Consider the following 140249-nt stretch of genomic DNA (forward strand, 5'->3'; position numbering starts at 1 on the left):
GTCCAACCAGAAAACAGTTTATATAATATAATACAATAAATAATATATTTTGAATTTTAAAAACTCAAAAATATATTTAAATAGACAAAAAAATATATATTTATCATAATTTGAAATCTAAATAAAAATGTTAATATATTCAAAATATCAATTATAGTTATAAATTATTTAAATAATGAAATATTTAATTTTAAAAAAACAAATAACTATTAAAATAAATTTTTTTAATGAAGTAAAATTTTTAAATAATAATGTATATACATAAAAAAAATTAAATTTAAAGTTTTAAAAATAAAAATTTAAATTTTCAAAAAAAAAATAAAAAAAAATTCGGAAAACCGGTTCAACCGGTTGAACCGGTTTTTCGGTTATTGACCGGTCCAACCGGTTCTTGACCGGTTTTGACCGGTTGGACCGGTTTTCCGGTTCTTAGGAGAGAACCGAACCGGACCGGCGACCAGTTCCCGGTCGAACCGGTCGAATCGGCCGGTCCGGTCCGATTTTAATAACACTGAGTCATATATAAGATATATGAAGGAGAATTAATAGTAATAACAATATCCTGTTAATCACAATATATTCGAAATTTTATTGGTCATCTCCTAATCAATAGATCTTCGAATAGATCCTGTTTGTACAGTCGTTTTTTTTAACTAAATTTTTTTTAAGAATAAAAAAAAAAAAAAATTTGAAAAGGAAGGGGAAAAAACTAAACTTTTGATATGGGGTATTTTGAGAATGTTGAAATTGGACATAAAAAAAACAGAGAAGGAAAAAAAAATATAAAAAGAGAGAGGAAAAAAAAGGCAAAAGGGGGGAAAAAAGTGAAAAAAAAAAAGAATGGCGAAATTGTTTTACCACACAGACAAGTGTGCACGCTTAATATATAATTAATTAATACATGTCATCTGTTAGTTATTCATTGCTCTATAATTAATTAATACTTTATTTTTTATTTTCTTTCGAATTTGCATTCCTTTGTGGCTATTAATTATAAATATGGTTTATTTAAACTTATAGTAAGGCAATCAATGAGCGCGAAAAAGCTTGGTCATATTCGTGCTCAATAGTCAATATTAATATGTTATTAAAAAGTTCCAAAAAAAATCATGTTAATCGTATCGGCTAATTCTGTAGCGCATCATATGACTTGTTTTGCTTCTTCCTCCCACTCATCTTTTATTTCGATGAATGACGAGTTTCCTTCGTGGTTGGTTAGGTTTGTAACGGATGATTATATTCAATAAATTTACAAGTTTTACCTCAAAAAAAAATTAAAAAAAATCTAGAAGAAATGGAAATAATATACAGAGCGAATTTATAGAAAATCCGGGAGCGATTTAATCGATACAAACAAAATTTTATATTTTAACATAAAAAGGAAAAAAAATTATGTAGATGGATAATAAAAATAAATATTATTTTCTAAATGTCATACTCAGTATTATTATTTATTCGACGAATCGCATCGCATATTGTAAATACATGGAAATAGACTAATTTCACACACCTTATATTGATATTACGCGCGCGTGTATAATGAAATATATGGTAAGATGCCGCTTTATATAAACAAATTAGTCGGTCGTCGCTTACACAACATTATCAATTATTTCCTAATAACCACTAGTAATGTATATATTGTATCTTTATCACTATTTTTCTAAATATTCGATTGCCTTCGAGTTTTCGAAGAATGGATCAAATATGTATATCCTGCATTTTTATGCTCTGGAGATTATTTTACAATGGGTGCATAACTGGCTGTGAGTACATTTTGTTTCTTGGCTCCTTTATTTTATCAACTTGCTGCCAGTTTATTCTGTATTTATTTTCCTGGTATATTCAATGCACGCACATCGATAAATTGGTAAGAGTTTTGTTTTCCTGGTAAATTTAGTCATGAATATTTACATTTAATTTATTTGAATCTCTAGATTCAAATTTGTTCTGTAAACTGTTATAATTGATAAGATGGTGACAAAAAATTAATGGAATCAGATTTATTTATTTTTTTTAGAAAAAAGAAATCAGAAACTTTTTATGAAATAAAAAATAATTTAAAAATGTGCTATACTTTGTGCACTACCATGCTAAATGTAACATACGATAGTACTTATAATTGTTTTCATCGAAAAACAAATTTAAAAATTTATGTAACTCTTAAATTAAAAAAAAAACGAAAATTTCAAATTATTATTGGCACAAAATGTGTCATCAAATTATCTACATAATATTCAGTCCAACTATAACAGTATAAGATTTGATTTAATCAGATATTTTACATATGCTGATTACGTCAAAGGTAAAATTCCACTCCTCTGACTCAAGAAAATTGAAGAATTTGAAATAGATCATCGGAAGATTAATATATTTATATTTAAAATCGATTTCATTACATCTGGTATACACTAATGACAACAAAATGTTGACCAATTTTCAACAGATTTCAAAATTCGAAGGAAAATTATGGCGAAATTAAAACTTTTGGTCATTAAGATCACAAGGCCAGGATATGAATTTAATTAGAACAATCCAAATAATAATTCTTTCTTGCCATAATATGACACACACAATTTTTGACCCAAAAAAACAAAACTGCATGTATATATATATATATATATACTCCTTAATTCAATCCACACACACACACAAAAATAAAAAATAAAAAAAAAAAAAAATCGTCTGCATACATATATATTTTCTTGTTTATAATTAACATGGAGGCCGAAGGAAGAAGACAAACCAGAGGGCGCCAAAAGATCCCCATGCAACTGATCGAGAACCAAGATGATCTTTACGCAACATTTTCGAAACGGCGACTTGGAATCTACAAAAAAGCCACGGAATTATGCACTCTGTGCGATGTGGATATCGGAATCATCCTGTTTTCTCCGACGGACGTGCCTTATTCCTTCTTCCATCCGAGGATGGAAAGTGTGGTTTCCAGGTCGATGAACCCAGATGAGATTCAACAAGAATTTGACATTGTAGTTGATTCTCACACTCAAACGAGGATACAGGGGATGAATGTGGAGCTGGACAGGATCATAGCTTCCAGAGAAGCTGAAAGAGTTCGGTGGCAGCGAGCTATGGAGGAGGTGAAAACTCGGAGTATATGGATGCGCCAGAAGTTGGATACCATCACCAGAGAACAAGCTCTGGTTTGGAGGGCTTGGTTCAGGGAGTACAAGGTTCGTGTCACTCGGAGGATCGAGCAGATCAAGAATCAGGCTTCGGGTTCGGCCATGCCTCCGCTGCCGCCGCCGCTGGCTGGAGATAATGTACTGGAGGACATGGTGATTGGGGAAGAATTAGCGGAAATGGCGCCGCCGCCGCCGCCGGGTCAGTTCTATTATCCTGGACAAACGTCCAAAGAGCCCAACTTCGACGGCGGCGGAGCTCCTTCTGCTCAGTACTATTATCCTACGGAGGGGCAGAATGTGTTCGCCGCCGGCGGCAGCGGCGGCGGAGTGGGTCCTTCTCAGGAGCTGAACTTGGGTCCACCGGGTTATGACCCGTATTACGTGCTGCCGGCCCCGCCGCCGGACTTCTCGGCGGCAGGCGGAGATGATGTTGATCCTGGCCAGTTTTATGTTCCTTTTCAGCCGCGTGCCGGTGGAGCTGATGAAGCCGGGCAGTTTTACTTCCCTCCGCCGCCGTATGGCGGTGGGTCGTATCAAGATGAAGCTGGGCCTTCCCATCAGAAGGATGATTAGTTTGCCTAATTTTATTTTATTTTATTTTATTTTCTTGTTTTGTTTTATTATTGCAAAAACTTTATGTTTGTTTCTTTATCTAGAATTGTGAATTTGAATGAACATGGTTTATTAATTTGAAGTGTTACTTGTTAGTTTCTGCTCTCCAGTATTTGATTACCTATAACTTAGAAAAATCAATTAGCTAGATTTCATGAATTTTGTTGAGCGGCCGATACAATCACGAAAAATTTATAACTATAATATTAATATGTAGGTCATATATGGATTTATACAAAAAGTATGAGTAAATACTAAATAAATGTTCGAAAATGGTGTTTGGAATTCGAGTATGCTTTTATCAAGTGTATATTATGTGGTAATTAACTATGAGAGTGTTTGGTTAAATACAAATAAATTTCTTAGTCTTATATATTTTTTTTGGTAATTTTAAAAATAAAAATATCTTATAATCTCAAACACATCAACATATTTAATTTGTTTAAAATAAATTTATCTAAACAATTTAACAACTTAATTTTAAATTAAATTCTTATAACTTATAAAAACCTAAACTAACTTATAAGTTCCTAGATCTTATAAGGCGTTTCCAATAAAGTTGTCAAACATATCTTCTAGACAATTAATTAAAATCTACATGTTTCTAAACTTGAGATGTATCGATATATTTATTTGAAGTCATATAAAACTCAACAATTAAAAACTTGAAAACAATCTGCTACAGTATCTTTGTTTTTTCCTCTCTCCCAGAGAAAAGAATGCATGATATATTTATGTTATATCACTCTCATTAGCTTTGACGATCTATATAATTTTGAATGGGGAGTGGTATGATTATTTAAACTTGTAAAGATTTGGTGGAAAAAAAATCAAAATTAAATTTTGTGAAAGATAAAATCATATTTGAAGAGAGAAGGTAAACCAACTCTTTGATTTTTTCGACAGTCAACTTTTTGTAATTTATTGAGAGACAAAAATGTCTTTAGTTACAAGATGTATCAATCACAAAAAAAAAAGTCTCCATTTTTTCACACAAAGTTGGAAGAGGAGGAAATAAAAAAAAAGCAACAATTGAGTGAAAAACTGCATCAGCCGATCGCCGAACATGGCTAAGATACGTGTTAATTTGAGAATTCAAAAGACGTCTGATATCTATAACTATGAATCCTGCATAACCGAGATCTTCTTCCATCCTAGTGATTGCTTGCATTGCTAAAAGAGAATCTGAAGTGGCGTGAGTAATCTAAAAATTTTGGGTTTGATCAATCTGTAACCCATGAGCATAAACAGACTGAGGCTTGATGAGATGGCTAAAAACATTTTCGACAATTTTCTTTTTGGGTGTTATCCAAAAATAATAATAAACAGTAAAATATTCCAATTTGAGCAACCGAGAATTAATCACCTTTAAGTTTTTAACCTTGACATTTAAAAAAATGATATTTGGCAGAGCACACTGCATATTCTAATTGAACGTAGGATCTTCGAGACCAGATAATTAATAATGTGTATTCTACTGCAAATCATTTCAATTTGACAGGGAATATACTTCGATGGAATCAAATCTAGCTTTCGATTTTACAACACAACATTAAAATTTCAGATCAAATCCTACGCCGACCCAGTAAAAGCGCGCCTCGGTTGCTCACTCATCTCTTGGAGCAGAATCTAACCCAACAGATGGATTGTCTGCAAAGTATTCTTGATGTTTGACGTTAACACCATACTGCAAAAATTAACACAAAAACAGTCCAACCAATATAAGTGATGGTGAAACACGTTCATCCATTCAAGATTAATACAACAAAAAGGATGAAGGATAAACATTTACAAATATGAACACGTTTAATACCGTGCCAGGAACACATATGAACGTTAATGAAATTATAGTGGTTACCTCCCGCAAAGCCTTGGAAATATCCTCCATGTTCAAGATGAGACGCTTATCCTGTTTCCAACCAAGTGTTAAAAATTGTAGATAACCATAGGAAGTGATGATACCAAGCACAATATGCATACCTTCTGCTGCTTATCTCTTTTGTCTTTAACTATAGATGACTGTCTGGCCTTGCAATGCCTGAAGATAAATATTATTACCATAGCATTATTACTGGGGAGAATGAAACAGAAAACGAAATTTCAACCGAAAAGAGATAGATGAACAATGACATCAAGCTACATAAAATGAAGAACATACTGAAGAGCATCAGTAGCAACGTCTGCGATGAATTTCTGAGTGGCAACTGCTACTAGCCTCGTCCTGAGGGAAAAAAAGGAAGCTGTGAGAAACAAATCCCGTGCATACAGATGAACAGAGAAAAAGTGAGACAAAAAAAAAAACAGGGAAAAATGGGACAGAAACAAGATAAAGACTAATTGGAACCAAGTCGTAGAGTTAATGGGTGGCATTGGATTAACACTTCGTAACACCTACAAAAACACCGATGTGATAAATTCAAACTCCTACGGTAGTTTACAAAAACTCATTAACGGTACAACTAAGTAAATTTGTAAAGAACAAGTATGATTTTCTCAAGGCAGGCACTATAGGTGTTGGCCATTACTTTCTTGAATCATGTCATAATTTTTTCAATATACTTTTTTCAACTTTGCAGAATATTAAAGACTGAAACATACATAAAACATATATATTACATTTTCTAGGACACAGTATTTCGTATAACTCTTAAGATTTTCTTCGTTGCCTTCAGAATTTGCAATTTAATCAATTATTAGTAGGATAAAACATCATCACTTTCTAAACAATAATGGAAATAATATCAATTTTTATGAGCAAGTAATAAAACGAGAAAAAAAAAAGCATCTGATAACTTGTTTCCATTCTAATTTCTAATCCATGCACCTCATGGTACTAGACAACAAACTTACCAGCGTGACTCAGCTAATAGAAAAGCAACGAGAACAATGTAGCTTCACTGGATAATACAGCTAAATTCAGCTATTGCCACAGTTGATGGTATCAAGAAATTAAGACAAAAGGTATAATGTCTTTCTAGCACAAGGGACACAATCAAAATAAGGGATCTAGTTCTATCCCAAGACCCAAGGTAACATTGCTCCAAACATGTATGCTTCAGAAAAATATTAATATGCCGTTTAAATGAATATGACTTGGAACTCGTGCATATACTGTCATGATTTCACTCGATGGTGCGGGAACTCCACTTTGAATAGGTCAGCCCTGAAGCTAGACATTGCTCCAAACATGTATGCTTCAGAAAATATTAATATGCCATTTAAATGAATATGACATGGAACTCGTGTATATGTTGTCATGATTTCACTGGATGGTGCAGGAACTCCATTTTGAATAGGTCAGCCTTGAAGCTAGACATCGTCGGATGGCACATTGACTGACACGTGGAAAAGGAATCCAATTTTTTTAAAATATCAAATTTCAATGGGAAGTGCTAACCATGGTTTACTCCTAAATCTGAAAAATTTAAAAAACCTAAAACTTCTTCCCGCGTCGTTCACCATCAGCATTCACTCTCCTCGATTTTGAACTGGACAGTTCAATGCCACTTTGGGCATTGCAATGTTCTCGATGCCCTGTGTTTAGATGTTGTGCTAGTTCATTATAGAATGAGGAAAGGCATGGGTTTTGTAATTTATGATGCTTGTGAATAGGATAAAAGATTTGAAGTACTGAAAGAATAGAAGCAATAGAGGTATCACAAAATGATCTTTCGATAACTAAATAATCCGGGATCCTACTTTATATATATGGAACTAAGTTTTAATTTTATTTCCTACCATATCTCAACTAACAACTCCAAACATTTGATAGGGATGGGAATTTTCAGGTTCTGAGGAGGCGGAACAGGAGAATTTTGCTTTTACTGAAGCAAATTGGACCAGGGGGTTAAGGTCGAGAATGGGGAAAATGGTTGTTGCATTGCTAGTAGAAGGGATTGGGGCAGCTGGTGCAGCCAGAGGAGCTTAAGGCTCAAAGCGGGATACAATATGAAGAAGATTTACCCGAATTTTATCTAAGCTAGCCTAGTCAGTACCCCTCCCAATTGAAACAATATTGTAGGCCCGTAACACATGATGGGTTATCTTTTGTTGGGCATCTTGTCTTTCTTTCTAACAAATAGACTTTGTTCAGAATCTTCATTTATCAATTTTTGGGTTGATGAGCTTGTACAGATTCGATCATTCGAGCTATGAGAATATCGATCTGTTCAACTAACAATCAAATTAATTTGCATGATGTTCTCAACGTTAGTGGAGTTTGAATTTGCATGATGTTCTCAACGTTAGTGGAGTCATGCAATTTTTATTTTTTTAATTTCCAAATGTTTTTGTGGTCATTCAAAATGACAGTGAAGAAATTATTTGTTTCATTTAGTTGCAATTCTAGTTTGAAAATGGTAGATGACAACTCATTGTCACTTGAAGATTTGGAGGGAGGCTACGATGAAGAAGTCGAAATTGGTCATATTCCAAATATGCAATGTGAAGTTCCTGATTTTTCTGTGCAAGAGAATGTTGAGGTACAGAATGAAAATTCTATTACTGATGTTTTAGAAAGTAAACTAGAAGTGGTTACGATTGTGAACACTGTGGAATATGCTTATTTGTTGTATTGTCAATACACATGCCAAGAGATTTAGTGTGACAAAAGGTAATCAAAGATGTTTTTTCCAATAAAAATGAGTTTCAATCAAAGGAATTTAATTGTTCATGTGAAGGTTGGAAAAATGAAAAAAGATCTAGTAAAGATATTGAAGCTTATCAGAAACCGATCACTAGAACTAATTACAAGGCCAAATTGAAAATTACAAGGGAAAAATGGGTTAATAGAGGTTGAGTAGATTTGTGGAGGACCATAATCATGAGATGTTTGCACCTAATCAAGATCACTTGTTAAGATCAGATATATATCACATGCAAAATAGTCTACTTTAGAAGCCATGGCAAATGTTGGAATTTCTGTCTCTAATACTGTTTCTTTTATGGAAAATGAAGCATGTGGTCCTGAAAACTTAGGTTTTATTAGAAAGGATGCATATGATCAAATGAGTCGGTTGAAAAAACACCCCAAAGTTGAGAATGGAGATGTCACAACACTTATTCAATATTTTACAAAGAATACGAACAAAGAAAATTATTTTTATTGGAATATGCAATTGGATGATGATGATATAGTGATCAACTTTTTCTTCAGGGATTATAGATGTGCTATTGATTATGAATGTTTTGGTGATATCTTGTCGATTGATACAAACGTACCGACCAAATAAGTATAATTTGATATGTGCTCCTTTTGTTGGTATCAATCACCACATGAAGAATGTGATGTTTTGTGTTGGCATTTTTGTCATATGAAACCGAAAATTCTTTTGAATGATTGTTTATCACATTTCTTTATTCTATGAATGGAAAACAACCTCAAACTATATTTTCAGATCAATGTCAAGCCATGATAAATGTCATTGAAACAGTTTTTCCTCGATCACATCATCGTTTATGTACATATAAATCAAAATACTCCTCACTTTGGGAGTTTAAATGACAATTCGGCATTTAAAAACTTATGGTATAAGTATATGACTTATTGTGATTCTGAGGCCAAATGGAGAAATATGATTGGTACATATAATTTGGATTATCGTAAATGGTTGAATGACATGTATAAACTTAGGAGAAAATGGGTCACTGATTTTAGTAATGAAAAGTTTAGTGCTGGGCTTTTAGCTACTTCAAGGAGTGAGACCACAAATAAAATAAATGGCGGGAGAAAGAGAAAGCCGAGGATACCCGATGTCGTCATGGTAATCCTGGACAGATCCATTGTTAATTCATGTTGTTGTGTATACGATTTTCATATATCAGTTATTTGAAATGGAATTGGTTGATTCCTTGAATTGCAAATTTGTTAACCACCATCTTGTCATGGTAATGATTGGAATTGGATTGAGGTGACAGTAAAATCTCATGATGAACACTCTAGGATGCGGTGTGTGTTGTTCAATAAGCAGACTAAAGAAATAAAGTGCGCAAATGGTGTTTAACTCTATGGATGTAACTGCTTTGCCCAACTGTTATATTTTGAAAAGATAGGATGAAGAATGTAAGAAATAGAGTGCGGGTGGTCACGTGTTTCAAATGGTGTTTGTCAACCAAATAATAAGATCAATTTATGTTTGTCTTAAATGGTGTTTGTACAAAGGTGTTTCAACCATTGTTCGACGCCGTTTATTCTAATTAACTATAAATATTATATCCACAAACCAACAATGGTTAGATACCAACGTTTACAATCACTTAACGTTTTTGAAATACTAAATACGCTAAACTGGTCTAGCATTACATTACATTTTCTAACACAGATTAACCACGACCACTCAATCTCATCTCTTGAATCTTTTGTTTCATCGCATCTATTTTCTCCATAATCTGCAACACATCATTTTGTAAATTAGACAGTGCATCTTCCAATTCAACTATTTTGTCAGTTTGACGAGAATTTCTTTGCGAGCTTGAAGTTGCACATGAACTTTCCTCGCCATTTGACTTGAATGAAGTAGTTGGACCTCTCTTTTCCACATATTCCTCAAACACTCTTATTGCTTCTGCCCTACTCGAGAACTTCTTGTATAAAGCACCTTGTATTCGTTAATTTCAGCATCCACCCAAGACTCCTAAACACTAGAATTTTTTTCTTCGAATACAACGTACGTTTTCCCCTAAAAAAAATTCACGATTCTATAAAAAATAATCACATTATGATAGAGCGTTTGATGGTGAGTCACGGACAGTTAATTGATTTATTTTATGATAATGTGATTATTTTTTATGGAATCATGAATTTTTTTGGGCGAAAATGTACGTTGTATTCGAAGGAAAAAATCCTAATGTTTACAAGTTTTGAGTGGAAACACATGCTGAAGTCAACGAATACAAATGTGTTTTATACCAGAAGTTCTCGAGTAGGGCAGAAGAAATAAGAGCGTTTGAATAATATGTGAAAAGCGACGTTCAACTACTTCATTCAAAGTAAATGGCGAGGAAAGTTCATTTGCAACTTCTAGCTCAAGCTCGCAAAGAAATTCTCGTCAAGCTGACAAAATAGTTGAATTGGAAGATGCACTGCCTAATTTACAAAATGATGTGTTGCAGATTATGAAGAAAATGGATGCGATGAAACAAAAGATTCAAGAGATGAGATTGAGTGGCCGTGTTAAGTCTGTGTTAGAAAATGTAATGCTAGACCAGTTTAGCGTATTTAGTATTTCAAAAACGTTAAGTAATTGTAAACGTTGGTATCTCATAATTGTTTGTTTGTGGATATAATATTGTTAGTTAATTAGAATAAAATACATAAACAATAGTTGAAACACCTCTTGTACAAACACCATAAATTGATCATATTATTTGGTTGACAAACACCATTTGAGACACGTGACCACCAGTATTCTCTCTATTTCTCACATTCTTCGTCCATCTTTTCAAAATATAACAGTTGGGCAAAGTAATTACATCCATAGAGTATTAAAGTTAAACACCATCAAAACATGCTTACACAGAATTTCCATTGTCTCAAACTTATTCTTTACTATCACCTCAATCTAATTCCAATCATTACCATAACAAGATGGTGGTTCAACAAATTTGCAATTCAAGGAATCAACCAATTCCATTTCAAATAACTGATATATGAAAATCGTACACACATCAGCAGTATGAATCAATAATGGATGATTTTTCAAAATCTCTCCAGACTTAACATGACGACATCGGGCATCCTCGACCTTCTCTTTCTCCCGCCATTTATTTTGAATTTTTGCATAATTCATCACAAATTCATACAAAGAAATCATTTTGTTACCCGTTTTTTTCAAAGCTCTATTTGCGGCCTCACTCCTCGAAGTAGCTAAAAGCCCAGCACTAAATTTTTCATTACTAAAATCAGTGACCCATTTTTTCCTAAGTTTATACATCTCATTCAACCATTTACGATAATCCAAATTATATGTACCAATCATATTTCTCCATGTGATCTCAATTTCATCCTCATATTCACAATAAGTCATGCACTTATACCACAAGTTTTTAAATGTTGAATTGTCATTTAAACTCCCAAAGTGGGAAATAGTATTTTGATTTATATGTCATTGACATAAACGATGATGTGATTGATGAAGAATTGTTTCAATGACATTCATCGTGGCTTGACATTGATCTGAAAATATAGTTTGAGGTTGTTTTTCATTCATAGAATCAAGAAATGTGATAAGCAATCATTCAAAAGAACTTTCGGTTTCATCTGACAAAAATGTCAAGCCAAACATCACATTCTTTCATGTGGTGATTGATACCAACAAAAGGAGCACATATCAAATTATACTTATTTGGTCAGTACGTTGTATCAATCGACAAGATATCACCAAAACATTCTTAATCAATAGCACATCTATAATCCCTGAAGATAAAGTTATCACTTTATCATCATCATACATTTGCATATTCCAATAAAAATAATTTTCCTTGGTCGTCTTATACGTAAAATATTAAATAAATGTTGAGGCATCTCTATTCTCAACTTTGCTTTGTTTTTTCAACCGACTCATTTGATCATATGCTTCATTTATAATAAAACCTAAGTTTTCAGGACCACATTCTTCATTTTCCATAAAAGAAACAACGCTAGAGACACAAATTCCAGCATTCACCATGACTTCTAAAGTAGACTTTTTTGCATGTGATATATTTCGTGCTGATCTTAACAAGTGAGCTTGATCAGATGCAAACATCTCATGATTATGCCCCTCCACAAATCTACTCACTCTCCATTCACCCCTTTTTTCCTTGTCATTTTCAATTTGATCTTACAATTACTTTTAGTGAACGGTTTCTAATAAACTGCAATCTTTTTACTAGATCTTTTTTCATCTTTCAAACCTTCACATTAACAATTAAATTCCTTTAATTGAAGCTCATTTGTATTCGTTGATCACCCTTACTCACACTAAATCCCTTGGCATGTGCGTATTGACTATACAACAAATAAGCATCTTCCATCGGTAATAGAGTTTTCAATTTGTACCTAACATTCTCTTGCACAGAAAAATCAGGAACTTCACATTGCATATTCACCAATTTCGACTTCTTCACCGTAGTCTCCCTCCAAATCTTCAAGTGACAATGTTGTCATCTTCCATTTTCAAACAAGAATTGGAGCTGAATTGAAACAAATAATTTTTCCACGGTCATTTTGGATGACCACAAAAACATTTGAAAATTAAAAAAAATAAAAATTGCATGACTACAAAAACGTTGAGAACATCATGCAAATTCAAATTCTACTAACGTTGAGTACATCATGCAAATTAATTTGATTGTTAGATGAAAAGATCGATATTCTCATAGCTCGAATGATCGATTCTTTACAAGCTCATCAACCCAAGAATTGATAAATGAAGATTCTGAACAAAGGTTATTCTTTAGAAAGAAAGACAAGAGGCCCAAATATTGTTTCAATTGGTGGGGATATTGACTAGGCTAGCTTAGATAAAATCCGGGTAAATCTTCTTTATATTGTATCCCGCTTTGAGCCTTAAGCTCCTCTGGGCTGCACCGCAGCACCAGCTGTCCCAATCCCTTCTCCTAGCAATGCAACAACCATTTTCCCCATTCTCGCCCCTAACATCCCCTCCTGGTCCAATTAACTTCAGCAAAAGCAACAATCTCTAGTTCCGCCTCCTCGGAACCTGAAAATTTCCATCGCTATCAAATGTTTGGAGTTGTTAGTTGAGATATGATATGAAATAAAATTAAAACCTAGTTCCATATAAGTAGGATCCTGGATTATTTAGTTGTCGAAAGAGCATTTTGTGACACCGCTATTGTTTCTAATCTTTCAGTACTTCAAATCTTTATCCTGCTCACAAGCATCATAAATATAAAACCCATGTCTTTCCTCATTCCATAACGAACTAGCACAACATCAGAACACAGTGCATCGAGAACATTGCAAAGCCCAAAGTGGCATTGAACAGTTCAAAATCGAGGATGTCATCCTCACTTCGTTGATTACACGCATGTAGATGTTAAAGGTAATTGTACAAAATAGAGCCATCAACATACCAGATGTTATTTCATATGTCAAGCGCAGCCATTTGCTCGTAGCAAGTACTAGAGCTGGAGATGTTAACACTCTGAGACCAGATTGAGAACAAGATATTGTAGCCGCATGTGACTTCTGGTCATTCTCGATGATAAAATTATACTCCGATTGCGGACTGGTGAGTGGAGCGACGGCGAGGAGAAGCGGCTCGATTACACTTTGTGTCGGAGTGAAGGCCGGGAAGATGGCGGGCCCGTCAGTGACGGCCGAAAAGATGAAGGGCCGGTGAGTGGCGTTGATGGAGAGGAGAAGCGACGCGAGATAAGAGGAATCTTTGGCGGTGGCAGAGAGTGAATGTTGATGGTGAACGACGCGGGAATTGAATTTTTCAGATTTAGGAGTCAACCATGATTAGCACATCCCATTGAAATTTGATATTTAAAAAAAAAATAGATTCTTTTTTTCACGTTTCAGTCAATGTGTCGTTCAAGGCCGACACCATCGACTTAGCCCTACTTTTCCTCAACCATGGTTGAGTTTGAGAGAGAGGGGAGTTGAGGAAATGTGAATATCCGAGATAATAAATCAAAGCACATCACATTATTTTTTGTCATTTAAAAAAATTGGGAACACGTGTCAGTCAATGTGCCGTTCAAGTCAATGCCTTGAACGACAATTTTTCGTTAACGAAAAAGCTGAGAAGTTGTTCGCTCTCCCAAACACCACCTTAGCCTACATTGTCCGATCAAATGCAAGAATACCACCAAATCAAGATAATATAGTTAATGTGCTCTCACATCAAAAGACACCTAATGGAAAGTCATGTACAATTCATATCCCCAAAGCATTCAACGGTGATCTACATTTCTAAATCAAGATAAGCTAAAAAGAGTCAATTTATCTAGGTTGAATTTTCCTATGCAAGAATATTAAAGCTGAATTACATAAAACTGTAAATGGTTAACAACAACCAGAGCAAGAAAGGGGAAGAGTACCTACAATCTGACATCGGGACACTGGAAGCCGCTTTTTGCCAGGTAATGCTCCACCAATTCATCAGGTATCTGTATATTAATATAAAATTGTAATCAACTAAACAAAAAATGGAAGCATCGTCATAGAGTTAACTAGATGTGAAGGCTATCACCGTGGGGGTGTAGTCCATTAAAGAGGCGAGGAAATCGGTGAGCGGAGCATCATCGTCATGGCGGCCGTCATTCGGTTGCTGCTGGCTACTTTGGCCATTCATCGATTCGCTAATTCTGCTTGTTTACCTGTTCTACGGGCGGCGCGTGGCACACGGAGTACACCGTAGATTCAATAGGGCAAAGGCTACTTTTCAGAGTAATGTCGCGTAATCCGCTTTGTCGAAAGAAATACAATGGAAATTTAAATTTAATAGTTTTTTTTTTTCTAATGATATATGTAAAATATATTCGAATTAAAAGGAAAAAAAAATCGATAATCAATATTGTTTTTTTTTCCCTCTTCCTTCCCCCCTTCCTGTTTGGCAATTGAGAATTTTTTGTTAATTTTGTAATGGACCATTTATCACATTTTCAATAAAAATTACAAATTTTACCATCAAAATATATATACATATATTACGAACTTTTTTTCGTGTCATGCTCGAACAAAAATCATGTTGTTCAATATTCTAAAACAGTTTTAATATTTTTTTAATATTAGTATAATATTATCTATAATTATATCAAAAACTTTCCAAATGTTTATTTTCAAGTTATAGAACATTTTCGATTTTTTATCATTCGAACCAAACTCAAACCCGAGTATTAATCCGAACCAAGCCTAAAGAGAAAATAATTTAAATTTCAAACTTCCAACGAGCTCGAGCTAAAATATGACTATTTTAAGCCGGTTTTGAACCTCAGATTTTTTTTGTATTTCGATCAATTCGTTTACAAACTTGCTCATCATCCAAGATACAAATACAATTAGTTATAGAACCAACATCTATAAGACAATTCAAATATTCATAATTGCGTAAATTTTTGTTTAATAAAGAATGGGAATAGGAAATTCTCATTGTTTAAGAAATAATGTATAAGAATGATCTTTTTTTTTTCTTTACGGTCAAATAAGCTCATAGAACCAACATCACTTTCATCATTCTTGATCAACACAACATGCCAGCCAGCTACGGTTTAAAAATTTATTCAGGCCTCTACATATAATAGATGGTCAAAACTACGCCTATCTCTGCTGACTATACCGTAATATTCCATAGACATCGACTACGCCTGGTGGGAAAACTGGATCCGTTGCCGCCCTAACAGCAACCTTGGCAACTGCAGTGACATTGACTGGAGGAGTGAAAAGGGGTCCAACAAAGGGGACCTGACTCAGTGGTTTAGCATGCTGCAGCACCTGCAAAATTTTAGAAATGTCAATAACACGGTGTTCGAAACGGCCAAGGCATTTTCTTCTCTGTCTGGATGGTTCAACATGCATTAAGGGAAAATTGAGAATAGTAAACAAACAAGAATCATACCATCTCCATTGGAGAACCAATCACACCAAGAGGTACCTTCATGCTCCCAATACGGCGTGTTCCATAAATAAATCCAGGCCTCAGAATTACTCCTAAAACCCAAATCCGATTGCAAAAATTTTCATTAGAGCCACAAATCTGTTTTCTATATGCTAAAATTAAGCTTGGCAAAACTACCAAGGAACCTAAGTCACACGAATCTTTCAAAGAAAATAAGCGAAACAGGCCTAAGCATTGAATAAGCATGCTGCAAACATCCCCATTAAGATCAAGTGAGTATTACATGAGATGGTGATATGATTTTTTTCCCCGGTTCGATATGCAATATTTTCAGCAGGATATAGATAGCTCACCTCCGTATGGATATCTCACATGTAATTCTGTCTCAGCTGCTCTCTGCATCACATTGAATGCACAAAAATATTAGGGAGGACATGAAATATAGCTATAAGGGCATACGGCAAATTCTAGCAAACTTCAAATGCATCTTCCCTTCTACTTTTAAGGGCACACGAGCTTTCTAGTTGCTTTGAATTTATCTCTCCTGTTTTCACTAAAGCCACATGACAGTTAGTCTTGCCTACTGGCTACTCATCTAATGATGGGAACTGGGAAGCTGGGGGTGAACCGACAAAACTACCTCGTGGTGAAACTGTTGGTTTCTAGTATTTAGATAGAAAATGGGTGTTGGGAACCATACTGAGCACATCTTCGGTAGAATGATTGATTAAAATAACACAGGAAAGCAAAAAATATCCCTGTAGCAACAATAACTTCACAAATGGTACAGCAGAAAGGAGGAATTTTGGCAATACCTTCCCTTCATAATATCCTCGAAGCACGTAATTCACCACCCCAAAGTCGGCAGCCGAAATATACACAAATCTCTTTACTCCTATGAAAATGAAGAAAGAATATTTATTATTTTAAACTGATTTCTTTCACCAGGAGTCCCAGTTCCGTATTTGCGGAGAAGCATCATGTTTTGTCAAAAATTTTCAGAATCCAAAAGCAAAAGATTTGGAATTTTCATAAAGCATGTGGATTTCTTCAAATGATGGAGCCCAAAATTTAGTCAATACTGAATCCAAACATACTATTAAACAATAAAAATAATGCATGCCTAATTGCACTAGTTCACATCAGATAGTTGACGTCATATAAAACTTCGCACATCAATAGAATAGTATGACTATTCTCACCAAAAAGTTAAAAGGCCCATTTTACCAAGCGGCAACATAGAGGAATTTTCGAGCCACTTTAACTGACTATACAGAATTCTCTTTTATGTTCACAAGTGATATTTCCCTCTAAAAAATGATAAACAAAGTGAGAAAACACGTTTCAACCTCCCAAATTTCCAATGAGCTGGAAGTAGATACAAATAGCACACAGACATAGATGTATATAATAGTCAGGGTGCTAAGCAAAATTTAAAAAAATGCAAAAACATAAAAAAAAATTGTGAGAAGGTTAAAATAGAATTTCATAATTTGTGTGAGGCACTCCATTAAATTCTCATTAACTAAAGAGTGTGAGAACAAGTGGACAATCGAGAAGAAAAGGTTCGGCGGCAATACCTTCTTCTGAGGCAGCTCTTATAGCATTAATATTTGCAGTTCCATTGATTTTGTACATTTCCGCATTAGAACCAAAACCACCAACGCAAGAAATCTGCAGAAGCGGAACGTTTAGCTATGGAGAAAAGGAAACTCGAAAAAAGAGCTGGCAAACTTATCAGCCCCCGGCAATGCGACACCAGTGGGCCAGAAGGAAAAATAGATAACAAAAGAATAAGCAAATAAACCATGGAAACAGTTCCGAGATATGTTGGAATCAAGAAGGAAATAAACCCACCACCCACAGCCTCTCGCAACTCAAACAAGGACGTTTTGACCAGAGTATAACTCTGAAGTTTCAAGTCCAAAGTCACCCAAACATTATTTATTATATAATGTTTAATTATATATTACAATAAGCGACAATGTACAACTGAAGTAACTCCCTTCAATACGTCCTCTAAATTCAAATGAGACCATGTTGAGCAGAGTATACCTCTGAAATTTCAAGGTCCAAAGTCGCTCAACATGCTACATATGTTTAATTATATATTTCAAATAATGAATACATACAACTGAAGTTACTCCCTTCAAGACATCCTTCCATGAATCCATCGAGAAAAGGTTACCTTCAAGCAAGTCAAAAAGGAACTAAAATGACTGAAGGCTCTTCACTAAATGAAAACAGGAAAAAATGGTGAAACTTAACAACGAGAAGTAAACCTTGATGCCAAATCATACTGTTAGCCCAGGGTTCTCCAATCGAGGATCCACCGGATCTGCAAATAGCATAAATTGGTTTGTTAGGATCAGAAGAATCAAAACCACATAGAAAGTTCAGAAAAATGATGCAAGATGATCAATGGGAAGGTCATTAAAATGATTTCAGAAGTCATTCCTTCAGTAAGTTACGCAACCTTCTGCTTAAAATAGTACACTCAATTCTGCATTCCATTCAGTACAATATATCACAACAAAAAGTGTCAGTAACCAAGTGCCTATAAGATGGATTATTCACTCAAATTTATGAAGATGCATTAAGATGCATGGACACAACTAAATTTAGATCCTAGGTAGTCAAAGAACCATTCCGTTACGTTAACTTGGTATGTGGCTGGTGCACACCTTTGAAAAAATTCTCCAGCTCATGAACTCAACTGTTGAAGCCGTTACAATCATCACAAGAACAAATTGCTAGGCATGTCCTTGGAATTTTGGAGAGAAGTAAAAGAGACAGACGAGAGTGGAACCCCCCGAGAGTCATCTCACTCTCTATTATGAACTTTCTTTCAAGTGGTCATCCTCAAATATACTTAGCAATCAGACAAATCAAGGAGACAATCTTAAGTGGATTATAATACCTGCTGAGGCTAGAAACGGTCAAACCACGGCCCAAAGCTTCCTTGCAGATATGAGAACCAACAAATCCGTTTCCGCCAAGCACAAGCAACTGAATTATAAAACCGCAAAGATCCAGAATGATCACATCCGCATCTAATACAATATGTTCTGGCAGGGTAACATTATTCTATGCCACTGGAATACAAAGACATACCTTCTCTGTTGGAGGTGGAGGAGCATGTATCGTCTCTGCTTCATCAACTGTATCAGTTTCAGGAGGAATATTCTTGTCAAAAGGCTTATCAGAAACAGTGGACAGAAACCGCCCCTTTCTTGACGCTGCAATTCTGAGGTTGATAAGATGTTATTTGAAATTATATGAATAACCAGAAAAGAAAAAATAACAGATCCAAACAAAAAAGGGCAATAGGATGATAAAAGAGACAAATAAAATGCAATATCATCACCAAATGAACATTGAAGGAGATGCACAAATCACCCAACTCAACTGCTTATATATGAAAAATTCGTAGTTGTAAGGACTAGGCCTTTGGTTCTATGCGTAATGCGTTGGCTTCATGATCACTTCTAAAATTGCTAAAGCCGCGCTATTACTTTTTACCCACTTCCTTTATTCAAAACCCAACTGAAACATGGAACTACTAGTTCAAGCTCACCTTACAAAAATAAATGAAAGAAAGGGACCAGATGAGAAAGTTTAGAGCATTAACTTGAACTCCACCATCCCATTCAACCAATGCCGATGAATCCAGACTCAACTTCTAGTTATATGAAACACTGAGACGAATCTAAGATTTAGTAAAGTAAAATGAAGATAAAACTCCACATTTATCAAATCACAAAACAAATAGGGCAACACCTACAACCGACATATTGGTCAGAACCTATTAACACACAGCAAATAAGCACCCCCAAATCAATACGGGAAAAAACAAGAATTGTTTTCCACAGTATACCCACTTTCCCATACAAAATATACGAGGGAAAAAAAAAACAAAACAAACAACGGGGAATCAAGAAAATCCAGACTGTTGCAAAAAAGAAAAAAAGAAAACGGTAAGCTTACGAGGATACGATGGAGGAGAGCTTTGAACGACGAATCAATCGAGACATTGTTATTATTATGATGACTCCCAAAAAAAAAAAGATTAAATCTTTTCGCAGGGTTCGTGTCTATGCTTATGGGCGACTGCTCCCCCTTGTGTATTAACAAGTAAATGGTGCAAAATTAGGCAAGCATACTGGAGTTTAAGCCAGGCACGTGGCGAGTGCATACGTCGCCACGTAGGACATTAATGCGGCTGCCAGAACTTTCCATCGGGTCCGAATTCGGGGATATGCCATTCGATACCCGGCCCGATTATTATAGCTCAATAAAGGTTTTTCCAAATAAATAATGTAAATAATTTTCCAAAAAACAAAAATTTAAAAAACCAATAAGTTTTAACTGACAATGAAGGCCCCGTTTGGTTTCAAAAGTCAGGCTAAAAAAGCATTTTTTTTAAGTGCTTTTCAGTTAATAAGGTGTTTGGTTGACCACAAAAGTGCTTAAATAAGCACTTTTTAAAGTCAAAATTAGAGTTTTTTTAAAAGCCAAAAATTGTAGCTTTTAAAAGCACTTATTTTAAAAAATCTTTACAAAGGCCCCGTTTGGTTTCAAAAGCTAGGCCAAAAAAGCACTTTTTTAAGTGCTTTTCAGTTAATAAGGTGTTTGGTTGACCAAAAAAGTGCTTAAATAAGCACTTTTTTAAGTCAAAATTAGAGCTTTTTTAAAAGCAAAAAATTGTAGCTTTTAAAAGCACTTATTTTAAAAAATCTCTACAAAATCCAAACGGACTCAAAATCCAAACGAGCTCGAAATGGGAAAAAAATATCTAACACCACATCTTGATGGTTTCAAAAAATTGTACTTTTCCATATATTATTTCATAATAATTCATTAATTTGTATAGTGTATTACTCGGTTCTAAATTTTCAAAATTTTCATCATATTCTCTATAATTTATTCATTTTATTTTTATGTAAAAATATTAGAATAGAAATATATAAAAGTAATTGGGAATAAATCTTTAACCAAATTGGGACAAAATGATAAACTACATGTTAAAAATAGAACTTATTCCAATATTCTCAACCATTAGATGAGAAAGAACTCAGACCAGTTTCCAATGCTAAAATGGATTTAAAACTGTGAACATCGAGGGAATAATCAAGTGACTAAACTACCCATCAGATTCGAATTGAAACGATCAAATTTGATTTAAAACATATGAGTTGATACAATCCAAAACAATTGGAAGAGAAATCATTTTAAAAAAAAGAACAATTGATAGGAAACATATAATTGCAATGCTGTTGGGGAAAAAGAAAATGAACTTTTTTCCAGACGTTTTTCGAGATGTGTATAAAGCATCTACCAACTCTATCGGCTCTTCCGGTTGGTCGCATTCCGCGCAAAAGTTATGTTAGTCTAATTTTTATCAAAAATTGCAGATGATCAAGGGCCTGCATTAAGGGCTTCAAGCTGCTTCCTCAGATCGTCGAGGTCGGTAACAGCATCCTCTGTGGTTTCTTGAGAAGCAGGCTGTGGTGTCTGAAACTCATCGGCACTCGGAAGCTCGTGAACAAGACCCTCTGGCAGAGTAGCTGAATGAGAAAAGAAAGAAAAGGTCAAATGACGAGGTGCAATCTGGAGATGGAGAGAATTGACAGCTTAAGAGCAGGAAAATATAACCTGAATTGGAAGCTGAGCCTTGTACATCACTGTCATCAACAACACTATTTACAACAAAGATCAGTAGGTTAGTCAACCGGATCTAGCAAAACTACTTTGATGAAATTTTGAATTATGGTCTTACAAGGTTGACATCCGAAACTAATATCAGGTCCAAGATTACCTTATATTCCATTCATTATCTTCATGGAGACACTCGGGTTCCAATAATTCTTCGGCCTCCATCTTGGCTCTAGCCGCAGCATCCCTGGCTGGCTTTGCACGAATGTAGTCTTTCTGCATGATAAATGTTTATTCAATATATGAAAATTTTGAATAATTTGACAGACATCTATACAAATAATGTAAAATGGAATATACTAACATGGATTTTGGTTTTACAACAATTTATGAAAAAGTATCCTCTGCGTTGGCTTACCTGTCTCTCCAAACATGCGGCATTAGAACATTGAGGGTTGGGCTTCATTTCCATCGTTGGAAAGAAGTCTTTGAGAGCATTGTAACCCTATAGTTGAGAAAGTAAAATCGATCTCAGGAAAGAACACGTGAACAAAATGGCAACATATTCCACAGAGAGGACAATCCGGCACTTTTTCTTATTTATAGAGTAGGATACAAGCAGCAGATGTGCTAATAATAGAGAATGTGAAACAGAAAATCAAGAGTGTGAATGTGTGATATTAGTTACCAGATAAGGGGTGACATTCCCAAAGTTCAGCAAGTATTTAAGTGTATTCTGTACAAGCAGCCCAGCGACAATTCCCTTCAAGTAAAATTATGTCGTTAGGAATGGAAAAAATGGCAAAGGAAAGAGAGAGAGCATCAAGACTGAGTATGAACTCATAGAGAAGACAGCAATTGGGCCCTATCCCACTGAAAGAAGAGGACAAAAAGAATCCCGCTGAACAATTTAAAACTAGCAAGAATGCACCAAACCATTTTCTAAAGAATATTGTGAGAAATATTGGCAAATACAAAATCCATTTCTGCATGAAAGCCTACAGGAAATAAAAATCCAATAACTATATATGAAAACACAACTTTCATATCAATCTTTTTATCCACATGATATGTAAACAACTCCATAAACCTTATGCAGATTTTTAGAATTCGCTAGCTTGACTCTCAGCAGTAAACCAACTATCACTCAGAAAAACACACCAAAAAGGCAACAATGCAGAGAGAGCGAAAAACTGTTTACCATTGTAGTAGGTAAAGATGCAGCGCAAACCCCTTCACGTTTTAAGGTTCTTTCATCAACCCCTGATGCTACAACCTAAAATAATTTCATCAATGAATAATTCATTTCTGCTTCGAATTCAAATTTTCAGAAGGAAAGTAAACCTACCAAGGGAGGTGCGCATGCAAAACAAGCAGTTTCACCAGGAACCAACAACTGTATGTGACCAGAAACAGCATTCTCGGACACACCTGTAAAAATCTCTCTCAAATAAATTCATGCACATTATCCATTTTATGTAGGTCCACCGTGTAAAAATTTATTATTAGTGTGATCAATGAGGGGAAAAAACTAAACTAGATCGCATTCAGAAGATGCTCGAGTTCCAAAGTCCTCAGGGGGTCGTCACAAAATCAATGACTGAAAACAGTTCACACTTTTTATACAAGAAGCTGGATCAAATGATCAATACGTTTTTTTTTTTTAGAATCTTGTGGAGACAAGTAATGCCTCCTAATTACTTTCAAAAATGGTTTTCTGCAGAAACATAGAGCGGAGTCAGTAGACCATAAATAATCTACAAGGATCGTACTTGGCAACAAAACAACAAATGATTCAAATTTCCAAGTTCATCTTCCACAGCTAGAGCAAGGACTCATTCAAGAAAATGACTCACTAATCTCACTAAAATATCCAACATAGTACAAGGACAAAGAAATTGAATTTTTCAGTGAAAAAAAAACTATTCTACTGATATATTAACTGAAAGCAGCAATTTATTATTTACCAGACTCCATCCATGTCTGATTCAACTCGTTGCAAGCCTGCATATACAACCACGCGTTTCAAGTGAGGCAAAATGGAAGCAGCAAAGTAAATCTCCTCAATTCAGTAGAATAATTCTTACCTACATCTGGTACACAAAATGACAAGGAACTGAATTCAAACTATCTGCATGCAAAAAGAAAATTTTCGATCGCAGGTAATAGCGCTCACCTGATTTACCACCATCCTTGCTTCATAATTATCCACACAGCTGACAACGAGATCAACTCCACTACCTTCTTTGTCAGGACAAAATGATTTATCTTTTAAGCTTGACATAAATGTTTCAAAACCTTGCACAGTTGTGATGTTCAATGTATAGCTCTGAGAAAAGATATAAACCAATCAACATCACAGAAGCATATATATAAAATAACAGTTAAAATCATTTTGTATATTTGTTGATTTTTGAGTTGGGGAGGGAGTGTGGAAGAGCAAAAATCATCATGTATACTTCACCTCAAGCACAACATCAGGGTTTATGTCTGAAAGAGTCTGAACGGCCGCATCTGTTTTAGTCATACCAGCCTATAAATGGGAAAAATTTGACCTCATATAGTGCTTGTCACAAGAAAAATATAGCCTAGGTACAGAAGAAGCTATTCACCAAATGCCAAAGTGGTAAGATTGAAAGAGGTAATGTAATGCGCCTTAACCAAAAATGAATGAATGAATGAAGATTGATAGGAGGTTTCAACATAACATCACATTAATAAAGCTTGGAGAAGAAGATAAAATATTGAAAATATCTTTCTCGAGGTTTGTTTTCTGTTTCTTGTCAGACCGGAGAAGGATTATTAACTTTCAAAATTCCCAAAAGCAGTAACTTGAAAAACTCGATAGCTTTTGAAAGGTCTTAGATCAGCAGCATAAACCAAGCTCACTTCGAGAAATTAAAAGAAGAATAGTTTCATAATCCCAACCACATGGTATAATAAGTGATAATATTCTCTAAAAGCACCTGATCTGGACGGAAAAAAAGTCTATTCATGTTAGCTAACTCCACTTTATCATAATCGTACAACAAAAGGCGACCGATACCACACCTTGTTAGCATTTCAGCAGCAACACTGCCAACACCACCTATACCCTGCAAAGCATAAACAGTGATATGAGGACAATTGCAGACTCTATACTGTTACACGGCACTTAAACTTACATAGGTTGAGCAAGGATTTAACCAACAGCTAGACAATATCCCCTTAAGTAGTTTAGAAGAAATTACAAGAAATGTAGGAGAAAAAAAAAAACCACCACCGTTCAGGAACTGAAATGACACAATTTGTTTGTAACAAATAAATCTTAATATTCTGATTCAAACAGAATTACGGGGCATAATTCTTAAATAAGAATTTTTGCTAGCATTAGTAAGCATGCGTATTATATAATTATGCACCATAAAAAGTCACAAAACTTAAAAGAGCATTTATTTAAAGACAGGCATATCTTAAGAGAAAAGTTAAATACGGACAACTATGGCGACTGAAAATTTCCGTATTCTTTCATAGTTTTCCACGATACCCATCCTTTGAAGTGCCATAAGCCTGCTATAAGGGTTGCTATCAACCACCTCTGCGCTCATATCCTACATTGTATTACAAAATATGCACATATGATTAAGATATCGTGCAAAGTAACATATTCAGGGCATCAACATATGCAACAAAAGTGTACCTTGATTTTGGAACGCTGCACAACCCCGACCTTTTCCATTGTAGAAATTCGCTCAACACGTGCATGCATCTAAGCACGAAAGGTATCAGAACAACATATATATAAACACTCAATGCAGGTCCATAAAAATTAAGAATTAACAACATAGCATCTCGTGTGGAGAAAATTTTCAAATATGATTCAAAATCATTCCTTTATTCAATCAGACTCTTCCCTACGTCTAAAACTTAGCTAAAGATAACAATTTTGTCCAAATTCTTTACATCTATTCACAATGATGGCAAAGTACTAAATTTAGAAAGAAAAAAAATTAAATCACTACTTTTATAACTGAAGCTGATATAAAGCCATCATTCCTGCAATGAGACTAAAAAACCTCATACCCTCTAAATTCCAAATAATTTATACTCCTTTACTTCCATTTTGAGAGACTAAATAGTAAACTCTGCATGGTCCCTAAACTCAATCGACAAAACAATGCGTAACAATCCCACAACGGAGAGCGAATAAACAGGAATACTAGCATCATTGAAAATTGAGATAATAGGGCTCCACTCATATGCCAAGGCAGAAGCATCAGCGAAGAGAAAACACAAATTCTCCGCAGAACAAATTAAAAAAAAAATCCCAGAAATGCAAGAAAGCGAGAATCACCTTATCAACTGAAGCTTGATGGAGTGGATCAGGTAAAGAATCTCTCAGCGCATGGAGATCACCTAACAAATCTTTCAGTTCAGACTCCATTAAGCTCAGGACTAAAACACACCTCGTCAATTCCTGTCGGAATTCAGCTCGATTATTGATTGAATCCCGGCTCCAACTACAAATTGGGTGATCAAATTCAGCGTTGATTGTGCAAAAAAAAATGAGCAAATTTTTAATTCAATAACGATTGGTTTCACTTCAAAAAGTTCATAAAATTGTTTGAGCCGGTCAGTGGCATAGCTCGAATGGCAGTAGAAACCGGTTTGGTATGGTGAACCGGTAATTGACGTGTTTTGCGAGGTATACACCAATGAAGAGCCGCCACGCGTATCTCGGCTTTCTTTCCATCTTTTGCTGGAATTTTTGAGGAAAAAAAAAAATCCAATATTTTAAATATTATATTTTGCAAACGTAATTCTGGATATATTGTTTTTGTAAAATAAAAATAATTTTTATCCTTCAAACTGTAATTTCACCCTTTTATCTAATTTTGAATTTATTCGACATTTCTCTTTTAAATTATTATATTTAATCATGTTTCCATCCAAAAAAATTGTCATACATTTATAGCTAGTTTTAAGTATTGTTTACAACAACAACAAAGAAAGTATTGTTTGCAATCGATTTATCAGTTTTTTAAATAATATATATAAGACTAACTATCCTTATTATTATATTTTTTTAGCGTTTTCAACAAAATTTTATTACTTAGCTGTTCCTAGGGGTGGTTTTTCGGTATATCGTATCAAAAATATTAGTATGAAAAAAATTTATACCGATACCGAAATTTTGAAATATTGATACGGAAAAAATCCATATTGATACCGTATAGATACCAAAAAAAAATCGATATATCGAAAAAAAATATCTGTATATCGAAAAAATTTCGGTACGATATACTGAAAATTTGGTATTTTGGTTCGATATGTCAACCCTAGTTATTCCTCCATATATACTAACTTCTCTTTCATTTTTTTATTTAAAAAAACAGACTTCTTTTTGTTTGTGAATTGAATACTAGAGAGGGAAAAAATTAAAAAAAAAACAAAAAAAAACAAGACATTCTGTTATTTTTTATTACCACCACCGACATATTATTATATTATAAATAGGTATGTATCGAGTTTTTTTTTTTCCTTGATGTGAACATATGCATAAAAACGAGTGTGTCAGCATATATCACATATTTAGAAAAACACTTGGATTCTATGTCATGCCCTAAAAAACTATATATAACCAGTGTATCGAAGCATATATTGCATGTGGTGTAATGTCACGGATAACTAAATTGTGATGACTATGCGACAGAAAAACAATGTATATAATCATCCACGTCTACTTTAAAATATTTAGATCTGTGTCGGACTTACATAATTATGAAAGATTGTGATTGTCCCCTGAAATTTTTTAAAACATAAGTAATACATACACAATCTATCTTTTAAATATAAATTGAGGGTGTTTAGCAGAGCTTAAAAGCTCTTTCAAACAGTTTATAATTTGTTTTAGAGCTTTTAAGCTCTGAAAATGTGTTTGGTAAAAAATTTTAAATATAGCTTATAAACTGTCAAAATAAGCTGTTTGACAGCTTATAAGCTGTTTTTAAAAAAGTAGGGGAAGTACTTTTTTCAAAAAAATATTATTTTAATATTTTATCTCTCTAAAATATTCTTGATTATTTTAATAAATCTTAATCTTATCCTCCACTCATTAAATGTTAAATATTATTTTTAAAAAAATTACAAATCACATAAATTTTTCTAAAATTAAAATATTAAAATAATTTTATTTTTTAATATAGATTTATTCTAAAACTATTTTCGTATATTTATAACTCAAAACATTATTTTCATAGAATTATACTTTTTTTGGTAATTTTGACAATAAAAAAATCTTATAATACCAAACATATCAACATCTTTAAGTTGTTTAAAATAAGTTTACCCAAACACTTTAACAACTTATTTTTAAAATAAGTTCTAACATATTATAAGCTCGTAAAATAGTTTATAAGCTCTGGTATATTATAAGTTCTTTTTAATAAGACTAGTCAAACACCCTCTTAATTGTGAAGCCGCCTCCTTGAAATTTTATTAAGAATAACTTCGTACTATGTATATAATATATCTATAAAATATTATTTTAATTATACATTGATTAAGATTATATTTGATGAATAAGATAAGAATATTTATTTTGGGATATAATAAATTTGGCATTATGCTTTGTATTCTTATATTTTTTTTAAAAAAATAAAACGAAAAATATTTTGGCTTGAATGTTATAAACGATAACTAATTCAGTTTGTTCAGTTTTATCCATCTGATCTTAATACATCTTAGAACTGATTTTGATAACTTTTGTTGACATGTGAAATTGCAATTAATTTTTTAAAGTTGCTGGTATTAGCAAGCTTACTTATAAAAGAATGATCTAATCAAATAAATAACAATTATATCATTTGATATATATATAGATTTAATTTTAAATCTAGCATTATTAATATCCGTCATAACTGAGAGAGTGTTTTCAGCAATGACAATAAAAAAAATCGTGATAGGTTGGGAGATGGTATATTGTTAGATGATTGTTTGATATCATGTATTGAGCGAGATGTGTTTGAGACTGTTGATAATGAACTAGTATTCAGCATTTTTAAATTATGAAATTTCGATATGTGTTAGTAAAAAAACATATGAAATTAATTAATATATATATATATATATATATATATGTGACATTTATTATATGTTGCATTGTATTAATTTTTTAAATTTGTTGAATTCGCCTCCCCAAATTAAAAATCTTAGGACGTCAATAGATATAAGATTAATTTATTTGAGTTGTATCCGAAACCACGCATTTACAAAAAAAGCATATCCTCAAAAGCTGAGAAATCCCAATCCCGATCCAACAATTTATATTATTGATATAACAAGAAAATTAATGATAATAAGATTACAATCTAAGCGAAGCCTCGTATGTGAAGCAAATGATTGTTTAATGTTAGTGGCAAAGGTAATTGGTGCTTCCTTATCCATAAAGAGAATAATAATGGCTGACTTAAAATATGCTAAATGTCACTTATTCACCCTCCATGGGAACACCAAGTGCTCCAATATGATTAAACGTCACCATTGTATACTCATTCCAACTTTTATATTATATTAGCATTAGCATAATCGTATACACGCGTTATATGTGTATAAAATCATATAATATATTTACTATTAAATGTTATGTATAAATATTATTTTTTCCAAAATATTTAAAATTAATATATTGTTCATTTCTAAAATAATATAAAAATAAATTTAAAATTTATTTATGAAATTATCATATTTATAATGGTTAATTGAAAAAAATATGGAAATATATATAAATAAAATCTTTACTTATTTGTATAGTACTGTAAAGGATAATTTTGGGAAAAAAAAAATTTGGTGTCCACTCTAAGGTGCTCAACTATTATATACAATAGTATAATCGTACACATATATTGCATGTGTATAAAATCATATAATATATTTAATATTGTATGTTATGTATAAATATTATTTTTCGATAATATTTAAATTTATTTTTTTATTTATAAAATAATATAAAAATAAATTTGAAATTTATTTATCAATTTATCTTATTTATAATGTTTAGTTGAGAAAAATATGAAAATTTGAAATATCAAAATTTCAAAATAAAAATAAAAATAAAAGTATAATATTTATATCAAATAAGGGCTATTTCGGCAAATGAAAAAGATGATGTATATGGGGAAGATTCTTTATATATATGGAAATTGATATATATATTAGAAAAAACTTTTTTTAAAAAAAATCCATTTTAATTTTTTTAATAATTGTTTTTTAAAAATCAATATAATTGTTATAATATAACGTAAAAATTTATTAAAAGTATACTTGATGAACGGTGGTAGATGGTAAAAAAAATGAAGAAAATGATAATAAATATAAACAATATACTATATATTTGAGATGTATGAAAAATAAAAAGTAGTAGTCTTTTTATTTGGTAAAAACAAAGCAGAATAATATATTATATTTAGTTAAAACCACGTTAAATAAAACGACTTTATACATGTATAATTTGATTTGATGGCCTTCAATTCATTGACACTTGAGTTTTGCATAACCCAAGTGCTCTTCCCACTATAAGAATATAATTTGTAGTCTCTTTCATTAGATACGATCTTATTATTAATTTATAATATAATTTAAAGGTGGAGTCATAAATTTCAATTACATAGTGCCACTTAATTTAATTATAATCATCTTAATTGGTGATCTGATTGCGCCAAACCATACGACCCAGTATGAATTAATCTAAAAAATGTTATTAATTTAATTACAACCATCTTAATTTTTTTGTAAAAAATAAAATCTAAAAAATTAATCCCACCAAAACCATGGGCGCTCGCTCGTTCATTTCCTCGTTATAAAATGTGTACACAACCTTAAATTTATTATATTTATATATCATTGGGGTTGATATTATTAAATCTCCTAAAAACTAAATATGTTTTTTCTTACATTTTGATTAAACTCACGGACACTTATAATAATTATAACAACTGAATTGGGCATCTAATGAGGTGTTTGAATTGGTTAAATAGGTGAACGTTTGCCGATTATCATGAATTCGATTCTCTATCAATATTTACTCGGACGAATCTAACACACAAAGTTTATTCAACACAAATTATCTAGTTAATATAATTTATAAGACTATACTTTAATCAAAAAAACTCAATTCACATCGAAAACTAACAATTACGAATTTCGTTCTTAGAACAAATTATTGAATTGGACACTAAGCCACATTTCACGCTTGTTTGGAAATATTTGGAGACAGTGGAAGGTGACGAAGTAAATGGGCCCAATAAAAAAATGTGTGTATGGAACACTAAATCTGGATATGGTTCGAGGGATCCAATTTAATAAAACCAAATCCAAGAGAGTGGCAAGTCCTTTCACCTGACGCATGTACTGCCATTAACGATTTGTGTGCTTTTATTTGGCGTAAACTCAAAGCTGATGATAATGCAATACCATTTATTTTTAATTAGCTCGACGTACCCCAGTCCCATATATCTTTGTTCGTGAAATACGTGGATTAACTTTACTTATATCTATAATAAAAATCAATATATTTTACGTAAAAAATTAAAAAATTTTAAAAATGACTCAAATAAGATATATGTCTCACAAAATTGATATGTGCAACTGTTGCACATGATTTTTTGTGTTTATATTTACATGTTATATGTTTTTCTATAGATATTTTGTGGATCTCTTACACTGTGTTTGGTGGACTGGATTTGAAGGGGATTTGGTGAGATTTGGATTTGCAAATACTGTTTTAGTGTTTGACAAAATGAAATTTTAAAACGGGATTGGTATTTGAAGGAATTTCATGAGATTTCATTTAAATAAGTGAAATCTTTACAAAATTGATCGAGTTTCATGAGATTCATGAGATTTAGGTTTATAAAAACAATAAAATTATTTCTAATAATAAATTTATAAACTTTAGTTATAAATTTAAGTTGTCCTAACTTTTTTTTTTTTTTTTTACAAAATATCACTTTCCTAAAATTTATAATGCTAGTAAATTCGAATATGTATTTTAACTTTTTTCCAAACACCAAAATGAAATTTGAATTCCATAAATTTAAAATCCAAATCCAATTTCATTTCCAAATCCAATTGCAAATTCCATTTTTTAGATAGACATCCAAACATACCGTAAATATTTTTATATAAAAATTATTCAAAAATCTGATTTAGTAAATATACAAACAAAAAATAGTAGTTGACATTCGAGTGTAATTACCAAAAAAATCCAAAAAACAAAGAGCGTTAGGTTTGCAGGAATATGGGCAGGGTTGAAAAACGTGGGAATACAAATTGCAAATAGCTTCGGGAAGCAGGCATTTGATTCCGAATGCTGACTTTTTTTATCAGAGGGAATTCTCATCCAAATACATTTTACGTTTCAAGATTCACCTTCGCATGCACAACACCTGATGAGCTATCACATTATAGTTATTCTTTTCATATATACTATCAGATACATGCAAAACCTCTTTAACTATATATTACTTCTAGATAAAAATCGTATTGTATTTTTTTTTATTTAATTTTTATTTTGTCGATGTAAGGATAACACATAAATATTTTTTTTTACCACTATTATCGTGAAAATTCAGTCAAAAAATAAGAATGATATAAAGATGTTCAATCTCATCATATACACCAAACGATAAATGATCATAAAGTAAATGATGACATGCATGATCCAAATACCCCCTAACTTTATTCACGATTGTTTCTTTTCTTTTCTTTTTTTTTTTCTTTCTTTTTTTTTTCATTCCCTTTGATTATGATTGCAGTCCCTTTTCATGATGCGCAACAAAAAAATAAATCACACTAGGAAAATTATCGAGTGCATTGTCCCTGTGATGGGACTAAATATTCATTGTTTCACTTTAAAGCATTTTGTTGTGCAAGTCGAGAATAAGAATCGACACTGTAGAGGAATTTTAATGTTATTTAGTTAATGGGTAATGTTTACTTTCGTAATCACATTCATATTGATTCCTTTTAGAGGGAGAAACTATGACAAATGACATCATTTTTCGATTACGGGATAATCGTTATCTGGTCGTATGTTTGTCTCTTCACGATTTAAGTGTTTTTATTTAATTTATAGTTATATTTTTAGTTTAGTGCCACAATTTTATTTTGTTTTATTTTTTTGGCAAATTTTGTTTTGTTATAGTGACTACATGATACCAGACAGTACTCGATATTCGATAATGTGTCTGGCGTAACGTCGAGAGAAAAAGAACAAAAACCACAAAAAAATGCAATAAAACTAAAACGTGACCAACTAAATGATTTTTAAAAATTCATCTGATAATCGATCCACAGACCACACAAGTTATTTTATTTTCTATTTTGAGATTAATTGCGTATTATTATTATTATTATTATTATTATTATTTTTAAAAAAGTGAGAGTCTACATGGTTGGCAAGATTAGTAGGCAGTGGAACCCTATGCGAGAATCAAAAAAAAAATAAAAAATATATATATATATATATATATATATATATATATATATATATATATATATAGTACAATGTAAAAGAAGCAAATGTAATCCAATTAAGGTTCCATTTTGCTTCGGTTGGTGGAGAATTCGGTTTTTTAGTTGGGTACAATTTAATGCATATATAGATGCCTCCATTAATTAAATTGACATTGCTAGTACACCTAATTCTTCTTCTTTTTAGTTCATCAATTAAAGCCATCGAACTAAATTTGGTGAAGATAATTCTAATCAAATTTGATGCCCACAAAACAGCTTATCTTTATCTTCCAAAAAAACATATATTTTTACTTTATAATTGATTGATGTTATTTTAATACCTTAAACTTGCATTACGTGTGAAGTGATCACAGGAGTTGGCGGAGCCTATAAAGTGTCCGAATAGAGATCTAACGGCTCAGATTTTTTTTTGTACACAAGATGTTTACACGAACATGTCGCGTGCAAAAAAAAAAAAGAAGAAAAAGAAGATCCATCAGATTTAGTACATGAGCTAACATCGACTGAACCACCTATAGGCTATAAGATCCGTTCCACACCACATGTTTCATCTAAGTTTCAAAAATAGAGAAAGTTCTTAAGTAATAAAATTAAAAATAAAATAAGAATGAAATAAAAAAACTTTAATTTGTGATAATTCAATACAAATAGTTTTATTTGTATAAAAATATTTGTAGTTGAACAAGCAAAGCCTTAATTCAGGCATATAAATGAAAATATATCTGAATCCATGATAACTAACATTTTTTTTACAGTCGTGCAAATATTTTTTCAAATTTACGTGTTTTCCGGTTTGAAACTTTCTACCTTTTTAATATGAGACAATTATAAATAAATGTTTAAATTTAAGCTTGCGGCGCAAGCATAATCAGTATGTATATTTGTAAATTGTAATTTTATTCAAGTACATCGTATTCTATTAAATTTGAAATGCTCAAAATGTAAATGGATAATTTCAATTGAATTTGCAAGCATATATTAATTAGTTATATTATATACATACAAAACCTCAAATATCATATCTCGGATCGTAAACCTTATAAATGGAACATTTGCATTCACTCCTGCATTTATTTGACATCTATCAACTTCATCGAGCACACAAATTATTACATGTGACTATGTGAGAGAGACTAATAATCATAACACCATAAATTAAAAATTTTATTATTAAAAAAAGCACTTTTAAACTTTCTAAGTGTAATCTATCATGTTTTCACACTTCAAATAAAATAGTTTAATATATATATAATTCATCTTGTGTATAAATACACTAATCTATTCTATCTATTCTATTTTATAAAAAATGAGCATACTATACTAATTACTTTAGAAGATACCAAAATACAATATTCCATAATTATTTCTTCTTATCCACAATCTCACTAAACCTTTCATTCATTACATGTTTAAGTCATAAAGAGACTAAATATACACGCAACACGTGCACACGATACGAAACGCCAGTGAAAATAAGATGGCTCGAACACCTCATGATCCACCCCCGGGGAATTTGTCCATAAATACACGTCCACTCCACTCCTCCATTTCTCAAAAAATTAACCATCCCCCACCATTGCCATTTCTTCTCCTCCTCTCCAAATTTCAAGAATCAAAAACAAAAAATGAGAACAGGCGGCGCGTTATTCCACACCACCCACCTCTCAGAAAACACGGCGGCGGAGGCCACCAACACCGCCAAGGCGACCTTCTCTCCGCCGGCCGCCATCCAACGCTCTCCCTGGCACTCTCCCGTACCTTACCTCTTCGGCGGCCTGGCGGCGATGCTTGGACTCATAGCCTTCGCTCTCTTGATACTCGCCTGCTCTTACTGGAGATTCTCCAGCCAAGCGAACAATGGCGAAGGCGACGGCGCCGCCGCCGCCGAGAAAGGAGAGAGCAGCTCCGAGGACAAGGCCTCGCACGTGTACGAGGAGAAGTATTTGGTGATCATGGCCGGTGAAGTGAATCCGACTTTCTTGGCCACTCCCATGTCCAGCCGGGCCTCTTCTTTCAACGATGATCATCAGAAAATCGACGGCAAAGAAACCGAGAAGACCAAGAATCCCATTAATGAAAATAATCAATTAACTCCATCAGCAGAAGAAAACACAGAAGAAAGTACCCAAGGATCATCCCCAACGAGCCAAGAACAAATCCATTGATGATAATCTTGCGTTGTTGTTTCTTTCGTTCAATTTTGAGATCCGTGTAAAAAAAAGAAAAAGAAAAAAACTTAAAATTTTGTTGGAAGATGAGATGATTTAGCAGTATTAGTCGTGAAATGCGGGAGAGATGATCGTTTTCGGGAATTAATTTATTATTGTTCTCACAGCTCAAATCGCTCTTAATTTGTTTCATTACTGTTTACAGCTGCACTAACTAGCTCATGCTTATCTAATACCAACATAATTAACAGAGCAACAATTTTTTAAATACCAGCATAATTTTATTTCCAAATGTCGCAAAATGAATTTAACACTTAGATTGACATGGGATTTACTTACCCTAGTGAAATGACTTGTGATTATATAAATTATATATATCCATATGTAGATATATGAAACATCACATATATGATTTAAGTATTACGAATTTACGATATTATTAACCGGATTAATAATCATTCCAAAGAGTATCGCTTATTTTTTTTAATTTTTTTTGATGAAAAATAGTTTCGCTTAATTAATGCTACATGTATTGAACGTTATATTTCGATTCCCAAAAGTGAAAAGCATAAAGACATAAACATTGAGCTTAGCCATATATAACATGGAATTTTTTTTGAATTTTTGTAATTAATTTGAAAAGAATGATGGATCGAACTAAAGTTATCATCAACCACTAAGCTTTTTCTCTGTTTAAGAGAATAAAGTAATTAAAGTCGATGAGGAAAAAAAAAAGTTGGTTCTCGAAAAAAAAATAGTAACCAGCTTAAGAGAAAGATAAATGCTTGCACCACAAACACCACCAAATTACACACACACATACACGAATTTAATCAAGAGGCAATGGAAGATTAGATAGAGTGTTTTATTTTTTTAAAAAAAATTAAAATATATAATCTGTTTTTTTTCTTCCAGAAAATGAAGTATAATTATATTCTTCCCCTGATTTCAAGAACTCAAAAGTTAAAAAGTCGTCACTCCTTAATTTTGTGAGAATGATCTATAATCCGATTCGATTCATGAAAACTATTATTTATTTATGTTAAAAAATAAATTGTCACTACATGTTTAGATTAGATCGACCTATAGTATAAAAAACACATCCTTTGTTGAACTTAAATATGTTTCCGTCAAATTTATCGTGTTAAAGACACCTTTTGATTTTTATTGATGTGCACATGTATTTCGAGCTATTCTCAACGGAGTCCATGCTTTTAAAGATGCATCCATCTACTATTGTCACAAGAAATTTGTGCTATACCATATATATCTACACACTTTTTTCATTCTACAATTCGAAATTTCCTATTTTTATTCATCTCTATCCGCCTCACGACACTCGAGTCTCGATATACAATTAAAATAACAAAAATATACTTGGAAGCGTGTGTATATGTATATCCTAGGTACTAAAATTAGGGAAAAATTAAAGAAATTATCTTAAAAGTAGTAATGGAGAAAGCTACGTGTGAGCCAGATATGAGTGGCGTGTAGGGTTGGGTATACCCCGTGCACTCGGCGACCCGGAACCGTAAAATCCTTAAATAGAAGTTGTTGCAATGTTTTGGCCTCATCTCCTCGTATTATTAATTGTTAACTAACTTTAAAATTTGGTGCTTTATTGCTATATTTTTATAGGAGATTGTTGCAATACAAGTGGATTCTATTTTTTTTTTGGCTATTTCATGTATAAGGCCTACAGAAAGCCCAAGTGAAATTTATTTAAATTTTTGTGGCCCAATCAAAGATGAATCCCAACCCGATCCCAAGTTTGTAAGTTGAAGAATTCTTCTCAACTAGTCCCCAACCCAAACATCCATATCTACCCTTTCTTCTTCAAACCATAAAGGACGACGCACAAGCAGCCACGGTTCTTTAAAATAATGTTTGCAAATGCTTAAAAAAAAGTGATTAAAAACTTTTATTTTTACAAAACTTTCAACTTTAGTTGTGGGGATCTTGTTAAATTTTGGGTTCATTGTGGCAATAAATGTGTTCATATTTTTATTATAACGTATTATAAAACACTAAACATGTAGAAAATATGAATTTTAAGATTTGTGTGCGTGTGTTAATGATGATAAGTGTGAAAACAGGATCGGGAGGCTGAGTTTTACTAAGTATATAAATATATATACGTACGTGACAAAACCATCTCTATTGTTTGAGCATCATTTCAACACGACTCGTGGCAAATTGTGAAAACGAGGGCAAGCCATTAAGCCAAACCGAATTGGGCCAAGTATTCGAGTTTCGAGCTGATCAACATTGAGTCAGCATCAACATCAAACACATGTATTCATTATTATACGCAAGGGTGACCTTATCCCTTTTAATTTTTTCCCCAAAATACTACGTAGCCTTGCACATATTATAATGTTTTAATTTAAAAGTTTGTAAAGATAATACATATATTTATGCATATATTAGTAGTCATGTACAAATGGTGTATGTATAAATTAAATGTCATTCATATATACAATAAGAATATGAGAAATTTGATATGTGATATGTCAATTAGCCAGTCCTTTTGGTTATAAGTTTTAGATCCGATTAACACGAGTAGATATGTAAATTTAGTTCGATGTCATTAAGTCGTGTATAAATTATAATTAGAAGGAAGTGAAGCGCATACATCTATATGAACGAATAATGTATACACATAAACGTACGATATGGTAACACAACAAACTACAAATCTCTAAATTTAGCCTACCCCTTATCCTGAAAGTCACGTGTAAACTTTGGGCATGAACTACCAATTTACCAGCTTTTTATCTTTTCCAGCTATGCATACATGTAAGTGTACAAGTTGCCCAAACTCTCAAATCATATGGGACCCCCGCTTGATTATGAATCCCCTTGTTTGCGCAAAAAGCCAAACACCCCTCCTTCTATTAAACGACAATTTCCAGTATCTCTGTGGCTAATATTACGCCACGTTGCATCTTCTTATTGGCCGTTCCGTGATCTCCCCTACCCATGCAGCTTTCTTCTAGTACCCCTTGAGAGCTAGTGGTAATGAAGTCAAATTAAAGAACATTTAAATAAATCAAACTTAAAATAAAATCATTACAAACAAAAATTAAATTTTAATGACTTTTTGATGGTATTGGTCCCTAGTGTATTAAAACCAAGAGGAAAAAAAAATCATTTTCTTTCATACAATTCTTGAGAGACGAAAGTACGTACACAAGAAGCAATTAAGCAAAAATGGTGGGTGAAACTTGGAGCTCAAATTCGAAGATATGCGACGCATGCAAGACCGCCCGGGCGGCGGTGTTCTGCCGGCCGGACTCCGCTTTCCTCTGCACAACATGCGACGCAAACATCCACGCCGCCAACAAGCTGGCTTCGCGCCACGCGCGTGTCTTCCTCTGCGACGTGTGCGAGCAGGCCCCAGCCTCCGTCACCTGCAAAGCGGACGCGGCGGCGCTCTGCGCCGCGTGCGACCGCGATATCCACTCCGTGAACCCCCTCGCCCGCCGCCACGACCGCCTACCGGTTGTTCCCTTCTTCAACGCCGATTCGGCCATGAGATCATCTCCTTCCACCGCCATGATAGGGGATGAATTCTCGGAGGAGGAGGCGGAGGCCGCTTCATGGCTCATCCACGACCCGAATACTAATAAAGTGGACGATGAATCCGAGTCGCCCGAATATGAATCCGCGGAGTATTTGTTCGGCGATCTGGATCCCGCGTGTTTGGATCTTGATTTGATATCCAAGAATGGAGGGATGAAGGAGAAAGAAGAGTACTACCATAGTTGTGATGGAGTGGTGCCGGTTCATGAGTGCAAGATGGAATTCGAACCGGGTCCGGTAGTTGACGGGTTTCCTACTTGTGAAGTGGGCTATCCAGGATCCAAGTCTTTCACGTACAACTTCACCTCACAATCCATCTCCCGAACTGTATGTTCTTCCTATATCCTTCTTCACTTTCCAGCTAGCTTATTAGTTGAATTCGATTTTGAAATGATTATTAAACTACTATTCGAAACAGTACTGTTAGAAGTTAGAAATGAGACTTGGACCTGATTCATTATGAAACTGCAGGTATCTGCATCTTCGTCCTTAGATGTGGGATTGGTACCCGACCACAATCGGCCGATGGCAAACGCAGCGGCGGCGAACACATTTGCAACGTCGACCAACGAAACATCAATCCCTGCCAACCCGGTTTCCGGGCTCGACAGGGAAGCGAGGGTGTTGCGTTACAGGGAGAAAAGAAAGAACAGGAGGTTCGAAAAAACCATACGATACGCGTCGAGAAAGGCCTACGCGGAGACGAGGCCCAGAATCAAAGGCAGGTTTGCCAAGCGTTCAGACCTCCAACTAATTGATTCTTCCTACTGTCTCGTCCCAACTTTCTAATTAACTTAATTGCATGCGCGAATTCATGTGGAATTAATTATTAATGTTTTGCATTTCCTGTTTGGTATAATATTATAAATATATATTATTGTATATATGCAATATGCATTTATTATAATGTAGCTGGATATGATGACTTTTGACGATGTTTTTATTTATTTTTTTAGCTTTGATATATGTAACCTTATCTGTGTAATGTGATATATGATCATCGAAGTTTTGTTTAATTTGGTTATTTTTTTTCAGATGATCGATGTGTAATTAACATAGATCAATAAGATGATCAACATATATAAATTAATATATATTTGTTAATTATTACATTTTAAAAATAATCAAAATACGTTGATTGTAGTCTGATACTAATTTACACTATGTCCACATTTTCAAATATATGCTATTTATTTTAATTTCCCTCCTATTAATTCACATTAATATCCACACTAATATTAATAATTACCCCAAATTTATTATTGAAGCATGCGTACTAGAAAAAAAGAGTTAAAGCTAGCTGCAATTAATATTACGAAAATTATTTTTCCTCCTTAATTAATTGTTGCTGGAGAAATAAATTGCAAAAATCATAACTTTCTATGCTTTCCCTATAAATTCCACATCGAATAAAAGAACGGAATCTGGGGGAATAATGCATGAGCCTCCTCTACATCCAGCTCCTCTTATCCCATATCCAAGTGCAGGAGGAATTCTCAGCTTACGTTTTCCTCCTACAAATTTATACTATATATATTAATCAATATAATATGAATTAATTATTTATATATATATAGCTTAAGATTAAGGGAGTCCCTATATATATACGTGCATGCATGTTAAAAAATGGCACAAAAACGAAAGGAATTAATTAACACGGCGCACTAGCTAATTAAGCCAGTGTTTACCTGCAGACATGGCTGGAATCCCATCACCACCAAGAATTCCTTCATCCCATCCCTTGATCACCTTCATTATAATTATAGATTTTACTAATTAATATTATATATACTGAAATAATACTCGTGCATTTTCGAGAAAACTAACATTAGTCAGCTGCAAATTACCACAAGATATCAAACAACATAAATTATAATATGCATGTGTCTTACCTCACCAACTCCGACACGAAAAGTAAGAGGCTTCCCCCTATCGTAGCTGCTGTCAAATACCTTGCCATTCTCCAGTTTTCCCACATAATGTGCCTGTCAAAAACATGTACCGGAACTTCTCAAATCTCCATCCAATATTAATTCTTGTCTGAATTGAATACATGCATGCATGTACCTTGATAAGCTGTCCTTTGACGGGCTCGGGCCCAGTCCCGATCACTTTGTCGCAATACTCGAGGCCCGAAGAAGCCGAGGTGAACTCGCACGGCGGCGGAGATCTGGTAGCTTCATTGGCCGCCGCCGAATCCTGCTGGGGAAGAATAAAAGTACTACTGAAGCAAAAGCCAAGCCCAACTGCTGCTAATTCTCTTCTGCTTATAGTCGAAGCTGAAGTAGTAGTCTGTAATTTCACAGCTGAGGATCTGCAATAGTATGGTTTCTTTGTGGCAGTAGTAGTAATAGTTCTGGGATTGTATGCCCCTATGGAAAATGGGAGCGCGTTCATCTCCAGTTTAGTTTCTAGCCACACACAAGGAGATAAGCTTGGATTTGAATGAAGCATCTCAAATAAGGGTTGAAAGAACCGGGCGGGTTACCTGGACGAACCGGGTTTTCTGTAAAGCAAAGAAAAGAAAAATAATAATAAATACATACATATTGAGTATCGACTATCGAGTCTATCGACAATTATTATGTACACAAATTCAAACTTTAGCATAATTTATTGAGTTATTAATTAAAAATATTAAAACCATGGATCTAGCGTAGCGTTTCTTGAGTACGTGCGTATACATAATCTTTTAATACATGACATTTTTTTATACTAATTATTTTCAGAAAATATGATTAATTAAAATTTAGATTAAAATAAAAGAATATTATGTAATATAAGATATGATTGAATTCAAAACTATAGACAGAGATAATATAGGGTATTCAAGAAAATATAATATTATGATTTGAGTGATATATTTTTCGATTTAAAATTTTTTAGAATATAAAAAAATATATGATTTAATTTTTAAATTGTTTTTATTATCATACTTAAAATTGTTTTTGTTTATTTAACTTTATGTACTTTATATATATATTAATTTTTGTTAATATAAAAAACATTTTATACTAATTGTACATAGTTTAATATAACTCATCTTATCAAAGTATTATTTATCTATATTTTATTATATTTATTTTTATAGATTATTTTTTTCTATTTTGCTATTTCAACTTTAAAAATTTTAAAATTTATTTTAAACTTTAAAAAATTTCTATTTTGTTTTTGTATAGAATACAAATATTGCATGCATCAAATTTATAATTATTAAATAAATAAATCCCAGAGGATCTGAAATCCGTTGTGATGACCTTAATTGTAGTGTAATAAATATCAAGATAAATTTTATTTTATTTTTTAATGTTATCTAAACAATGAAGATACATTTATCTCCGTAGATTTCAAATCATTTAATCCAATTCAATCTTAATTTATTTGTATTTTAGTTATTTATTCAAACACTCATATTTACTAACTTTGCCAATAATTACATAAAAATAATACACTTTGTGGAATACTAGTTTAGATTAAAATAAAAGAATATTATGTGATTTTAAAATTTTAAAACCAGATAAATATGATAATTATAGATAAACTGTAAATAATTTTCATTTAGGTTTTCTCCAAATGTTCTTTACTCTAATTAGATAGAATTAATATAAACTACTCTCCTTTTGCACGCACACATGCACATTTGTATTTTTATTATAACATCATAATTTCTGTTTTTTTTTTTTTGTCAAATTAATAATTTTTAAAATATTTTTTATAAGAAATAATGAACTATTTAAAATTTTGCAATATAGATAAATACATTTTTAAATTTAAAAATATAGATAAAGATACAAGTGAACATTTTTAAGTTAAACTAGCATAATCGCACACGCGTTGCGTGTGTATAAAATAATGTAATATATTTAATATTGTATGTTATATATAAATATTATTTTTTAAATATTATTTAAATTTATTTTTAACATTTATAAAATAATATAAAAATAAATTTAAATTTTTTTTATCAATTTATCTTATCTACAATGTTTAATTGAGAAAAATATGGAAATTTGAAATAAAAAAAAACAAATAAAAATAAAATTATAATATTTATATTACATAAGGGCAATTTCGACAATTTAAAATATGGTGTCTAAGGGGGAGATTCTTTATATATAGGGAGTATAAATATTATTTTTTAAATATTATTTAAATTTGTTTTTAACATTTATAAAATAATATAAAAATAAATTTAAATTTTTTTTATCAATTTATCTTATCTACAATGTTTAGTTGAGAAAAATATGGAACTTTGAAATATAAAAAAAACAAATAAAAATAAAATTATAATATTTATATTACATAAGGGCAATTTCGGCAATTTAAAAGATAGTGTCTAAGGGGGAGATTTTTTATATATAGGGAGAGATAAATAATAAACGTAATATAGATAAATAACTTTTTACAATCATAATGCGTTTTCAAAAAAAAAATATTATTGTAAAGATTATTTAAAAAAAAATTGTAAAAGAGTATTTTGGACAAACTCATTTTAGAAATAACCGGCCCGGCCCATATGAACAACCCATATGCTCCTCTCCCAAAACAAAGCGCGGCGCCGGGTGAAGAATTTGAGAGAAATCAAGGGCGAAATTATGCAGATCTTCGTGAAAACCCTAACCGGAAAAACAATCACACTGGAGGTCGAGAGCAGTGATACCATCGATAATGTTAAGGCCAAAATTCAGGTCCCATGTTTATGATTGGTCCCTCTTTTCTCGTCTCTGTTTGATTCTTTCATCTATTTGTTTTTGGTAACCTCTTATTTGATCTTCAGATATATTAAAATTGGATTATTTGATACTGTAATGCTGATGATTTTGTTCTGTTTGTTTAATGTTTACGATATTGAAGCAACTAGTGTTTTGGAATTGTTATTTGTTTTCGTGATTTAAGTTTGGATTTCTGGTGGTGGAGCTGAACGAGGTAGGGTGGGTAATGGGCACTGCAGTCTGCATATAAGGGTGATACTAGAAAGTTTCATAAAATTTTGCTGAATATGCAAAAATATTGCATATGAATACAGAACATACTCCATGTTGAGAAGGGTGGATTGGCACGCCGGCGCCGAGCCTCCTTCCAGTTACGAGCCGCTGCTGAAGCTAGCAAACAAATGCTATAATAAATATGATGGGACTCAAAATAGAGACATATATGGTTACCGAATTCTGTAGTTTGTTGTTTCTTCGTGTTCCACCTGCATGTTTGTGTTCAAGCATTATTCTTGTTAGTTGGAGTCCTGGAAGCTGGCCTGTAATATTTGGAGGCCACATTGATTTAACTTTACCTGCTCTAATTGTATTTTCTGTAGCTGGGATTCAATATTTGCATGAATTCTGTTCATTTTTATTTTTCACTTTATTTTACTTAATTTTTGAGTGGGGGACAAGTTGGATGTAATGTTGGTATGGTAAAAAGTTGATTTGTTTTTGCATTTTGATTTCCATATGTTCTCACCTTGTTCTGAAACTGAATAAATGTGCCACTTACTGCTCTTCCAGGACAAGGAAGGTATACCTCCTGACCAGCAGAGGCTCATATTTGCGGGTAAACAGTTAGAAGATGGTCGAACATTGGCAGATTACAATATCCAGAAAGAATCAACACTTCACCTTGTCTTGAGACTAAGGGGAGGAACTATGATCAAGGTTAAGACCCTCACTGGAAAAGAGATTGAAATCGATATTGAGCCAACTGATACCATCGACAGGATTAAGGAACGAGTCGAGGAGAAAGAAGGAATCCCTCCAGTGCAACAAAGGTGTGGTACATTTTCTTTTTATACTGACCGAATCTTTATTTATTTATTGCGATTTTGTTAGATTTGCAGAAGTATGTTGCATGATCTAATCTTTAAAGTTTTTTTTTATTCGAGCACATGTAATATAGCTTGAGCCATGACTTAAAGTCATGAAAAACGAACTGATTGACTTTGGAATTTGTTCACTAGGCGTGCGATGAAATGACATAATTTTTGTATGTAGGCTCATATACGCTGGCAAGCAACTTGCAGATGATAAAACTGCCAAAGACTACAACATTGAGGGAGGCTCTGTTCTTCACCTGGTTCTTGCTCTGAGGGGTGGGAGTTTTTAAACTGCAACTGGGATTCCATAGATTTGCGATGAACTACTTAAATTTGATGTACTCACCAGAAACTGGTCATTCTGGCTTGAGATAGACCAGTTCATTGAAATATTCATGAATTTGTGATTGTGTCTTCCCTTGTGCATGTGTAAACCACAATTATGAATATTTTTTTTTCTTGTGAAATCCTCTCATCGGCGGTTGAATCATATTGAATCACGGGCTTGATTGATTGAGAAGTAATTCATCACTTTTTAGGAGTCCAGAAAATTGTTTCTATTTGATCTTATATCAGTTTGTGTTACGATTACAAAGTGGTGTTCCATGAACCATTGTGGATAGAATGATGAGTGAGCTGGGAAGTGGGAATGCATGCTCTCCGGACTCCGATTAAAAATCCTTATTTTAAATTCGTCATGGTGAAAATTATGCGATTGGGAAAGTCGAGAAAATTAACCCTTGTCGAACCTTTTTTTTTTAAAAAATTAATAATAAACTAACCCTCTCTGGTATAGGTGTAGACGGTAGACTCTTGTAATGCGTACGATGCTTAACAATTAAACAAATGATTATGCGATCTCCCATAGGTTTATGATCTTTTCTAATCACACTGATGTCGTGGGTTTGATTTTATTTATTTACTTAACCAATAAGTATTATATCAACTCGAGAGATTAATATGTTTTGCTAACGAGGAGCTCTACTCTTTGTTTTCTCCAAGGATGAAACATGCCAATGACGTATGACTCATCTAACACCAAGTCTCGAGTTCGGGACGAATTCTATACCCGAACTCGGTCGAGACCCAATTGTTACGACACCTCCCCAACTTTTAAAAGTAAAAAAATAAAGGAAAAAAGTTGGGCACATGGATATTACAAGCAGCATCAGACAAATTCCAAGGAAATAACATCACAAATCACATGAAAGACAGCCATTGCTTCGGGTATCTGAAGTTACAAACTCTTTAGTTCTGGAGTAAAAGTTTTAAGTAGAGCAAATTTTGGCAAGATAGGTTTCTGTGTCGTTTCTATACTTCAATGGAGTACAACTCTCTCTCTTTCTATTCTTGTTCGTTTTGTATTCCCCGCTTCTCCGATCTCGGCTATATAGAGAAACGTAAATGCTATTGAACAGCCATATAAAAGCATTTTACGCCTCAAATTGAGTTGCTATTCGAGGGTTCTTCTTGGTTAGTCAGAAAACGGACTACGACAATGGTGATGTTATCAGCACTTCCTCTCTGATATGCTTCCTGCATTAGCCTCTTTGCTGCTTCTTCGGGCTCTTGGATCGGTTTAGTCATGGAAACGGCTTCCTGCAGATAAGGTTTATATACAAACATAGAATATAGATGATGGTTCATCCTCGGATATAATAAAGGGCATCAAGAATCTAGATGACAACCACGAAACTGAACCCAGAATAGCAGCACCTCATTCGTAACAACGTCCCAAAGTCCATCACTTGCAAGGATGAGGAACTCCAAGGTGTCGTCAACCTTTTGCTCCTGTGGAAAAACAACATATGAAAACATTGGATAGATCAATGGTTTTGCCCCTTGTCCGCGAGAACATTTAAGACCCCATTGAAGGATTTCTTGAACATTTTTTTTTGCATGGAAGGATCCATAAAGCTTTAAAATATAATATCATGAAATGGCAAAAATTTGGGGTCACATAGACAGCACTATCAGATGTTTCAAACAAAAAAAATCCAATTTCATGATAACACACAATCGTCCATATCATCTTCCCTCCTTCAAAATAATATGATAGTTTCATGATATTAATTTATCCACATACATCATTATAAGAGGGGTATTTAGAGCACACCTGAATTTCTGGATCCGCGACAACATACTGCTTCAACAGCCTATCACCAAATGCACGAGATACTGCCAGCACACCTCCAACTCTCCAAGTACCTATAGAGAATATCAAATCACAAAAAGCCAGAAACCATTCACACCGCAAGAACGATACCATCTAATGATCAAGGATGAAAAGGCTATGGTGACTAAATCTACCTGCCCACATCACAAAACCTCCAGCATCTTCAATTCTCTGTCTCTCATCTGTCTGGTCAGGTTTGTGATCTCGAGACGCCGCAATGGCTGAAAGATACAACCAAACCATTTAATCCCATGGAATCACAAAGAGCAATAAGCTAGCGTTTCCCAAAAAGTTCAAGTTCTAATGCTAACTGATAATCTTGACTGTCCAATGGTATCATATTATGGGTTCTAATTTCAGATTGTAGACATTGTGAAATATCTGTTGTTGTAACAAAGCCATTATCCATTAACAGTTCAACTCAGATATGTAGTCCATATGGCAGCCTAACAGTTACATTTCCATTCTTGTATAGTGAAAGCAGTCATACAAGACTGCTGGCCATCACCGATACCCAAAAAATGTACTCGGTCTTAATTGGCAGGATTTCATTTTCCATCTAAAGATAAAACCGATCTATGTAAATTTCAGTTTGAGTAAATTGTAATAGAGATGCTTAAAAGAACAACGCGTGCCAATCTTACCATTACCAGCCCGGCAAATGACAGCTCTGGAATCACCAACATTTGCCACCAATAAACGGTCACCAACAAGGATAGCTGTAGAAGCAGTTGACCCTGCATCCCTGTTCTGATTATTTTCAGATTTCAAGAACTCTGAGTCTGTATGACTGTATGCATCAGCTGGAAATGAATCAAGACAGCAAACCAAAGCGATAAGTAAGAGAAGCTTATAAATATGATGCAATGATTTTGATGAAACATGAAAAACATACCTATAGCCGATTTGGTGTCTGAAATAAATTTTGGGTGTCTGATGAGGTTATTGAAAAGGTTTTTTTTAACGTATTCCGCAGCCCGAGCCCCACCATGACCTAAAGTGGCAAATACAGATATGCAAGTGAAAAATGGCTCCAAAAACATAGAAATTGGTAAAACTACCACATGTTATTCAACGGTAAATTCGAGATCTAGGAAAAGTAACATGAAATAAATTGCATGAAACTATAGGGATGTTGATCAAAGAAAATCAAGAGAAGAGTAAAGTGTACAAATATTAAGCCATATTACTTGTTAGTATGAAAGTGATGGCTGACTTTTGAATGAGACGAGTTCACAATAATTTGCATATCCATAAACAAGGTAGATGTGAATGATTCATGAGTTCTTGACCTGCCACATCTGTCATTTACGCCCCCTCTCTCATTTATATCCATAAATTTATCAAGAATAAGAAAGTGAGGTTAAATTTAGCAAATGGAAAATTTCCTTTTTCCATATATTAATTATGGGGGCTAGAACGTAGATCTTAACTCTTTAAAAGGAGAAACAGTGAATGTAATCAAGCTCCATCGCAAGAAAACAATAAAATTTAAGGACCATGGCAAGTCCAGGAGAAAACCCTAAATTTCTTTACATGAACTGCGATTCAATGTATTTTGGAAGAGCAAAATGTGCATTCAGAAAAGAAGGCATAAAATTCAAAATCTGCATATCGCCTCCCGCTAGATCCATCCCTGATCGTAACGCAGTATCTTAACCTTCTAAAAGTAGATTATTGGTTTCTTTCAAAATTTGCTTCTCGCCTCCCACTAGATGCATCCCTGATCGTAACGTATCTTAAGCTTCTAAAAGTAGATTGTTGGTTTCTTCCATAAAAATTTTGAAGATAGACTTGGGTAAATTCCAATGGTCCCTTGAATGCTTGGAGAGAAATCGAGCGAGGGAGGGATAGACCTACCATCAAAGACACCAAACAGGCCGACTACCTGTCCATCTACACCATCAATTCTTGTCTCATAGAAATCCTCCATCGAGGACCTTTTACCTGGAGCACTTGCATATCCGTAGCTGAACTTCCCATTCTGACTGCAACAAGGTGAGATTAGGGGCACTAAGGGTTAGACAATATATCACAAAACATTTTCTTCACTGTGAGATTAACAAGTACAATTTCAAGAAATTTAAACCTAATTGCTGCTATTCATACCATGCTTGAAAGCCTAAAAACGAATAGAATATCTTGACATGAAAAAGTTGGCTGCTTATTCAAGTTAACCAGTTTCCAAAGCCACAGATAGTGTCAATCATACTAAAAAACTCTTTTTTCCAGGGAAAACAAGCAAGTCCAACTTCTTTGTCATACATAATAAGTTATATCCCATAGATGAAAGAAATATCTTTTTTACAGAAAAAGTAAAGGCAATAGCAGCAGTGAATATGAAAAAAATCATTTTTTCTGAAGCTACTCATCAAAATGAAACGGTAATCTGAAAAATATCTATACATAACGACAAATGTAGTCGAACACACGCGTTGTTATAATCTAACCAAAAAAAATTAGCCGAAATTAATGCACAGTCAACCCGACAAAATGCGACAAAGTTTATTTTTTTAGACAATAATGCGACAAAGGTTTTACAACTAACTAATCAGAGTAACTACATGTGACTCAGATCTTATAATCAAGTCACTAACTACCAATAGCTGGTTAGCAGAAATCGAGATTGACGCAAAAGATAATGAATCGAAGGCAATGGAAATATTTTTGACTGCACATTGTGCATTATCACATACAAAGAACAATGAGTCACATTTAAGAACTCAAGTGGTCGATAAAAAACAGAAGAATTCAACTCAGAATGATAAGAACATATTTTCTTGTTAAATATGAAAAGAATCTTGATTTGGTCAGCAAATTAGAAACCTGAAATAGCGTCACATAGTCAAATAAAATAAACAACATAATCAATCATTCAAAATTTACATGAAACATGGACAGACGATCACCTGAGCCCTCCGCCGCTGACTGGGGCGTCATCAACTTTGTTCTGGCTGGTAGATTGAGATAAAACCGAATTGAGATAACCCATATAACCAATTTCAACCTTATATTCTTTATACTAAGAGTCCCTTTTTTGCTTCAAGTTTTTGACCCTTCCAAATCAAATGCAAAAAGATCAAGTTTTTTTTCTCTCCTGGCAAGAATGTGAAACAAATCTAGATAACCCAAAACAGGAAAATGTTTACAGCGAAACAACTAGATCACACCATTACAGCATCTGAAGTATTTTCAATCCCAAGAATGGATTTTACAATCTGACCTGCCAACAAAAAACCAAATAAAAAAGCAAAAGCCCATCAAACTTAAAATTCAATAACAGATCTAGTAATACGCAAGGGTATGAACATTATGAACCACAAAGGAGAAGCGAAAAAATCCATCGTCCTCAATTTCTTGAACCCGTTACCAGATTACAAAATCGAAATACATCAATACCCGTCATAAAATTTTAAAACTTTTCGTTTTCTCGGCTTCAAAAATGAAATCTTTTATGCCACCAAAAAAAAAACGAAATCTTTTATAACAACATGAAAGAGGAACCTCTTCGACGGTGACTCTTAGCCTTCCGCTCTACCAAAGAACAAAAAACGAGATAAACGGAAAAAAAACACAAAAAAGGTAAAAAGTGCAGAAATTGAATTTCATATCTTCAACATACAGAAACATGCGTAGACAGAGATAGACCTGAAGGATGGATTGAAGGAGAGAGCCATGAAAGTGAGAGAGAGAAGAAGGAGAAAACGAAGAAGACGAAGAAGAAAAGATCGGCTTATCTTGTAACAACACGATAAATTATTGCAACAGTTTCAATCAAGAAATGGATCAATGATTAGTCAAGATTAAGATAATCGAACAGCAAGCATAATACCGTACAAATCCTCCTATATTTCCTAATTTTTCTGGGGTTTTCCCATTTAATTTCCAAGAAAAGAGAGAGAGAAAGAGAGTTGTTCTTTGAATGCGAGGATTTGTATTCACTTGTTATGGGTGGTTTTGTCATGCTGTTTTGGGGTCCTACTCATAGCCGCAAATTGAGGAGATGGCGAGACTTGGTCAAATACACTATTTGACGTGTAACTTCGATTCCGCTTGCCGGACGATTCACTTCGTTCAAGCAACTAATATTAACGTTAATGTGCTTGCTCGAACGTGTCCGAGTTGGTGGTGTCATAAATTCGAATTTTTCATCAACATTTTTTTAATTTATATTGTCGTACACGAATTGCACAGTATCGTTTGTTGGTTAGCTTGATTTATAGACTATTGCATTAGTCTTCGAGTTCATGATCCAATACGTATTAAAATATAGCAATCGCGAGTTCTATCATCCTCATAAATTTATTAAAGTTAATATTGATAATGTGACTAAATATAAATAATTAGATTAAAGGTTATGATAGTAGAGTAGGTCTTCCATGAGATAATCACATTAGTCTTCGAGTTCATGATCCAATACGTATTGAAATGTAGCAACCGTGAGTTCTATCGTCATCATAAAATTATTAAAGTTAACATTGATAATGTGATTAAATATAAATGATTAGATTTAAGGTTATGATAGTAGAGTAAGTCTTCCGTGAGATAATCACATATTCACATACCCGATCTATATATGCGATGAAATATAATATTTTTCAATGAGTTAAGTCGAGTCAAAGATACACATCTTTTACAAAATCAACACGTGAGAACACCTCAAAATAATCTTTTATGTTTCTTTTAACTTTTAAAGTATGGTATGGGCCAAAATCCACTAATTTTCACCAAATGCCCTACGTGCACAAAAATATTATATTTAATGATCATAAGAAATGTAATCATACTAGCGCACTTCGATTTTAATTTACGTATATACTCTGATTAACTCAATAGTGTATGGAATGGAGGCGGAGTTAGAAGAAGCCAATGGGCAACTTCTGTTCGGGAATATGGGTTTTGCAGCTAGACCGGCTAAAAACCCCGGATTTTAGCCACTAAAAGACCATTTCCGACTAGGGAGTCGGGATGAAGAAGTAGGGGACGAGATTAATAGAAACAACGATAAGAATAGGACGAGCTGAGGCTTCCACGACTCCAACGAACGCCGGGTCCAGGTCTCTTACCGTAGTAAGTCTGTAATTCCGAGGTGCCACAAGCAGGTGTACATCCGAGGACAGCTCAAATTCAGAGTCTTATTGAGTCGCAACGACAATTGAGGGAACCTTCTAGCCTCATTCTATAGAGTTTGGGATAGTAATGGTTTAGATGTTAGCCTATTCTTGCTTTTGCTAAGGTAGCCCAATCTAAGGTAAGGTTAGGTAGCGGAAATCCCTCTATAGACAGTTCATAGAAAGAATTAACATTGACAGAAATCGTATTGTAATTGTAGGTTAAAATAAAGAGTCAGTGTTGTCCGCGGTGTCACAACATCAACGACAACACAGTGCAGCGAAAAATAAATAAAAATAAATAACACAAGAAATTAATTTTGCACGAGTATAAAAACTCGTGCGGGTGTCTTAGGGCTAAATATCACTAGTAAACGTAAGAATAGTCTTACAAAGTAATCCTAGTGATTTTACGAAAAGTCATTAAATCCTAAATTTCTCAACAAGTTGAGAAATCAAACTTGCATCATAAATAAATCAGAGTAAAAACAATAGATGCAACTCTCGTAGCCTAAATTTGAAGAGACAGTAAAGATCTTCAACAACACAGTTCCCACATTGTTGTCTCTGATGTCTTCAACACGAACGGCAGCACGGGGACAAGCAACAACGATGGTTGCAAAACTTCTTCAGAATCTTCGAATTCTTCAATGTAATTTTCTTTGAAAGCTCTTCTGAATTCTCCTCTGAAGTGTGTTCTTGTTTGTGCGCAGAATCCCCTCTTTATAGATTAGCTTTCACGTATAAAAGGGATTTCCTTGTAGAGTCCTACACAATAAGGAAATAAATCTTTGTTAGGAATAAGACTCTTTTAAATATAATTGATAATATCTTGATAATATATACACAATATTTCCTTATCAAGATAATACTCAATCTAGGTAAATATTTTATCTCAATATTTTCGATAATTGCACATAAATATTTACCCTATCATATCAATTCATATCTTGATAATATTTCATAAATCCTTTCAATTCGATATCAAGATATAATTAAGTTAAATATCTATCCTAAATATATTATCAAGATCATAGAATATTTAACCATATCATATCAAATCTTTTGTCTAGAAGGCAAAATTCAATATTCTAATTAGCACGCTTAAGGAAAAGATTTTCAAGAAATTAATATTCCTTTCAATCTCCCCCTTTTTGCCTTTTTGGACAAAACCAGCACAAACAATTTTAAACATAAACTCCCCTTGAGTTTAAAACACTTCTCCCTCTGAATTGTAAGTCTCCCCCTGAAGGTGTTGTCCCTCGTGTTGGCAACACCAAGGATAACACGAACCTTGACGCTTAGAGATTCTATAATTCATATATCAGAGCATAAGAGAGGTAGAAATAGTTATTCTAGTTAAAGTATATCAGAGCAATTAAGGCACATAACTAGATCAAAACAAAAAGAGATAAAAAAATCAGAAAATTAAGGTTAAGATGAGATAAGGAAAAAATATGGGGTGACACCAATCAATCTAAAATTGATCAGTATCGGTGACACCAATCAATCTAAAATTGATCAGTATCAGATCCCTCCTGATCTTCAGTGTCCTCATCCTCATCGTCCTTAGTCCCAGATGGACCAGCCTCATCTTGTGCATTCTCTCCCCCTTTTTGGCCAGAAATGCCAAATCTTGTACGACAGTCACCTAACAAGGCTCCATAATGATCCAAGTCCTCCTGGGCTTGGGAAACTTCTTTTCAGCATGAGCCATGAGAGCCTGAATGATAGAAACATAAAATTCCCGAGAAGAGGGTGTGTGCACAATTTCATCAGTTTCTTCAGTGTTTTCTCCCGTGTTGGCAACACCGGGAACAACATCAGCACCAGTAACAGCAGCAGTAGATTCAGACCAAGGAAGGTAAAGGTTTCTCTTCTCTCTTATTAAATCAGCTGCAACCTGCAGATCTTCAGATAGTTCAGAGATACATTCACCAAAATCACAAAGCAAACCTTGAAACTCCAAAATTCCATAGATGAAAGATGGAAAAGGCACTTGATGGATTTTAAGCTTCCATCTGCAAACTAGAGTATAGTCTTGAATACGAGAAAGTGCTCTCATTCCCTATAACAAATGACACAAACGCTTGTGGTCGAGTCACCACGTTGAAGCTTGTAGAAAGCATCCAATAGCATAAGATAGAGTAGAAGGATGTGAACTGTGCAACAGATAGTTGTCTAGGAAACTTTTGAGCAAACCACCGATGAGTAAGCAGTAGCTTCATGAATATTAGGGTGGTTCCTTTCTTCAACATCCGATGTGTCATAAAGAGTATTGATTGTGGCAGGGTTGAACTCAAAAAGCTTTTCTCTCAAAAAAAATTCCAGCACTGATTTCCTGCTGTAGAGCACCACTGCAATAAAATAGCTTTTGATCCTTCAAAAATTCAACCAAATTGATCCTTTCATAGGCATCCACATCGATATTCTTCTCATCAATCAGCATCGATTCACATACAAGAGCCACAGAACAGTATCTTCTCCATAGTAGAACTTGTGGTAAAAGACAGTAGTCAAATAAAATTCAGCAGCAGCCGTGTTGTCTGTGATCTTGGCAACACTATCAACAACACCAGCATCAGCATCATCTTCCTCGAAAAACTTGATTCCTCACTAGCTTAAGCATCAACCTAATCTTAGATGTGGAGGAATTATAAGATACATTGGGCTTGATTGCAGCAAATTATTCCAGCATCTCTTTATCAAGCTCATCATCGAAAGGTTGAGCAAAAACAACCACAGAATATCAGCCTTCCCTTGCTTCAGAATGTCCAGAACTTGAGTCAAGGAAGCTTCAACATCATCATAAAAGACAATTTTCTCAATAGCAATAGGAGGAACAAAAACATCAAATTCAATCATCAATCGATACTCGGCCAATAAGGCTTCATAGTATACACTGTCTTCCTTCTCCTCTCTTATTTTCTTTACTACATGATCCATCAAAGATTGTACAAGAGCATGAGTGATCTGCAGAAAATCAGCTGTGGAAGCACTGTTGCGCGCAGTGTTGGCAACACGAGGCACAACATCAAATTCAGACCAAGTAGGTCTATTTTCCTTTTTCAGCAAAATATGAGCAACCTTCAATTCTTAACCAACCAGAGACAAAGACACATCAATGTATCGGATAAAGCCATATTATTCCAGAATCCTAAAGATGAGGGATGGAAAAGACAAATTTGTGAACTTTATCAACCTCCATCAGCAAATTGAAATATGAACTTGAATATCAACTTCACCAAACTTGAAAGGAAATCAAGTTCCAATTGCAAAAATTATCACTCCTTGTACTTGGTTACCACAATAAAGTTGGTTGAAGGAGTCTCGTTCTTCACAATACTAATTGATTTTCAGCAGAACTCTTTTCTTTTCAACATCAAAAGTGCGATATAGAGCAGTGATAACAACAGAATCAAACATCTATTCGCTCATGCACAGACACTCTGTCAAAATTGGTAGATTGCTCAGCATCTACACCAGCAGCGAGGTTTGTAAAGATTTTCAAAACAGGCTTTCGACTGTGATGAACAAAAGCAAAGACAGTAGCAAAAATACCTCGAGTCTTGAACAAATTTAACCAAATTCTGCCTCTTGCAAGCATCCAGATCAATCTTCTTCTCTTCAATGAACTCATGGTTGACATACAGATGTCAATCAACAGTAGAAGCTTCTGAATATAAATTGTGAGATAAGAAAAGTGACATGTCACACTCTGCATAAATAGTGTTGCCTCCAGTGTTAGCAACACCATTCACAACATCATCACCAGTAGAATCTTTAGTATTCGCTTCCTCAAATTCGTCATCCTCAGAGATGAAAGATGAACTACCATAAATATTTGGCCTGTTATCTGCAAGTTTCTGTTGCATATCTGCATCAGGTTCTTCCTCAATGATAGCATAATTAGGCACATGTTTGGAAAAACCAAAAACAAAAAGACAATCTGATTAGCCCAAAAATCGGATAAGCTTAAATATAATCAAAGAGAGAGAATGTAGGAAGACAATTTTATGACTGCAAAGACCAATTAAGCATAAGAATGATCAAATCAATGAGTAATATATGCTTAAAAGAAATTTATTGGTCAGTAAAAAGAAATTCAAACATTCAAACAGTCACCTTCTGAAAAACTCATCCAGAAACACTTACCAACGAAAATTATTATGGGTAAAACTTTTCAAATCGAGGAAATAAAATCCAACCCAATTATGAAAATAATTCGAGATTGAAAGCAATCAAAATTCCCATAAATAACTCCACATCGGCTCAACTCCACTACATCATTGTTAATCACAAAATTCATTTTTCAGTAGATAGAGTATTTCACCAAATTTGTTCGTTTAGAATGTCAAACCCTGAACATAAAATATTCACAATTCTGAATGCATATGCATGTCTTATTTTATGCTTAAAACAGAATGTAACATAAAAATAAAATGCAACCACATGCATATGATATGTTCACAAGTGTAGTGTTGCCCCTCGTGTTGACAACATCATCAACAACACCATAGTTTTTCAAAAAGTATTTGAAACTTACACACTTGATTACCCTTGATTTCAGAAAATTTTCAAAAGTGGTAGCCTGCACACTAAAAGAACAGTCTTCATTGGACTCAATTAGGTAGCTTTTTCCATTTTCTTCCGATTATTTATAAAGTTTGTACATATGACATTGGTCATCAAACTTATTAAAAAGTTGAACACTGAATTTGCAAAACCACCTTTCACATGGGACAAGAACATGGAATACACGTACATCCCTCAACTACTTAGTGGTTTAGTCAGAGTTCCATAAACAAGGGTCAGTGTGTTTAATAAAAATTTTGCTGAAAAACTTGGCATCAGTCAAATCACTGTAACAGAGATTAAAATACTACACATCACAAAGTGAATGCAAAATGCCTAAAATCCTAAACATGCATGAAAAAGAAAAACAACAGTGTTGTCTATGGTGTTGTAACACCGGCGACAACACCAGCAAAGGATTATAATGCACACATGCTGAGAGACCTTCAAAGAGTATAGAAGCTCTCGAAAACAAAAATTTTTGTGAATATAACTGCCATTTGGTTATTAGTTCCAACAAAATTCATTCGGATCACACTTTTTTCTACCAAATCTTGAATAAAGTGACGCCAAATGTCAATGGGTTTTGTGCGAGAGTGTTGAACTGGGTTTTTTGAAATGTCAATCGCACTCAAATTATCACAATAAAAAATGGGAGGTTGACTTTTAAATCCACAATCCTCTAACATTTGGTTCATCAAAAAAGGTTGTGTACAAAAAGTTCTATCTCCAAGACAACAACACCCTCTCATAGTGCTTTTACTATCATTAAAATCCCCAGCACAATCAACACAACCAAAACCAACAAGATTGGTATCCCTAGTATACCACAATCCCAAATCCAATGTACCCGAAACATATTTCAAAATTCTCATAACAACTTTTACATGGGTTACCTTTGGATCAGATTGGTACCTAGCACATAAACACACACTAAACATGATATCAATATGAATTGCAGTTAAGTAAAAAAAACTTCCAATCATGATGTGGTACATGGTGTTGGCAACACCGGCCGCAACACCATTCTTACCTAACTTTTCACTAGATCCCATTGGTGTTTTCATGCTTTTAGTATTCTCATAACAGAACTTTTTCACCAAAATTTCAACATACTTGCTTTGGGACAGAAAAATACCATCATGCATTTTCTTAACATCAAAACCAAGAGAATAACTCAACTCAACTACCATGCTCAATTCAAAGATGGAAGACATGTATTCAACAAAATCATCAACATGTTTTTGATCAGAAGAAGCACAAAAAATGATGTCATCCACAAAAACTTGGCAAACAGGTATTTCACCTTTGTACTTATGAATAAAAAAGGTTTTATCAACCTTACCTCGTTTGAAGCCAATTTCAAGATGATATTCAATCAACCTTACCTCATTTGTGGACATGAAACTCGAGCATACTAACCCAATCACCTTGAGGTAGTCCACTTGTCCTTCATTCGAGTTTGCATTGTTCCAGAAGCATCTTCAATAATCTGTGATGATGGATGGTTCTTTTGTATTTTGCTTGAAATGTCCTTACCATCATTTATCAAAACAACAACATCATCGCTTGGTTGATTATTCTCAGGTTCAGTCACTGTTGAACCCAGTGTTGTGCTTGATGTTGCAACATCAAAGGCAACACCTGAATCTTTCAATGGACTGAAAATTTCCAGCAGATCATCCTTAGTAGTTTTTCCTTTGATATCCGCAAAATCATCAAAATCTACATTAATAGATTTCATAACTGCTCCAGTTCTCATATTAAACATTCTACATACATGATTATTCAAAGCATATCCAAGAAACAAGCATTTTTCACTTTTGGAATCAAATTTGGCTAGGTGATCTCTTTCATTCAAAATAAAATAAATACAGCCAAAAACATGAAAGAATTTAAGGTTTGGCCTCTTTCCCATGAGAATCTCATAGGAAGTCATAGTAGAACCACTCCTTAAGTATACTCGATTCAATGCACGACAAGCTGTATCCACGACTTCTGCCCAAAATCTTTTTGAGATATTCTTTGAGCTCAGCATCACCCTAGCCATCTCCTGCAACGTTCTATTCTTTCTTTTGACCATGCCATTGTGTTGAGGAGTTTTTGGGGCAAAAAACTCATGTGATATGCCATTCTTATCACAAAAATATAAAGATTTTTCAAAAATCTTACCATGATCGGTCCTGATCCTTCCAACCTTCAAGTTATGTAAGTTAGTAATCTTTGTGAGTAAATTATTAAAAATATCAAACATATCCAACTTCTCTTTGAAGAATCTTACTCGTGTAAAACGTGAGAAGTCATCAACACAAAAAAAAAAAAAAAACTTCTTACCTCCATAGCTTTCCAGTTCCATAGGATCCATTGACTCCAAATGCAAAAGTTCAATGCACCGTGTTGTCCCAAAGTGTTGTAACACGGGGTGCAACACGAGAGTTTTCTTACCTATTTGGCATGCACCACAAACATATGGAACTCCAGAATTCAAAATAAACATACCTTGGACAGCTTCATACTTACACATATTTTTCAATGCCTCCAAATTTACATGACACAACTTTTGGTGCCATAAATCAAGATCATTCACTTTCATGTAGTTGCAGACACGTTCCTCTCCAAATTGGTAGTAATCTACTGATCTTGTACCTATCAAAACACATATGTTAGTATAATCAAAAACTTCACAAGTATTTTTATCAAATTTGACATGAAAATCATCATCACACAATTTACTAAAAGATATCAAATTTGAGTTTAGTCCCTTGACATGTAGCACATTGTGAAACTTTGAAAATCCTTCCACGTTCGGTGTTCCTTTGCCACCAATCCTTCCTTTTGCACCACCTCCGTAAGTCACTTTACCACATCCTTGTTCAATATGATCCATGAGATGTTCTTTCAAACCTGTAATGTGGCGTGAGCTTCCACTATGAAAGTACCAGTGACCTAGAATCACTTCAAGCTTGGCCATGGCAGACTTCAAATCAGAATTTTCTTTAGAGAGAGTTGTGTTCAAATTGTTCTGTTTGATCCGATCAGCATACAACTCCTCATAAAGTTTCTGTACACACTCTAGAGTTATATCATCATTGACAACTTCCTGATCACCAAAATTACCAAGAGTAGATGTATTCAAGCAAACTGATTTTTCACTGGTGTTGCGACTTGGTGTTGCAACACCGGAGGCAACACCCAGTGGGTTGACTTGAAAACACCTCTTTTCTTTCAACAATGCAGCCAGAGAGGTATGACCTTCTTCATCATTCTGTTCTTGATCTCTGTCAGAGTCATCATCACTCAAGAACATAGTCATACCTTTGTGGAATCGATTTGCATATTCAATTGCATAGTGTCCATATCCATTGCATTTCCTGCATTGCACATAATCAAAATTCTTGGTATTAGATTCATAATTAACAACATACCTTGGTCGAGATGGTTCTCGAGTAGGTGACACCCTCAACAGATTCTCAGGAGCAGGAAAACTAGGGTGCTTAAATTGTTGTCCAATTTTTTGTTTGTCTTTTCTCTTCAAATAATCTTCAAACTTCTGTGAGATCAAGGAAATTGAATCATCACATAAATCTGACTTATTGACTTTCGGTGGTCGGAATCTGACGTCAACAACCGACACGTCCATGATAAACCTACAAAACAAAAATAACCAGAATCTCTCTTAGTAAGGTCAAGAGTTGGCTTTGATACCACTTGACAGAAATCGTATTGTAATTGTAGGTTAAAATAAAGAGTCAGTGTTGTCCGCGGTGTCACAATATCAACGACAACACAGTGCAGCGGTAAATAAATAAAAATAAATAACACAAAAAATTAATTTTGCACGAGTATAAAAACTCGTGCGGGTGCCTTAGGGCTAAATATCACTAGTAAACGTAAGAATAGTCTTACAAAGTAATCCTAGTGATTTTACGAAAAGTCATTAAATCCTAAATTTCTCAACAAGTTGAGAAATCAAACTTGCATCATAAATAAATAAGAGTAAAAACAATAGATGCAACTCCCGTAGCCTAAATTTGAAGAGACAGTAAAGATCTTCAACAACACAGTTCCCACAGTGTTGTCTCTGATGTCTTCAACACGAACGGCAGCACGGGGACAAGCAACAACGATGGTTGCAAAACTTCTTCAGAATCTTCGAATTCTTCTATGTGATTTTCTTTGAAAGCTCTTTTGAATTCTCCTCTGAAGTGTGTTCTTGTTTGTGCGCAGAATCCCCTCTTTATAGATTAGCTTTCACGTATAAAAGGGATTTCCTTGTAGAGTCCTACACAATAAGGAAATAAATCTTTGTTAGGAATAAGACTCTTTTAAATATAATTGATAATATCTTGATAATATATGATAATCAATAATACACAATATTTCCTTATCAAGATAATACTCAATCTAGGTAAATATTTTATCTCAATATTTTTGATAATAGCACATAAATATTTACCCTATCATATCAATTCATATCTTGATAATATTTCATAAATCCTTTCAATTCGATATCAAGATATAATTAAGTTAAATATCTATCCTAAATATATTATCGAGATCATAGAATATTTAATCATATCATATCAAATCTTTTGTCTAGAAGGCAAAATTCAATATTTTAATTAGCACGCTTAAGGAAAAAATTTTCAAAAAATTAATATTCCTTTCAAACATTAAGACATGGCACAAGTCGACTTTGTTAAATAAATTGGTTGCATATAACAAAATCCTTCCACCCAAAAATAAAGGTGACATTACATTTACAAACTTAAAATTGAATGAGTTTAAAATTTGTCTTTGAACATGAAGCATCATGTAGCTAGTTAACTTGTAAGGTAAAATAAATACATTGCTTGTTGCGAGGGGGGAGTGGGCTTCAATATTGGTGAAAAATGGAGGCTTGTAAATAACGTTGCATTTTTAAATAAATCATACTTCCAAGTTTGAAGAGTTCTGAAACGATGATCAAGTGAACAACGTATATAACTGTATCGGATTCTTAAAGTTAAATTAAAAACTGGATTGCTTTGGTTCATAATAATTGAAATAAACATGCATGCTTACATTGAATGCATATTTGAATGTTAATCATAACATAGATAATTGGAGTGCTTTTCATCCAAAATAAATTAAAAATATATAGCGAAAAAAATGTTTCGGATAAATTTTAGAAACACATGAAATCTATTATGATTCAAAACAATACCTATAAGTTTATGCTGAAAATTTTTTCGTGCATATTTTTTAGTGATATCGGAATTCACGTCCGCTATCATTTGATGTGTAATAGAAAAATTTATAAACTAATACAATAACTTACAAAATACGTTAATCATATAACTATGTGCGATGATCTCGTCCGAAAATTTATTGTGAGGGAATCAATTTTCATTCTCATTGCTTGTTAATTATTTTTAAATAAGGACTTTAAAATATATTTCCTAATTTCCCTTGAGGAGAAAAGCGAATTAATTAAATGCGATTAATTTCAATGAACTCAAGTCTCTTGATCACGTGTCACATGTGACATATATTCGATTAGTGAAGCAAAACAAAATATATCGAGCATGGAAATCATGGTGGCGTGTTCATAATCACTATTCCCTAAAACAAGATAAACATTAATGAAAAATATAATTATAGTAAAAAATAAAAAATTGGTGGAGAAAAATTAAATCATTGTAATACATATCATCCGTGGAATTATCAATAAGTGAATCATAGATTAACCAACAAAATAATGTTTCTAATAAATTTAATGCCCTCTCTATAATTTCACGCGAATCTTTATTAATAATGGATTCATTTGTACGATAGATTATAACTCCAAATCTAAACAGATTAAGAAATAAAATTTCTTATAGCTAATAATTATGGGTATATTGACTCACTACTTGGTATAACAAAAAATGCTGGCAATGCTGGTCTTGTTTCTCATCTTATGGGGGAAAAAAAAAAGAGAGATAGTTTAAATTTTAAAAAAATTAAATGATAATAGTTAAGGAAGATCTTTTAAATTTTAAAAATTAAATGATAATACAGTTTTTCAAAAACTGAATTAAATATCGGAATGTATTAAAATTAATTATTAAGAATAAATATATCAAAACATTATCTGCGCTTACTATGATATGATATTATAGAATACAACTAAGAACACAACTACAAAATTTTAAAAATTACTTTATTTCCATTTATCAAAAAAATCATAGAAAATTAATTTAATAAATAATATTATCTATAACTATCACATCTCAATAATTTTTTTGAATCTTTATCTAGACTTTAAAAAATAATTTAGTAAGATCAATATATTTAGTTAATTTCTCATTAAAAAATAATTTATGCAAAAATACAATGTTTTTGGCTTTTTATTTATTAAAAATAAACATTATTTATATTGAATTTTTTTTTGAATCCATATTGAAAAAACTTTTAAAATATAATATAATAATACTGTATTAAGTACAGATCATATATAATATTTGTATATTATATTACATAACTATTTAATAAATTTGGGACTAGTAAAAAACAAGTTTTAATAACATATGAAAAACAAGCTTCAGAAATAAAAAAAAAAAGTGTAGATATTTCCAAATCCTACACCGCATCAATTAGTTGTCGAGAATCTAAAAGGATGGCAATTTCGTAATTTCGGAGAAGTGGAGTATATATATACATATGTATTTCTTCTTTCCCATTGTTTCCCCAACCCAGATAATCCAATCCCCCCCGCCTATTCTACATTTATAGCGGCGGAGCTTTCGACGGCGTTGCAGTGAGATTTATTCCGCCGCCCTGATTATGTGCCCTGTAAAGCTGAAGCATAAACACCACCACCAACACCACCGCTCTTCCACGTCTTCCGCTGCTTCCACTATTAGTAACCTAGATGATTGGAGGGAAGAAGCTATCAACGGCGGATCTTTGAAGCACGTGGACCTCCATACTGGGTCCAACGGCTGGGCATCACCGCCGGGGGATGGATTTTCCGTCCGCGGGCCTAATTATTTCATCAAGAAAGCGAAAGTCCCTGCCGGAGAGTGGCTATTGAATCCAGCTGGGGTTGACTGGCTCCGATCCAACTCGAAGCTCGATCATGTCCTGGCCCGGCCCGACAACCGCGTAATGAACGCATTGCGCAGCTCAGAGAATTATGAAAAATCGAAAACATTCGTTGTCGCGATAAATCTTCAAGTGCCCGGCCGCGACCATTACTCCGCCGTTTTTTACTTTGCGACGAAATTGGATGAGTCGATTAATTCGAATCCGCTGCTCTATCAGTTCATCAATGGAACAGACGCGTTTCGTAGCAGCCGGTTCAAGATCGTGAATAAAATCGTCAAAGGTCCGTGGATTGTGAAAACCGCCGTGGGAAATCACTCGGCTTGTTTATTAGGCAAGGCGCTGAATTGTAGCTATCATAGAGGACCAAATTACCTGGAGATTGGAGTGGATATCGGTAGTTCAGCTATTGCTACGGCCATTTTACGGCTTGCCCTGGGATGTGTTACGGCGGTGACAATAGATATGGGCTTCTTGGTGGAGGCACAAACGGATCCGGAGTTGCCGGAGAGGTTGTTTGGTGCGGTGAGGATATGCCAAATGGAGATGGGTTCCGCGACTTTTGTTGATGTTGCCACTCCGACGAGTAAGGTTTTGCCCATGAGCAGCGGCGGTGAAAGCGAAATTGACGACGATGAGTAGGAAGATTGGATTTTTCCATATTTAATCAAGGTAAAGTACTGGAATCTTATGTTGACTATTGTGAAAAATGGAATCCCTTTGAAATGGATTCTTGTAGATGATATTAAACAGCTGGGCTGATAATATTAACTTGCATTCGTTACAGTATTTCTTACTTTGGTATGCTGCATCAACTATAGTTTATGGCTGAACGATATATCTTTGCCACTGTTTTCTTGATTTTGTTTGTAAAAAGCCCAGGAGTATTCTTAGGCATTCTGCGACCCTTTGCACCCACGGTAAGACAACCATAGTAGTTCAGCAGAATGACCGGTTTTATTTGTAGATTCCCGACATTGTGTTAGATACAAAATGGGGAATTTGGGTGCATGTTGGCAAGTTTGGTAGTATTTGTTCTCCTACAAGAGTTGATGATAGAGTCGGTGATAGGGATTAGGGGGGTCAACTATGTATTGCTTTTATGTTTATGCAGCACTTGTAAAGTGGTAACTCTAACTTTAGATCGTTATGTATAATTAAAGTGGTTTGTTTCTTGATCTTACGAGATACATGTATACGAATTCCCATTCGAGCCTCTGAATACTCATCAATCATTAAAATCTTTACAATGATTAGGAAACTGAGTTCCTATGCATATGTTTTTACTTTTTATCATAGTAAATTAGAGTGTGTTAAAGGATAAATCTTGGTATGCATACTGTGATGAATCGAGGAAGAAAAGGGTCGTGTCTCCTTCCTGCTCTTGTGATGTGAAACCAAATCTCACCTTGTTTTTTCTTGTGATTGTTTGGTCGTAAGTGGGGATAGAGGAAAAAAGAGTTTCGAACTATTTCTCTGTGTTCTACGTTCTTGTGTGGAAATATAAGTGGTGGGGGTTATTACAGAATTGTTTGTAAATGGTTTGGATTTAAATTGTGGGGTGATTCCGTATTTGGATTGCTCTTTTCGACATGATGATAGAAAAGTGGTGGCTCCGATAATATCTCATAAAGCTGTTGACTGTTCAAAGATGTACTTTTTAATGTCTTGTTTTTGAGGTCCATGTCAATTTGTTGTGGTGCAAGGTGCGATTTTGGCCAAGGTACGGTACGAACAAGAGTATTTCCATATCAAATTAAAATCAAATGTTTTAGATTCAGAAGCTTATGGTTTTCAAGCCTATAACTGCAACATCACCTGCAAACTTCTTGATAAACGGTTCTACATTTCTTGAAACCTTTTTTACGTGACCACTCTAATTTTATTGTCACATACCATAATCTTTTTCTCTGTAAAAGTAAAGTAAACATATGCGTCAATGATAGATTGCTTAAAACCTCAGAGTTGAAATTTGCAACTTAGCTGCATCCGTTGGGGCTGAATCCTAGCTTGCCTCCAGCAACATCATACACCACCTCCATTGTCTTTTGCTGAGTGTTCCCGAATATTGCAACATCCTCAGCAGCTTTATTTCCGGCAAAAGCAAGACATGCGCTTGAAGAACTAACGGCTATCAGTATCCCTGAGGGTGCGAGGTCGACTCTCACATTGCCACCGAAGGTAAAAGCTATGGTAGGAATAGTCACAGTCGTCAAGTTCCCAAATTCATAGCAAGTGTCCAGTAACGAAACAGCTGGTGCTCTCTGGTACTTTGTCATTCCCTGCCGGAAAGCAGAACTCATAACGCTGTAGGCCCCCGGTGGTAGACGAGTTATAACCGTGCCCGAGTCGATGACGCTTCCTCCAGCCTTAAAAACCGAGCCGTTTATTGGCAGCTGATGACCCCCTATACTTATAGCGATTATGTTGACATAGTAGAATGATGCTATCCTAGAGCTAGCGAAAGGCGTGAATTTAGCACTGTTTGCGGCTCCACTTTTGCCAAATGTTAAGTGCCCTACTGAACTTGAAGTAGATGGAAGGCAGTAGGAGAAGAGTTTGCCATATTTACTTGAAGTTTGGGATACGAGTGATAATGGATCCCTTCCTAATCCTATTATTCCAGCAGTATTGCCAAACAGCCCCTGGTTGTTTTGGCCACAGCCGAATAAAAAACTCGGGAACACGTCAGTTGGGGATATGGTTAGCTTGTCTTTGCTCAAGATTCCCACGGTGAAGGATTGGTCACCGTATATGAGTGAATAGATACATGTTGTGCCAGAGACGCATCCGGGGCTGTTCCCCGTGGCGGAGAAGAGCTGAGAGCATTGAGCTGAATTGCAAGATACATTGGAGTATGAGCTTGAGGATGATGGGTTGAAAATGGGATCTTCTTGTTGATGGCATGATCTCGCACACGGTTGGCATTGAGTCCACGTTAGGTCGCTAGCAGTGTCGAATACGAGGGAGAGGGTTTTCGCTGGCGTCCCTAGGCCCACCGTGGCTATGTAGTTCCCGGATCCAAGTGACCGGCCAGATTTAGCCGGGAGGCTCACTTGTTTCTCAGTAATTTGATGTTTGTTTGGATTGGAATTGAGTCGAGCTTGGATCGAGTCGACCCTCGATTGGTCCAGGTCAAGGACTTGGTTTAAAGACGGTGTCGTGGTGGAGGCCGCATTCTTGTCCTGACCTAGACGAGAACATGGTCCATGCCGGTGAAATACTCTCATCCTTGATCGTGACTTGTCGGAGTCTAATCATAGAGTTCGATAAAGTCGTTAATACATCATAAAAAATATATTGGAGAGGACAATTTTTTTTAAAAAAATAAAAATATACATGATTTGGTTAATTTTTAAGTTAAATTTATTACTTGTGTTAAATGTAAACATTTAATAGCCGTTAAAAAAATAAAAATATACATTTAATACATGAGCCTAAAAATTATTGAAATCCTTCATGATTTAATAATGGACATTCCTATTTGAAAAACGAAGCACGGAGAGTGGGAGACAAAACGCTAGCGTAGCAATCCACTTGTTTTATGTTGGTGATTGCAATGAAACACGAGTTATTGTCGTGAAACTATAAGTCCAAATTCGTAACAGCTGTGATCCATCCAATACATATAAAATCCAATCCAACCAATTAAAAACATTAAATTAGCAATATGTTTCTTCGTGGGATAACTGTTACATATATTAAACAAAAATTAAGTATTTTCTAAAATTTGATAAGAGTATTTTTGCTACTTAAAAAACGTGATACCAACATATCAAAAATAGTTTACATAAAGTTCTCGTACTTTATAGTATACCATATTATAGTATAGATATATATGTATTCGATATGTTAAACATAAATCACCCTCACACGATTAATTCAATCAGATTTTGCCATAACTGCACATCAATGATCGGATATATTATTTTATTTAATGTTTTTTATGCTATGATGATGGAATTTTCTTTTAACAGACGTACCTAACTATAAAAACAAATCCAAGAAACACATGCATCTAATTGAATTAATTAATTAACACAAATATTATATGCAATTACAAGAAATTACAATATATATAAAGAAAATAGAAAGATAACCTTTGGTGATGGATGGAGGAGTGGTGGTGGTGCAGGTGGAAGCTGGCAAAAGAGAGGCTAATTGAAAGGCGGCGTAACGACTGTGGCCGTGAATAATGGAAGCTTTTGCGATGAGAATGAACAAAAGAGAGACCAATAATTTCATGAGAGTGGCCATCTTATATTTGTTACTCACCACTACTCTGAATTATTGTTGCTGTTTTATCTTCATATTCATATATAAGCTCAATTTCAAGAATCCTAGCTACCTTGTCACCCACTATCGTAGGTTTACTTGTCCTTTTCCACTTTTTTTTTTTTTATATATATAAAATATAAAAATATGTAAAAATGTATTACTAATATCAATGTTGATCTATTACTAAACATTATTAATTATTAGGCTCATAACTTTTCAGCCCATTAAAAATTAAAGGTTCTTTGTTAAATTTATACAACTAATACAGATTAGTAAAAAATATATATTTGGTATGTTTTTTTTTATCCCTCACAGATGCTAGTTGATTAAGGATAAAGAAAATTTCACCACGTGTGAGATTTGGTAAGAGTTACGTTGATGGAATATATGTGTAATGGTGAGAGATAAATAAATTCTCACCACGTGGTAATCGAGCTTTGAATAATAGGCTCTTTAAATTGTAATTAATGGCCTCGATTCTTTTGCTAATTTGTGGGGAGGTTGGATTGCCATTTGACTCGGAAGTACCAAGCTAAATGATACTCCCTCCGTCTCATATATATTGTTCTTTTTGGATTATTAAGAAAAATGTATTGGAAAAACAAATTTTATATAAACTTTCTATTTTATTTTTATTAAATTTTTTAAAATGATTGCACAATTTTTAAGGTGTAGTTAATTGAGGTATATTAGTAAAGAAGTATAAAAAAATATTACTAAATATGGTATATGACTATATATTTTGGACAAACAAAAAAGAAAACTTGAACAATATAATTGAAACGAAGAGAATATTATTTAGGCCAGTGGTTTTTGAAAAGACACACTGCATATCATTGTTTAATTGCAAATCCCTTGCAAATTAATTAATGTACAAATGAGCAAAGCGTTATGCATCAAACAATATCATAAAAACCATTTAAGCAAATCTTTGTGATTCAAAATAACTTGAGCACTTCATCCATTAACCATTGAACAAGTTTGTCTGATCTCTCCTTCATTATCTGTCTTAACTCCAATTGTAGTAAGTTTAGAAAAAGATGCGCCCCAGCTCTCAAAAAAACTATCTTGATTGTTGGCAAATTCCGCTACTTTACTCCTCGTTCTCTCATCATTTAGCAGAGCTGAATCAGATGAAAACAACCCTTTTTGCTCTAGCAAATTCTTGTAATACTGATTATCGAACTGCAGAGGCGTTCCGGGATCATTGTTGACTTTGATCGAATCGTCTCTGGTACCAGCAGGGCACATTTTGTTGAGCTCAGCCGCATATGGTCCATTCAATGATTTGTCTATTAGCGTAAGGTTTCCGTTGGAGTCGAGTTTGAACCGCTCACTGAATGAGCTGCAATGTGCCGATCCGATCGTGTGAGCGCCTGCAAAACCAGAAACTTATGTGAATATTTATGTGGTTAAACTTATAAAACTATTATTGAAAACACCTCATATGATCTCAAACTTTATGGGACAAAATGGTGTCATGCTATGTGCACAAGTATGTTTCGAGTATTTGTGTCCGAGCATATGTTTCCTGATGATCTACAACTTACATGCGACGGGGTGTTTCAAAGTAAAAGCTATGATTATGATATCTTCTATCAGCTATAGCTTCATTCCCCAAACTGAAAATAACAACTTTCATGTATCATGTGCGTAATGATCGAGCCGTAAACGTACGTACCCGAGAGGGCAACAAGGTCATCTAAGGATAAGCCTTTGGAAGAAAAGACCTTAGCCATCTCATTCAATGTGAAGCTCGTGTCTATGATGTTTGGCCTCACATTAGCAGCCAAAGAACTCCTGCCGTCTCTCCTCCCGGTTGGAATTTGAATGCTTGGCCCTCCACTCTGTTAGAATAAAAATAATAACATTTGCAGTTTCTTTTGCAATATATAATCAACATTGGAACAATAAGGTGAAAATGCGTAAAGATTCGAGTTTTACAAATTCTACGGCGTCTCTAGCTGCCAAGGCAAGAATATCAGCACAAGAAACTATTCCAGGGCAAAAGATTTCAAGCACTCTTTTTGCTGAATCTATTACCGAAAACCCGTCAAGGGATTTGTTTGCCGGATCGGTTTTCTCAGTTCCATTTCCTTGTAATAACACAGAAGCATCGCATCCCTATCAAATGAAGTCATGCAGTATTAATATCAACTCAACGCTGTTTATTAACCAAGTACTAATAACTAGCAACATTTAGTCGCCGTCTTGGGGATTTGACAGCTTGAATATTTACAAATAATAATAATCTACTTAATCATCGTTAAAAAAATCAAGAATGTGCGACCTCAACAAAACAATCGTGGAAAAGCAAGCGAATGAGCTTTCCGGGGACAGTCCGATCCTGAGAAGAAGCGGCTCTCACTGTATTTTTCACCATTATTTCAGCAGACGGGCAAGAAAATGTGTAGAACCCAAAAGAGAGACTAGTGGAGGAAGAAACTGATTGACAGAGTATGAAAACAAACAGCAGCAGCAGCAGCTTGTAACGAGGAAACCAAACTCTTGGCCTCACCATAATACGCGAATTTGGAAACACAAGTTTTCCGCAACGTTCTTGACTCATGTTTCTTAATTCGAAAGTACGAATGCACAGATGTTTCTATTTATTCGTATGAGCATTTATTTCACATGTGGCCGTGGTAGGCTGGCAATGTCTCTGTTATAGATAGTAATCACTCCCCCTATTCGTTGAGAATATGCACATAGCGATCAAGTTATTATAGTACGATTTAAGATATTATCGCCATATGATATCGTCTAATACATATTCATATGCAAATTTGCAAACATAATTGAAAGATATTGTGGTAGTAATGCTGAGTGAGAAACAGTCACAGAGAGGGGAATCCTTTGTTTTAATACTTTCTTGACCAATGCATTAATATCGATCGCTTCCTAGACAGGAGTAAACAGAGTTTGAATTATTAAAGGTTGGTGGGAGTTGGGTAGATTAGCCTAAACATAGTTAATACACTGTCAGAATCTCAGAATCCTACGGTAATTCATCAGGTCCATAATAAGAGAGGTTGGCGGTTGATTATTTCTCTGGTGAACCTCTCATATGATATGGGGTTTGTCCACCACGGTTTACCATACTAACGTGATTTGCAGGTTACGGTGTTAGTTCGGATTTACCCATCGAAAGGTAGCATGCAGGTAGTCGTGTTAAAAGAAAATTTTCAAATATCAACACCTACTACATTCAGAGCAGAGTTGTATATTCTCAGGTATCAATCAAGATATAGCACATATATTATGGCAATTGGAAGCTTATATCTTTCAACCTTATTACACAGAGTAAAGAACTTACAAATTCAATACGTTCAACCGAGATATGAGATCATTTACTAACTAGCTCTCCAAGAACTTGTTATTTACAACTTGCCATGCAGGATTATAACCTTCTGTGCGTCCTTATGAAGTTTGTCGTGTTAATCGTGATTCCAGTCGAACAAAGATGAATCCCGACCAAGCACAAAGAAGTAGAAAACAATAGTGCGGCCTTCCATTGCCTTCCAGATATAAGAATCGCTAATGCAGTTGATATAAGAGCAGCTATAGAGAATATGTTTTTCCATGTTCGAAATCCTTTGACAGTAGCCATGCAATCTTTGCAATGAATAACATGCCGGAAATATCTGTTGGCAGGATTTGGTGCATGCATAGTTCCGATCCCTCCTTTTGCCGGTTGAGATGCCGAGAGATTTGCGACCAAGCCAGCAGGTGCATGCTCAATTACAGCAGGGTATTCAGGTAGAGATATTGTGCTGTGTCCAAAATAATAAGGCATTCCATGCCCGACTTTGTCCATCCATTTTCGATATTCGGCCACCCATGTGTCCGATGATCTCAAGTTTATATACAGTTCTTTAGTGGGAACCTTTTCTTTCATAAGAATCTCATTCTGGGACGAAAGGAATCCCATATCTTGCTCGAAAACTTTACCGGCATTCTGATGGATATACCACTGTGGGAATAGTCTCAAGAGCATTGGTGGTTTTCTCGTGTTCCCGAATCTAACTATGAGCATTGATTTTCCCTGTCCAGAGGGACGACAAAGGAACAGTCCTGAAAAGTAGTGTTTCTCACCATTCTTGTCGACGATTTCCCGGTTGTTCTGTAGAACGCAAGGGGCCTCAAAACGTAAGAAGTTTGGTATGTAATCTGGTGTTGACCGGTCTTTTTCTCTGCTCCACCAGCCCGCAAAGCCTCGGTCTGTCCTCTCGGTGACCTCAAAAAACAACGAGGTTGCATCTTCCCTTTTTGCCGTAAAATCTGTTCTATCATGTGAAATAGGCACGTGGGCAGGATCCATGAGGTTTTCCAAGAGGATGGAATGATCATATGGAAGCTCGTGGATTGTTGAAATGTCTCGAAATCCAGGCCTATCAAAGTTCTCAAACCAGGGTATTTTCTTGAAATTTGGCGGTGTTTTGTGAGACATCCAAATCCATACAACACCTTGGGACTCCTTAATTTCGTATGGTTTCAAACAAGCAGATTGTGGAATTTTTGCACCTGAGGATAGCTGTGAAACAAATTAGAAAGGACAAACCCATTAAAGATGGACTATGCAAACATATATGTTGACTAAAAAAACTCGTATGGAATCCCAACCTGTGGTATTTTCACACATTTGCCATTCCCATCAAATTGCCAGCCATGGTATAAACATTCCAGTCGACCATCAAACAACTGACCTTCCGAGAGTTTTGCTAGCCTAAACGAAAATAAAAATTTCAAGGATATGAAAGTTCATTCAGCTAAAAATCACCCACACCCACACGAGACTAAAATTTTCTAATATTTTAATGCTCGATTGATGCGAAGTACAAATTATTTCTTTCATGCTAAATCATCAGCTATGTGAAACAAAACAAGTCAAGCTTGGAATATAATTTCACAAAAAGGCAACCACAATTTCTGATAAAGCATAGAGAATAACTCATAGATTTCTATCAATTTCAAGATTCAACTACGACCCACGTATTCTTGGATCCAATCATCCAATTTTGATTTACTCAAGAAAGAAACCGTGATCCCCACACACCAAACTCCAAAACCTTTTCTTAACTTACACAAAAATATGAATTCAGAACACACATTTACTGAAGAATCAAGAAAGTACTAAACTTCACCAAAAAAAGAAAAAAAAGTCTGAAAAAATACCTGTGTGGGCATCGATCTTCATAACACCTAAGCTCTCCAGTACCGTCTCTGTACAACACAACCTGCTTGTCATATACAGTTAGGCCTAAAGGAGCATCATCTGGCACATTCTTGGATAGATAAAGCGGGTACCATTCTTCAGTCCAATCATAGCTAACCACATCTCTCTGTTCAATCACTTCTTCTTGATTCGATGCTCCGGAGATGACACTTCGGTCACCACCATCCTGCAAATCGACACCAACTTCCTTTGCAACCGCGTTCAACTTCTGCCCACTTCTCTTGATTTTTTCATGTTGATAGGAAGGGTGGTTTTGGGATGGATGGGCAAATAGAATGGCTTTGCGTTTGGTGAGTTTGTTGTGAACTGGGCGAAGATGTGAGAAAGTTGTGATCTTGGGGAACAAGGGTTGCAGCTGTAACACCGCCATGCTTCTTTCTTGGAATCAGTGATCGGGGAAGAACAAATTTGCCTTGGATGGGAAGAGAAATAAGAGTAAATTTGCGGAATTCGAACTGGGTAATTACTTGTGGAACTGGTGCATTAATTCCAGCCACACAATCAATTAAGTGATGCATCAAAGATTGGACTAGTAAACGTCTAGGGACATCCTTTGCCAAAAATGAGCAGCAAAAGTCAGGAACTTGGGCAATGGAATCTTTAGCATCTGTATTTGTTTTCAGATTTGCACACCGTCGTTTAATCAAGATCCAAGATTAAAGATAATCGAATCAAGGTTTCTCTTTAGATTAATTATTAATCATTTATTGGATTACTTATTAATTCATGAGGGACAAATAACGGTTTCGGTGGGAAACGGGCCAAACTGGACCAGACGGATAGAAAATATGTTATACGATATGTTGATCATAAGAAATTTCGAATTTGGGAATTCGATTTTATTTTGTTAATTTCATTTCTTTCGTTCCTTTTGTATTCAAATTGTAGGTTTTTATTTCAGATTAGAAGTGGATTAGTTTGATTTTGTAATTTGTTCCTGTTCACTTGAATGCGTAGTAATTTAATGTGTTTTGTGTTTTCTTGAAAGTTTTCATGAATTTGAATGATTTTGATTTTGCGTACTAATTTGATAAATGTTCATTTGAATGCGTAGTAATTTAATGTGTTCTGTGTTTTCTTGAAAGTTTTCATGAATCTGAATGATTTTGATTTTGCCCAGTAATTTGATAAATGTTCACTTGAATGCGTAGTAATTTAATGTGTTCTGTGTTTTCTTGAAAGTTTTCATGAATCTGAATGATTTTGATTTTGCCTAGTAATTTGATAAATCTGTTGCAGATTTGAAGTAGACAAATATGATTTTGTAATGTGTTCCTGCGTAGTAATTTAGTGTGTTCGAGTTTTCTTGAATGGGTATGATTTTGTAAATTAATTGTGTTAATGTTTCTTGAATCTGTTGGATTTTGATTGTTTAGTTCATTCAAATTTTCGTGTTCTGTTTTTTCAAGTTGGAAATGTTATACGACGGTGGCCGTGAATAATGGAAGCTTTTGCGATGAGAATGAACAAAAGAGAGACCAATAATTTCATGAGAGTGGCCATCTTATATTTGTTACTCACCACTACTCTGAATTATTGTTGCTGTTTTATCTTCATATTCATATATAAGCTCAATTTCAAGAATCCTAGCTACCTTGTCACCCACTATCGTAGGTTTACTTGTCCTTTTCCACTTTTTTTTTTTATATATATATAAAATATAAAAATATGTAAAATGTATTACTAATATCAATGTTGATCTATTACTAAACATTATTAATTATTAGGCTCATAACTTTTCAGCCCATTAAAAATTAAAGGTTCTTTGTTAAATTTATATAACTAATACAGATTAGTAAAAAATATATATTTGATATGTTTTTTTTTATCCCTCACAGATGCTAGTTGATTAAGGATAAAAAGCTATTAAAGATAATCGAATCAAGGTTTCACTTTAGATTAATTATTAATCATTTATTGGATTACTTATTAATTCATGAGGGACAAATAACGGTTTCGGTGGGAAACGGGCCAAACTGGACCAGACGGATAGAAAATATGTTGTATGAGGCCGGCCCACCTATTCATATGGGCCTTAGTGGGCTAAGAATAGGGACCACGACAGTTACAGGAGAAGTTAAGATTTCAAGTAGCAGGAAAAAAAATATATATCAAGGATTTAAAATGAGTTTACAATGGATTATAATGAATTTATACGACAAATTTGTTCGTAAAACAAAGACGGAGATGAAATAGTTGTTATCGAGACCCATTGTATACACTCGCGCTTGTCTGGACCTGGGCCCCGAGCATTAGAACTTTTCCATGAAGTTCTGACCGATTGTTCAAGTTCATATGTACAATTGGGCTTTACCTAAAAATGAGACTCCACTCACTTCAATTCGACTAAAAAATAAAAACAAAAATCAATGTACACACTCTGTCGGAACTCGGAAGCCCAAACAATACTGGAGTTGAAAATATATTTCTCACATCTCATTGCTCCTACTATGGTCCAAAAATGTAAAATACACTTTAAATGGAAAAAAACCTAGGAAGAACAGCACTTGCATAGGCCGTGGTAACTCAGTGCACAAGGCCAAGACAATAATTGTTTTGCTCAAATCAAAGAATTTATCAAACCATATGATTTACAATTTCCAACGTATAATAATAAAAGGCAGATTATGGTTGTTTGGAGACTGCCAAATTAATCATCCACCGGAGAAACTCAATAGTTCTGTTAGGTGCAACGACCAGAAATGGGATGCTCCTACTTTGAAACAGGAGGTTCTCCTAGCCATTTAGCACGGTAACCAGTTCCTTTACAATCAGAACAGCATGCAGAACCCTTCAAACACAGCAGTATATTTATGTCAGGCGTCACCGATCAAGTCACCACAAGAAATTAGATATTTGGTTCACTATAACGATGTATGACGAGCAACAATTCACCCCTCTAGTCTTACATAGTTGCTTATGCAGCACAACAATCCAAAAAAAATCGAAACACGATACTAGTGTCCAATTTAAAGTATTTGAGTTGAACTACCAATGGCATCAAAAGTACTGCCTGCTATACAGATTCAAATATTTGAACGGCGACATCACTCTCTTGCTTAAGATTTTCGATCCAACATAATGGTTACATGCAGAATGAAGGGTAATGTCTACTTCGATCACCATTTACCTTTCCGGAGCATATAACACATGTCGTATTTCTGGAAGGGACTTGACACAACATGTTATCACCTATAATGAAGAAACCAGTCCCACTGCACCATTTGCATTCAACATGTCCTTTAGAGTCGCATGATGAACACACAACTGGCCTTGGTTGCTGCATTCACAATAGAGGTTGATCAAACAAAGAAAAGTAGCCCTCTATGCGGTTGTCTAAAAAAGCAGCAAATAATTGAGGCAAACAAACTGAAATGGAATCAAGCTCGTAGGAAGATTTAAGATATCGCAATCAAAGCACCAAACAAGCAACAATCAACTAACGATACCGTTTGGAAAGAGGCGTTCAAACATCTAACGTAGGTTGCCCAACACATATGTCGAAAATAAGGATACCATAAAATATCAAAGAGCAAACAGTCTAAAACAAAATCCTTAGAGATAATCAATCCTATCAGAAATATTTAAACCATGCCCCAAGAAGCTACAGTTGGGGAAACTCCACGCCTAATCGAAGGATGAATAGCCTCAGCTCATTTAACATCATATGCCCAAATTTTCTTATTTTTCTTTCATACATCGCTTCCTTCAGATTCTACCAAAATCTTTTTTTTCCCCTTCACTAATCACTTGAGGAACACCATGTTAAACATTCCAGGTGTGGCTCATCGAAATCTCACATAATAAGTTTTAAAAAAAAACAACTAATTTCGTTTTGCCAATCATTTCCTAAGATGGAAATTGAGGAACCCTGCAATTTCTTTTTTCAAGAATTCAAGCCGGTATACAGAAAAATCACACAACATATATTTATCTTCCAAAAATTCACCAAAAACCCAGCAAGATAATCGAATTAAACGTAAATTCGACAGCAGAAAAACAACAAAAACCTGAGAAATCAACCAAGCACGCTCCATACGTTCAGCAAAATTAGGACTCCCGAAAGATTCTAACTTTGAAGCTCTTACTCGCCCCGCTCCAACGCCGACCTTCCTTGTTGCCATCAATTCAACTTTCCCCCGTGATATGCCAAAATTTACTGGGCTCAAATTAACGGGTTCGCAGCCAAAACAACACGGCATATTTGGCAAGATTTTCAGTTTCCCAACAACCTGAATTATGATTTTTTACAGTTCCACGAGAGAGATCGAGATCACCAGTAGGCTTGATATGAAAATTTTTCCAGGAAAATTCGCTCTACAAAATGCAATAATCAATATTTTATTTTGGCGCATAGTGTTGGACGAAGTATTCCATCGGTTCAGCTCCGAACCGGACCCACTTGGTATTGTATCTCTACGCTTTTGTCAATTTTGAGCCATTTGGTGTTCAAATATCTGTCATCCGATATTTTCCATTTCCTTCCACGAGTGCACACTTGATTTGTTTTTTTGTTTTTTTTTTTTAGCCAAGCCAAACTAGGATATTGTTAAAATTATAAAGAATATGAGGTTGATATAATGAATAGGAATACTTTATTCATTATTGAAGGCCTTTATTTATAGTGTGTATTTACAGATTTGAATAGTAGATAACATGATAAACCTAATCTCAATTATCATCTACAACAAATTATCTATAACACTTCCCCTTAGATGATTATTGAATTAACAAATCGCTACAAAGAAATATGGGGTCTTGAGTGTTGCCTCATTAAAACCTTGTCAGAAAAACCCAATGGAAAAAACCTGAACGAAGGAAAAAGAGTACAACATTAGATGCCCCCCCTGATCTCAATCATCTAAGATCCTTTAACTGATGCATCCTTATTTTGTGCATCAATTTTTCGAAAGTTGATGTCGGCAGTGCCTTTGTAAATAGGTCAGCTACATTATCACATGAACAAATCTGATGGACATCAATATCACCTTTTTCTTGAAGCTCGTGTGTAGTAGCCCGTGTCCTAATTGAGTAATTAAAGGATTAATGCTAATTAATTGAATTAGGTATCGGACGGATCGGAAGCTCCGAAGGCACGATCGGAAGCTCCGAACAGGATCGGAAGCTCCGATGAGCGATCGGAGGCACCGATGTTATTACGTCAGGCATGACGTGTGGTTGGATCGGAAGCTCCGATCAGGACCGGAAGCTCCGATCACCCCTATCCGGAGTCAACTAGTGATATTCTGACACGTGGCAGATCAGGATCTTCGGAAGCTCCGATGACAGGATCGGACGTTCCGATCGAGGTTCGGACGTTCCGATCAAGGATCGGAAGTTCCGATCGTTGTCTATAAATAGAAGGCCGAGACTTCACTTTCGTTTGCCAATTCCGAGTTCTCCTTTCCTTTCTAGTCCTTTTGGAGCTGTTCTAGTCTTCTTAGGCTTGGTCCGGAGGTCGGAGAGGCGTTCGGTAGTCGTAGCGGAGTCGTGCCCAAGTTCTGGAGGCATCGACATCAAAGGGCTAACGACGGACGAAGGTATAGCTTTGCTCCCTATAAATATTTAGGAGTATGCAATAGCTTAGTTAAGGCTTTTAGAACACTTTAATGATAGTAGTATCATTTGGCAGTGTAGAGCAGACTATAGGCGTGGACCTAGAGTTGGTAGAGCTTTCACTGTTTTGAGGTACGAAAGTACTGTTCGAGATATTCTGACTGAGTATGCATGTATTATATGACTGCATGATTTATATGTCATGATATTATGCTGCATTCATTTGCATCTTGCTGTATCTCCTTCGAGATGTCTGTAGTAGGGTTGTACCCTATCCTGTTAGTGGATGGACTTCCATCGATTTGGGTCCGGCGTATCCACGGTTATCTCGGTATGGGAGCCACCTCCTGAAGCGACGGCACAGCGTGCTACATACCAGGGCCCGGTCTGTCTCTGTTATCTGATCCTTGACCTCGAGTCTATAGGGAGTTCACTTTGCATGCATGTATACTCATACTCTCGCACTGAGCGTTTTATGCTCACGTATCGTACTCTGTATTTTCTGGACACCCCATTCCATGGGGCAGGTTTGCGATTGGACGAGGAGGGTGGATCCAGGAGGGACTAGTCAGTGGTTGGCCAGCTGGAGCTTCGTCTAGGTTTTATTACCGTTGTTTGGGTTTATACAGCTATTCGATTTGGTTGTATATTATTGGATAATTACAGATTTCTTTACTTGGAATTGTATAATGTTATTGGATTCCGCAATTTTATTCTGATATCTGTTTAATTAAGTTAATTGCATGCCTAAGTTCTGTTTAGTAGGTGATCCGGGTAAGGGTCACTACATTTATGGTATCAGAGCATGCAAAAGAATTCTTGGGATTTAGTCTCATCTTGAGGTATTTTTTGTAGATGTCAAATCGTGACGACCGGAGTTCTCATGGCAGTGTTGGTGGGCGTTAGGGTGATGCCGACCGGGAGCCTCGTCGAGAACGGCGTCATCGTCATCATGACGACGAGCGTTTCACTGTGCGTCGATTCTTAGCTATGAGTCCTAAGCCCTTAGTTGGAGGTGAGTCTCCAGAGGATGCGGAGAACTGGTTAGACCGCATGGAGATGACTTTTCAGACTTTCCAATGCACCGAGGAGCAGAAGGTGGAGACCCTTGGCTACCTTCTGGATGGGCGTGCGCGCAGGTGGTGGAGGTTTACTTCTGCACCTTTTGTTGCGGCGAGAGGAGTGGACACCTGGGCCGAGTTTCGCACAGCTTTCCAAAAGCGGTATTTTCCTCCTGCACTCCGTCAGTCGAAGGCAGGCGAGCTACTGAGTCTGCGACAGGGAACCATGTCTATCGATGAGTATCAGCAGAGGTTCTTTGATCTGCTATCCTATTGCCCCGAGATTGCTGATAGCTCAGAGATGAAGTATAATCTGTTCTTTCAGGGACTTAACCCTGAGATCCATGACCGTGTGGCGGTTGGTGACGACATGTCCTACGAGGGTTTGGTGAGCCGTTGTCATCAGGCAGAGGACAGCATTCGGCGGAACAGGTCTTTCCCTCAGTCGAGGCCTGCTAGTTCTTTGGGTCCCCGTGCCCAAACTTTCAAGATGTCTGGATCTTCTTCTTCCTCTGGTTCTGGAGGTATTGTCCGTTATGGTAAGAAAGGACAAGTGTGATCACTGTGGGAAGAACCATCCATCCGACAAGTGTCGTAGAGCTTCTGGAGCTTGTTTCCGTTGTGGAGAGACTGGTCATATCCGGAGAGATTGTCCACTGTCTGGGGGAGGCGGTTCTGGTTCTGGTTCAGGATCGGGTTCTCAGGCTACCGTTCAGCAGAGGTCGCAGGGACAGTCTGCTGGGAGTTCTCATTTGATGCCACGAGCTTCTGGCCAGGTGTTTGCCCTGAGACATGATCAGGCTGTGGAGGAGAATGAGAAAGTCATCGCAGGTACATTTATGCTTTATGGTATACCTGCTCTTGTACTTATTGACACTGGTGCATCTCATTCCTTCATTTCTGCACGTTTTGTTAAGAGGCATAAGTTACCATGCATTGCACTAGACGTAGTGATGTCTGTTTCTACTCCGACGGGCCAATCTGCTTTGGCTAAGCGTCTAGTGATGGGTTGCCCTTTAGAGTTCGAAGGGAACGTTCTGTTGGCGAATCTCATGGTCCTGGCGATGGACGACTTTGATTGCATTCTGGGAATAGATGTGCTGACTACCTATCGAGCTTCAGTGGACTGCTATCAGAGATTAGTACGCTTTCATCCGGAAGGGAGTGAGAGTTGGTTTTTCTATGGTGAGGGAGCGCGACCCCCGATGCCTTTGGTATCCGCTTTGAGAGCCTGTCAAGCTCTAGAGTCTGGCGGGAAAGGCTTCCTTATCTATGCAGTTGATTTGTCTGCTAAGAGTATTGGGATAGAGAGAATTTCTGTTGTGGATGAATTTCCAGATGTGTTTCCTGATGAGATTCCGGGTTTTCCTCCTGCTAGGGAAGTCGAGTTTGGCATAGAGTTGATGCCGGGTACTTCGCCTATTTCTAGAGCACCGTATCGTCTGGCTCCGTCAGAGATGCGTGAGTTGAAGAATCAGCTTCAGGATCTTTTGGACAAGGGGTACATTCGTCCTAGTGTATCTCCTTGGGGAGCTCCTGTTCTCTTCGTGAAGAAGAAGGATGGGTCGATGCGGCTGTGCATTGAATATCGGCAGCTGAATCAAGTCACTGTGAAGAACAAGTATCCGTTGCCTCGTATTGATGACTTGTTTGTCCAGCTGCAGGGCACATCAGTTTACTCCAAGATTGACTTGAGATCTGGGTATCATCAGTTGAGAGTCCGTGATCAGGACGTAGCCAAAACTGCATTCCGTACTCTCTATGGGCATTACGAGTTCCTAGTGATGCCATTTGGTTTTACTAATGCGCCGGCTATATTCATGGATTTGATGAACCGTGTCTTCAGGGAGTATTTGGACAAGTTTGTCGTGGTCTTCATTGACGACATCTTGGTGTATTCGCGTAATACGGAAGAGCATGTTTCTCACTTGCGGTTGGTACTGCAGACTCTTCAAGATGAGCAGTTGTACGCTAAGCTGAGTAAGTGTGAGTTCTGGATGGATAGAGTGGTCTTTCTTGGCCATATCATATCCAGGGAGGGGATTTCTGTTGATCCAAGCAAGATTGAAGCAGTACTTAATTGGTCGCGTCCGATGACAGTTGCTGAGATCCGTAGTTTTCTGGGTCTAGCAGGGTATTATCGTCGCTTCATTCTGAACTTCTCTCAGTTAGCTCGACCGTTGACGCAGCTTACCCGCAAGGGTGTGGATTTTGAGTGGTCCTCCGAGTGTGAGGAGAATTTCCGTGAGCTTCGACGGCGGTTGACTTCTGCGCCGGTGTTAGCATTACCGTCAGGATCTGGAGGGTATGTAGTTTACACGGATGCTTCTCTTCAGGGGTTAGGTTGTGTCCTGACTCAGAATGGGCATGTGATCGCATACGCTTCTAGACAGCTGAAGCTTCACGAGGACAACTACCCAGTCCATGATTTGGAATTGGCAGCCATTGTGTTCGCTTTGAAGATCTGGCGTCATTATCTTTATGGCGAGAAATTTGAGATCTTCACCGACCATAAGAGTCTCAAGTATTTGTTCACTCAGGCAGAATTGAACATGAGACAGAGACGTTGGATGGACTTGCTTAAGGACTATGATTGCGAGATTAAGTACCATCCGGGAGCTGCTAATCTCACCGCTGATGCTTTGAGTCGCAAGGTGCGACTATCCGCACTTCAGACTTGTTCGATGTCTAGTGCGATCAGTGACTGTTGTACTTCAGGTTATACCTTCAAGCATAAGAAAGGTATGCAGAGTATACAGATGTTTGCGATATTATCTGAGCCAGCCTTGTATTCGCGGATCCGAGATGCTCAGATGTCCGATTTGAAGACCCAGCGTTTAGCTCGTCTAGCTAACGAGGGTAGCTCGTCTGGATTTCATTATCAGTCAGATGGCTTTCTGTGTTTGTCTGGTAGGCTTGTGATTCCACATGATGAAGAGTTGCGAGAGGAGATTTTATCTCAGGCACATCGCACTAAGTTGAGTATTCATCCTGGGAGCAACAAGATGTACAAGGATCTACGTACTCGTTTCTGGTAGAAGGGAATGAAACGCAGTGTTTATCAGTTTGTTTCGAGATGTTTGGTGTGTCAACAGGTCAAGGCAGAGCACCGACGACCTGGAGGATTGCTTCACAGTCTGCCTATTCCTGAATGAAAATGGGAGTTTATCACTATGGACTTTGTGACCCATTTGCCGGTATCCCCGAGGAACTGTGATGCTATCTGGGTGGTGGTGGACCGACTCACCAAGTCAGCGCATTTCATTGCCTATAGCCGAGAGTACTCTGTGGATCGCATGGCACGGATGTACATTCAGGAGATCGTTCGACTTCATGGAGTGCCTGTGAGCATTGTCAGCGATCGGGACCCCAGGTTTTACTTCTAGATTCTGGGGGAGTGTTCAGCGTGCGATGGGTACTACTCTCAGTTTGAGTACAGCCTATCATCCGGAGACTGATGGTCAGTCAGAGCGCACTATCCGTACGTTAGAAGATATGCTTAGAGCGTGCGTCATGGATTTTGGTTCAGCCTGGCAGGATCATTTGCCGTTGATCGAGTTCGCTTACAACAACAGCTATCACACTAGTATTGGGATGGCACCTTTTGAAGCGTTGTATGGGCGACGTTGTCGTACTCCACTCTTCTGGGAAGAAGTGGGGGAGAGACAGGCTGAAGGACCAGAGTTTATCCAGCAGGCGATAGACATTGTTGATCAAATCAAGAAACGGATTAAGACTGCACAGGATCGTCAGGCCAGTTATGCTAATATCAAGCGTAGGCCTTTGCAGTTCGAGGTCGGGGAGAAAGTGTTTCTGAGAGTGTCACCTTTTCGCAAGATTCTCAGATTTGGCCTTAAGGGCAAGTTGTCTCCCAGATTTATCGGTCCGTTTGAGATCTTGGAGAGTATTGGCGATTTGGCTTATCGACTAGCATTGCCACCGCATCTATCCAGCATTCACGACGTGTTCCACGTATCTCTGTTGCGACGGTATGTGGCGGATGAATCTCATATTCTGCAGCGATCTGAGGTTCAGGTAGATAAGGATTTGACTTGTGTTGAGAAACCTCTTCGCATCCTTGATTATAAGGATAAGGTTTTACGGAACAAAGTCATTCCTTTGGTTTTAGTTCAGTGGCAGCGCCGAGGCACTGAGGAAGCTACTCTGGAGCTTGAGGACAGGATGCGTAAAGACCATCCTGAGTTGTTTTGATTTCATTCTTTAAGTTGTATTCAGTTGCAAACTCTGTAAACGTTTGATTTGAATAAAGAATGTTTCTGATTTCTGTATTTGCATTCGGTACTTAAGATCTGATTTCGAGGACGAAATATCTTAAGTGGGGGAGAATGTAGTAGCCCGTGCCCTAATTGAGTAATTAAAAGATTAATGCTAATTAATTGAATTAGGTATCGGACGGATCGGAAGCTCCGAAGGCACGATCGGAAGCTCCGAACAGGATCGGAAGCTCCGATGAGCGATCGGAGGCACCGATGTTATTACGTCAGGCATGACGTGTGGTTGGATCGGAAGCTCCGATCAGGACCGGAAGCTCCGATCACCCCTATCCGGAGTCAACTAGTGATATTCTGACACGTGGCAGATCAGGATCTTCGGAAGCTCCGATGACAGGATCGGACGTTCCGATCGAGGTTCGGACGTTCCGATCAAGGATCGGAAGTTCCGATCGTTGTCTATAAATAGAAGGCCGAGACTTCACTTTCGTTTGCCAATTCCGAGTTCTCCTTTCCTTTCTAGTCCTTTTGGAGCTGTTCTAGTCTTCTTAGGCTTGGTCCGGAGGTCGGAGAGGCGTTCGGTAGTCGTAGCGGAGTCGTGCCCAAGTTCTGGAGGCATCGACATCAAAGGGCTAACGACGGACGAAGGTATAGCTTTGCTCCCTATAAATATTTAGGAGTATGCAATAGCTTAGTTAAGGCTTTTAGAACACTTTAATGATAGTAGTATCATTTGGCGGTGTAGAGCAGACTATAGGCGTGGACCTAGAGTTGGTAGAGCTTTCACTGTTTTGAGGTACGAAAGTACTGTTCGAGATATCCTGACTGAGTATGCATGTATTATATGACTGCATGATTTATATGCCATGATATTATGCTGCATTCATTTGCATCTTGCTGTATCTCCTTCGAGATGTCTGTAGTAGGGTTGTACCCTATCCTGTTAGTGGATGGACTTCCATCGATTTGGGTCCGGCATATCCACGGTTATCTCAGTATGGGAGCCACCTCCTGAAGCGACGGCACAGCGTGCTACATACCAGGGCCCGGTCTGTCTCTGTTATCTGATCCTTGACCTCGAGTCTATAGGGAGTTCACTTTGCATGCATGTATACTCATACTCTCGCACTGAGCGTTTTATGCTCACGTATCGTACTCTGTATTTTCTGGACACCCCATTCCATGGGGCAGGTTTGCGATTGGACGAGGAGGGTGGATCCAGGAGGGACTAGTCAGTGGTTGGCCAGCTGGAGCTTCGTCTAGGTTTTATTACCGTTGTTTGGGTTTATACAGCTATTCGATTTGGTTGTATATTATTGGATAATTACAGATTCCTTTACTTGGGATTGTATAATGTTATTGGATTCCGCAGTTTTATTCTGATATCTGTTTAATTAAGTTAATTGCATGCCTAAGTTCTGTTTAGTAGGTGATCCGGGTAAGGGTCACTACATCGTGTGTGTAGAAGAACTTCGGTGAGATATGCTTTGTTCTATCCCCTTTGATGTAGCCCTCTTTTAATTGTGCAATGCATGCAGTATTGTCTTCGAATATAACTGTTGGGCTATCTTTGGTTGTTGGCAACCCGCATGATTCTTGGATGTGTTGCGTCATAGATCTCAACCATACACATTCCCTACTTGCTTCATGCATTGCCATAATCTCAGAGTGATTTGAAGATGTTGCTGTTAGGGATTGTTTCACTGACCTCCATGATATGGCAATGTTTTCTCGTGTAAACACATAGCCTGTCTGGGATTTAGCTTTATGTGGATCGGAAAGATAACCTGCATCTGCATATCCAAATAAAGAAGACTTTGATTTTGTTGAATAAAATAATCCCATATCGGTTGTACCACGAAGGTAACGAAAATTGTGTTTTACACCATTTCAATGTCTTCGGGTTAGACATGAGCTATATCTCGCTAGAAGATTAACAAAAAATGCTATATCAGGACGGGTATAATTTGCGAGATATGACAATGCTCCAATCGCACTTAGATATGGTACTTCTGGACCTATGATCTTTTCTCCAACTTCAAGCGGTCGAAAAGAATCTTTGTTACCATCAAGTGATCGAACAACCATTGGTAATGCTAATGGATGTGCTTTATCCATATAAAAACGTTTTAATACCTTCTCTATATATGATGATTGATGAACAAATATCTCATCTTGTAAATGTTCAATCTGTAGTCCAAGACAAAATTTTGTCCTTCCCAAGTCTTTCATCTTGAACTCATTTTTCAAGTAATTGGCAGTTTTAGCAAGCTCTTCTGGAGTGTCAATAAGATTTAGATTATCAACATATACCGTCACAATTGCAAAACCCTTATATGTTTTTTTTATAAATACAAATGGACAAATAGCATTATTTGTGTACCCTTCTTTTAACAAATATTCACTAAGACAATTGTACCACATGCGTCCAGATTGCTTTACTCCATACAAGGATTTATATAGCTTTATTGATAACATAGTCTTGGGAGTTGCATTATTTTCTCTTGATAGTTTGAGTCCTTCAAGGACTTTCATATATATATATATATATATATATATATATATATATATATATATCACTATCAAGTGAACCATAAAGATAAGGAGTTACTACATCCATGAGTTGCATATCAAAATTTTCTGATACTGCTAAACTGATCAGGAATCGAAAAGTAGTGGCATCCATCACAGACGAATATGTTTTCTCATAGTCAATTTCAGGTCTCTGCGAGAAACCTTGGGCTACGAGTCGAGCTTTGTATCTTACAATATCGTCATTTGCATTCTTCTTTCGCACAAAAACCTACTTGTATCCTACTGGGATTACATTTTCAGGGGTTCGAACTACGAGTCCAAACACTATACGTCTTTCTAGTGAATCTAATTCAGCTTGTATGACCTATTTCCATTTTGGCCAATCATTTCTCTTTTGACAATCATTAACCGATTGTGGTTCTAAATCCCCATTATGCATAATGTCAAATGCCATATTTAACACAAAGACATTATCAATAATTGTATTATTTCGATCCCACAATTTTCGAGATGATATGTAATTTGTTGAAATCTCATTATTTTCACCAAGTTGCAATTCTTCGGGAATATTTCCTATACCAGGTTCATTGATTTTTCTTACAATATCATCCGGAATTTCTTCTTCGGGAGCTTTTGGATTTTCTTTATTTTGTACCTTTCTTTTTCGAGGTACATTGTCCTTTGAACCAATTGGTCGACCACGCTTCTGGCGTATTTTAGATTCGTTTGCAGGTTGAATATTAGTTGGTCCTACAGGGACATCAATTTTCACAGGGGTATTCTCTGCGTGTATATGTGACTTTGTCACATTCTTTGTATTGACAAAAGCATCGGGAAATTGATTCGCAATTCTTTTCAAGTGAATGATTCTTTCAACTTCTTGCTCGCTTTGATTATTTCGAGGATCATAATGAGATAGTGTTTTCTCATTCCAACTAACTTTTCGTTATTCTTCAGGATACAACTTTACTACTCCTAAAGTTGGAAACTCTGACTCATCAAAGTGGCAATCTGCAAATCTCGCAGTAAAAAGATCACCTGTCAAAGGTTCCAAATATCTAATAATAGATGGTGAATCAAATCCCACATAAATCCCAATTCTACGTTGTGGACCCATTTTGGTTCGTTGTGTGGGTGGGAGAGGGACTTGAACTGCACAACCAAATACTTGAAGGTGAGAAACATCAGGTTCTTGATCGTAAGCAAGTTGTAAGGGTGAGTACTGGTCATAATTAGTTGGTCTTATGCGAACCAATGATGCAGCATGTATTATGGCATGGCCCCACGCAGAGATGGAAGTTTCGTTCTCATTAGTAATGGTCTAGCAATTAACTGCAACCGTTTAATAAGTGCCTCTGCTAAGCCATTTTGTGTATGAAAATGGGAAACTGAACGCTCAACTGAAATCCTTATTGATATACAATATTCATCAAATGCCTGCGATTTAAACTCAACAACATTATCAAGACGAATTTTCTTGATTGAATAATCTGGGAATTGAGCTCGTAATTTAATAATTTGCGCAAGTAATCTAGCAAATGCTATATTTCGAGTTGAAATCAAACTCACATGTGACCATCTAGTAGACGCATCAATCAATATCATGAAATAGCGAAATGGTCCACATGGTGGGTGTATAGGCCCACAAATATCCCCATGGATTCTTTCCAAGAAGGTTGGAATTTCAACATCAATCTTTGTAGGGAAAGATCTTATAATTAGTTTGCCCTGTGAACAAGCAACACATGAATAATCATTATGCAAAAGAATCTTCTGGTTCTTTAAAGGGTGTCCATGTGAGTTCATTATTATTTTGCCCATCATTGTTGCCCCAGGGTGACCAAGCCGATCATGCCATAGTTTGAAGCTTTGTTGGTCGATAAACTTCTGGTTTGTGCAAGTGTTTGCTTCAACTGCTTTTATTGTGGTAAAATACATCCAGAAGGGAGTGCACATAACTTTTATTTTATCTGCTTCTGGCCAGATATAATAGATGTAATAACAAGGTATTCAACATTATTCTCATTTAATGTTTCAATATGATATCCATTTTGACGGATATCTTTAAAACTGAGCAAATTTCTGCTGGATTTGCTAGTAAAATGATTTTTGCCTTTTCATAGCCTTCAATAATTTTTGATGCACCTGATATTGTTATAACATTATTTTCAGCTAATGTTAATTCCAAAAAGTATCTTTTATTTTGAAGGATGGTATGTGTTGTACCACTGTCTGCGAGACATTCATCGTGATATTTCATTATTAATCTAAAAAAAAATATAACTCAATAAGCAATAATTTCAATAAAATGATAAATAAAATTTATTGAATAATAATCAAATAACATCACCGAAAATCCTAAACATGAATTAAAATTCAAAACAAAAACTAAACGATGATAACCTTATAACGAAAAAATTGAACTCCAAGTAGAAACAAAGTCATAGAAGACATTATTCTTTGTTTTCTAACACACCACCGCCAATCAAATTATCTATATTTCCATCAGGATGAGCGAAGAAATCAGAGACATCCAAGTGAGTTATATCAACTGGATCATCAAAATCCACAAGATTTGCCTATATTTTTCTTTTTTCCTTCATCGAGCTTTGGTAAAGATCCACAAGATGTTTGCTGTACGACAGGTACGAGACCAATGTCCTTCCACCCCACATCTATAACATTTATCTTCAAACTCCTTTGAACTTTTTTCATTTGCTTCTTCATTATTGGAATTCCACTGCTGGTGGCTTGTCTTATGTTTCTTTCCAATTTGTTGTTGATACTTTCTTCTTTGGCCACGGCCACGGCCACGCCTGCTCTCATTGTTATGATTTTGTGCTGAGTTAGCATTTGCTTCAGGAAATGGTGTAGATCCAGTTGGGCGCAATTGGTGATTTTTCATGAGTAACTCATTATTTTGTTCAGCAACTAGTAAGCAAGATATTAGATCGGAGTAATTTTTGAATCCACGTTCACGATATTGCTGCTGCAGGAGCACATTTGATGCGTGAAAAGTGGAGAATGTTTTTTCTAACATGTCTTGATCCGTGACTTTCTCTCCACAGAGTATCAGGGTGGAGTTGATCTTAAATAATGCAGAATTATAATCACTTACATACTTGAAATCTTGTAAGCGTAGATGCATCCATTCATATCGAGCTCTTTGAAGAACAATAGTTCTCTGATGGTCAAATCTTTCTTTTAGATTTTTCCAAAGCTCTTGTGGTTCTTTCACAGTGAGATACTCGGTTTTCAACCCATCGTTGAGATGATGACGAAGGAAAATGAGTGCTTTTGCACGATCCTGCTGAGATATTTTATTTTCTTCTTTGATTGTATCCCCTAAATTCATAGAGACAAGGTGGATCTCGGCACTACAACAAATATGGTAATAGACAACACTCCCAAGACAACAGTTTTTGTCAAAAACCGTTGTAGTTTACTATTTAACAACGGTTTTCATGAAAACCGTTGTGTTTGAGTTTTTTTTTTTAAATTTACGACAACGGTTTCTCTTTGATGGCTGAAAGACAACAGTTTTATAAAACGTTGTGGATGAGCGCGTTTTTAAGGATCTACGACAACGCTTTAATAAAAATTGTTGTATTTGTTTTTTTTTAAAAATATATATGTATTTCCATATCACTCATTTTATTGTCTACTCTCTCTCTCATCGTTATCATCGTCCCTTCTCTCTGCAGTTTTCTTCTCTTTTTTTCTTCAACCAAAAACACCTCCTTTGATCGGCAATATCACCGCCGTCCGTACTCAAAATTTAGATCCAAGAGTGGATCTGGAAAGCTCACGACAAGGGCTATCTTTTACTACCGATTTTCACACTTTAATCGCAATCCTCATCAACCCATTTTCTACAGTCGTGCGATTTTGGCTCATTATTTTCCTACTCTGAAAGGCATCGTTTTGGTTTCTTGTGAAGGTTTTGGAACTCGTGATTGTTAGCGAATTGGCAGGGCAGTACGAGAATGGAAGAAGCTTGACGAAAAGTAAGATGTATTATGTGTATTTTAAGTTTATATTTAGCATTCAATCGATTTTTTGTGGGTGGCATTTTGAGATCTGTGTGATTTAAGGATTTATTGTTTTGAGAACGCATTAGATGCATGTGTCATAGCTTGGCCTTATATTATATTTTACTTTAGCTGGGAGATGGTTATATGAATCAAAAATCACAAGTTGGATTGTGCCTTTTTTGGTAACCTAGGCTTCCATGTGATGGCAGTAGCAACTACTAGATGGAGTCTTTGTGCTTAGTACTTTTTTTTTTTGGGTGTTTGATGCATATTTTTGGTAATTAGAAAAATATCTTCAATTTTTTATTTAAGAGATACGTGTATGTGCATATTAAATGTTAATATATATCATACTTTCATATCTAATAAAATTTTCTATTAAGCATAAAATAAGTAAAGATGGGGTTAACAAAACAGAGTTCTCACTGCTGGGATGCTTCTCATTGCTGCTCGTGTTTTGAATATAAAATAATAATAACAATTCACATTTTCATTTATTAGTATGATTTCTAGCTTTTTTTTATTACAAAAATTGGATTTTAAACCAAAAATCTCGAGTCTTGATATCACATCCATATGGCCAAGAAATCCTTGTTGAGGATTTCAGCCTTTTGTTTGTCAAAAAATCAAATTCCTCGGATACTTATTTTATTAACAAATCTTAGTATTTAGTGTCTTTTGTGTACACATATATTTTAAACGAGATTGTCATTAGCAGTTGGGCTACTTGAACGGTCACATTTATCATTGTTTTGTTGATAACAAATTGTTTTTTAATTGAGTGTATAGATTATTAGGTGCACCTTATTGCTAGAAGACCTCGTTTTTTAATCAAATTTCTTTATGCATGTTTTTGTTTAGGGCAGTAACTAATTGCAGAATAAGTCAGAGTCAAGTTAAAGTTACAGAAAAAAATGAGAGTACGGGTGAGAGGACCCAGACAATGCTCAAGTATAATGCAAGTTGTGGACCTCAGGGGATCCAATCTTGATTATTATTATTTTTTTCAAGTTACAAGTCATCTAATGAGAACGCAAATATGTAAGATTTCTTTGTGTGCCAGATCGAGAATGAGTATGGACCTTTGGAAAACAAGCATGGTGCTGATGGCAGGGCATACTCTGATTGGGCGGCCAAAATGGATGTGGAACTTGGTACTAGTGTTCCATGGGTCATGTGCAAGAAATATGATGCCAAAAGACGTACATCAGAAAGTGGAGCAGCTCTATTTGCATCTTCTATTCGTTCAAGATCTCGTTCGCATCCTCACCTACCCACTGTTTTCATTATTCTGGTATCTGGTATCTGTGATATGTCTTTTGGTTATCTACTAGATTTCGATTAGAAATAATAAATCTCGGTGTATTTGATGGATGCGACATGTTTCAGTTCAAATCAGAGCTTTTGAATCGAAGAAAAAGAGCCCTGAATCAACTAAATCAAACTTTGTATTTTTTGAGCATATTCTTTAATCTTCTTCTTCACGTGGTTTAATGTAGTTGAAAAAATCCGAGCTCTATTTTTTCTTTTTTGCTTCGGTTTGTTGTAATTCGTGTGTCTGGTGTTGTACCTTTGAGCTTCCTTTTTGGTGTTAAGGTTTCGGTGGAAAGATGGCGAAGGCTTACTCTAGACATAAGGATGATATTGTTTCGATGGAGCTCCTTGCTCCCGGTAATTTTTTTCTTTATTTTTAGCTTTTGTTGTTAAATTGTAGCTTTGAATTTTGCTTGAAAGACGTTTTTTTGGTTAAAAGCAAGTGCCCATATATCTCTGCCAGTTTCTCACTTTTGTTTGTATTTGATGCTTCTTCTAATCATATATGTGAATAATTTTTCATTAGTTTATTGGGAGTTGGGGGCCAGTTAGTTAACGAGATGCTCAAAGCTCTCACAAAGTTCATGTGTCTTTGTCTAGGTTCACATCCCAAAAAATATTGAACGAGATGGTCCTGAGTATTTACATTTTCCACTTTTTGCAGGGTCTCAATGCGAAGTACGGATGTACTTGTCTCCAAAATATCTCAACGGAACCCTTCCTGAATTAGCAAGGGTATCAGCAGATGGTGTTGTCATTTCACAGGTACAGGAAATGATGCCACATGCTCACAAGATTTTGGGCATTTTTAAAGAAGCACATGACTTGGCTTGACTCAATAACCATGTCTTACACTTGTGCCTGTGGGAGAAAGTCCTTCAGTATTCTCCTGGTGTTGCATTTCTTTTCCTCTTGTGTGAATGAAATGGTGAGAGTAAGAATGCAGTGCTTTCTATGGTTAAAATTGGGATTAAAAATGACATTTCCGGTTAAAATTTTTTATGTCAGGTTACACATGTTCCCAAAAAGGGTGATGTTCCTCCTAATTTTCTGCTTTATCCTAGGTCTTGTTCTCAAATTATCTACATAAAGTTTCTTCTTTGATGCTAGATACTGTTTTTCTATGGCTAAATTGCTGTTTACGGTTTCTCTACAGTTGAAATTTGAAACATTGCTTATTAATTGCTCATCTTCTTATATAAATTTCTAGGTTATCCCCATCCTCAAAAGGCCAAAGTTGTTGACAAAGCCAAGCATGGACGGTCGGTAAGCCATAGTTCATTGTTGTCGTAGATAATATAGCACAACTTCTATATTCAGTTTCAGTTGCTTTCACTGCACTTTGCTTGGATTTTGGAGTTAAACAGGATTTTGGAGTTAGAACAGGAAACTGCAGAAGATCTACCTGAAGCTGCTGTTACACTAATAGAAACTCTCTTGTCTGTGGAACCTCACAAGCGGGGAATTTATCTTAATCAAATGGTATTGAAAATGATTGTTCCTTAAGTCAAAATATACCTTATGTCATAATTTCTTGATACCATCTACTGTGGAAATAACTAATTTAGCTGTATTAATTACTCATAAAAATTGATATTATTTTCATGATCGTTTAGAGAGTGATGATGTTTCTATATATGATCCTACTAATAACTGATTAAATTGCAAATTCTAAAGGCAACGAAGAAAATCTTTAGAGTTGTACGAAATAATGTCCTAGAAAATGCATTATATTTGTGGGTGTTACGAAGTGTTAATCCAATGCTACCTATTAACTCTACAACTTGGTTCCAGTTAGTCTTTATCTTGTTTCTGTCCCATACTTCCTTGTTTTTTGTTTCACTTTTTCTCTGTTCATCTGCATGCACGGGATTTGTTTCTCAGAGCTTCCTTTTTTTCCCTCATGAAGAGGCTAGTGCAGTTACCACTCAGAAATTCATCGTAGACGTTGCTACTGATGCTCTTCAGTATGTTCTTCGTTTTATGTAGCTTGACGTCATTGTTCATCTCTTTCTTTTTGGTTGAAATTTCTTTTTCTGTTTCATTCTCCCTAGTAATAATGCTATGGTAATAATATTTATCTTCAGGCATTGCAAGGCGATACAATCATTTATAGTTAAAGGCAAAAGAGATCAGCAGTGTGCATATTGTTCTTGGTATCATCACTTCCTATGGTTATCAATAATTTTTAACACTTGGTTGGTAATAGGTAAGCATCTCATCTTGAACATGGAGGATCTTTCCAAGGCTTTGCGGGAGGTAACCACTATAATTTTATTTACGTTCATATGTGTTCCTGGCACGGTATTAAACATGTTCATATTTGTAAATGTTTAATAATTTTTTTTTTGTGCTAATCTTCAATGGATGACCGTGTTTCACCATCACGTGCTTTATATCGGTTGGACTGTTTTTGTGTTAATTTTTGCAGTATAGTGTTAACGTCAAACATCAAGAATATTTTGCCGACAATCAATCTGTTGGGTTAGATTCAGCTCCAAGAGATGAGTGAGCAACCGAGGCGCGCTTTAATGGTTCGTCCAAGGATTCATTTGAAAGCTACATTTGATTCCATCGAAGTATATTTAATTTTTGGTATTTTTCTGTAGTGTGTATTGCATTATAATTTAATTTTGAATGATTTGTAATAATAAAAAACTGTATATTAAATTTTATTTTTGAAATTTTAAATTTTGGTTTACTTATAATATTGAAATTTGTATATTATTATTTTTTTTTTATATGAAAAACGACAACGGATAAAATCCGTTGTCGTAGTGGGTGAAAAACTGTTGTAATTAATGGTGTTGTTAAAAGCACGCTCAATGACAACGGATTTTATCCGTTGTCTTTGATTTTCAAAGACAATGGATAAAATCCGTTGTCGTTGAGGTAAAAAAACAACGGATTTTATCCGTTGTCGTAGGGAAAATCCGTTGTCTTTGAGGTCAAAGACAACGGATTTTATCCGTTGTCGTTGAGCGTTCTTTTAACAACACCACCAGTTACAACAGTTTTTTACCCCCTACGACAACGGATAAAATCCGTTGTCTTTTTGCGTTTTTTTTGTAGTGACATCCAATATCCATGAAAAATAGTTCTTTTCGGACAAATAAAGTGATTCAAATTCAAGTTTGGTGATGTTCAACATGATGAAATCTCAAAGAGCACTCGTGCTAATAACATGTTAAAATTATAAAGAATATGGAGTTGAGAGAATGAATAGGAGTACTTTATTCACTATTGGAGGCCTCTATTTATAATGTGTATTTACAGATTTGAATAGTAGATAACATGATAAACCTAATATCAATGATCATCTACAAAAAATTATCTATAACAGATATCACGTTTTTCTTTCTTTTTCTTTTCATTTTTGAGTTCAAGCTCGTATCGAGTACTTATGGAGGAGCTCTAGTTCAATTTCCAGCGTCATCAATCAAGCTCGAATTTGACTTCTGTTGGGGTTTGGCCCCACTCATATATTTATCCCACCCACAATCATTAATATATTCCCCTGCCCATCCTCCACTTTGTCCCCCTACTTTTTCCCATGTCTTTTGCTTGTTTGTTTTTTCCATGCATGCGCCTCCTCTCCCTATGTAGTGCCCTCCCCTTTATTATTGGGTCTCCCTCTGAGCGTGTGTATTCTAATGGTGAGTGCCTCCTTGCGTTCCATTCCTCCTGCGGCTGTGTGAGGAGAGAAGGTTGAGGCAGAGAGATTGAAATAGTATGAGGGTTGTGTGTGTCTCTTCTTCCCTGTGTATGAGGTGAGTCCAAGAGAGAGCGTGGCCGAGAGAGTGAGAAGATGGATGGGGCGAGAGAGTGAGGCGGCCGGCTTAGTGTTGCTGCCCTCTCTCGCCCATGGTTCTGTGTGAGCCAATCGTGTGTGCATAGTTGGGGGCAGTAGGCGTGTAGTGAGAAAGTGGGGCAGTGCCTTGGGATTTCCTACTCTGTGTAGGCGTGAGTTGGGTTTGAGAGAAGCCTTTGTGGTCTTCGCCGTGGATTGCCGGTGGTTTGGAGAGTCGTAGCGTCTGAGCCCCGATCTCCTTTTGTTGTTATTCATGTTATTACTGCCTATTGTTGTTTCTCTGTTGTATTTGGTTTTTGCAGGTGAAACCCGAACAAGATCGGCGGCGGATCGGTCAACGAATTCCCAACAGTGGTATCAGAGCTTGGTTGTCGTTGGTTCATCGCCGAGGAACCGCTGCCCTGGACCGCCGTCGCCTGGACAACCACTTGCCGCTGCCCTGCAACACGACTTTATAGCTGCCCGCTGCCCGACGTCATCGTTGTGTGCCACGCACCATGCCGCCATGTTGTCATTACTGGTTTGTTGGAATCGAAACTCTTGCGTAGAGTTTCGCTTTGGTATATTGGCTGGAACCTCTCTTTATCGCTTTAGTAGCGTAACCATTTAGTGCGGATGTTGTGTGCATTTGTTGCTCTTAGAAGCCTAGGATGTGTGCATGTGTTGCTGGTAGAAGCCTATGATTTGTGTGCATTTGTTGCTGGTAGAAGCCTAGGTTTTGTATGCATGTGCTGCTGGTAGAAGCCTAGTATTTTTGTGTGCTTGGTTACTGTCGTGTTTCTATGTTTTTTGCGTTTCTTTGTGCTTCGCCCGTGTCTTTGTGACCATGTGCGTCTTTGTGACCATGTGCATGTTTTCTGTGTGAAAATGTGTTAGCTTTGTGTTTTTGTCTCTTTGTGAGACCTGTGTCTTTGTGACTATGTGCTTTTTTTTTGTGAAATTTGCTAGATTGTTTTTTCTATTTTTCTGTGTGAAAAATAGTTATGTAGGAATATTTTTTCATAACTTGACTGGGCTCCAAGCGAGGTGGAGCATTTATTTGGTTCGAGTCTTGTTTTGAAAATGTTGAAAATTTTAATCTTTGTCTAAAAAATTTTAAACTTTTATATTTTTGACATATGTGTTCTGTTTTCGGTGTCGTGTTGTAGCTTACTTTGTGTTTGCTGAATATTTGTATCTTATACTAACTTTGTGTTTTGTTGTGGGGCGATGATGATGACTTAAGTGACTCTCGTAACCAGTGAACCGGTGTTGGGCCAAAAGGTGGAGATTGTTTGGGTTTGGCCCACTCATATATTTATCCCACCCACTATCATTAATATATTCCCCTGCCCATCCTCCACTTTGTCCCCCTACTTTTTCCCGTGTCTTTTTCTTGTTTGTTTTTCCCATGCATGCGCCTCCTCTCCCTATTCTGTGCCCTCCCCTTTATTATTGGGTCTCCCTCTAAGCTTGTGTATTCTAATGGTGAGTGTCTCCTTGCGTTCCATTCCTCCTGCGGCTGTGTGAGGAGAGAAGGTTGAGGCAGAGAGATTGACATAGTATGAGGGCTGTGTGCATCTCTTCTTCCCTGTGTATGAGGTGAGTCCAAGAGAGAGAGTGACCGAGAGAGTGAGAGGATGGATGGGGCGAGAGAGTGAGGCGGCCGGCTTAGTGTTGCTGCCCTCTCTCGCCCGTGGTTCTATGTGAGCCAATTGTGTGTTCATAGTTGGGGGCAGTAGGCGTGTAGTGAGAGAGTGGGGCAGTGCCTTGAGATTTCCTACTCTGTGTAGGCGTGAGTTGGGTTTGAGAGAAGCCTTTATGGTCTTTGTCGTGGATTGCCGGTGGTTTGGAGAGTCGTAGCGTCTGAGCCCCGGTCTCCCTTTGTTGTTATTCATGTTATTACTGTCTATTGTTGTTTCCCTGTTGTATTTGGTTTTTGCTGGTGAAACCCGAACAAGATCGGCGGCGGATCGGTCGACGAATTCCCAACAACTTCGATGATATTTAATGAAAATCGACATTATTATTATTATTATTATTATTATTATTATTATTATTATTATTATTATTGTAAAATATAGCCTAAGTACAAACTTCTTCAAAACACTTTTACATCCAAAATCAACTGCACAAACAATTGTGGAGTGTATGATAAGCTCTCTCCCCTCTAAAAATATAATCTTTCGGATTTGAACTCTCATCAATAACTGATCAAACTGTTGCACACTACTGGATTAATTTTATGTTCGAAATGCTGACATGAAAGTAATAACCAATGCTTGCCATGAGTGTCAACTTCTCAAGAGATGGATTAGAGGTGGCCTTATTGAATTTGGACTCTACACTCGGAATTATGATCTGAAAATGCCAAACCAACTAAACAAAATCATCAGAAAGTGCTTATCTAAGATGGAATTATTACAAAAGAATCATTCACATAAATTTCAAACCAATAATACATCATTGATTCCTGAGCAAACTTCAAGATTTCAACACCCACAAGCCCATAAAAAGAAAGGCAATCTAGAAGACTCCACTATTTACATATCAAGAACTCTTCTTTACTACCAGCACTCAATGTGTACTCAAAAGGGATCATATTGCAGAAAAATCTCTTGAATAGTAGCAGTCTAACTCTACCATGCCTAGGCGTCAACTCATAAGGAACCAACTCTTTGAGCAAATCATACAAATGGCAGCTGTAATAGCTACTTTAATGGTGAAAAAATATTTGTACGATTTGTTCCAGAAACTGTTAGTGATACCACCCTGTTTTGTTAATTTTTTTCTATTCTGAAGACTATTAAGTGATAAAATTATTTTCATGTCATTTATGCATTTAGATTTAAAGGTTTCTTGGTTATGAGCATAAATTTATGTGGTTAGTCTTTAACAGGGGTCAGTAATACTTATATCGAAAGTTTTCAAGTGCAAACCGTTCAATTATTGTATTTATACGGCTCAAATTGCTCATCCCTTTATTCTTGTCATAAGTCTTGATGGATAAATCTACAGCTTGCAGGCTATCAAATCTTGATTCAGGCTTTCTCTTATTGAAATTTCCCTGTTTTGTTCATTTTTTTTTCTATTCTGATTTCTGAAGACTATTAAGTGATAAAATTATTTTCATGTCATTTATGCATTTATATTTAGAGGTTTCTTGGTTATGAGCATAAATTTATGTGGTTAGTCTTTAACAGGGGTCAGTAATACTTATATCGAAAGTTTTCAAGTGCAAACCGTTCAATTATTGTATTTATACGGCTCAAATTGCTCATCCCTTTGTTCTTGTCATAAGTCTTGATGGATAAATCTACAGCTTGCAGGCTATCAATTCTTGATTCAGGCTTTCTCTTATTGAAATTGCCATGTTTTGTTCATTTTTTTTCTATTCTGATTTCTGAAGACTATGAAGTGATAAAATTATTTTCATGTCATTTATGCATTTAGATTTAGAGGTTTCTTGGTTATGAGCATAAATTTATGTGGTTAGTCTTTAACAGGGGTCAGTAATACTTATATCGAAAGTTTTCAAGTGCAAACCGTTCAATTATTGTATTTATACGACTCAAATTGCTCATCTCTTTGTTTTTGTCATAAGTCTTGATGGATAAATGTACAGCTTGCAGGCTATCAATTCTTGATTCAGGCTTTCTCTTATTGGAATTGGCCTGTTTTGTTCATTTTTTTTCTATTCTGATTTCTGAAGACAATATAAGTGATAAAATTATTTTCATGTCATTTATGCATTCAGATTTAGAGGATTGATCAGTATACATATTATTATATAATGTTTCTTAAGAAAGATTTAGATTTTAGAGTGGAAAAGGTTTGTTCTTTTGGGCATATCCACCACTGAAGTAGTGGATGCGAATTGATTTTGATGGGTTTGGAATGAGGATGAAAATTTTGTTCGTATTTTTTACATAAAGGGATGAAAAATTATTTTTAAAAAATAATAAAAAGAATCCGCAACTTTGCAACGCTTGTGACGTGGCGGACCTGGCGGGTAATCGGAGTTAACTGAGCGTCTCATATACTTTTTCTTATTAACAATAACAATGCATTTTATGATTATCAAATGACAAATATCAACTATAATTTATTGACAATAACAATGCATTTTATTATTATCAAATATCAACTGATGCGATTATCATAAAATGGATACCCGGGGGGTGGGTAAATTCCCGGGCAAAAAGGTAGGCGAGTTCCTTATCAGTTCGGAGATAAAAACTGTACGCAGAAAAACAAGAAAACTCATACTTGAGGAGCCGAAATGGTTTTCGGCATCGCCACTCCTATGCTTAAGTCAAGTCAAGAAGTATGGAGTAGGATTATGGTATTTTGAGAGAGTGAGTGTGTGCGGAAAATGATGATGATAAAATGAGAGATTCCAAAAAGGTTAAGATCCTCTAATCTGCCTCTCTCGGGTGTCCGAGCCATATTTTTTATACCCGTAAACCTGGGTCCTCAATGATTATTGGGTATGGACTTACTGACAGCTTTTCGGGTGATGGGATGGTTACCACGTGTGATTTAGACACCCGTAATTTCAGGAAAGAGCCCACTCCGTTGGAACGTGGTTAGTAATGATTCGGTCTGTGATTTGAACCTGACATACTCTAAGTAGACGTGGCTGTTTCCTGGCCCTAAGAATAGAAAAGCTCGGGTCCCACCAGCTTTCCTTCCTTTCCTACCTTTCGAAGGTTTACTCCTAGATACTTGGCCCCCCTGCTTCTACCCGGGCTCCTTTCAATCTCCCGGGATCTCCAAAGATTCCCTGGGCCTCTGGGATGGCCCGGGTGCTTAAACCCTCCGGGTTATCTCATCATCCGAGATACCCCCGGCCCCCGGGTTCTCGCCACCTGGGATATCTTACTAGGATATCACTACACTCCCTAAAGATAGTCGGTCTAGGACCCGCTCCGCTGTCCCGAGGAGTTAGTGTTACGATACCCCCGGGCCCCGGGTTCTCGCAGGATCTTCAAAGATTCCCTGGGCCTCTGGGATGGCCCGGGTGCTTAAACCCTCCGGGTTATCTCATCATCTGAGATATCCCCAGCCCCCGGGTTCTCGCCACCCGGGATATCTTACTAGGATATCACTACACTCCCTAAAGATAGTCGGGCTAGGACCCGCTTCGCTGTCCCAAGGAGTTAGTGTTACGATACCCCCGGGCCCCGGGTTCTTGTCACCCGAAATATCTTACTAGGATATCACCAAGTGGGACAAGAATGACGTCAGCCCTAACCGCTTCATAGTGCGTATGTCAGAGGTTCTGTCAGAGGTCGCTTCAACTTCTTGAGCACGCTTTGCGTATCTCTACCGTTCAATTCAAAATATATGGCTCAGATTGTTTTGGCCCTTTTGAGTATTTAATCCTTTGTGACCCTTCGTTCCTTTTTTCACCGTCTTTCCCTTTGCGCGATTGTTCTCTGGTTTCCTGCAATTCTCTCAAGTTTCTGTTCGCTCGTTCCTTGCACTCTCTTATTTGCTCTTATTCTGTAATTTCTTCTTTTCCTTATGTCAACGGGTACATCTTCTACCTCTGGGGCGAATGCCAAAGGATCGCCTAGAGATGAAGAGCCAAGTGGTAGCTCGAGCGATGCTCGCTCTACCTTTGCTCTTCCTTCCCGACCCCTTTTTCTAAGAAAACTTCTCGCCTTCGAACTAAACCCTTTGCCGCTTCTTCTTCCCATCCGGAAGGAAAATGAAAAAAGAAAGTGAAGAACCCAAAACCCCTCGCGTCTGCTCCTCCTGCCTTGGGTTGGTACACCGTACACCTACCTCCCCTGCAGCCTATCTCAAGGGGATGCGGAGGAACTGCGTGGCTCAGGGGAAATCCCTTTATCCCACTCTTTATTCCGCCCTTTACCAGGGAGCACGCCCGATAGCCCCCCGACGGGTTGTTATACCTTTTTCCGAGACCAAATCCGTAGTGGTCTTCGATTTCCCATACCCCCTTTTTATCTGACAGTTGCCGATTTTTTTGGAGTCCCTGTCAACCAATTCCATCCGAACTCCTTCCGTATTATGGCCTCCACGTATATTCTTTTCAAAATGCATAACTTAGCCATTACCCATCTTATTCTTCATTATTTTTTTTCCTACCGATTTAATGAAGGGGCTTTCTCTTTAGCCGCCCGGCTGAACGCCCGTTTCCTTTCCGATATCCCTTCGTCTTTGAAGGCGTGGAAGGAGATATATTTTTTTTATCCGACCCCTTGCTCTTTTTTCCTTCAGGATCGGGTTCCTATCCAGTATTCCTCCTCAACCTGAGCTTCCAGACCATTATAAAGTCGAGGAGCCTTATGTTCGCAGCCTGGCTCTAGTCGGCAATAAAAATTTTTCTTCTCCTGTCCTTTTAACAAACGAGAATATGATAGCTTACGAGTTGAGTACCTGGGTGGAAGATCCCCTTAACCAGGTGATCGATGCATACGATGCTCCGGGGGCTCAACCTGGTAATAATTTTGGGTTTTCTTCTTCTATTTGTCTTGATCAACTTTTAGGCCTTGGCATTGATGTGCTCTTTTTGTTGCAGATTCGTGAACTATGATGAGGGAAGAGTTTGCTCGGCGGGCAGTAGAGAGGAGGGCTGCCAAGGAGAAAGCTCAAGCTTTGGCCGAGAAGAGGAAAAAGGCCAGGCTGGAGGGGGAGGGGAACCGTATTTCCCCACAAGATCCCCTATCCCCACCACCAGCCTCGGCACCTCCTTCGAGCCAACCAATATCTCTTACCCTTCTGCTTCCGCCAGCGAGTGCCGAAATCCCGGAGACCCGGGCTATGGTATTGGCCCCGCCCCCGCTGAAATCCCAGGCCCAATTGTCTCTGTTGGCGGAGGATCTGGAGGATGAGGTATCCCTTTCCCAGCGTAAAAGGAAAGCTGTTCGGGCACCCGAATGATCGACCTGAGTGATGCGGAGGATGTCCCACCTAAACAAACCCTGCTTCCTGTTGACCCGCCTGCTTCGATGGTCCTTCGAGCGCCAGGTTGGGAAATGCATATTCCCCGCGCCGAGCCAGCCAACCGCTCCTGGGGTAGCCAGGTGGATGCTACTTCCTGGGGTTCTCGATTCCCTCTCTTTCTGTCAGGGACAGCCTCTTCCAAGGTGACCCAAATCCAGAGCCTGTTATCCCCCGAAGATCACTCCTTACTATCTGCCCGCGGTGTTACCTCCAAAATTTCTGAGGGTATCTCCCATGCTTACACAGTACACTCCCTCCTCTTATTTTAAACAAAGCAAAATCCTATCCTTTGTGTTTTGACTGATCTGTGATTTTTTTAATGTACGGCTTATGCATGCTGGCTAATGCCCTGGACAAGGCCAATTCGAGCCTGGTTAGGGAGAGTGACCGGTGTGGATCTTTTGAGAAGTGCATCACCCAACTCCGCACATAGGCAACCAAGTTTGAAGAGGCTCACGAGGCAGAGGTGCAGTCTCTTCGGGAGGAACTAGAAAGTTCCTGGGCAGATATAGCGAGGGCAGAAGAGGGCTGGAAGCGGAAGATTGCTGATGTTCAGGACCGCCGCTCGAATGAAATTCAATCCTTTCGAACTCAGCTAGAGAAGATTTCAGAGGAGCTCCAGTGGGCCCAGGAAGAAAAAGGCGTGGCTCAAGAAAGGGTGGGAAAACTTCAAGCCACTGCGGAGATAATGCAGGATAAATTGACATGTGCTTGCACGGAGGCGGACCTGTATCATTCGCTGGCAACGGATACCATCCAAGCCTTGGAGGAGCGCTCGGGGTCTGAAGCCGAGTGGAAGAAGGCTTTCTTGTCCTCCAAGGAGTTTGAGGAGATGGTAATAGATAGGTCCTTTGAATATTTTGCTCAGGGCTTTGACCTCTATTCGGCTCAGTATGGAGCAGCCAGTCTGACCCAGGAAAAGATTCCGGATCTTAATCAAGCTATTGCCTCTCTACCTTCCGGCCCAGTGGACAAGGAGGAAGAACCCCAGGGAGGGGCAAACTCGTCGAAGCCTCTAGTTTAAGTTTTTATTCATTTTGGAAGACAGATGGCTTTTTCTTAGAACTTTAGACTTCTTCTTGTATTGGTGTATGTCAATGAAGGGTAAATTTCTGTTGTTTATGGAAATCTTTATTTTGCCTTCCGTCTTGCTTTTTACCGCAAGCTTTTGAGTATCAAGGTGATCGATCCCCTAGGTTTTAAGGTGCCAGGGTGGTGGATCACCTGGACTTATATTGCCCATGAATTACCACAAGTTTTTGAGTACCAGGGTGGTGGATCACCTGGGTTTCAAGGTACTAGGGTGGTTGATCACCTGGACTTATATTGCTCGTGAATTACCACGGGCTTTTGAGTACTAGGGTGGTGGATCACCTGAGTTTTATGGTGCCAGGGTGGTGGATCACCTGAACTTATATTGCTCGTGAATTACCACGGGCTTTTGAGTACCAGGGTGGTAGATCACCTAGGTTTTAAGGTGCCAGGGTGGTGGATCACCTGGACTTATATTGCTCGTGATTTACCACGGGATTTTGAGTACCAGGGTGGTGGATCACCTGGGTTTTAAGGTTCCAGGTTGGTGGATCACCTGGACTTATATTGCTCGTGAATTACCACTGGTTTTTGAGTACCAGGGTGGTGGATCGCCTGGGTTTTAAGGTGTCAGGGTGGTGGATCACCTGGACTTATATTGCTCGTGATTTACCACGGGCTTTTGAGTACCAGGGTGGTGGATCACCTGGGTTTTAGGGTGCCAGGGCGGTGGATCACCTGAACTTATATTGCTCATGATTAACCACGGGCTTTTGAGTACCAGGTTGGTGGATCACCTGGACTTATATTGCTCATGAATTACCACGGGCTTTTGAGTACCAGGGTGGTGGATCACCTGGGTTTTAAGGTGTCAGGGCGGTGGATCACCTGGACTTATATTGCTCGTGATTTACCACGGGCTTTTGAGTATCAATATGGTGGATCACCTGGGTTTTAAGGTGTCAGGGTGGTGGATCACCTGGACTTATATTACTCGTGAATTACCACGGGCTTTTGAGTATCAGGGTGGTGGATCACCCGAGTTTTAAGGTGTCAGGGTGGTGGATCACCTGGACTTATATTGCTCGTGATTTACCACGGGCTTTTGAGTACCAGGGTGGTGGATCACCTGGGTTTTAGGGTGCCAGGGCGGTGGATCACCTGGACTTATATTGCTCATGATTAACCACGGGCTTTTGAGTACCAGGGTGGTGGATCACCTGTGTTTTAAGGTACCAGGTTGGTGGATCACTTGGACTTATATTGCTCGTGAATTACCATGGGATTTTGAGTACCAGGGTGGTGGATCACCTGGGTTTTAAGGTGCCAGGGTGGTGGATCACCTGGACTTATATTGCTCGTGATTTACCACGGGCTTTTGAGTATCAGGATGGTGGATCACCTGGGTTTTAAGGTGTCAGGGTGGTGGATCACCTGGACTTATATTGCTCGTGAATTACCACGGGCTTTTGAGTACCAGGGTGGTGGATCATCTGGGTTTTAAGGTGCCAGGGTGGTGGATCACCTGGACTTATATTGCTCATGAATTACCACGGGCTTTTGAGTACCACGGTGGTGGATAACCTGGGTTTTAAGGTGCTAGGGTGGTGGATCTCCTGGACTTATATTGCTCGTGAACTACCACGGGCTTTTGAGTACCAGGGTGGTGGATCACCTGGGTTTTAAGGTGCCAGGATGATGGATCACCTGGACTTATATTGCTCGTGATTTACCACGGGCTTTTGAGTACCAGGGTGGTGGATTACCTGGGTTTTAACTGTGCTTACAATAGATCAAAACATATTTTTATTTATACAACAGGCGAAAACATAATTTACAGGTGAGCTTGTTCTTTTAAGAATAATAAGACTTAAGATGCATAGTGTTCCAGGGCCTCTGTAGTACTTTGCCCTGGTTGTCTTCCAGATACCAAGCGTTCTTCCCTACTCTCCGAATGATTTTGTAGGGTCCTTCCCATTTTGCTTTCAGCTTTCTTACCTCTACTGCTGGGTTAACCTTCTTCAACACCAGTTCTCCTATCTGGAAGTCCCGGGACTTGATCTTTTGATTGAAAGCCTTCATTATCCTGCCCCGATAAGCTTCCATTCGTATAGCGGGCCGTTCTCTTTTTTCCTTGATCAGGTCTAGATCCTGTGTCCGGTCCATGGTTTCTCCTTCTTGGTAGGCTTTTACCCGGGAGGATATCTGTCCGATCTTCACCGGAATCACAGCCTCAGGCCCATAGACCAAGCTGAAAGGTGTTTCCCATGTGGCCGTCCTGGGGGTATTACGATAAGCCCATAGTACGTCTGGAATCTCTTCCACCCAGATCTTACCAGCACCAAAAAGTCGAGTCTGCAAGGATTGGATGATTGTCCTGTTGGTTACTTTAGTTTGCCCGTTGCTTTGCGGGTAGGACACGGAAGTGAATGCCTGTTTTATCTTCATCTCGGCGCACCGCTCTTTTATTTACCTTCCCTGAAATTGCCTCCCATTGTCCGAGACGAGCTTCCGGGGTAAACCAAATCGGCAAACAATGTTTTTCCAAATAAACCCCAACACCGCTCATTCCGTGATTTTTGCCAAAGGCTCAGCCTCCACCCATTTATAGAAATAATCCACCGCAACTAGTAATAACTTCTTTTGCCCGGGACCCATAGGGAAAGGCCCTACGATGTCTAGGCCCCACTGATCAAAAGGGCAAGACGCCCATATTGCCTGCAACTCTGCTTGTAACGCCCCGAAATTATCTTAATTGAATTTATTTTAGATAATCAGATATTATAGATTCGACGATCGACTTGTATTTGATCAGAGACTATTTTGCAATTTTTGGAATTTTCAAGGACTAAAATGCAAAAATTGGATTTGTTATATTATTTGGTATTGGAATTCATTTGACCAAGTCTCCTTAGTCTTCTTCTTCCTCCCCTTACACGCCTAGACTCCATTGATGAGAGAAACGTGAACTTCAAGCTTTCTGATTTCACTTTTCGGTCGATCCGTCCGTTAGAATTCATTTCTGAAGGCAGATTAGCGATCACGGCTGCGAGAGCTTCGTTCTATAGTAAGTTTTTCTTCGATCAGCTAGACTTCTATTTTTGGATGTCGTTAGAATCGATTGACTTTTTAGTATGTTGATCTTGGCAAAGTTCTGATCGTTTATTCTCTGTCGGTTTTGAAATAGAGCGTCGTTCGGAATTGTTATGATTTTTGAAGTGATTTTCGAAAAAGTGAGTTTTGTGATTTGTTGGAATTGGATTGTTATGGTTGAATCTTGATTGATATGAGTTTTTTGGATTGATATTATGCTGTCTGTGTTTCTGGTTTGATCAGAATACAGTCGTTATGCTGCCGGTTTGAGTTTTGGTTTGTCAATCGGTTTGAATTGTTTGAGCCAAGTCTTCGTTTGAGTTGTATGTAATCTCGAGCCTTTATTACCTCTGTACAGATTCGTTCGAAGGCCGTTGAGTTGCGAGATTTTCAGGAGTGCATCTTTTTTAAGATTGTAGCCGGTATAGTATCGATTTCTTATTATCTATTGAGGCAGTTTGATTGAATCTTGTTTGAGGGATCGTTATTGTTTCCAGGTTTGGAGCATCAACGTTTGAAAGAGGTATAAGATGACTTTGAAATAGAATAGGACGATTAACTCGAATCCGGATTCATTCGAGTGTCCTAGAAGAAATCACATACTTGCATGTTTATATGCTTATATGAATTTATGATTGAATTTATATTTGAATGCATGAGATTACATATGCATTCATATTGAGACGATTGATTATTCATTTTGAATTAGACGATCTGGAGATTATAGCTGAGTGGCCTTGGTAGGCGATTTACTACAAGTGTCGATTAACTCACTATAATGCCCTAGAGTCTAGAGGATTAAAATATACCTCGTCCACCTCGAAAGGGGAGTTCGGTGTGATCGTTGGATATTTTAACCTCGGGATCCCAAACCGAAGAAAGAAAGAAAGAAGAATTCCATTTGATTATCTGAGTTTGATAATCCAGAAGTTTTAAAGTCATGCATATCATTTTAATTCCGTAATTGAATGAATTACTTGAGGAGTATGTGGAATTTGATTTTATATCATGCTTTGATATATTTATGTGTTATATATGCTAGTCTCTTTTACTGGGAATATTATTCTCACCGGATTATCCGACTGTTGTCTTGTCTTTGTATGTGTGCTTGGCAACAGGTGGGGCAGGACCGAGTCAGAGATCGCATGGCTAGATGGTCGAGTTGATAGAGTGAGGCATTGGTGTTTTAGAAGTCGATTATGTAATCGAACTTGTTATGTTTTGTATTCGGATTGTAATAGTTAGAACCGATGCATGTTCTATCCTTTTGAGCATTGATCAACTCTAGAACTTCATGTCTTATTTGGAGAGATTGTGATTTAATGCATGATTATGTTTTGATGAAAATTTGGGAGTTGTATTGTTTGTTTTCGGCTCTGTAATTGCTGAAGTTTTTCTGGTGTAGCAGAGCACGGACCCCGTGCCTCTTTTGTGTAAGGGTCCGTGCCTCCTCGCATTTCAGAATCTTGGTTTTTTGTGCATGCACGGACCCCGTGCCCTTCATGTGTAAGGGTCCGTGTAGGCTGGCAGAGAATTGACTATTTTTGATGTTTTGCACGGACCCCCTTCCGAACTTGACCCGGGGTCCGCGTGTTCTTGAAATTGTAGGCACGGACCCGTGCACGGATGTGTGCACGGGGTCCGTGCATGTGTTGTATAAAAAAAATCATTTACTTGTAATCTTGTATGCTTTATTATTGTTTATCCCGAGATTAGATGATTAGAATCGAGGTCTCACATTAAGTGGTATCAGAGAGATAAGATCTTGAACCAAATTTAGAAGCGAGCGGGGTAGATCGAGTCCTCATGAATTGAATTCTCGCATGTGATTGATTAATTCTATGGTTGAAGAATATGCGAGCATGCTTTATGATTGAAAATTATTTGAATTACTTGGTTATGTGATTTAATTTTTAAAGCATGAATTAATTGAGATACGAACTATTTCGGGTTACTGGTTGCATTGAATACTCTAGAGATCGAATGAGTATGTCGAGTTGAGGTTGTTGGACACCAGATAGATGTAATTGAGATGTTGTGTCCTAATCCTCTTGAATCAGAATTTCTATTCGGCAAGTTTTGAACAGGATTCAATTAGTAGCAAACCCGATTGTGCAGAATTGTTCTGTGACTAAACTGATGGATGTCACTCCGACACTGAGGGAATCATTATTGATGAGATTTCAGTCTTTTAGCCCTCCAACTTTGAGTAGTTCTGAGAATGAGTTTGGGTGTGAAAGCTGATTAGAAGAGACCGATCATTTGTTTGATTTTTTTAGATTACACGGACGAACGATGGATTCGGTTAGTTGGGTACCAACTGCAAGGCATTTCGAAAGGATTGGTGGTTATCGAAGAAGAAAGCCTTAGAGAAACAAGGTTTGGTCATTTCGTAGAGTTTGTTTAAATCCGAATTTCTGTGACAGGCTGTGGTACTTGCTCTTATCGAGGATTCACAGACTCTAACTGCTCCTGACGATGATGAAGCAGGTAACTGTTCGATTTTGGTCTTTCGACTCTTATACTGTTAGATATTGATGCAACTTTTTCTTCTTATTGAGAAGTTAGATTAATGCTTCCTCTACTTTTGAGTATCTGAATTAGTTGCGGTGAGTTTAGTTCGAATTTTTGAACTTTGTTTCGAAGGGAGTTGATTGTACAGAACAGTACTATACTTCAGTTATCAAATTTTGATTATATTATCAATGTAGTGAATTAACCGAGTACAGAGCAACCGAGGTTGATTTCAGATTGTTGCCAGATTCGGATTTGAGATGATAGACGAGTGGATTTACCTCCGATGATGTCTTCAATCAGACGTGTTGGTTGATTTTAAAGAGTTGTTGAATTTGCTGATGTTTTTCTTGTTGAGATTCCAGATTTGCCTCCGCGTCGAGAGGAAGAGTTCAACATTGAATTTAGATCAGACATCATCGACTGATAATCTGAAGGGAAGAGGTTTCAGAGATCGAATTCAGAATGTAGTACGATCGACTTGAATTTTAGCGTACAGATTGAATTAGAATTGCATCTGCAGCGTTTTGAGTCCTTTGTACCGAATCTTTCAGAGATTTGTAGATGAGTTCTTGAGTATTCTTATCGATGAATCTCTTATCCTTCGAAGAGCCGTATTGATCTTTCAGATTCTTTAAGAATTGTTCGCAGATTTGCATGCCGATCAATTATGCTATTCTTTTGACGTCTGAATCTTGTTGAGACCGAGTTGTCTTTTCCTCGATCTTTTCTCTAGGAAGATGGAATTTTATAGAACACCTCAAGACTGGAGCTGTTATGAATTGATCTGGATTGACGTTCTTATCTGAAATTTGAAGATTCTAGGATTTAGCATCTTCTATCGCGAATCCATTGAGGAATTTTTATTGTTGAGAAGACGATTACTCAGCAGATTATGTTCTTCTGTTGGTGTGTATCTTTGAGACCAGTTCCTATTGAATTGAAGGAGAGATTGAATAGCACCTCAGTATTATTGATTTCTTCGGTATTGATGACCTTTCGGTGCTTTGCACTCCTTTTTATTGAGAGTTGAAACTTATTCCTGTTCAGAAGAACTCATTGTTAACTTGAGTATCGACGAAGTTGAAGACGCTCGAGACGCAATGTTAGTTTCCGATTTGAGTCTCACAGAGATCTTATTGCTTGAAAGATCTAGCATCATTTTCTTGCTTGGAAGATTTCCGTAATCTGTTCTGATCTTGGAAGATAGAAGTTGATCGTCGCAGTCCGAACTGATTATGAGTTGGGAGAGAGAGTTTTAGAGGATGATTAATCTGACTTCGAATTCTATTGTTATCCGGAGAATTGATTGTAACAGCTAAGAACTTAAGCTGAATGTTTTGTTCTCATTTTATCTACTACAGTTGTCCTCTTTGACAGATGATTGCTGCACTTCTGTTAGAGTCGGGAACATATGAAACATTTATCTTGACTTCTTCATTCGATTTCGAACCAGAGTTGATTGAGAAGATTGAGAACGCTTTGGAATCAGATTCGACCTTTCAGAATCCGATGAAGATAGATCATATCTGGGTATAATCTGAGTTTCAGGTTTATATTGATGCCTTCTTAGCGAATAAATTTTGTTGTACCAGATGTTCCAGTTTGAGACAGAGTATAAGGAGATTGGAACTTGGAAGTTCATTCAGTGTTCTTCCAGATGATCGGAAGATGTTTGATTAATTGAGGAATCAGATCGAATAGAGGACGAGGAAGCATGAGGTTCGAGGTATGGCTTCTGATGTTATGAACTGTCAACAGTCAGAGAGAGAACGATCCGATTTTCTGTTGTACAGTCTATTCTGATTCAGAATGGAATTGGGGTCACAATTCGATGATTTTCGTAGCAAGGCTACTTTGTTTAGTCTGAGATGAGATGTCATCGGAGTATCGTTGTACGAGTGATGGAATCCTCCGTTAAGAATTCTCGATTCTAAGAATTCTTGATTTATTCTGTTGAATGACTATTGTTACAGAATAGTATGAACGAACTTCCGAAGCTTTGCAGTTTATGTATTGGATTGTAACTGGTTGGTGTGCCAGTGGTTATTGAACGACTGAAGTTGTTCGTAATGAACTTCTAGATTGGTCTCGATTGTCAAAACGAGTTCGACACTGAAGGGGGATCCAAAATTTATCTATAGGAGGTTTGTAAAGAGAGAACTTTCTCAGAATCGTTTCCGGGTTTAAGTTTGGCCATTTTGAACTTTGGACAGGCCGTTTGATTTGACGAATACTCCTGCATTGTTGAAGAATTTTCTGTTGACCGAATCTTTCTGAAGTATTAGTTGAAATTAGGAATTCTTATTGATGAATTTCTTGTTTTTTGGTTATGAGAATTGTACTGATCGTACAAAGATTTCGAGAATCTTTTCAGAATTGTACGCCGAACAGTTGTATGTTAACTCGATGTTGAATTTCGGTTTGGACAGAATGAATTTCTTCGATCCTTATTATCTGATTTTGGAATTTCTGATTATCCGCTTTCATGTATTCTGATTTTTAGTGCTGATGATCTTTCAGTGCTAGGATTTCTTCTTATTGAGATTTTGGAATTATTCTTATTTTATCTACTGTCTGTTTCTGATTGATTGATTGATGGAATCCGCTACAGTTTTCTGTACAGAATGATTTTGATGAAGAACAAAGAATTGATATCTTGTCAGAGGTTTTCAGATGTTATGAATTGCCGAAGTCTGTCAGTCTCGACAGAGATCCTTGATGTTATTGTTCTCTCGGCATCTACTTTGAAGAGAATTTTTGTTGTTGATTTCAACTAGTTTCGATTCGTTACCCTCAGAACGACGTACAACCAGATCAGATGAGTCAAACTTTAGAGGAATTGCCATGAGTTGTAGTGCTCGACTTAGCACTAGTTGGCAGAATTCTTGATTTTTGTGGAGACTTCGTACAACGGCAACGATCTAATGATATATGAAAAACACCTCTCTAGAAGTTGTACGAGGAGAGATGAAGATCTCCTTCATTTTCGAGGTGAACTTTCAGTGTCTCATGAGTTAGAACGGTAGATGATTCGAAATGTGACTGAATTGTAAGGATGTTCTGACGAGGATGAGACGACTTTTGTTAGACGGATGGAATGTTGATGAATTAATCGACTAGAGTTTCTGACTTTCTCCTGTTGTTGAGATGTCGAACTGATTGAGACGAATGATTCAGATTTAGATTGGAAGCAGATTTTGGACTTAGTTCCGAGATGTAAATTATTATTGCAGTCCTGTGATTCTATCCTCGACCTTGTGATAAAACTGTAATTGATTTCGAGGACGAAATCGATTCTTAGAGGGGGAGAATTGTAACTCCCCGAAATTATCTTAATTGAATTTATTTTAGATAATCAGAGATTATAGATTCGAGGATCGACTTGTATTTGATCAGGGACTATTTTGCAATTTTTGGAATTTTCAGGGACTAAAATGCAAAAATTGGATTTGTTATATTATTTGGTCTTGGAATTAATTTGACCAAGTCTCCTTAGTCTTCTTCTTCCTCCCCTTACACGCCTAGACTACATTGATGAGAGAAACATGAACTTCAAGCTTTCTGATTTCACTTTTCGGTCGATCCGTCCGTTAGAATTCATTTCTGAAGGCAGATTAGCGATCACGGCTGCGAGAGCTTCGTTCTATAGTAAGTTTTTCTTCGATCAGCTAGAATTATATTTTCGGATGTCGTTAGAATCGATTGACTTTTTAGTATGTTGATCTTGGCAGAGTTCTGATCGTTTATTCTATGTCGGTTTCGAAATAGAGCGTCGTTCGGAATTGTTATGATTTTTGAAGTGATTTTCGAAAAAGTGAGTTTTGTGATTTGTTGGAATTGGATTGTTATGGTTGAATGTTGATTGATATGAGTTGTTTGGATTGATATTATACTGTCTGCGTTTCTGGTTTGATCAGAATACAGCCGTTATGCCGCCGGTTTGAGTTTTGGTTTGTCAATCGGTTTGAATTGTTTGAGCCAAGTCTTCGTTTGAGTTGTATGTAATCTCGAGCCTTTATTACCTCTGTACAGATTCGTTCGAAGGCCGTTGAGTTGCGAGATTTGCAGGAGTGCATCTCTTTGAAGATTGTAGTCGGTATAGTATCGATTTCTTATTATCTATTGAGGCAGTTTGATTGAATCTTGTTTGAGGGATCGTTGTTGTTTCCAGGTTTGGAGCATCGACGTTTGAAAGAGGTATAAGATGACTTTGAAATGGAATAGAACGATTAACTCGAATCCGGATCATTCGAGTGTCCTAGAAGAAATCACATACTTGCATGTTTATATGCTTATATGAATTTATGATTGAATTTATATTTGAATGCATGAGATTACATATGCATTCATATTGAGACGATTGATTATTCATTTTGAATTAGACGATCTGGAGATTATAGCTGAGTGACCTTGGTAGGCGATTTACTACAAGTGTCGATTAACTCACTATAATGCCCTAGAGTCTAGAGGATTAAAATATACCTCGTACACCTCGAAAGGGAAGTTCGATGTGATCATTGGATATTTTAACCTCGGGATCTCAAACCGAAGAAAGAAAGAAAGAAGAATTTCATTTGATTATCTGAGTTTGATAATCCAGAAGTTTTAAAGTCATGCATATCATTTTAATTCCGTAATTGAATGAATTACTTGAGAAGTATGTGGAATTTGATTTTATATCATGCTTTGATATATTTATGTGTTATATATGCTAGTATCTTTTACTGGGAATATTATTCTCACCGGATTATCCGGCTGCTATCTTGTCCTTGTATGTGTGCTTGGCAACAGGTGGGGCATGACCAAGTCAGAGATCGCATGGCTAGATGGTCGAGTTGATAGAGTGAGGCCTTGGTGTTTTAGAAGTCGATTATGTAATCGAACTTATTATGTTTTGTATTCGGATTGTAATAGCTAGAACCGATGCATGTTCTATCCTTTTGAGCATTGATCAACTCTAGAACTTCATGTCTTATTTGGAGAGATTGTGATTTAATGCATGATTATGTTTTGATGAAAATTTGGGAGTTGTATTGCTTGTTTTCGGCTCTGTAATTGCTGAAGTTTTTCTGGTGTAGCAGAGCACGGACCCCATGCCTCTTTTGTGTAAGGGTCCGTGCCTCCTCGCATTTCAGAATCTTGGTTTTTTGTGCATGCACGGACCCCGTGCCCTTCATGTGTAAGGGTCCGTGTAGGCTGGCAGAAAATTGGCTATTTTTGATGTTTTGCACGGACCCCCTTCCGGACTTGACCCGGGGTCCGTGTGTTCTTGAAATTGTAGGCACGGATGTGTGCACGGGGTCCGTGCATGTGTTGTATAAAAAAAAATTTCATTTACTTGTAATCTTGTATGCTTTATTATTTTTTATCCCGAGATTAGATGATTAGAATCGAGGTCTCACACTGCTGCTGATTTGTGAGAAAAGTTCCCGAACCTTTGACATCTTTCACATGTTTTGACTGTCTGCCGGGCATCCTGCTGTAGAGTAGACCACCAATATCCTACCAGCAAAGTGCGCCGGGCCATTCTCAGAGCCCCTCCATGATTTCCACAGCACCCTTCATATACTTCCTGAAGTACGTAACCCACTTCCTCCTTGGATAGGCATCTCAATAAAGGGCCCTGAAAAGATCGTCGATATATTTTCCATTTATCAAGGTAAATTGAGTTACCTGTCTTTTGAGCTTCCGGGCCTGTATTTCTTCTTCTAGAAGGATCCCTGTTTGCAAAAGATTGATGAGGGGAGCCATCCAGGATCCTTCCAAGGCTTCTTCTACTCCTTCTCCTATGGTCATCACCGACCCTGACTGCTGTATCACCTCCCGGCTGTCAATGCTAGTTAGAGATGCTGCCATTTCGGCTAGGGTGTCTGCCTCAGAATTATGCTCCCGGGGAATTTGCTCTATGCTCCAGCTAGAAAATTCCCCTCCTTGTTGCCTGACAAGCTCCACATACTCTTGCAATCTTCTTTCCTTGATGCTAAAGGTTCCTTGGACTTGCTGCACTACCAACTGGGAATCAGAGTACACAATTACGTGCCCATCTCCTGCCTCCCGGGCCAATTTCAAACATGTGACCACTGCCTCATACTCTGCTTCATTGTTAGATTTAAAAAGTGGTAGCCTTACCGCCACCTTAGTTTTCTCTTGGGCGGGAGAAATTAAGATCACACCCACCCCGCTTCCTTCCATACTTTTGGCCCCATCTACAAAAATTCTCCATACCTCTTCCTGGCCAAAGGTGATAACCTCAGTCAAGAAATCAGATAAAGCTTGTGCTTTAATAGCTGCCCGGGGTTTGTATTCGACGTCGTATTCTCCCAAATCTACCGCCCACTTGACCAACCGGTCTGAAGCATCCGGATGAGTCATCACCCGGCCTAAAGGCTATTGGTTAAGACAGTGATCGGGTGAGATAAGAAGTAAGGTCTGAGATTCCGGGCTGTCAGGATGAGGGCCAGGGCCATCTTTTCAATTTCACTGTATTGGATTTCAGGCCCCTTCAGAGCATGACTCACATAATAAACTGGTTTTTGGTCTCCTCCTTCTTCCTTTATCAGCACCGTGCTCACGACAAATTCTGTTATGGAAATATAAACCCATACCTCTCCCCGGGTTTGGGTTTAACCAAGATGGGAAAATTTGCCAGATGTTCCTTCAACTCCTGGAAAGCTCGTTCACAATCCTCACTCCATCCAAACCTTTGAGCCTTCCTCAATACCTGAAATAAGGGATGACTTCGATGGGCAGATCGAGCAATGAAACGAGACAAGGCGGTGATTCTCCCGGTCAACCGCTGCACCTCCCTGACGGATGAGGGTGATGGAATCTCCCTTAAGATCTTTACTTTCTCCGGATTTACCTCTATTCCTCTCTCGGTTACTACAAATCCCAAAAACTTCCCACTTTTAACCCCGAACACGCATTTAGCCGGGTTAAGCTTCACCCCGTACCTTCGTAAGGTACCAAAAGTTTCTTCCAAGTTAGAGATAAAATGATCTCGGGTCCGGGACTTCACCAAAATATCATCCACGTATACCTCCACATTCCTGCCCAATTGGCTTTGGAAAACCTTGTCCATCATCCTTTGATATGTGGCTCCTGCATTTTTTTAACCCGAAAGGCATAACCACATAACAAAAGGTTCCTCCAGATGTAACAAAACTGACCTTATCTTGATCCTCCCGAGCTAAAGGGATCTGATGGTATCCTTGATAAGCATCCATAAAGCAAAGCAGCTCAAATCCGGAAGTAGAATCCACCAATTGATCAATCCGGGGCAGTGGATAGCAGTCCTTGGGGCAGGCCTTGCTCAAGTCACGAAAATCGATACACATTCTCCACTTCCCTGTATTTTTGGGTACCAATACCACATTAGACAACCAAGTAGGAAATTGTACCTATTTGACGTGTCCTGCTTCTAGCATCTCCCAGACTTGATCGGCAATGACCTTGTACTTCTCTGTCCCGAAGTGCCTTTTCTTTTGCTTAATAGGTCGAGATCCCGGGAGAATATTTAGCTTGTGCTCAGCCAAGTGATCCGGGATTCCAGTCAGCTCTTTGGGAGACCAGGCAAACACATCCAGGTTCTAAGCCAGACAAGTTTTTAACTGCTCAGCCAAAGCGGACTCCAAGCCCCGAGCAATCCTGGCAATCTTCCCCGACTGTCCAGGCATTAACTCCACCTCCTCATATTCTTCTTTCATTTCTCCCACTGCGCATACTTCCTCCCGTCTGGCAACGTCTCTTCCCTCCTTCCCCCGGGCCTTTTATTATCCACCCGGACGGTATCTGCATACACCACCGGGAAGAATGTTGATCTCCCTTTACTTCGTCCACTCGATTGCCCACTGGAAATTTGATCTTCTGGTGGTATGCCGAAGCAACAACCATAAAGGCATTTAGGGCCGGTCTTCCTAGGATAACATTGTAGGAAGATGGGGCTTCCACCACGGTAAAGAGGGTCATGACAGTCCTCTTTATATCGTCCGATCCTAAGGTGATTGGCAACCATAATTCTCCTCTAGGCCAAACGGTATATCCCGCGAACCCATACAAAGATGTTTTCACAGGATTGATCTCACACCCCTGCAAGTTCATTTGCTCGAATGCCGCCTGGAAGATGACATTCACAGAACTCCCCAAATCCACAAACACCCTTCTTACATCATAATTAGCAACTCGAGCCCAAATAAATAAAGGGTCGTTGTGAGTCAGACACACTCCTTCCAAATCCCCCGGCCCAAATGTAATGATTGGACATGGATCTATCCTCCGGGCCTCTATTCCCAGGATTTCTCTTTTATTCCAAGATTTTCGAGCCCTATTAGAGTCTCCATCAGTGGATCCTCCCGAAATCATGTTAATCACCCCCTTGGAAGATCCCTCTCGGGGCTCTTTGTCTGGCCTCCGAGGTGTCCCTTCCTGGGCTTTTGGAGGGTCGGGCCTATTGATCCGTGGGACGTCAGGCCGTGGCATGCAGGGGCATCCGCGCTGCCTTTTCTCCGCATTTCTTTCCTCCTCAGGTATGGGCCGCTCCTATTCCACTATGAGCCTCCGACACTCATTGGTGTCGTGGGTGTTTACTCGATGTACCGAGCAATATTTTCCTGGCCTTTTTTGGGGCAATGGTTGGGCATTCTCCTCACACAGATGGACCCCTTGATCCCGGGATATCCTGTGAGGAGCATAGGTGGCGAGCCTCCCCGGTGGATCCTGTCTTCTTCCCCTCTGACTACTCTGGTTTCCTTTCTCCATGTGTCCTTCCTTCTTGTCTTTCTCCCTCTTCTGTCGCTGGGCTTCCTCCATATTGATATATTTCTCGGCTCGAGCCAAGAGGTCCTCAAAGTATCGGGGAGCCCTCTTGACTAAAGATCGGAAGAATTCTCTTTTTTTAAGTCCCTGTGTGAAGGCGGTGATTTTGGTTTCCGAAGCACACACACGTACCTCAAGGGCCACTCTATTGAACTTCTTAATATAAGATCTTAAAGATTCCTCGTTCAGCTGCTTTATCTCAAAGAGGCTGAGGGTAGTCTTTTTATACCGCTTGCTGCTGCTGAAGTGTTGTAAAAAGACTTTCCGGAATTTTTTGAAAGTTTTAATACTACTTTCTTCCAAATTTTCGAACCACCTTTGAGCGGAATCCACCAAGGTAGTCAAAAATACCTTGCACTTGATTTGATCGCCATAACAATGTAACATGACCACATTTTCAAATCGAGTCACATGCTCCTCTGGATCGGTGCTGCCATCATACTCCTTGATTTTGGCCGATTTGAAATAGACCGGCAGTGGCTCCCCAATGATCTCCGGGGAGAAAGGGCAACCCAAACTTTTGACCCGCGAAGATTCCCGCGGGTCCGTGTTCTCCATTTTTTGTATTTTTTGTTTCAGCATCTCCAGTTCTCCCGCCATAGTGATATTTGTAGACCCAGTATGTGAGTTTCCCTCCTCTTCTAAATGTATGCCTTCTTTGTTCTTTTTTTTTCGCGTCTCGGCTCCTGCTCCTTTTCTCCTTCTAGCCCTTTTTCATTTTCCTTCCCTTGGCCATCGTTTCCTCCTTCTTGTTGTATTGTCATGATTCTTTGCACAACAGCGTCTACCATAGCGTTCATTTGTTCTTGAATTGCGGCAATTGCTCGATGAGAGCCTTCTGGATCATTGATGATGGTCATATCTACGCCTTGAACTCACTTTACCACAGACGGCGCCAATGATGCGATTATCATAAAATGGATACCCGGGGGGTGGGTAAATTCCTGAAGAAAAGGTAGGCGAGTTCCTTATCAGTTCGGAGATAGAAATTGTACGCAGAAAAACAAGGAAACTCATACGTGAGGAGCCGGAATGGTTTCCGACATCGCCACTCCTATGCTTAAGTCAAGTCAAGAAGTATGGACTAGGGTTATGGTATTTTGAGAGAGTAAGTGTGCGCGGAAAATGATGATGATAAAATGAGAGATTCCAAAAAGGTTAAGATCCTCTAATCTGCCTCTCTCGGGTGTCCGAGCCATGGTTTTTATACCCGTCAACCTGGGTCCTCAATGATTATTGGGTATGGACTTACTGACAGCTTTTTGGGTGATGGGATGGTTACCACGTGTGATTTAGACACCCGTAATTTCAGGAAAGAGCCCACTCCGTTGGAACGTGGTTAGTAATGATTCGGTCTGTGATTTGAACCTGACATACTCTAAGTAGACGTGGCTGTTTCCTGGCCCTAAGAATAGAAAAGCTCGGGTCCCACCAGCTTTTCTTCCTTTCCTATCTTTTGAAGGTTTAGTCCTAGATATCTGGCTCCCCTGCTTCTACTCGGGCTCCTTTCAATCTCCCGGGATCTCCAAAGATTCCCTGGGCCTCTGGGATGGCCCGGGTGCTTAAACCCTCCGGGTTATCTCATCTTTCGAGATATCCCCAGCCCCCGGGTTCTCGCCACCCGTGATATCTTACTAGGATATCATCAACTATAATTTATTAAAGTATGGTTTTATAATATTATATATATCAACCGCTTCAAGTTTTATAAATTTAAATGAGTTTAACAGGCGAGTACGGAGTAACCATCAATTTTTGTAAAACTTATATTATAATTATGAATTTTTAAAATCTCAAAAATAAGGAAGGAGCCGTGAATTTTTTTATTATTTATTTTATAAATCCCACGCGAGTTGTCATTTTTGTTCTATTTCAACGTCTTGGTTTTTCACAATCTCACCGCGTCTGCAAATGCATAAATAAACCGTAGACGAATACTATATTTTCAATAGCTATTCGCAGTTTGATTGCCATTTTTCTTGGAGATGGGCTGGGAGTACAAAGCTGGGTTGGGGATGATCGGAGCTTTTGTACTGATATGGGTTACTTCCGCGGAGGTCACTCAGGTAATGGTTCTTGACCTTGGCCGTGTGTCTTGAGTTTTACCTGAATTTCAATGGGTTTCTTTGGTATTTGGTTCTTGTCGGTCCACTAGTTTGAATCTTTCTTGACGGTCGAGAACATCAGTTTGCGTTTGGGGTTTTCGTTATTGGATTGAATGGACCCAAATTCTTGGTCCTGGGTTTTCCTTGTTTGTTTTCCTATTTTCTTGAGAGGATTTATTTTATTTCCTTGGTCCCGGGTCAATTAATTGGATGCAGCATCAACATGGGGACCGACTTTACATAAATGCTCATGGATACACATAAATTTGATTAAAATTTTGGGTTGTCGGCTGAAGTAAATTATAGCAGAGTTCATACTATGAGATTTCCAGAGAAAGCTTGTTATTAATAATGATCAGATTGCATGTATATGAACTTTGCTTGCATTTGCTTTCAACATTTAAAATTTACATTACTCTTGCAGAAAATTTTTGCGGAATACAGACAACCCTTTGCTCTCACATATGTGTGGATATCTTTAATGGCGATATTTCTTCCCTTGTCATTCGGCAAAGATTGCATTTGCAAATTATTGGAGAAGAAATGGCTTAAAAACATATGTGGCGACAATAGTATCTCAGATTCATCTGGTGCACAAGATGTTCCTCTCCGATTCAACGAGAGATGGCATGATTCAGAGGGAGCTTTGCAACACTACTTATTGACAGATAAGAGTTTAAGTGAAACAGAAGCTGGACAACCATTATTATTGTTCAAGAATGAGGAAGATGAATTCCTCTTGCTTGAAGAGAGGCTCAAGCTTAGCTCATGGGAAGTTATAAAATACAGCCTTTATCTCACTCCTTTATGGTTTATAACGGAGGTATCTTCTACACTTTTGTATGATGAATTTTAGCATGTATATATGGGCTTAAGATTGCTTTCACAGTTTGGGTCTAAAAAGAGCAAGTGAAGGTCATGATGTTGGCAATTTCGCTTCAGATAGCTAGGCCACTGACCTACCTATTTGTTTCTCTGAGTATCATCATTTTTTTCAATGCCATGAGGTCTTTCACATAGGATGCACGGTTCTTCTTCAAATCTTTCGGTTATTAACACTAAATCAGAACATTATAAAATGGCTGTATTAATTTGGGTTTATTGCAGTATTTTTCAAATTCTGCACTGGCGTACACTAGTGTAGCGAGCACAACTGTCATAACATCAACATCGGGACTCTTCACGCTTTTCTTTGGAGCGGTAATAGGAAAGGATTCTGTTAATATGACAAAAATTGCTGCCGTTCTGATAAGTATGGCTGGTGTTGCAATGACTACTGCAGGGAAAACCTGGGCCACTGATGAAATCCTTAGTACATCTGAGTAAGCATAGTTACTAACTTGTAGCTTTTTCTTATTTATTTTGTTGGGCAAACACCAACTCGTACTCGGTCCTGTTATTTTCCACTCAGAAGCCGCAACGTTTCGTTTTCATGGTTTGATATATATTCAGTTTTTCATTAAGTTACTCAAAAATATTTTATTATCCTTTGAAGCATGAAACAGGCTGCTGTCCTTTGCTTGATTCCTTTGGCAAATAATGATTAATTTATCCTTAATAAGCATGAATCATAACCTGCATACGTAAAAGAAGATATAGGATAAAAGTAGGTTGTCTTTTGATTTCGTCTATGCATTAGAAAATAACTACTTGGTGAAGCCTTCATTGCATAAGGCCATCACTAATGCTAATTTTACTTGGGCGTCGGTTTTTACTTTAGTATTTTGGAGGCGGGGCACGTTTCATTCAGCTGCTGTTGATTTCTCATGTTTCCTAGGATGAGACAACATTCCATCACTGGGGGCATCTTTGGTCTTCTCTCTGCAGTATTATATGGCTTATTTACAGGTACACCTATTGTTGGATCACAAAGTTCAACCAAATAAATATACACATCTCATTAAATTCATTAAGTCATATGGTTTTACGTTCGAATTTTGTGGTATTAACTCTATCGGTTTCACAGTGCTACTCAAGAAATCTGCTGGATCAAAAGGAGACAAGGTTGAGGTGCAGAAGGTCTTTGGATATATAGGATTGTTTACTTTCTTAGGCCTTTGGTGGCTTGGTAAGAGGCTACGACTTGCTATATGAAACTACTTCCTATGCTTGTTCAAGTGAGCTCTGTGATCTTGTAAAACAGTTGGCAAAACCGTATTCACAGTCTGTTATCATCCATTTTGCTTCATCGTGAAATATTAATATTTTAGAAGGAAGTTAACTCTAACTGCCTATATCTCTCGTAATGCACAGCATTCCCATTTAATTCATTGGGAATAGAGCCAAATTTCAAGTTTCCAAGTTCAGCATCCATGTGCGAACTTGTTCTGCTTAATGGTCTTGTGGGGAGTGTTTTATCAGACTACCTATGGTATATTGTTTTTGTGCGATTACATACTTGTTTTACTTAAACAACTTGGAAAGCTTTACCCACAAGAACTCAGTTATTTATACGATGATTCGAATTATGAACCAGGGCTCTTGCTGTAGTTTGGACAACCCCTCTAGTGGCAACTTTGGGCATGTCCTTGACCATACCCATAGCCATGGTAGCAGATATGTTAGTTCATGGCCGTCGTTACTCTGCCATCTATATCTTGGGATGCGTTCAGGTCTGGTTCCTTTTCTCTCTATCATTTTTTATGTCTTTCTGGGCATGAGTTGGCTTTTTTTTTTTTTTTTTTATCAAGTTGTTGACGTTTTGCTCCCTGTTTCTCATGCAGGTATTTACTGGATTTATAATAGCTAACCAATCTTGACAAATTTTCCTGTAAATAAGAACAACGGAACGAGTCGAACTTCTTTGCATCATATGAACTTTTTGCCTCTCAAGTCACCGTGAGAATAATAGCAAGCCAAGCCAAAAAGTCTTCAAGGAAAAATAATAGCAAGCACAAGCCAAAAAGTATTCAAGAAAAATTGCATCTGTGGCCAATCAAACTCCCACGTAGAAGTGGAAATGGAGTATAATCCTACCAGTTTTTCTATTTTTCCTTCTTCTGTAACACATTGGCTTTTGTCGTGCCTGTGGCATTTTTTGTCTTCTGACATGTACTTGAAACATTTTATTTCTTTTGTGAATAAAATAATTGGAAAATATGTTGTTATTATTTGTTTGATGATATTTATTAGTAAATAAAAGTTTAAATTATTTGGTTTGCCGTATTTAAACAAAAAGATGAAATATCAGTGATCGTTTCAGCTCTTGGGTTGTATTTCAACTACCACAAAAAAAGATTCATTCCATCAAATTCTTTTTCACACAATAATTCAAGGAACCATAAAAAAAAGAAAAAAAGAAAAACGAATATTACACTTGGTGGTATTTGAAAAATATCTAAGAAAAAATTTACATGTAATATGGCACTTATAATTCTTAAAAATTGGCATTTTCTTTTATATGTCTCAATTATATTTTTTGTTAAATTAATATAATTAACTTCTTGTATAGTTATTTTATCCTATTAAAATTTTCATTAAATAAAGACAAAATGAGAATTTATTTTACAAATTTTACTTTTTAAACACTTTATTAATTTGTGAAAAAAAAACACGCAAACTTAATGAATGGGACGCATTTCTATCTAATTCATAACTAAGATATACCAATAAAATCTTTTTTTTAATCTTTATATAGTTTTGAATTTTAAATATAATATGCCCATTTTTATAGAAAGTTATTTCAAATTTTTATAAAAATTATTAAAAATATTATCTATACTATTATATAAAAGTTGAGTCTATTATAGTAACTAACTTTGAGGACACCAAAATTCTTTATTCCATAATTATCCCTTCTTATTCTCTATATCAATAAACCTCCCTTTCAATTTATTTTTTATTTAAAAAAAATATATAAAAAATCATTTATTTTATATATGCAAAGCATGTGCATTTTGCACTATTATCTTTCTATCTTTCTATTTTATATGACAAAAACTCATATGAGACGGTGTCAAGGGTCATTTTTTTTAGACGGATATCTTATATGAGTTATCCATTAAAAAATATTACATTTTATGCTAAAAGCATTACTTATTATTATAAATATGGGTAGAATTGACTTATCTTACGGATGAGACTGTCTTACAGACGTGTTACTCTTTATAAAGTGTGAGGATGAGATAAAAACTGTTTGTCCCTTTGGTATGGCTCAATCTATTAAATTCATTATTATAATTAAAAAATTAATTAAATCACTCACGCTGATAAAACCACTCACGTTGGTATGGCTACAAACAAACCATCTCTTTCCTCAACTCAGATCGTGAAGAGAAAACAATCCACAGTTTTAAGCTTCAACTCGGCAAAACCACCTCTGTTTTTATACAACTACTTCATTTCAAAGTATATCGCCTCCTCAATCGAAGCCTCTAAACTCCTACAACGAGATTGGAAAATCAACTGCACATAGAAGAAACTCTCCAAATTTGTTGATTTCTTCATGGGTGAGACTCTATGGCAGACCAACAATTGTTGATTCGTTTAATTCAATTCTACGGCTGCCCAAGGTTTTTTATTTTTCCGTTCTAATCTAATTACCTTCATGCACAGCCATTCAATTTCCTTTTCATATTTTCATATCCACATTGTTGTGTTTTAAACGGGAAAGAATATATTGTTAATGTAAGTTTTTTTATGTTGTGGAACACTGTTTGGGTCAATTTCAGAGTATTTGATGATTATAGATTCTCAATTTCAATTTTCAAAACCGTAGGGAACAATTTATTTCACTCTGATTTATGCATGATAATTGATTTTATAAGCCAAAAGCATTTATGGATATAATATGTTTAAAACTCAATTTCACGGATGCTCGAAAGCTGTTTGAGGAAATAGCCAAAAGAAGACTTGCTTTTCATTTCCTACTTTTATGTTAACTCTTTATCAATTCAACATTGCATTTTATTTAATTTTAATAATTTTCCAAAAATTATATGATCTGCTATTTCTAAGAAAAAAAATATTGGAATCAATTTTTTTAAGACCCTAATTTACGTATAATAGATTTTATAATCCAAAACCGTTAATGATGCAATATATTTCAAAATCAATTGATAATTGATTAGCTATACTATGCAAATGCATGAATCACTTTCAAACTTATGATTATGATTCTTATGTGATGATGATCAAATTAACCATTAAAACCACTGTTATGAACTACAAATAATACTAAAGAAAATCTGTAAACCAAATTTTCTATGCTTAAATGTGTTCTTTGCATAATAAAATGTTAAGGGCCTTTCGATTGTGTTTTGTTTTATTCACATTTTCAAATTTAAAACATAACATTGAAAATTATGAAAATTTTAAAATGTGGAATGAGAAATATTATCTAGGCTGTGCACATCGAAATAGTGATACAAAATGTAGAAAATGATACCACCTTTCGATCTATTGTTTTTAATCTCCAGTTTCTGAAATTAAGTCAATAATAATGTGTCATGGATGCGTTTCATATTCAATAAAGCCGTAAGTTCCCTTCAAATTTTTTATTTGATGCATCAAATTAATCATATTTTTCATATGGATTTCTCTGTACAGTGGGACAACATATTCGAGCTTTCTCTACAAGGAATACTTATGCTACTGCTCCGTAAGGTGAGCATTCAAGACAACGGACATCATCAGAAAATGAAGCAAGTCCAAGGATGTGGTAAGGTTCCTTTTCATGCATCTTAAATGTAGAACACCATCAGAAATAACCTCGTGTTTTTAGCAAGTTTACTCATTATAAATCTCTTAATTATTATTTTATATTAAAATTTTACTATGTGATAATTTTTCATTACATTAAATATTTCATTTCATCTTAAAATAATAATTTACCTAATTTTCATACAATTACCACATTATATTATGATTCTAAGAAAAAAAACTACAATATAAATAGGAATCTACAATAGATTATTGAGACTCAATACGAATTGATAGCACGAGATCTTCAACTGATATTATATTATAAGATGAAATATTTATTTGATTGAATAAACTTACTTCGAATAAACTTATTTCATTCATAAAGCAATGGTTCCCTTCCCGGAATTAAATTAAACTCATTAAAATGGTCTTTTCATGATTAACTTTTTGACATAAGATAAGGACTCGAAAATATTAGTTTTTATTCCCCATCAATGTCTTCAAGCGTCATTCATAAAGCAATGGTCCATTTCACGGAATTAAAAAAATCATAGTTTGTATATATGGCACCCAAAAAAATTGTTGCTGCTGCTTTTGGCTTCTGCATTATAAATACTATCATGTTTGTTGCTTTTGACTTCTCCATTGTAAATACTATATTTTGTTGATGAACAAAGTGGAGGATTTAAGAGGTTATAAGATTGATGATGGAGGATTTTTTTTGCCTAATGAATTTAATATTTCAACATAGATGTTTCAAACTCTTTCCATTTCTATGATCTACAAATTTTTTTTTGGTATCAAGAATTTAAGAAAATCTTCATTAATCTAAGGGGACCATCTGCTTTATGAATTTTTTACAATATGTTTAATACATTGGAAATTTATATTCAATCTTCATGCTCAAATTTATGCTGATATAGTTTATATACATGTTTCAAAAACATCAATTATAAACTCTTTTTAGTGTATATCGATATTCCTTTGAAGTTTATGTGATTATCTACAAGGATATGCATTGAAGTATTCTATATGTGTTTTTATTGTTTTAATAATATTACTTTAAATACATGATATACCATTTCATTTATTGAAAACAAAAAAATAATATTCATAAAAAAATTATTTGTTAATTTTGACCTAAAATTTTAAAGTGGTGTATGAACTATACATCTTGCTACAGATTTTCCAATTTCAGAACTTGAAACAATTACTTAATTTTATTTGTTCAATACAATCAAATATCTTTAAAAAAATTGTGTCATGCACGTGAAATATATAATATTCGCGTGAAAAAAATTATGTCATTAAAGTTAAATATATAATATTCACTTTATCTTACTGCATTTGGATTCTTTTTTTTAAAAAAAAAATATCATTCTTGCAATTCTTGCACTTTAACAAATTGTTTCCGGAGAGTTACATCCTTTAGAGGCCAGAGTGCGCTTATTTTCCAAATCTTTTGGCATTATATCTATTTGTGTTTAAATATGCTTCTATTTTATATGATTATGAATTGTGTACTTTTTGTTTTCTTCCCACTGCATTCAGTATGCAGTTGTACCATATTACGATCATCAGTTATACCGTATTACATGTTTGACAAGTTTCACTCAGTAATTTATTTTCAGGATTGATTGTGGGTAGGAATGACATGTGGTGTAGCTGCAGGAAAAAGGATATCCACCTGCAATTCCATGAATATTTGAAGGTGTACTGTAATGGTGAGTTGGTGATGACTACCGGTGGAACCAAGAAAGAATACGTGGTTGATGTGTGGTGTGGGAACCACCCATTTTATCTGGAAAGCCGATTGCAGCTTCTTATTGATGCTGATCAAGTTGAAAAATTCCGAAAGAAATTTAGTGGGCTATCGCAGATTATGGAGATTCATGTGCTCAAGGGAGATATTATCCTTCCTCCTAAGAAGAAGTCTGGAAAAGGCAAAAAGAAGTAGCCCCCATAGTTTTGTTTGCTTTTTTGAATGAATTTATCGAGTTTTTGATTTGGATATGAACTGTGATGATTCGATAAATTGTTACAATGAATTGTTTGATTGTAATTAAATGTGAAGGGTTTGAGCTTTTTGAATGTAATTGATTTTTGCATGATTCTTGAATCTTGATTCGATGGATTGGGTCTAAAATAGCAAATTTGCTTCTTGGAGTGAGCAAAATGGATGTGGAGTTTCCTTCTGGTTCGTTTTTAAGCTGATTTGCTCATTGAATCGGAGTTGATTTGTTGTAGTATTTAATCTACTAAGTTGTTTTGAACATTTGTTGTGCTGTGGTATTTTGAAGAAGTTGAAATGTGCAGGATTTGGATGATGTGATCTCCTCCCTCATTCGTGTTTGAAGAAGTTGAAATGTGCAGGATTTGGATGATGTGATCTCCTCCCTCATTCGTGGAAGTGAAAAACTTTTATCTTGGTTAAAATATTACTTATTATCTTTTTACAGATAAAAACAAGATAAGCAGATGAATGGTTGGTATTCATCTTTTTAGGTTGCCTATTTTAATGTGAGTCAAGATATATTGTTATTATAGACCTTCAAACTCATCATAACTTTATATCATAACACACTTATTATTACACATGTTATGCTTAAAATTAATGTACAAACATCGCCTCGGTCGATAGTTCTAGAGCAAATTGGTGATAAATCCCCAAACCTAAACTTGACTTTACCCTAGCTCCCTACCCATAAGATTCTTTGCAATAGCTTCCTAGGATCACCAAACTTGAATATTTAAATTGTTTAATTCTTGTACTGGATTTATGCCTTTTTATGCTCAAAATTTAAAGACTTTATGCTAAAATCTGTAGATTTCGTGCTTAAGCATGGTACAAAGAATTTGTGTCAAAAATGGTATCAGAGCTTTAGGTTAATTCTTCAGACGTAATATTATTCGTTAATTCATGCTTTTCTTTGTTGAGGAGAAGATTTTTACAAAATATGACTTCAAACGAAGGTTTGAATCAAAGAGAATTTTATTTATATGAAATCCTATAAACAAGTTAATCTGTTCACAATAGATTACTTACGCCAGGTTGTGATTAATACTCTCAATTTTGAAGAGATAAAGAAAGATGATTTCTAACTCTAAATTTTTAGAGATTACCCCAGATTCCTCTAAACTCTCCGGAGATCTTAGAGAAATTCAAAAGACGGTACAATATTATAGCAATCAGCTGTATGAAATACCTCGGCAAATTGAAGAAATCCTTAAAAAACAAGAAGAAATTCTTGGGACTCTAAAGGATCTTCAAAATAAAATCATAAATCTAGAACACACTTCTGGTCCTAGAAAAGGTAATACAGGAGGAAGGTTACCAGTCTCGTTTGGTACCGAACCTTTGTTACATCAGAAAGGTAAAACCAAAATGGTTCAAAAACCTTTAACTGATGATGAAAGGATGATTAATCTTATAAAATCAGTATCAGAGAAAACCATTATCTGATGACTACTTTAGAAAGATTAAATCTCGAGTATCTACAAGATCTTGCGGATTCTTTTGCGAATCTCAAAGTAGTAGATCTAAAAATGAATTTCCCTGAGGGTGAACAACCCATAGGGAATCCCCCAAGATATGTGGTTAAAATAGAAGAACCACATAGTGAGTTCCAGGTTGGAGAAAATTCACATCCAGCAGGAACCAGATCAAGAAGGAGTAAAATCTCACTCCATCAAACTCCTTACAGAAAAACTGTTTTAGATCCAATACATTCTTACGGGGTTATGTTAAACCTTGATGTTTTGGACTTCAAAAACAGAGAAGCTCTTATAGATGATTGGACGTCAGCTATGAGAATTGCAGCAGGAACATTAGATCTCAATAAAGAAGGATTCATTAAACTTCTAGAAATGAGTCTAATGAGATCAGTCAAGATTGCATGGGAGATGACTATGCTAGATACAAAAGAATCAATCTTAGCAGGAGAATCCCTCAGCCAGATTGGAGAAAGAATGGTCACCCTATTTAAAGCTCAATTCATAGGGGTAGACTATTTCAATAATCAAGATACAGAGAAAAAGAGAAGATATACTCAAGCTCTGTATAGCCTCGAGTTACATGATATCTGTTTAGTTGATGAATACATTATGTTATTCACTAAATACAGATGGAATTCAGGAGTCGAGGAAAATGTAGCTATTCAGCTATTTTTCGCAAAAATGCCAAGTCCCTGGAGAGAAATGCTGATTAAAGAATACGTTCCAGGTCATCTTGATACATTGGCAAGACGCGCGTCCTTTTTGAAAGGAAAATTGGCAGAATAGTGTCATATGGCAGCATTACAGAAGAACTACAAGAAAATAAGGGGTATAGACAAACGTACACCTTTATGTTGTAGAGAAAATGATCTTCCAACGATCATTGGAAACAGATCACAGGGATTTAAAAGGAAGAAATTCAGAAATAATCCCTATAATAAAAGAATGAGAAGTTCTTGGAAACCAAGAACATTTTGATCCAAACAAAAGGCCAGATCTTATAGATCAAGAAGAAGAAGTGGACCTACAAGAACATCCCCAGTAACAAGCTCATCACAAAGCAGGGAAAAAACACCATCAAGAAGAACTTTCAGAAGAACTCATACAAGAGCAAGTGAAAGTTTCAAGGATTGCAACTGCTGGACATGTGGAGCAAGAGGACATATATCTACAAATTGTCCAGAAAATGAGAAAAAAAGAGTCAAACTCTTTGAAGCAACACCAGATATGGATGATGCGGTTTTCTTTCAAGATCTAGTCCAAGTATATCAATTTGAGAATATCCCCTCAGATGAAAGCATATATGAAGAAGAGATATTATTTAGTCAAGAAGTTTCTGAGGATGAATCAGAATCAGAATCAGAGTAAAGAGGAGGTGTTTCGACATGAAACACATGAAAGTTTGGCTGGGTTCTTTAGTCAAACCACGATATCTCATAATATGATCCAAAGGATTATGAGAAAAAATCCAACATTACAGAAGTACCAAGGATTTTCGGCAGGACAAGTTGAAAGAGTCTTAGGAAACCTAGGGCTAAGACAAAGAAGACATAATTTGATTTATAAGGTATCCAGAAGGGAAATGGCGATTCCTATGGAATTAACCAGTAATCAAATTAAGATGCAGTTAATTTCCTTTGAAGAAATTCGAGAGGAATTACAGAAATTAAAAGCAGAAGTAGCAAAGACAATGTCTTGGATTCATATTGGAGCAATCCAGATTATGATCAAAGCTACTTTTAAAAAAGGAATAGATTCACCCATAGACATCGTAGTATGCGATAAAAGGATGGGGAATATACAAGATGCGGTTCTAGGAACTATCTCGGGAAATTTGTGCGCAGGAAAAATTGTGGGAGTTATTTATCCAAGAATAGCCTACAATTTAGCTGATAGAGATTTTAGTCGAGCCTTGACGTTACATCAAAACTTCAAGGAAAAAAGACTAATGAAGGAAGGTAATAGACCATATTCTATTACATATCAAATTTCATATGTTCTTTCTAATACTCATCATTCTGAATTATTTATTAGAAATGAGTTCATTAAAATTCCAGAGATATTTGGAAAAGTTGCTCATGCAATATACCCGAAAATAATTGAGTTTCCTTTAATTCAGGAAACAGACATTCAAATTCAAGACAAACATGTTCTATACAGAGATCTTAAAATAGAACCCCGAAGGTTATCGTTCCAAGGAGACCGAATGACAAGTAGGAGATGGGACAAATCTCCAATTCAAGAAATTCCATCAGAAGAAAAAGGAGTTTTCTATAATAGGAAAACTTAGATCTCCAGAAGGATGGAAAGAAGTGAAAATAGTATTCGAAATTACAAGCCATCGGAATCAGTTCCCTTGTAACTCGATTTACTATTTGGAACAACAAGAAAAAGGAACTTACCAAGGTGTGATAAATATTGGAGAATTGGAAGTTCAAATCTGTGGAATTCCAGGAAAAGAAATGGATCAGCTCATTCTTGGCCTAGAATTTTTGGAGAACCATAAACCATGGAAACGCCTTGAAAAAGGAATAGAGTTCATGGCAAAAGAGAAGACTTGGAGGATTCAATAAAAATTCTGCAAGATGGAAAACCAAGAGAATTGGATAAGAGACAATCTCTTAATCAGATTTGAAAACTCTGTTTATAAACAGAGGAAGAAGAAACTGTTGAAATTAGTAAGTCATGAACATGATTTACTAGAACGCATTGAAGAGGTAGAAAGGATTAACCATACTCTACCTTCTGAAGCTTTAGAAAGACTAAAGGTGAATAGTCTTAATCGGATTACTGAGTTGCAACACAGTCTGTTAAAAATGGCAGGGCCATTTAGTAATCCCTTTAAAAAATGACAACAAGTCCTTTCTCCATATACATTCCGATAGGAATGTTGTATGAACAATATAAGGCTGAATACTTTGCAGCTTATATTGATTCAGGAGCAGGAATTTGTACAGCAAAAAGAGGAGTCTTCCCTGAAGAATGTGAAGAAGAATTGCCAAAAATTGATGGACGAGATTTCTCTCGAAGAATTTTAATTCTTTGCAAAGGAATAAAACAAGCAGAGATCCTTATGGGAGGAGCAGGTCAGACACCTTGGTACAAGGTAAAGACACCACCAATTTATTTCCATGATACAAGAGCTGATATCCTGTTAGGAAATAACTTCTTACAAATGTTTAAGAAGTACACACAAGACAATGAGTCAAGAAGACTTATGTTCACTACAATTTGTGATCATAAAATTATCATTCAAAGACTCAAAGTTGCTTTTTATCGACAATTGCCGATAATATTTCGCAGCCAACGTGGTGATAAAAGACAACTTTTTCACTCAAAAATGAAAAATCCAAGAAGGTTTGGAGAAACCATTTTGAAAATAACAACAGAACAAGAACTCCAAATGGATGATATGGAGTTTCTCAAGGTAACTCTAAATCATAGAGATATAAAGTTAGAGAATAAGGTATCCCTTGAAGATGTCAAAAAGAGGCTCAAGGAAAGTTACAACGAGTATCCTTTGGCATGGTGGGATAGAAATCAACTCAAAGTCAGCCTTACTCTAAAGGAAGGCAAAGAGTATGAATTCGTCAGATATAAGCCTATCCCGATGAACATAACAGATCAAAGGGATATGAGAATAATTATCAAGGAACATTTGGACCTTGTTCTAATCAAAGAAGGAGTTTCACCATATAGCAGCCCAGGATTTCTGGTCAGAAATCATGGTGAAATAAAAAAAGGAAAACCCAGGTTAGTTATCAACTACCAAGGTATTAATAAAATCTTGGAGTTTGATGGGTACTTCATACCAAGTAGAGAACACCTAATTAGTTGTGTACGGAATGCTAAAGTGTTCTCAAAATTTGATTGTAAGTCTGGATTTTACCAGATTCGAATGGAAGAAGGAAGTAAAAAATTCACAGCCTTCTCTACTCCACAAGGACACTATATTTGAGAAGTTATGCCTATGAGATTGGCTAATGCACCCCAGATATTTCAAAGAAAGATGGATAACCTTTTTAAAGATTATTTTAACTTTATGTGTAACGCCCTCAACCGATGAAGATGTTACAAAACTAACATAACCTTACAATAACGCGGAAAAGAATTTTTTTTTTTTTTTGAAAGATGTATGCATACATCAAACCTTACTTAAAACATTTCAGAATAGTTTACAAACCAAATCCAAACCTTAAAATTTATAAAAGCTTGTTTACAACCTTAAAATACATCATAAAGTTGCAAATAGCTCAAGACATAGCATATCACACTCAACACATAACACACTCATGCATCGCCCGCCGGTCCGACTCCTTGCTCTTCTTCATGTCCGACATTAAACTCGTCGACATATGCATAAATGTCATCCTCATTACCTGCACCATTCAAGTATAGTGAGTCTAAAGACTCAGCAAGTATATGCAGTAAAAATCGTGAGATTTCAAATATCATTTAAATGTAACATAACATAACATAAACTCATCATTTGGTGACGAATTATGCGAAATTGTGGCAACCGTCATAATGGGCACATTCATCCTTTTCTTGTTGATCAACAAGCATATGGCACTAAGCCTCATAACATTCGTTCTTTGGAAAGGCCCTCTCCGGAGCTCATCCCGGAGCACCAGTCCCGTGTACTTATCTGTCTCATGAGCCATGTTTGGAAAGGCCCTCTCCAAAGCCCAAACCGGAGCACCAATCCCGTGTTTGCCACCACAAAGACACATAAGACATCAAAATCTTTTCATGCATCAACATATCATATCATGATTCATCTTAACATCATTCATCATATCATTTCATTCATTATGAAACATCATTGTTTCATCGTAAATTCCGTCATAACTTTCATTTCATGAACATAAAACTTTACTCCATTACTTCATGCATGTCATAGATGATAAAAATCATACTTTCATATTGAACATAGGTTTCATGAATGAAACTTAGACATTTACATGCATCACATAGCGTAATCGATCCACGTAAGTCGTTCTTGTCGTTCTTGACTTAAAACTTGAAACTTTTTGCATAGAAACTCTTAAATATATTTTATAAGCCTTTGAAGATCATAATCATGAATTTAGGACCCTAAAATAACATAAACAAATCATGAATTTCGAGTGAAAGGCGCGGCCGCTCAACTTCTAGGCGCGGGCGCGCCTGACCTGCGCAAATGGTTCATCTTGCTCGCTCCGAAACTCTATTTTTAAGTTAGAATTTGAAAACGTGGAAAACATGAAAGTTGTAGCTCTGGATCTTGGCTTTCTAATGCCGAAAACCTCACCTCAATTAGAGTTTGCCGTAAAAAGTTATGCTCATGCTCCCCAAATGTGTCACTGCCGGGAAATCAAAACACTCTACACATTTTGGGGTGATTTTGACCAATCTTCCAAAATTATTTTGACAAAACTCAAAACATGAAAGTTGTAGATAAATAAGCTAGCTTTCAAATAGAATTGGCCTCATATCATTTGGATTACTACCCTAATTGTTATCCTCAAAATCATAACAAGTATAGGTAATCCGGTGCCACCAAACACAATTTCAACACTTCAAACTTCAAATATAAACTTTTTTTAATCAAAATCCTAACTACATAAATCCTCAAAGCTCATTTTATTGTAATTGAACATGGTTTAACTAACTTCAAAACATTAAAATCTTAAAAGAACATGAACCTCTTGAATCAATTCAAGTACTTGACAAGAACAACCTACGCTTCACGATCTCGTAAAATCATAACTTCATGCTCTTGAAATTCATGAAAATCATGCATAAATATCTCAACACACAACAATTCATATCAAAATACATAATAGCTTGAATGGGTTTCAAAATCTTTTAAATTTGTATTTGCCTTGAAATGAAGAAGAAGCTGATTCGGATTCTTGGCAACGAGCTAACCACACCAAAAACGAGATTTGAAACTTTGGCTTGTGACTTTCTTTAAGAACCGTGAAGGTTCAATAAAGAAACAAGAAGGAGAAGATGATAGAATGGAGAGAAGGGGAAAGAATCGTGTAGAGGATAGGGAAGAAGAGAGAGTCAAGGGAACAAGGGGACATGGGAAGTAATGGGGTGGGGAACCGGGTAGATAAATAGGATAATGATCATTCAATACATAATGTGTGTTCATCTCTAAAATGCAATCAGTCACCCGTCCCGACTCGTCTGATAAAAATACCATCCCCCGACTCATGCATCAAAAACATATCAATATTATACTTAAAACATTCGTAAAAATACGCTCTATCATCTCGTTCGTAGGTTAGCCTCGTCCCATGATTCCAAAATCAAACTCGACCTGAAACCATTAACTTAATCGAAAGCGTTAAACATAAAATAATTATATCATGAAACCATAATCATTAAATCATAACTTAAACAATTTATGGCATAAAATCATAAAAATTATTTTAAAATCATCGTAAGTGAGTTTAGTGGATTTGGACCTTACAACTCTACCCTCCTTAAAAGAATTTTGTCCTCAAAATTTGACTCACCAAATAATTTTGGGTATCGGCTACGCATATCTTGTTCAGTCTCCCAAGTAGCCTCTTCCACTAATTGATTGCGCCATAAGACCTTTACCATCTTGATCTCTTTGTTTCTCAACTTCCGGACTTGTGTATCCAAAATTTGGATAGGTACCTCTTCATATGACAAGTCTGGCGTCCACTGAACTGGTTCATGACGAATGACATGGGAAGGATTTGAGATATACTTCCTCAATATCGAGACATGGAAGACGTCGTGTACTCCTTCTAGATTTGGAGGCAATGCTAATCGATAGGCTCTTTCTCCAATCTTGTCTAGGATCTCGAAAGACCCTATATATCTCGGACTCAGCTTTCCTTTCTTCCCAAATCTCAAAACTCCTTTCCAAGGTGACACTTTCAAGAACACATGATCACCTACCTGAAACTCCAAGTCTCTACGCCTCTTATCGGCGTAGCTTTTCTGTCGACTCTGTGCTGTCAACATTCTATCCTTGACTTTTGCTATCATGTCGATTGTCTGTTGCACTATTTCTGGTCCCAATACAGCTCTTTCTCCCACTTCATCCCAATGCAATGGAGTCCTACACTTTATCCCATACAAAGCCTCATAAGGAGCCATTCCAATAGTAGCTTGATAACTATTGTTATATGTGAAATCCACTAAAGACAATTTCGATTCCCAATTTCCTCCGAAGTCAATCATGCAAGCCCTAAGTAAATCCTCCAGTATCTGAATCACTCGCTCAGATTGTCCATCTGTTTTTGGATGAAAAGTTGTACTGAAGGCTAACTTTGTCCCCAATCCATCATGTAGACTCTTCCAAAAGTTTGATGTGAACCTGGGATCCCTGTCAGAGACTATCCTTGCTGGAACTCCATGCAATCTAACTACCTCTCGAATATACAACTCTGCATATTGATTCATCGAGAAGTTGTTTCTAACTGGTAAAAAGTGAGCTGAATTCATCAACCTATCAACTATTATCCATATTGAATTCATTCTTCGTTGTGTAATTGGCAGTCCAATCACAAAGTCCATGGTGACATCTTCCCATTTCCAAGTGGGAATGTGTAATGGTTTCAGAAGTCCTGCTGGCCTTTGATGTTCAACTTTGACCTGTTGACATGTCAAACATTCGCTAACAAACTTAACGATGTCTTTCTTCATACCTGGCCACCAGTATAGCATCTGTAAATCCTTGAACATCTTTGTACTCCCTGGATGAATAGAATATGGTACAGTGTGAGCCTCAGTCATCACATCTTCCCTCAGTAAATCTACTGTTGGTACCCACTTTCGCCCTTTGTGATGCACGATCACATCCTTCACTGTATACAATGCACCCCCTTTAGCTTCATCTTTAAGTTTCCAAGTTAATAATTGCTGGTCTGAAGCCTGACCTGTTCGAATCTTGTCGAGCAAACTTGGAACCATTGTTAAGGCTGATAGGGCACAAACTTCCATCGGCTCAACTACTTCCAATCTGAGTCGTTCAAAATCTGCAATCAACTCTTGTTGAGTTGTCATTCTGTTCAAGGTTGCAGATTTACGACTCAAAGCATCTGCTACTACATTAGCTTTACCCGGATGGTAGCTAATATTACAATCATAATCTTTCACCAATTCGAGCCATCTTCTCTGCCTCATGTTCAACTCCTTCTGGGTGAAGAAGTACTTCAAACTCTTATGATCAGTGAAAATCTGACACTTCTCACCATAAAGGTAATGTCTCCACAGTTTGAGTGCGAAGACAACTGCTGCCAATTCAAGGTCATGGGTAGGGTAATTCTTTTCATGAATCTTCAACTGTCGTGAAGCATATGCTATCACCTTTCCATCTTGCATCAAGACAGCCCCTAATCCACTCTTGGAAGCATCTGTATAAATTACGAATCGACCTGTTCCTTCTGGTATGGCTAGTACTGGTGCTGTCATCAAATTTTTCTTTAACACTAAAAAGCTTTTCTCACACTGATTATGAAACACCCTAGTACTACTAAATGCGGAAATTTTTTTTTTTTTTTTTTTATATACTAAAGATAATATTATACATATACGCCCATACATATATGTATATACTTTAAAACTGATATTACAAATAATAACTCGCTTAATAAAATAATAAACATTTATTTGATAAAATCTTGAGTCATGCAATAAATAAAATAATGTCTATCGTGAAAATTCATAACTTATGTCTACTAAAATCATAAAAATTCAATAATTAATCATAACCAATAAAAACATAAAAAATATCCTAAATATATAACTCATGCATAAATAAAATCCTAGCGAGACGGTCACGGGGCCACTGCCATGCTCGCTCATACGTCCTCGCCATCGGTAGGAGCTACATCATACTCACCTGCACCATCTAATCCTTTATAACAAGCTTAAAAATAATGCATCACGTAAATACTAATACATATACATGTACATGAGCATGCGTGGAAACATTTTTCATAACATAAATGCTTAATCATAAATCTTATACATAACATAACTTTCTTCATCATACATAACATAATTGAGCATGTCATAAACATAAAAACTGTGTATGGTCATATCCATGAATGTGACTAATAACTGTGTTGACTGATCAGTCTAAAGAACCATCGTACGTGGCGGTGGATAAATCCACCTCTATGCTGGTAGTAAACTACCTCTGTGCCAGTGGTAAAACCCACTTCTATGCCGGTAGTAGAACTACCTCTGTGTCAGTGGTAGAACCCACTTTTATGCTGTCACATCACTTCAATTTCCATAAAAATATTTTTCATGCTCAATTCTTAATCATAAACACATCATAAAATATTTCATGTATGCATGCACTTAAAATATGTCCGTAATATATATTTAATTAATTTTAATAATAAATATACTTTTACTTAAAATAGACTTCATGCATAAAAATAATTAAATATATATTCCGGACTTAGTTTATTTTCATGGATTGGTCCAGACTGCTGGTCTCTCTACTAACCCCTTAACTGACTTAAAGCCTGTTAACTAACTTAAAGCCCATAATTAAATAATTAATTTTAAAAATTATAATTTTTACTAAAATAAAATACTTAAATGTTATTGGGCTTAAATAAAAATATTTAGGCTCAATAACTAATTAATTCATAAAAATTCCTAGACTGACCCAATAAAATCACCGACTAGCCCAAAAATTCCGATGGGCCCACTGGCTCATAAAATTATTGGGTTAACTTAAAATAAATTTAAAAAGCCCAAATACAATTATTTGGAAGCCCAAATAATTTTATTTCTAATTAAATGACCCAAAAATCCAATTAAAGCATTAAACATTTTAAAATTAAAATACTCGAGCCCGGCCCACCTAGCCCGGACCCGGACCTGCCTGACCCGACCCTAGACCCTACTGACCCGACCCACTACCCTGACCCGACCCGGAACCACCCAGAACTCCCCTACCCGACGCCCCCCCTCTCCTTGCCCTCGGCTGCGCGAGCAGCAGCCTTCCGGGGCAGTTGCCGCCGTGCTCCGGCCGTCCACTGGCCGGAGCACCACAACCTACCTCTAGCCCTCTTCAAGACGTTTCCAACCCAACAAACCTCACCCAAAATAGTGGCCTGAGGAGGGAGAACGAAGCCTTCTCCCTCAGAACACAAATCTGCGCGATCTGGTGCACTAGAGGAGAAGTGCTTCGTTTCAGACCAACCATGGACAAAACCAACAGGACCACACGACCACAAGGACCCTAAGACATGCCCTCAGATGTGGATTAGCCGCCTGGACCTTTACCATGCATAAAAAAACGTGATCATACTCATGAAAGATCAAGCAAAACGTGAGAAAAAGGAAAGGAAAATACCATCTGCATATACTTCTGAACAACAAACATATATACCACAAACTTTCTGCTGTAAAAACAAAAATAATAGCTTATATGGTGTTGAGAAAAGAATTAAACATGCCTTTCGTAATTATTTGACAACGAACGATGCGTTTACGGGACTCCGGGACGACGAACCTCCAAAATAACTCAAAGAACTCGAAGCTTTCGGCTATGGGGCT

General features: G+C 36.5%; 19 protein-coding genes across 22 annotated transcripts; 7 read left to right on the forward strand and 12 right to left on the reverse strand.

Moving 5' to 3' along the window:
- The first annotated feature begins 2637 nt into the window (after positions 1 to 2637).
- On the forward strand, positions 2638 to 3827 carry LOC140872907 (uncharacterized). Its single transcript, XM_073275826.1, has one exon. It carries the CDS (start codon positions 2721 to 2723, stop codon positions 3717 to 3719), a length of 999 nt encoding a protein of 332 aa, XP_073131927.1. The 5' UTR covers positions 2638 to 2720; the 3' UTR covers positions 3720 to 3827.
- A 1390-nt stretch (positions 3828 to 5217) lies between these two features.
- Positions 5218 to 15204, reverse strand: LOC140872863 (transcription initiation factor TFIID subunit 10-like). Its single transcript, XM_073275779.1, has 6 exons — positions 14963 to 15204; positions 14815 to 14879; positions 5917 to 5979; positions 5739 to 5796; positions 5617 to 5667; positions 5218 to 5445 (listed from the first exon to the last, which is right to left on the reverse strand). The coding sequence occupies exons 1-6, from the start codon at positions 15062 to 15064 to the stop codon at positions 5365 to 5367; spliced, it is 420 nt and encodes a 139-aa protein (XP_073131880.1). The 5' UTR covers positions 15065 to 15204; the 3' UTR covers positions 5218 to 5364.
- Positions 15205 to 15855: 651 nt separating this feature from the next.
- LOC140872889 (uncharacterized protein At1g32220, chloroplastic) lies at positions 15856 to 20446 on the reverse strand. Its single transcript, XM_073275803.1, has 10 exons — positions 20315 to 20446; positions 19442 to 19574; positions 19248 to 19336; positions 18610 to 18665; positions 18460 to 18515; positions 17908 to 18001; positions 17143 to 17222; positions 16681 to 16723; positions 16328 to 16419; positions 15856 to 16203 (listed from the first exon to the last, which is right to left on the reverse strand). The coding sequence occupies exons 1-10, from the start codon at positions 20359 to 20361 to the stop codon at positions 16030 to 16032; spliced, it is 864 nt and encodes a 287-aa protein (XP_073131904.1). The 5' UTR covers positions 20362 to 20446; the 3' UTR covers positions 15856 to 16029.
- Positions 20447 to 21485: 1039 nt separating this feature from the next.
- Positions 21486 to 26588, reverse strand: LOC140872859 (ubiquitin-like modifier-activating enzyme 5). Its single transcript, XM_073275770.1, has 14 exons — positions 26316 to 26588; positions 25662 to 25730; positions 25459 to 25572; positions 24949 to 25077; positions 24447 to 24515; positions 24159 to 24311; positions 23950 to 23986; positions 23331 to 23413; positions 23184 to 23258; positions 22671 to 22745; positions 22401 to 22487; positions 22146 to 22258; positions 21983 to 22026; positions 21486 to 21894 (listed from the first exon to the last, which is right to left on the reverse strand). Exons 1-14 carry the CDS (start codon positions 26403 to 26405, stop codon positions 21746 to 21748), a joined length of 1287 nt encoding a protein of 428 aa, XP_073131871.1. The 5' UTR covers positions 26406 to 26588; the 3' UTR covers positions 21486 to 21745.
- Positions 26589 to 34848: 8260 nt separating this feature from the next.
- On the forward strand, positions 34849 to 35830 carry LOC140872898 (protein GLUTAMINE DUMPER 2). Its single transcript, XM_073275816.1, has one exon. The coding sequence runs from the start codon at positions 35122 to 35124 to the stop codon at positions 35659 to 35661; it is 540 nt and encodes a 179-aa protein (XP_073131917.1). The 5' UTR covers positions 34849 to 35121; the 3' UTR covers positions 35662 to 35830.
- Positions 35831 to 38734: 2904 nt separating this feature from the next.
- On the forward strand, positions 38735 to 40291 carry LOC140872852 (zinc finger protein CONSTANS-LIKE 3). The gene is made up of 2 exons (XM_073275760.1): positions 38735 to 39576; positions 39721 to 40291. Exons 1-2 carry the CDS (start codon positions 38878 to 38880, stop codon positions 40036 to 40038), a joined length of 1017 nt encoding a protein of 338 aa, XP_073131861.1. The 5' UTR covers positions 38735 to 38877; the 3' UTR covers positions 40039 to 40291.
- Positions 40292 to 40458: 167 nt separating this feature from the next.
- On the reverse strand, positions 40459 to 41658 carry LOC140872853 (peptidyl-prolyl cis-trans isomerase FKBP13, chloroplastic). Its single transcript, XM_073275762.1, has 4 exons — positions 41317 to 41658; positions 41142 to 41234; positions 40938 to 40998; positions 40459 to 40763 (listed from the first exon to the last, which is right to left on the reverse strand). Exons 1-4 carry the CDS (start codon positions 41644 to 41646, stop codon positions 40630 to 40632), a joined length of 618 nt encoding a protein of 205 aa, XP_073131863.1. The 5' UTR covers positions 41647 to 41658; the 3' UTR covers positions 40459 to 40629.
- Positions 41659 to 43763: 2105 nt separating this feature from the next.
- LOC140872869 (ubiquitin-NEDD8-like protein RUB2) lies at positions 43764 to 45584 on the forward strand. Its single transcript, XM_073275786.1, has 3 exons — positions 43764 to 43937; positions 44751 to 45010; positions 45234 to 45584. The coding sequence occupies exons 1-3, from the start codon at positions 43779 to 43781 to the stop codon at positions 45343 to 45345; spliced, it is 531 nt and encodes a 176-aa protein (XP_073131887.1). The 5' UTR covers positions 43764 to 43778; the 3' UTR covers positions 45346 to 45584.
- A 625-nt stretch (positions 45585 to 46209) lies between these two features.
- Positions 46210 to 51163, reverse strand: LOC140872843 (probable protein phosphatase 2C 59). Of its 2 annotated transcripts, none has more exons than XM_073275748.1 (9): positions 50880 to 51162; positions 50141 to 50454; positions 49092 to 49219; positions 48127 to 48225; positions 47876 to 48034; positions 47366 to 47452; positions 47172 to 47263; positions 46772 to 46846; positions 46210 to 46654 (listed from the first exon to the last, which is right to left on the reverse strand). In XM_073275748.1, the coding sequence occupies exons 2-9, from the start codon at positions 50221 to 50223 to the stop codon at positions 46496 to 46498; spliced, it is 882 nt and encodes a 293-aa protein (XP_073131849.1). In that variant the 5' UTR covers positions 50224 to 50454; positions 50880 to 51162; the 3' UTR covers positions 46210 to 46495. The 2 variants fall into 2 exon arrangements, with proteins under 2 accessions (XP_073131849.1, XP_073131850.1); XM_073275749.1 differs by having other exon boundaries at positions 46492 to 46654; positions 46744 to 46846; positions 50880 to 51163.
- Positions 51164 to 63632: 12469 nt separating this feature from the next.
- LOC140872841 (protein ENHANCED DISEASE RESISTANCE 2-like) lies at positions 63633 to 64769 on the forward strand. The gene has a single exon (XM_073275744.1). It carries the CDS (start codon positions 63725 to 63727, stop codon positions 64625 to 64627), a length of 903 nt encoding a protein of 300 aa, XP_073131845.1. The 5' UTR covers positions 63633 to 63724; the 3' UTR covers positions 64628 to 64769.
- Positions 64770 to 64912: 143 nt separating this feature from the next.
- Positions 64913 to 68283, reverse strand: LOC140872840 (aspartyl protease family protein At5g10770-like). The gene is made up of 2 exons (XM_073275743.1): positions 68086 to 68283; positions 64913 to 67238 (listed from the first exon to the last, which is right to left on the reverse strand). The coding sequence occupies exons 1-2, from the start codon at positions 68240 to 68242 to the stop codon at positions 65965 to 65967; spliced, it is 1431 nt and encodes a 476-aa protein (XP_073131844.1). The 5' UTR covers positions 68243 to 68283; the 3' UTR covers positions 64913 to 65964.
- Positions 68284 to 69154: 871 nt separating this feature from the next.
- LOC140872849 (peroxidase 18) lies at positions 69155 to 70822 on the reverse strand. Its single transcript, XM_073275758.1, has 4 exons — positions 70554 to 70822; positions 70208 to 70387; positions 69945 to 70110; positions 69155 to 69639 (listed from the first exon to the last, which is right to left on the reverse strand). Exons 1-4 carry the CDS (start codon positions 70782 to 70784, stop codon positions 69221 to 69223), a joined length of 996 nt encoding a protein of 331 aa, XP_073131859.1. The 5' UTR covers positions 70785 to 70822; the 3' UTR covers positions 69155 to 69220.
- On the reverse strand, positions 70258 to 74155 carry LOC140872848 (protein TIC 55, chloroplastic). 2 transcript variants are annotated; one of them, XR_012147926.1, is made up of 4 exons: positions 73439 to 74155; positions 72887 to 72989; positions 71580 to 72797; positions 70258 to 70387 (listed from the first exon to the last, which is right to left on the reverse strand). XR_012147926.1 is itself a non-coding variant. In XM_073275757.1 (3 exons), exons 1-3 carry the CDS (start codon positions 73867 to 73869, stop codon positions 71664 to 71666), a joined length of 1668 nt encoding a protein of 555 aa, XP_073131858.1. In that variant the 5' UTR covers positions 73870 to 74155; the 3' UTR covers positions 71540 to 71663. The 2 variants fall into 2 exon arrangements, 1 of the variants encoding a protein (XP_073131858.1); XM_073275757.1 differs by lacking the exon at positions 70258 to 70387 and having other exon boundaries at positions 71540 to 72797.
- A 1754-nt stretch (positions 74156 to 75909) lies between these two features.
- Positions 75910 to 77868, reverse strand: LOC140872900 (uncharacterized). The gene is made up of 3 exons (XM_073275820.1): positions 77510 to 77868; positions 76630 to 76779; positions 75910 to 76290 (listed from the first exon to the last, which is right to left on the reverse strand). The coding sequence occupies exons 1-3, from the start codon at positions 77699 to 77701 to the stop codon at positions 76213 to 76215; spliced, it is 420 nt and encodes a 139-aa protein (XP_073131921.1). The 5' UTR covers positions 77702 to 77868; the 3' UTR covers positions 75910 to 76212.
- A 28014-nt stretch (positions 77869 to 105882) lies between these two features.
- Positions 105883 to 106597, reverse strand: LOC140872878 (uncharacterized). Its single transcript, XM_073275793.1, has 2 exons — positions 106502 to 106597; positions 105883 to 106383 (listed from the first exon to the last, which is right to left on the reverse strand). The coding sequence occupies exons 1-2, from the start codon at positions 106595 to 106597 to the stop codon at positions 105883 to 105885; spliced, it is 597 nt and encodes a 198-aa protein (XP_073131894.1).
- A 9624-nt stretch (positions 106598 to 116221) lies between these two features.
- Positions 116222 to 118116, reverse strand: LOC140872879 (uncharacterized). Its single transcript, XM_073275794.1, has 2 exons — positions 117363 to 118116; positions 116222 to 116739 (listed from the first exon to the last, which is right to left on the reverse strand). Exons 1-2 carry the CDS (start codon positions 118114 to 118116, stop codon positions 116222 to 116224), a joined length of 1272 nt encoding a protein of 423 aa, XP_073131895.1.
- A 60-nt stretch (positions 118117 to 118176) lies between these two features.
- Positions 118177 to 119052, reverse strand: LOC140872880 (uncharacterized). Its single transcript, XM_073275795.1, has one exon. It carries the CDS (start codon positions 119050 to 119052, stop codon positions 118177 to 118179), a length of 876 nt encoding a protein of 291 aa, XP_073131896.1.
- Positions 119053 to 120336: 1284 nt separating this feature from the next.
- LOC140872847 (thiamine-repressible mitochondrial transport protein THI74-like) lies at positions 120337 to 123667 on the forward strand. Its single transcript, XM_073275756.1, has 8 exons — positions 120337 to 120518; positions 120982 to 121380; positions 121665 to 121879; positions 122335 to 122405; positions 122524 to 122625; positions 122811 to 122928; positions 123034 to 123169; positions 123281 to 123667. Exons 1-8 carry the CDS (start codon positions 120438 to 120440, stop codon positions 123314 to 123316), a joined length of 1158 nt encoding a protein of 385 aa, XP_073131857.1. The 5' UTR covers positions 120337 to 120437; the 3' UTR covers positions 123317 to 123667.
- Positions 123668 to 124822: 1155 nt separating this feature from the next.
- On the forward strand, positions 124823 to 128354 carry LOC140872899 (large ribosomal subunit protein bL31c-like). Of its 2 annotated transcripts, none has more exons than XM_073275818.1 (3): positions 124823 to 125068; positions 126105 to 126216; positions 127832 to 128354. In XM_073275818.1, the coding sequence occupies exons 2-3, from the start codon at positions 126144 to 126146 to the stop codon at positions 128155 to 128157; spliced, it is 399 nt and encodes a 132-aa protein (XP_073131919.1). In that variant the 5' UTR covers positions 124823 to 125068; positions 126105 to 126143; the 3' UTR covers positions 128158 to 128354. The 2 variants fall into 2 exon arrangements, with proteins under 2 accessions (XP_073131919.1, XP_073131920.1); XM_073275819.1 differs by having other exon boundaries at positions 124823 to 125005.
- Positions 128355 to 140249: the final 11895 nt, after the last annotated feature.

The sequence above is a fragment of the Henckelia pumila genome, unplaced genomic scaffold (assembly GCF_033568475.1).
Source record: "Henckelia pumila isolate YLH828 unplaced genomic scaffold, ASM3356847v2 CTG_477:::fragment_3, whole genome shotgun sequence".
NCBI classification, from domain to species: Eukaryota; Viridiplantae; Streptophyta; class Magnoliopsida; order Lamiales; family Gesneriaceae; genus Henckelia; species Henckelia pumila.

Bases quoted from the DNA above. Each gene is read 5' to 3' on its own strand.
- LOC140872907 (XM_073275826.1), top strand. From the start codon at position 2,721: ATGGAGGCCGAAGGAAGAAGACAAACCAGAGGGCGCCAAAAGATCCCC.
- LOC140872863 (XM_073275779.1), bottom strand. From the start codon at position 15,064: ATGAATGGCCAAAGTAGCCAGCAGCAACCGAATGACGGCCGCCATGAC. The intron at 5,797-5,916 runs GTATGTTCTTCA...ATTTATCTTCAG, and splicing joins GTTGCTACTGATGCTCTTCA to GCATTGCAAGGCCAGACAGT. The intron at 5,668-5,738 runs GTATGCATATTG...GGTTGGAAACAG, and splicing joins AAAGAGATAAGCAGCAGAAG to GATAAGCGTCTCATCTTGAA.
- LOC140872889 (XM_073275803.1), bottom strand. From the start codon at position 20,361: ATGTCTCGATTGATTCGTCGTTCAAAGCTCTCCTCCATCGTATCCTC. The intron at 18,002-18,459 runs GTATGTATTCAT...CCGCTTCTGCAG, and splicing joins TGAAGGGAGTAACTTCAGTT to ATTTCTTGCGTTGGTGGTTT. The intron at 17,223-17,907 runs GTATTGCCGCCG...TCATTTTCATAG, and splicing joins AAGAGCTGCCTCAGAAGAAG to GAGTAAAGAGATTTGTGTAT.
- LOC140872859 (XM_073275770.1), bottom strand. From the start codon at position 26,405: ATGGAGTCTGAACTGAAAGATTTGTTAGGTGATCTCCATGCGCTGAGA. The intron at 25,078-25,458 runs GTCCGTATTTAA...TATGCTTTGCAG, and splicing joins AATTTTCAGTCGCCATAGTT to GGTATAGGTGGTGTTGGCAG. The intron at 23,987-24,158 runs GTGAGCGCTATT...TTGTATATGCAG, and splicing joins CAAGGATGGTGGTAAATCAG to GCTTGCAACGAGTTGAATCA.
- LOC140872898 (XM_073275816.1), top strand. From the start codon at position 35,122: ATGAGAACAGGCGGCGCGTTATTCCACACCACCCACCTCTCAGAAAAC.
- LOC140872852 (XM_073275760.1), top strand. From the start codon at position 38,878: ATGGTGGGTGAAACTTGGAGCTCAAATTCGAAGATATGCGACGCATGC. The intron at 39,577-39,720 runs GTATGTTCTTCC...ATGAAACTGCAG, and splicing joins CACAATCCATCTCCCGAACT to GTATCTGCATCTTCGTCCTT.
- LOC140872853 (XM_073275762.1), bottom strand. From the start codon at position 41,646: ATGAACGCGCTCCCATTTTCCATAGGGGCATACAATCCCAGAACTATT. The intron at 41,235-41,316 runs GTACATGCATGC...TGTTTTTGACAG, and splicing joins TCAAAGGACAGCTTATCAAG to GCACATTATGTGGGAAAACT. The intron at 40,999-41,141 runs GTAAGACACATG...ATTATAATGAAG, and splicing joins TTCGTGTCGGAGTTGGTGAG to GTGATCAAGGGATGGGATGA.
- LOC140872869 (XM_073275786.1), top strand. From the start codon at position 43,779: ATGCTCCTCTCCCAAAACAAAGCGCGGCGCCGGGTGAAGAATTTGAGA. The intron at 43,938-44,750 runs GTCCCATGTTTA...CTGCTCTTCCAG, and splicing joins ATGTTAAGGCCAAAATTCAG to GACAAGGAAGGTATACCTCC. The intron at 45,011-45,233 runs GTGTGGTACATT...TTTTGTATGTAG, and splicing joins ATCCCTCCAGTGCAACAAAG to GCTCATATACGCTGGCAAGC.
- LOC140872843 (XM_073275748.1), bottom strand. From the start codon at position 50,223: ATGGGTTATCTCAATTCGGTTTTATCTCAATCTACCAGCCAGAACAAA. The intron at 48,226-49,091 runs GTAGGTCTATCC...TTGCCACTTTAG, and splicing joins CCTGTTTGGTGTCTTTGATG to GTCATGGTGGGGCTCGGGCT. The intron at 46,655-46,771 runs GTGCTGCTATTC...CCTTATCTGCAG, and splicing joins GGGACGTTGTTACGAATGAG to GAAGCCGTTTCCATGACTAA.
- LOC140872841 (XM_073275744.1), top strand. From the start codon at position 63,725: ATGTGCCCTGTAAAGCTGAAGCATAAACACCACCACCAACACCACCGC.
- LOC140872840 (XM_073275743.1), bottom strand. From the start codon at position 68,242: ATGGCCACTCTCATGAAATTATTGGTCTCTCTTTTGTTCATTCTCATC. The intron at 67,239-68,085 runs GTTATCTTTCTA...CTCTATGATTAG, and splicing joins TCCTCCATCCATCACCAAAG to ACTCCGACAAGTCACGATCA.
- LOC140872849 (XM_073275758.1), bottom strand. From the start codon at position 70,784: ATGGTGAGGCCAAGAGTTTGGTTTCCTCGTTACAAGCTGCTGCTGCTG. The intron at 70,111-70,207 runs GTAAAACTCGAA...TTATTCTAACAG, and splicing joins CTAGAGACGCCGTAGAATTT to AGTGGAGGGCCAAGCATTCA. The intron at 69,640-69,944 runs GTACGTACGTTT...CTGGTTTTGCAG, and splicing joins TGACCTTGTTGCCCTCTCGG to GCGCTCACACGATCGGATCG.
- LOC140872848 (XM_073275757.1), bottom strand. From the start codon at position 73,869: ATGGCGGTGTTACAGCTGCAACCCTTGTTCCCCAAGATCACAACTTTC. The intron at 72,990-73,438 runs GTATTTTTTCAG...ATTTTCGTTTAG, and splicing joins GAAGATCGATGCCCACACAG to GCTAGCAAAACTCTCGGAAG. The intron at 72,798-72,886 runs GTTGGGATTCCA...TTTGTTTCACAG, and splicing joins AATGTGTGAAAATACCACAG to CTATCCTCAGGTGCAAAAAT.
- LOC140872900 (XM_073275820.1), bottom strand. From the start codon at position 77,701: ATGCCGTGTTGTTTTGGCTGCGAACCCGTTAATTTGAGCCCAGTAAAT. The intron at 76,780-77,509 runs GTTTTTGTTGTT...TTGTGAATGCAG, and splicing joins GTGCTTGGTTGATTTCTCAG to CAACCAAGGCCAGTTGTGTG. The intron at 76,291-76,629 runs GTAAATGGTGAT...CTGTGTTTGAAG, and splicing joins GTGTTATATGCTCCGGAAAG to GGTTCTGCATGCTGTTCTGA.
- LOC140872878 (XM_073275793.1), bottom strand. From the start codon at position 106,597: ATGAGCGGTGTTGGGGTTTATTTGGAAAAACATTGTTTGCCGATTTGG. The intron at 106,384-106,501 runs GTAAATAAAAGA...CAATCCTTGCAG, and splicing joins GGGAGGCAATTTCAGGGAAG to ACTCGACTTTTTGGTGCTGG.
- LOC140872879 (XM_073275794.1), bottom strand. From the start codon at position 118,116: ATGCCACGGCCTGACGTCCCACGGATCAATAGGCCCGACCCTCCAAAA. The intron at 116,740-117,362 runs GTATGCGCAGTG...AAAAAAATGCAG, and splicing joins ACGTTGCCAGACGGGAGGAA to GAGCCACATATCAAAGGATG.
- LOC140872880 (XM_073275795.1), bottom strand. From the start codon at position 119,052: ATGGCGGGAGAACTGGAGATGCTGAAACAAAAAATACAAAAAATGGAG.
- LOC140872847 (XM_073275756.1), top strand. From the start codon at position 120,438: ATGGGCTGGGAGTACAAAGCTGGGTTGGGGATGATCGGAGCTTTTGTA. The intron at 122,626-122,810 runs GTAAGAGGCTAC...CGTAATGCACAG, and splicing joins CTTAGGCCTTTGGTGGCTTG to CATTCCCATTTAATTCATTG. The intron at 122,929-123,033 runs GTATATTGTTTT...ATTATGAACCAG, and splicing joins GTTTTATCAGACTACCTATG to GGCTCTTGCTGTAGTTTGGA.
- LOC140872899 (XM_073275818.1), top strand. From the start codon at position 126,144: ATGCTACTGCTCCGTAAGGTGAGCATTCAAGACAACGGACATCATCAG. The intron at 126,217-127,831 runs GTAAGGTTCCTT...ATTTATTTTCAG, and splicing joins GAAGCAAGTCCAAGGATGTG to GATTGATTGTGGGTAGGAAT.